This window comes from Podarcis vaucheri (assembly GCF_965113315.1).
Source record: "Podarcis vaucheri genome assembly, chromosome: 2".
Taxonomy (NCBI): Eukaryota; Metazoa; Chordata; class Lepidosauria; order Squamata; family Lacertidae; genus Podarcis; species Podarcis vaucheri.
This window is the reverse complement of record NC_138760.1, coordinates 85,490,759-85,634,937: the sequence shown is the minus strand read 5'-3', so window position 1 is coordinate 85,634,937 and position 144,179 is coordinate 85,490,759. Positions and strand designations below refer to the sequence as shown.

The window sequence follows — 144,179 nt, the reverse complement described above, 5'->3', positions numbered from 1 at the left end:
GGAGGCGGTAGTGCACAGGCCTGCAGTTCAACATAACAACAACAACAACAACAACAACAACAACACTTTTTTTATACCCCGCCCTCCCCAGCCAAGACCGGGCTCAGGGCGGCTAACAAGCAATAATAAAAACAAGTTGAATGAATACAACTTAAAAACAAGATTAAAATACAACCACAGTTTACAGAATTATCTGAGTGTCATAATGAAAATGCATATGATCCTGAAAAGCTTTGTCACTGATAAAAATAAAAGAATTGTGCTCTCAGCTATTTATTATTTTGCAACTGGCAACAGATTTCTTTTTTGCAGTTGAAAATCTGTACAGCTTCTCAGTGTTATCCTGACATTTTTCACATGTAAATCCCCACGATTAAAAATATGTTTAAAGTGTTTTTGGTTGCATGAAAGGCCTGTTTGGAAATGCAGCCATGAATGGTCCCTGCCTTGTTATCATAGTCTGCCAAAAAAGGAGGGGGGGGGGAAATAAAAGGGTCAGTTCTTTCTGCTATGCACTGATTTATGGCCCGGGTGGACTTAACTACTTTTCAGTGTATAATGAGGGATTTGATACATTTGCAATGTGCCTTTATTTAGGGCAGTCCTTTACAGAAAGTTCCAGCTGAAGAAAACAAAGGGAGGTATTCAGAAAGTACAAAATCAGTTCATTTGGAGTGCTTAAGAACCACACATGACTGCTAATAATTTTTCTTCCTCTGGTTAAACCGCAAGACTTGATGTATGTATGTATGTATGCATGCATGTGTGTAAATATGTAAATATGTAAATAATATGTAAATATGTAACTATATGCCCATCTGTTGTATGAGGAAAATGAACCTGGGGTCAGATTTAATGGGAAATCAAGTTTCCTTCTACTGCACCATGTCAATTTCAGTATAATACATTTGTTGCTGTTTCTGATTACAATATTGATAATGTAAGCATGTCTGGCTAGGATAAAGGCTTTAGCTATCAGTAATTCACATTTCAGATCCACTAGCTGAGGGTCTATTGGATTTGGTGGAAGCCCTACTATGCCAGTGAAATGCCAGCCATGCCACCAGCATTGTGTAACTCTACACCAGCTCTAGATATGGGAACAAAGAATTTCAGTCCTCCTTAACATCAATAGTGGGAGGGGAATTTTAAAATAGCTGCCGGCAAGTCAACAAGCTACTCTTCGATATCACCACAGCAGTAGGATACAGTTTAGCTCAGCAGCCAATCACAGCACACTATTGCCGGTGTATAAAACTCCACGCAGAGAGACCACCGCTTAACGATAGAGCATGCAGCATGCAGTGGTGTCACTCTGACTTCATTTCACACACGCTAGCGTTCCCAATAGAGAACTGTGGCGAGGGAAAGCTATGGGGACAGGCTGCTCAGTGCACAAAAAGGGAGCAACCTTTGAAAATAAGCCTGTCTTCAGAACAGGACCACCATTAGGCAGAGTGAGGAAGCTGCCTCAGGCAGCAGATTTTGGGTGCCATGAACTTGTTCGCTTTTCATTACTGTTGCGTTTTTACTCCCAGGCGTTGTGAAGTTTTGTGTCAGGTGTCAAAATAACTTGACCAGCGTTAGGTACCATGCGCCATGATGTGTATGTGTGCAGGGAGGCATTTGTTGCACCACCTCAGACTACAAAATGCCTTGGGCCAGCTCTCCTTCAGAACACATAGGAACATAGGCAGCTGCCTTCTGCTGAGACAGGCCATTGGTGCATTTGGCTCAGTATTGCCAAATTGCCTACATTGACTTGCAGTGGCTCTTCAGTGTTCCGGGCATATCTGGAGATGCTAGGGCAGGCTTCCTCAAGCTCGGCCCTCCTGATGTTTTTGATCTACAACTCCCATGATCCCTAGCTAGCAGGACCAATGGTCAGGGATGGTGGGAATTATAGTCTCAGAAAATCTGGAGGGCCGAGGTTGAGGAAGCCTGTGCTAGGGCTTGAATCTGGGACCTTCTGCATGCAAGACAGATGCTGTATCACAGAGCTCCAGTTCTTCCCCAACCATATGCAGAGGAAACTTGAGCACAGTGCCGACATTTCTGTTCCTAGAACCCTGACAACTTGAGACTCTGGATACAAACACCCAACTCAATCCCACTCCAGCAACACATGTTAAACCATTCACAAGACCTTGGTACTTACAACTATGCAGTCAAGGTAAACAGAAGAACTCACTTTGTGGTAGGAAGCAAATTCCAGTTTTCGTTCTGTGAATAATAATAATAATAATAATAATAATAATAATAATAATAATTTATTTGTACCCCGCCCATCTGGCTGGATTTCCCCAGCCACTCTAGGCTGCTTCCAACAAAGATGAAAGATACACTAAAATGTACATCCAGTCCTATTTTGTAGCTTGAAGTGCTTTTCTTTAACCAGCACTACCACCCTTCATTTAAAAGCAGAATGATCCCTTTAATCTCGAGTACAAGGCCACTTATCTCAATAATGACTAATTAAACCACTTTCTTTCCGGTGCTTAAAAAGGAGCTGAAGCATTGTGACACTTGTTAACTGTTGACTGCCCTGTTAATTTCACGATGCCAGCAAATTTTAGCAACTATGCAGTATGTCGATTCTTCCTGACAATTCATATGAAGGTTTGGGCTATGTCATTTAAAACACAAGTACATGTATACATTAAATCCCACCAGCTTCTCATAATTTTCAGTGAGAAATAGATGCTTTTTTTTTGCAAATGTTATCCTAATAAAAGCTAGGAAGTCACTTGTATATCATTGTGTAACAATTCGTGTATGGTCTATCCTTGGGATCCAGTTCATTAACAAATGCACTGAGATGTGCATAAGATTCATCTAGAAATAAGCCATCTACCCTAGCCCAGTCCAGTAATACATTTTGCCGTGATTGTTTAATAATACTGACACCTATATGATTTGTTCTCTTGGGCTCTGAATCTGCCAACACAGACACTTCAGGCTGCAGACAATCTCATTGACAGAGAGTTAAGCCTGTGTTGTGTTTGCAGAAGAGAAGCCTGGGCAGGTTTTCTCTCAAGCTATCTCCATGACAATTTGAAAGGTCGCTCACCCCTGCCCTTTGACTTGCAACGAGGGGTGGTGAAGCACTAGGATGTTTTCTCTGTCTCTCTTGGAAGCGGGTCACCTACATACTCAGTGAATAATAAATTCTGTGTACATCATTTGACATAATCAATGGCTGCAGCCCAGCTTGTCTGAGGAGGAGGATGCATTCACAAACGATGGATCTCTCATTCAATATGCAATAAAAAGTTTCCCTTTCCTTCTTCAGCCCTAGGGTCATATCCATGATTAATATTGATAGCTTGATTTCACATAAACTAGGAGACTTAATCCTGAGCTTTTTTTTTCCAAACTGGAAAGTAGGTACCGTAGATATAATTTGACAAATTTCCAGGGTCTTGGCTTTGCATCAGCCTGCGCATTAGGGGAGAAAAAATAGTACAGGAAGTCCAGTTCCTATCAGTGGAATTGCATAATCAGGAAAATGCAGCTCTCATCATCCCTGATCATTGACCACACTGACAGGGGCTGATGGGAGCTGGAGTGCAGCAACATCCTGGAGGGCATTGCATTGGCATCCCCCATCGTGAATTGACTCAGTAACTGCTTGATGCAGCTTATTTCTAAAAATACCACCACTAAGAAACAATTCCACATTATATAATAGACAAGCTAAATAACACAATTTAAACTCAATGGTTTAAATGCAAACATAATTCTCTGTCATTATTTTCAAATTCATGGCTTAAATATTAATTAACATTTTGTTTAAGGGATCATATATTAGAATCATAAGTGCATTCCAAATATCATTATATTTGTCCACACAATCTACATCTAAAAGCAATCTGTTGCAAGAGTGGTCATATCTTCTGTCCATTGTTCAACGGAGGCCTTGGTATTATCTTTCCAATATATCAATAGTCTTTTAGCAGAATTATGCGTGTGGAGAGTCCATTTACTTTGAGCTGCTGTCAAACCACATATAGTTGTTATGTAGTTTAGGAGAATATTATCATCTGACAATTTTAATCCCCCCCAAAGTAGTATTTATACATCTTAATACTTTTCTCCAAAAAGTTGTAAGCATCAGACATTGCATAAACATGTTTTTAAAAAGCATTTTCCTTTTTACATCACCAGCAGCATGTGGTTGTAGATAGACTCTTTTTGTACAAGCGTAGTAGAGTCCAATGTATTCTAAATACTATTTTTGTTGTATAATATGTAGTTTATAATCTAATGACACATTGCCTACCAAAGTTAAAACATTGTCCCACTGAATGGGTAAAATAGGAATCTCCAGTTCTCTATTCCATTCATTTCTTAGGTTTCGTACATCAAATCAATTAATTGAAACCAGATATCTATAATAAACAATTGCTGGCTTTTTAGTCTCAGTGGATTTAGCCAATTGTTCTAATATCTCAGCTAAAAGCTGCTGGCCCAAATAAAGATGTTAACATATGTTGCAGCCGTAAATATTGCCACTGGGTCAAATGTGATAACTGGTGTTTTTCTTTTAATATACCTGTAGTATAGAATTAGCCATTCTCATCTATCACTTGGTCTAAAGTTAGTTTACCTGCATCCATCCAGTTCTTCCATACTACACCCACCACCAACTTTTAAAGTAGGGTTCCCCCAGTTTAGCATGGGAAATTTGGTCAAATACAAGACATAATGTCTCATATCTTTCTAACTGATGAAATTGTTTCAGGTGAACCCTGGGTTTTAATGGATTTTGATCCCAATGATATCCATTTAAATAAACCCCAGGATACCCCAAAAGTGTTGAGCTTTTTTAAGCTCAGTTGACTTGCTCGATATGGCAACCCTAGGATATATGTATATATGTATAATGACAGTCTGGGAGGTGAAAAACCCCATAGGCATTTCCTTAATAAGGAGTTTTCTTTTTGGAAATATTTTCAGGGAATATGAACTGGAATTCCTCTCAGAATATAGATCAATCTGGGAATCATGTTCATTAATGTAAAAGAAAAAAAGAAAATAACTACAAAAAGTGAAATCGTAGATGTAAAAGCCACCTGTTGCTTACCAAATCCAGACTGAACTTTGCACACTACTTTTTTTTTGGGGGGGAGGGGGGTGGCCCTGTTTGTTTTAAAGATGGTGAATTAATTTAAGTCAACCATACTGATCCAGCATATTTTCCTTTGGGAACATTTCACATTTTCCTCTGAGAACATTCCCTCTAAATCTGTAGTTCTGATAATTACAATCTGGTCTCTCATTCTGTGATAAGCCTATAAAAAGCAACAGAGGAATTTCCAGGTGGTGCAGTCAAGGTGTGGCTTGGAAGACGAAGGTTGCTCTTGCTTGCAGAAATTCTATGATGGCATCATAGGAATGCCACTCCCCGCCTCCTTTAAAATCACCTATTCCAGGGTCAATAAAGCCCAACCAACTCTGAAATGACCACACACAGTTCTGCTTGTTGCAGTCTGTATGAATTCTAGCACTGATGGCCTATAACAGAATAAGGAACCTTTGCCACTCCAGAAGTTACTGGACTGCTGCTTTCATCAATAGTGGCCATTGGCTATCCTGGCTAGGGCTGATAGGATCTGGCATTTAATAACATCTGGAGGGTCACAGATACGCAAACCCTGGTTTAGAAGACAGTATACTCTGTCAGCATACTTTTACATGGCTACCTCAACAAATTAGTGGCCTCCTTTGGAGCTATTGCAGTAAAGGGACTATGAGTGTGAGCTGGGAAGTTCCTGACTCAAATGTCATTGTAATAAAATGGGATGGTGATGATTAATATAGTATGGCAATACCTTACAGGAGTGTTCAAAGGGATGTGGAAGCCTTTTTGCAGCGCAGGGGCTGGGTCTCCTCATGGGCAACCTTCCAAGCCTGTGGTGAGCAGGGCCAGAGGCAAAACCTTTGTACAGTAGGCTCCATGCCAGCCAGTCGGAGGTTTCTACACAAACACACACATATAATCTCCATCTTCCATTCAGGCAAGCAAGAAACAGTATCACAGTTCAACGACACATTCCAGCCAGGCAAAAGCATTCAAGAAGAGCATGGTGCAGGGTTGGTGGGATGTGTGGCCTAGGTTGTGACCTTTGAGTCTGGCCAGCAGGCATTTGGCCTCTGGGACTGAACCTTCCCACCGCTGGTATACACAAATTGCTTTCAACAGCCTAAAATGCTGTCTATAAAGGCTCAGTAAGGGAGAGACATAAAATCAACAGATGGCTTTTGTGTTTAGAGTGGTGGTGTATGCGGCCATTTTCTTCTTTCCTTTGTATAAATGTTAGCAAAAGTAAACCAATACACTGTAGGAGAGAATCAACAGCAGCATAAGAGGTTCTGCCTTAGCTGCAACAGATTTACAACACTGGGATGAACTAGGATTAAACTTCTTGCTTTTACAGAGTGACAAGGAATAAGGGGTGCTGGAGAGAACATTGCTTGTGATGCAGCTGTTGCGTTGCTCTTCTAATCAAGCAGACATCCTTCAGCCTATTACTGAAAGCCTGCCACCTAAAACTCATATCTTCTGTAGCTCCAGAAAGGATGCATTCATCCTTCTCTTCAAAAAAGGAATGAAGAGTACCCACCTTTTTTTACAGTCCTCCTTATCTGTGTATCAAATGCCATACTGAATAATGGAAAGTTTGTGCATGTTAGGTAGTGTATCATTCAGCCCTTCTCAAAATAAAGTGAAAGGATACTGTGCCATCTTTCTGGCCACTGACAGTGAGCAAAGACAAACAAAGCGAGACTTTGTGAAGTGAAATATTGCAGGACTGTTGTGGAAATACCCATGATAAGAATATGAAACTGAAGAAATGAATTCTGTTCTCTTTCTCAGTGTTACCAACTATAGGGCACTCGCCCAAATGTCATAATGCCCTGTCTAGGAAGCAAAATATGAGTCAAACTCTGAAGGTTCTTACTCAGATAACTATGCAGTGCTTGATTAGCTGAAAATATATATTTATTTGAATTAATACAAAAGATGAAACTATGATCCCATTATGAAACCATAATAGCTCCATATGGACCAAAATATCCATAACAGGACAAGGCCTATAGCAGTAGACTTCTGTCTTCTCAATACCTCTCTTGTTTCTTATCTTTAGAATCAACCAAACATGTATTGGAAACAACTTCTGTTGTTGTTTTTTTGTTATCATATATTTGTATAGTGTAGTGCTGCGACCCAATAATGCTTCTCAGCCCACCAGTTGAGGACCAATGATGTAAAAATATTGCTTGCTGAAGCTAAACAAATCTGCATCTGGTCAGTGCCTAGAGAAGAGGCTACCTGAGAATCTTCAGTACAGTCGTATCTTGGTAGTCAAACGCCTTAGTTGTCAAGCAAATTGGCTCCCGAATGTCACAAACCTGGAAGTGAGTGTTCTGGTTTGCAAATGTTTTTTGGAACCCAAATGTCCGACATGGCTTCCACTGCTTCTGATCCATTTTGGGAGTCGAATGGACTCCCAGAACGGATTAAATTTGAGAACCAAGGTAAAACTGTATGCTGTAATAGAAGAAAGTTCATAGGTGTCCATCTTAGCATCTTAGCAATAATGAATCAGTCCACACACATTGGTTAATAAACAAAGGCAACAGTATAAAGCACAATAGTTGTTTCAAGCTCTCCCTTTCCATGTTTAAGGTCCAGAATAATGAAGCCTCACAGTCACCAGGACATGTGCATCTTGTCTGTATCTTCCATGTTTGTGTATGAAAGAGCACACGTTTGTGCATGTGTGCAGCTCTGCGTTCCAAATGTGTGTGATTCGCTTCTGAATTTTTGACCAGATTTGTAGGGCATAGTTCTGTGTGGTTGGGGAGAGTCTTTGGATTATTTGGGAGGCGCTGTGGATGTGCTGTTTAGTGCTATGAACCATTATTATGCAAAATATACTGGCTTTTCCAACATGCTACTTCTGTGTGCTGGACTGGTTGCGTATGCCAGGTAGATCAGGCGTTGCTGCCAGACATTCAATATGTGCTGAAGCTGCAGAAAGCCTTTGAGGGCAAGAGATCCTCAGGGTTATCACCACAGCCAGAAGAAAATGTGGGTTGAAGGAAAGGCATGAACTCAACTTCGTGGTAAGAATCTTACAGCTAGGAAATGAGAGTGTATCAAAGATGTGGCTCAAGATAAAGTCAAAAGGACTCAGATCCTATTCTTTCCTATTCACCACTTCTAATCATTGAAAAGGTACCAGCAACCCCCCCCAGCGACCCCCCACTCACCCACACCTTTCAGACTTGGGGAGACATGTGTGGATTTTGTACTTAATTATCCGTGCCAGAGTATGAAGTGCAATGTAAAAATTGGCCAAGAGAGAAAACTGTGCTATGTTTGACCTAGCTTTCAGAAACTTATATAAACTGCCCTGCAGAAACGGCTTCATTTAGGAGAGAGAAATGAAAGCAGATGGTTTTGTATATAAGAAATTATACCCAGGCAGGATCAATAAAATACTTCAGGTATTTTAATTGGGATTTTTTGATTAGGATGTCCTATTACTTTCGACTCTAATTTAAAATCTAAATGCTTCATGCTGGGTGAAAATTGCAAATGGAAATAAGCTCCCTGCAATGTGACTATTATTTTAGTTTCTCAACGGAAAAGAGTGTTTGAGTCTAAAGTGACTGGGTGTCTTGCATGAATTGCTTATATGCATATAACTAGAATGGGAAATATCAAATACTGTGTGCAGGCGGGTGATAAGAAATGCAGCCTTAATATGCAGGGAACTTAAATATCTGTTCTTTTAAAGTCTGGGACCATCAGGGTGCATTCTTCCCAAATGATGTGAGAGGTTGTGGAATGCCTGGGGTGAGTTTCTCATAGGCTTTGAAAAGTGTTGCAAAGAACCAAGTGTTATTTGAGAAGTGTTTTGAAATACTATAACCAGGTGTTATCTGAAAAGTGTTTAGAAATAACCAAGTGTTGTTTGAAAAGGGATTTGGGAAGTGTTAGGAATAGCCTTATGGCTGCAGGTTTTCATTGTTTGAACAGCTATAGCACCAGCTGTATATACTGCACAAGCCCATGTACAGAGCACTGGTGCACTGACCTTCATGCCATACCATTGGAGTCAATAGGATTATAGTAGCATCAATTACCATTTCGTTTCCTCCCTACAGATATTGGCTGTTGTTTTAAATAGCAACAAAATCTTAAGGCAGCCCTGTTTAGGGAAGTTTTTAATGTGTGACATCTTAGTGTATTTTTGGTTTTTGTGGAAGCCACCCAGAGTGGCTGGGGAAACCCAGCCAGATGGGCGGGGTACAAATAAATTGTTGTTGTTGTTGTTGTTGTTGTTGTTGTTGTTGTTGTTGTTGTTGTTGTTATATGTGCCCACACCATTATGCTTATTAGGTATGGACCAATGGGATAATGCCATTTGGCAAACAGCACAGTTGGAAAAATGGACACAAAAATTAAAAGTAGCAAGAGACCAAAAGAAGCACGACAATTTTTATGTAGTCTAGGGTGAGTTTGTTGATTCTGCAAATAATGAGGCATAGGGGTAGAATAGTACCCATAGTTTGCAGCACAGTGTGCATGAATTACTTATATTTTTGTTCTCCTTCTACCCTCCCTCCCTGCTTCCTATAAATTCTAATTGTTATTGATACAAATTGCTTTTTACTTATGGTCAGTGCTCTTTTTCTTTTGAAAAATGTTTAGGGGTACTCTCATTTTGACTCAAGAAAATCAAAATTTTATAGTTCAAATTGGGAAAAATAAATACAGTACATGGATGAAAGTACAAAGATTCACAAAATGTTTAGAGGTGTGCTTACCGCTGTGTACCCCCAGAAAAAAGCACTGCTTATGATGACCAGTCTAAGCAATACACTTTACTATATGCCATTCATATCTGTGACAAATGCAATCATATTGGTATATACATTTTGGCACAACTTTGATAATATATTTGGAATGGCTTATCTGAGTATTTGTTTTTGTTTCGATTTTAATTTTATGAAATTGTTGCATGCCACATGCTCTAATGTAAACAAAAATACATTTCCATGCAACCATGTCAAACAGTTTAAAGATCACAGAATCATAGAATTGCAGCTGCAGGGATGAAAAAGAATAAAAACTATGCGACCAAAGAAAGAAAGAAAAGAAACAAAATGTGGCCAATTTAATTCTGAGAAAGAGGCCATGAACTCTATCTCAAATGCCCAAAACTCTGAGGTGAAATAATGCCTGGCTTGAGGCAGCAACTTTCAGGCTCGTTTTTTGACCGGGGTTACTGCTGTTTGTGCAGTGCCCATGCAATGTCATTGGCACTGAAATGCCAGAACGTATCACCTCCTTTAATCCAGATTTACTCTTTTCCGGGGGAAATCCAATAAGTAAGAAACAAACATCCTGTCTGCAATATTCTAATGATTCGTTCACAAACTAAGCAACTCACTGGCCTCTGTAAACACTCTTACTAATGCTTCCATGCCTTTCTTGCTTGCTGCACTCTTTCCCCCCCATTCCTCCACCTCCACCGTAACTGGGGATATTGCCACTAATGCTACAAATGTGTAGAAACTGAAGCACAGGATCATTGCAAGCCTTTTCTTAATTCTCCTGATTTGTTCAAGGCACCAAATGTGGATGCGAAGGATACACATCACATCATGACTAGCTAAAGTAGTCCACACAAACAAACAAAATAAGGAGACTAAAAGAGTCATCTATTGTTTGCCAGGTTTAAGGCTGGCATACTTGGAACAAAGTCAAGTCATTGCGCAAGCCTTTTTTTTTTTTTTGGCAGTCTTTCAAAAATAAGAAAAGTAGAAGGTATGAAGCATGCAAGGAAGTGGCCAGATTGTTTCTCACTCCAAATGAATGCTGAGTTTTTCACTACAAGAGGTTCCTTAGTGTCATTTGCAGCCATTTCCTTCCATACATAATGAGAAAATAATGAGCTGTTTTTCTAATGATGTACAAATGATGTTACCAGGCCAGTTACAGATTTCAAGTTACCAAAGGGAATGAGAAATTTCCACAGCACTTGTATCAGCCCCTTTCTCTTGGTGGAATTGAAAATAAAAAAATCCAGAAGCATGCCTTGCACTTAGAGGCGCATCCATTATCACTCATTTTCATGTAAAATAATGAGAAAGTATTTGGATGCTGGCAGTCATTTTGGATGCTGGCAGTGGGAGGATTCGTGTCAGTGATTCCCATTTCCTGAGTCTGTGGAGGACAGCCAGGTTTGGCCCCTTCTGCGCATGTGAAATGCATCTTTTAAAAGACTATGATTGGCCCTTTAGGTAGCCAATGCAGTCTCACCACAGAGGCCCAACTAGAGGAGCAAGGCTGTCCTGTGCATGACAGCCCAGTGGGTAGGAAGAAGTCCAGCTGGTGCCAATGAGGGAAGACAACTGCAAGAACTAGGAAGTGAGGCAAAATATTCCAGTGTTGGCTAAGGAATATTGGTTGGAGACTGCAGCCTGGGGGGACAGGGACCAGGGTTGGAAACAGGGGTTTCCTCCCAGAAAGACCACCCAGCTAGGGTCTTCCCTAGCAGAGCTGAGGAAAGGCTTTACCTTCTCCAAGGTGTCACAAGAAGCGTCTTAACACTTTCCAATGCGATCTCAAGCTGGACCTCCAGCTAGAAGGGTCAATTCTTACTCAGGACTGGGGGACAGGACTGGATGGACTCCAAACAGAAAGGCATTCAGACACCATGTTGTCCCACTAGGGGGAGCCAGGCTGCAACACCCAAGCCTTGAAACATACTTAGCTTGTTCCAATGAGGCCACCATTGTTCACCTCTTGCCTGGAAATGCTTCTGACTCTGAAGGCCTCTGTGGGAAGAAGATTGGTTTGAACTGAAGGAGAAGCAGATCTAACACCACTAAATGACCTAACTACAATGCATGCTTGATTTACCTCGATTTCCTTTGATTCCAATCCTGTTCTGCTCAAGACAGCAATCCCTTGGGATCTTTGAAGCTTCTGTTGCTGTAACAGTACCCTAACGACCGATGTCTTTGAGCAAATCTGGGTTTCCTGGCCTTTTGGGGGGGACATTTTTGGGGCTAACCGTAGGTGGGACTCATGAATTAGAGGCACTTGGCATGCATCTGCCCACAGCTACCCAACGTTTCCCAAACTTCAAGGGGGAAGAAGAATGGGAGGCACTAATGAAGACTAGTTAATTTTCTAGATAAATGTGCAGAGCTATTCAACAAATTTCTTCTTTTTTTTACTTTGCACTTGAAGGAGAGGGAATAGGTAGTATTCCTATCTTTGCTTCATAACACTAAGAAGAGAAAGGAAACCTATTGAAGAAGCCACTGTCTTCTGCCAAAAGGGAAGACAATGTAGCACAATTAAGGAGTGGAGTGAACAAATTGCCTCTTGTTAGGAATTACATGTTCTCAAAAACTGTTGAGTGGGTTTATACCTCCTGTTTGTTTTCCCTGCAGACAACCGCCTCCTCCACAGTGACATATTTCAAAGTACACCCTCTAACTGGGCTGCAGTTATTAATTGTGCTTGGGAATATGACAACATCTAAAACCCTGCAACAATGGCAACATAGTCTCTTCTTTTTATAGTTGCATGTCATCCACTGTTGTTTTTGCTTTTAACTACGTACTGGCATGTCTTACCGTTCCCTGACTTGAAGTATCTTCTGCAATGACATCAGGCTGTTTCGGTGGTGTATGTTAGGATCAGCCCTGCTCAGCCCTTAATGATTTAGAATAGAGGTGAGGAACTTTTGGCCTTTCAGATGTTGTTGGAAATCAACTCTCATCAGCCCCAGCCACCATAGCCAGTGGATTATGGGAGCTGGAGTTCAACAACATCTTGGCGGGGGAGGAGGCAGATTCCATATCCCTGATGCAGACGTTTGCACGTTCCACTGAGCTTAATGAAATTTGGAGCAGAATAGAACAACACTGGCTGGAGCTCTCTCACTGAATAATCCACATGAAAGCAGTCCTGTAGCTAAATATGTGATTGCCATTGAATGGCACCATCAAATGCACTTTCTTTTAATCCAATCTATTTATCAAGGACAGTCAAGGTGGGAAAATATAATGTTTCTGCATGGCAATTTAGCCATTATATTGAAGAGTCGGGAGACTTTAAAAGCTTTGCTTTCACAGCGGCATCCATTCAGCTACATTGTGTGCACTCTGACCTGCATTTTTTTTAAAGCACCTCTGTTAGAATTAATTGCAGCAACATGACCCTGAAGTGTTTTATCAGTGTATGCAACTTAAATGTAAAGAGCTACACTGCATAATCAATATGTTGATTTTCCCTAAATATTTGGCGTGTGGTAAGTATGTCCTATATTGGTTTGACACTTGGTGATCCACAGGAAACTTTCCCCTTAGACCTCACATGAACACCCTATATATAATATTTTCATTTTTTCAACAATATTCTTTTAAATTCAAATCATTTTCAGTTTTTACACATTTGGGATTACTTGGATGTCTGGGCTTTCCCCCACCCCAACCCCCTGGTTTCCATTTCCTTTATTCCTTCTATTACATCTAATTATATTTTTCTAACCAATTTTGTCTCCCTTTTTTACCTTAAATCATAATACATTATAAGTGTTATAACAATCCTGCTAATGTTTTTTTTAAAAAAATATCTACAGTGGTCTTTAAGGTATTCTATATTTTTTCCTCTCTCTTGACTAAATTTTAATCATCTTGGTGTCTGATCTTCATGGTCATCTTTGCCATTTTGGCAGAACCCATCATGAACACTCATTCAGCCAAATGCACCTAAATGAGTTGTGTTCTGACCTATCAGGTATTTGTATATCAACCCAGGAAAAATAAGTTTATTGGTGGCTTTTCTCCCATTGTGGAGATGCTGCAAAATTAGGTGGGATGTGGAATGATTTGTCCTGAGCTCTGCATGAAGCAGGTGGATCTTCAATCCCAAACCCTTGAATGTTCCTCCTCTCTGGCAGCCACAGTGACTGTCGACTGTGACCATTGGAAAAGGTGCCGCATGAGATATGCTGGAAGGCCGTTACATTTGCTTTGTTTTCAGCAATAAAAAAAAGAAACCAACTTTAACCTATGTTCCAAGCAGTTTTCCATGCAAATAGATGTTTTCTATGCAAACCATAGCTTTTTATGCAAAGAAATGCATCATGAGGATGATTTTATTACTGAAAATGGCTAAATCTGAGGCAAGAGCCCTATAGGAGGGAGATCGCAGAAGAGGCAGTTTATAAGAGACAGAGAATAATGGACATTGCCAGGAAACATAGGCAAACATGTGTTCTTTTTATAGGAATTGTCATTGCTTAAAAATAGTTTGAGAATCCCTCAAGTAACATTTACCAGGCCAATCCCCTTTCCATAGAGCTAAGAAAGAGACTTTGTGGATCTGTTGTTGTACATTCTCATAAAAGAGGCTACCAGAGGAAAAATTCATAATGTTCCTTTCATTCTGTCAGGGAACTGACCTCAGAGGGAAAGGAGGTGATAGGGCTCCCAGAGACTGGGAGAGACTCAACAGCCAAAGCAGGGACCAGCAGGGGGAGCGCGGGGTCTCTGGAGGAGGATCTCAGGGATACTGAGAGAGATGCAGCAGCGCAGGCAGGAAGCAGGGGGGAGAAAGGGGTGAGAGACACGTCCAGTGAAAATAGTGGGGAGGTGTCAGAAGCAATTGCAGGGAGACCCATGCTTCGTCGGAAGCTGTCACGTCGTGAGTCCAGGAGACGTGTTTCCGTTAAGGAACTTCTTTGTTGGAGGCGTTTCCGCAAACAGCCACTGTCGGACTCTAACAGTGACTAGAGCAGACATGTCTGAGGAGCTCTGTCACACACAGAGGTTTGTGGGGCCGGACAAACTCTGAAGGGGCACCATTTTAAGCACAAGCAGCTAATCATCCCCTAATAGCAGTCCGACAGTCTCTGTACGCTGCCTGTGCAGGAGAAAGCATCATGAGCGACCCAGCCGGAGCAGGGGGAGGAGCTGATCCAAGCTTGGAAGAAAGATGCCGAGCATTGGAGGTCCAACTGGCGCTGCAGACGGCGAGGCTCGAGGAGAGGAGGGCTCAAGATGCAGACAAGAAGGGGAGAACCACTCAGTTCCCCAGAAAGGTACCAGGATTGGTGCAGAAGTTTGGGGGGGACCCCAAGGATTACCATGCCTTTAGGACTGAAATGCAATATGCCCTGAATGTCCAGTTTGATGAGTTCCCTGATGAGGAATCTCGAGTTGCTTTTGTAATTGGGCATCTTGAGAAGGGCGCGCGAGACTGGGTTCGACCCCTGATGGCAACGCACAACGATATCCTAAAGGACACTATGAAATTTTTTCGTGCAATGGATATCATGTTTTCCAGCGACGTTGAGGAAGGGGCGGTGCGCAGACAGTTAATGGCTTGCAAGCAGGGAAGCAGATCTGTCCGTGAGTACTGGACTGAATTTACCATGCTGATTCACAGATTGGGGTGGGATTTATCGGCAGCACCCATTCAGATGCTATTTGAAGAAGGTCTTTCTTCAGCTGTGAAAGACGAGCTGGCCAGGAGCCCCAGGGCGGTGTCTATGGATCAGCTGACCAAATCTGCGCTGACCATTGGAGCGCGCCAGGAGGCAAGAGCCTTGGAGAGGCGGGAAGGGAGAGGGGAACGTTGGAAGGAGTTACGCATTCCAGACATTCCTGAGCCAGCTTTCCCGCCGGCAGAGCCGATGGAAATCGGAACAGCCCGCGCGCGCGCAGTTTCAAAGCCCAGTGAGGGGGCGAAGAAGGAGGGAAAGGGAGCCCGGAAATGCTATCTCTGCCAACAGCCAGGCCACTTTGCCAGAGTCTGCCCCCAGAGGAAGGAATGGCAAGGGATGGTGGGAACTGTTGAGGGGGAAGAGCAGGGAGAAACGGAGCAGGTAAAAGCCAACGCCTGGTTGCCATCAGGGCACTGCAGCCAGGCCAAAGAGCAGTGAAAGTGCCCCTTCCCCAAGTGCCAGTGCCAGAAGCTCCTCGACCGGCTCTAGTGATTGAAGTGTCGCTAGAGCTGCAAAATGGACACCCCCTAAAAATAAAGGCACTGTTGGACTCAGGCAGCTCCTGCAATTTTATGAGCAAGGAGTTTGCTGCTGAACACCAGATACAGACTATCCCTTTAAGCAACCCCCTGCAGGTGACCACGATCGATGGCAGGGAACTGTTGGGAGGAGGAGTCAGCTTGCAGACCATCCCAATGATAATGAGGGTGGCAAGGCACACAGAACTGATAGCGTTTAATGTGGCCACCTTGGGAGGTGCTCCCATTATTTTGGGAATGAGCTGGCTAGCCCTACATGATCCGCTGGTGGGCTGGCATCAAAGAGTGGTTTCCTTCGGTTCCGCACATTGCTTAGAACACTGCAGGGGGGAAAAGGGGTCAGCAGGCGCCCAAGCCACCCTGGCAGGGACTGAAGTAGTGGAGAAGGGGAAGGTGCCACCACAGTATGCTGATCTCAGCGACGTGTTCAGCGAGAAGGAAGCTGACCAACTACCTCCGCATAGACCCTTTGATTGCCAGATCAATTTACTCCCTGGAGCACAGCTTCCTGTAGGCAAGTTGTATGCCATGTCAGACAGGGAAATGCAGGAGTTGCGAGCGTTCATTGACAAGAACCTGAAGAGGGGCTTCATCAGAGAGTCCAAGGCAGCGGGGGGTAGCCCAGTGTTTTTTGTGGACAAAAAAAACACGGACAAGCCGAGGCTGGTATGTGACTTTCGGGCCCTAAATGCAGTGACAGAGCCGGCGGCTTTTCCTATGCCCAGGATTGATGATATTTTGACCAGGGTGCGGAAGGGAAAGATTTTTACAAAGCTGGACCTAAGGGGGGCGTACAACCTGATACGTATAAGGAAAGGGGATGAATGGAAGACCACCATGTTCACCCCTTTGGGGGCATTTGAATACTTAGTTATGCCTTTTGGATTACAAACAGGCTCCGCGTGTTTTCAAGCTTTCATGAACCACGTACTGGGGCCTTTGCTCTACAAGAATTGCGTGGCCTTCTTAGATGACGTGTTGGTGTATTCGGAGAATGAGGAGCAACATGTGAGAGACGTCAGAGAAGTGTTGAGCAGGCTGCAAGCCAACCGACTGTGGGTGAAACTGGAGAAGTGTCAGTTTCATACCAAGGAGGTGGAATTCCTGGGGTACCGCTTGTCAGACAAAGGGTTGGCCATGGACCCCGGCAAGGTTCAAGCGGTGCTGGAATGGAAAACACCCAAGACCAAGAAGGATGTGCAGAGGTTCCTAGGGTTTGGAAACTTTTATCGTAAGTTCATCCGCAACTTCGCCCACCTGACGGCGCCCATCACGGACTGTCTCAGCAGCAAAAAGAAGTTTGTTTGGACGGGGGAGGCGGAGCGAGCGTTTGAGGAACTGAAAAGGGCCTTCGCCTCTGGCGAACAACTTCTACATGTGGATTTACAAAAAAAGCTGAGGGTCGAAACAGACGCGTCGGACCGAGCCATAGGGGCGGTGCTTCTTCTGCAGCCGGGGAAGGAGGGGTCGGAGTGGCGACCGTGTGCCTTCTTTTCGCGGAAGCTGAACAAGTCTGAGAGGAACTACACGGTGTACGACCGGGAACTTCTTGCAATTTATGAGGCCTTCCGGAGATGGAGGCACCTACTAATTGGTGCACAACAGAAGGTGCAAGTGTGCACGGACCATAAGAATCTAGAGTATTGGAGAACTGCGCGAGTGCTCAACCAACGGCAGTTGAGATGGGCCCAGGAGTTCTCCAAATTTAACTTTGAGATTTGTTACGTACCAGGCCCGGAGAACGTTAGGGCGGACGCGCTCTCACGCAAACCTGAATATTTGGAGGGAGAGGGTGTACCCGAAGAGACCCATGTCATTCCCGAGGACCGCTGGGTGTGTGGGGCGGCATTGGTGGGGCAAAGGGAACTGGTAGAGGGAACGGGGCAGGATGTATACGCCCAGGACAAACTCAGGAGTCTTAGGAGGGAGGGAGACAAACCCGGGGGTTTTGAGGAGAGAAATGGGGCGTTGTACTACAAGGGAGCGTTATACATACCTGAAGGGGAATTGAGGGAAAAGGTACTCAAGCAACTGCACGATAACCCCACAGCAGGGCATTTTGGGCAACACAAAACCATGTGGCTGGTTACCAGGGAATTCTGGTGGCCCAAGGTCAGGGAAGATGTGCGTGAATATGTGAGAGGGTGTGACCGTTGCCAACGAGCCAAGGGGGAGAGGCGGGCACCGGCAGGTTTATTAGAACCACTACCCACGCCGGAAAGACCGTGGGAGGCAGTGGCAATAGATTTTATGACTGATCTGCCCAGGTCCAAAGGGAAAACAGCCATTATGGTGGTGGTAGATCTGTTAACCAAGATGGCACACTTTATAGCCTGCTCACATGCGGTCACAGCAGAAGAAACCGCCAAATTGTTTGTGGAAAATGTGTTTAGGTTGCATGGCGCCCCCTTGAGGGTGGTTTCGGACCGAGGGAAACAATTTACTTCCAGGTTCTGGAGGAAGCTCATGAGCTTACTGCATGTAGAGGTTAATTTCTCTACTGCCCGTCATCCAGAAACCAACGGGCAGGCGGAAAGAGCTAATGGTGTCCTCCAGCAATATTTGAGGTGTTATGTTAATGACAGAGAGAATGATTGGGTGGAGAAGCTGGCGTTGGCAGAATTTGCTTACAACAATGCAGAGAACGTGTCCACGGGAATGAGCCCTTTTTTGGCCAATCACGGGTGTCATCCCCGAGCCTTCCCAGGGGGGGAGGGGGAGAACTGGAGCGTTCCAGCAGCAGAACAGTTCGTTGAAGAAATGGAAGCGATCCATCGCCAACTCCAACTTAATTTAAACCGGGCGAAGGAGGAATATAAGAGGCAGGCAGACAAAACCAGAAGGGAAGGGGAAAGCCTTAGGGTGGGAGACCAGGTGTGGCTGTCCACCCAAGGCTTACCATTTAAAGGAGGTTGTAAGAAGTTAAGACCCAAAAGACTGGGCCCATTTGAAGTCACGCAACAGGTCAACCCAGTGGCTTTCAGACTCCGGTTACCGAACCACATGAAGTTGCACCCAGTGTTCCACAGATCGTTGCTGTCACCGTATATAGGGGACAGAGAGGGGAGGGTCAATAGGGGACCAGCGATGGAGGAAAAAGAACACAGCTACCATGCAGCGGAGATCCTAGATTCCAGGTGGAAAGGAGAGCAAGTAGAGTATTTGGTAATGTGGGAAGGGGAACCGGAGTCGGAAAACACCTGGGTCAGGGCAGAGGATGTAGATGACGAGGTTCTAATTGAAACTTTTCATCAGAGATTCCCTCGAAAACCCCAGCCAGTGGCGAGGTTCCGGAGGGAATACTTCGCCACCACAGACGAAGAAGAGGAGTTGGAGGGGTTCTCTGATTCCGAGGTGGAGGAGGATTCAGCGAGTCGGAACAAAGACCGATGGAGGGAGATGTTCGAGACGTCGGAAGATGAAGAGGATTCGTTTCGGGGTTTCAGCTCCTCACCGCCCAGAGGAGAGGGAGGGGGCGGGGGGGAAGGGGGCCCTGGAGGGGAGGTGGATGTCAGGGAACTGACCTCAGAGGGAAAGGAGGTGATAGGGCTCCCAGAGACTGGGAGAGACTCAACAGCCAAAGCAGGGACCAGCAGGGGGAGCGCGGGGTCTCTGGAGGAGGATCTCAGGGATACTGAGAGAGATGCAGCAGCGCAGGCAGGAAGCAGGGGGGAGAAAGGGGTGAGAGACACGTCCAGTGAAAATAGTGGGGAGGTGTCAGAAGCAATTGCAGGGAGACCCATGCTTCGTCGGAAGCTGTCACGTCGTGAGTCCAGGAGACGTGTTTCCGTTAAGGAACTTCTTTGTTGGAGGCGTTTCCGCAAACAGCCACTGTCGGACTCTAACAGTGACTAGAGCAGACATGTCTGAGGAGCTCTGTCACACACAGAGGTTTGTGGGGCCGGACAAACTCTGAAGGGGCACCATTTTAAGCACAAGCAGCTAATCATCCCCTAATACATTCCTATTTGTGTTTTCCCTCTGGGACTTCCTTGATAATGCAATCAGGGCCTTTCATACTTAATTAGCACGTGACACCGACAATTTCAAGAAATTCCATCGGTCCTTTCTGTATCTTCTTTAGTCCTATCCCTAAGCCAGGAGGAAACCAGCTTGAAAAGGTTTCTGTCGCTTTTGTTCCATGGAATGCCCAGGTTTATTCATTTTCTGTAACAAACCCCACAAATGCTCTCATTGTTCATTACAAGCCTATTGGACAGGATTGATTCTGTAATGATATTATTATAATTAATGCTCACATTGCTGCAGATATGTGAACATAAGAATGCAAGAACCTGAGAAGAATCCTGCTGGATCTGACCAGAGACCTTTCTAGTCCCAGAGTGGCCAACCAGATGTCTATGTTTATCCCCAGAAGTGGGACATGAGGACAATAGCACTCTCCTGCTCTAGTTGCCCAGCACGTGGTAGCAGAGGTAGGAGAACATAGTCATCATGACTAGCACATGCATGCATACAATTGGCCTTTCTTGCGGTCATCTTAGTACTGTTCTAAAGTCTTGAGTGCTTCTATTCAAAGCAAGCTAAAAGAAAACAGGGACTTGTACTGAGCCAGCTTAACATCTACAAGGTAAATATCATTCTAGTCTCCCAGCATACACATACATAGCTGATACTCAGTCCTGGTTACTCCATACTGCTCTATGCCTGAAATCTTCTAAAGCAAGCATCCCCAAACTCGATCCTCCAGATGTTTTGGAACTACAACTCCCACTATCCCTAGCTAACAGGACCAGTGGTCAGGGATGGTGGGAATTGTAGTCCTAAAACATCTGGAGGGCAGAGTTTGGGGGTGCCTGTTCTAAAGTGCAAAGATCAGAACTGCTCCTCACACCAGCTAAGTTAAGAGAATTGCAAACTTTCCCCTGCAGGAAACATATATTTTGCAAAGGGATCCCTCACTGTTTTCTGAGTACAAGATCACTTCTCTTCACAATTAATTTGATCCTAACTATCTCACACTTATATCCTATTCTGACACATTTCAAATTTAGGAAGAAGTATATAAAACATTTCAATATTCTGTCAGGTTTCCCCTTCCCCTAACAGTGAGCAGATCAGCTTACAATGAGTGAGGTTTCTTTGGGACACAGAGCATGGGAGACTCAGGATATTTTGGCAACTACTTATTTATTTGCAAATATTTGGGCTAAGCAAGCGTCATGGAACTAAACTACCAAGCACACTGGCTTTCTAGCACCCTGAGCTACAAAAATGCCTTCTTTTCAGAGAAATATTATGGCAGGAGTAGGGACTGTGGCTCTCCAGATGTTGACAGATTACAACTTCCATCACCCCTGACCATTGGTCATGCTGGTTTAGGGGGATGGGAGCTGAAGTCCAGCAACATCTGGTGGGCCACCCCCAACCCCCCCCAGGTATTATGGATTAAGCAAGCAAAAAGTATCTGCAAGAACTGCAGGTATAGATGGAGCAAGTATATAGATATTCTTTCTAAGAAAAGTGTGGCTAGTGTTTGATTTCCTAGATCCAGACTAGAATGACACAAGTTTTTAAAGTGTGTGAAGGACCACTGAATAAGGCTGTGGTCCTAACTAACCACCTGAAAGCCAACCCAAGGAATACAGTGGCACTTACTTCTTAGTAATCATGGATATTATTATTATTATTATTATTATTATTATTATTATTATTATTAATTGAATTTATATACCGCCCTATACCCAGGGCGGTTCACAGAATAAAATCAAGATATAAAACCACAAAATACATAATAAAAATAAAAACAACCCAATAGCCCCCTCCCTCCACAAAAAAAACACATTTTAAAAGGGCATAGAATGTAAATTGGACCAACCATAAGCCTGGTTAAAAAGGAATGTTTTTACCTGGTGCCTAAAGGTATATAATGAAGGCGCCAGGTGAACTTCCCTGGAGAGAGCATTCTACAGACAGGGAGCCACTGCAGAGAAGGCCTGTTCTCGTGTTGCCACCCTCCGGACCTCTGGAGGAGGAGGCATACGAAGAAGGGCTTCAGAAGATGATCTCAGGGACCGGGTAGGTTCATATGGAAAGAGGTGTCCACAAGAGAAGATCAGTCTGCAAGAAAAGTAAATCATACTGGCTGTCCCTTAAAATTGTTTGCAGGCAGCGGCCTTATGCAAGGTCCATACTCTTAGTCCAAGCCAGTACAGTGGTACCTCGGGTTACAGGCGCTTCAGGTTACAGAAGCTAACCTGGAAGTAGTACCCAGGGTTAATAACTTTGCTTCAGGATGAGACAGAAATTGTGCGGTAGTGGCATGGCAGCAGTGGGAGGCCCCATTAGCTAAAGTGGTACCTCAGGTTAAGAACAATTTCAGGTTAAGAACGGACCTCCAGAACGAATTAAGTTCTTAACCCGAGGTACCACTGCATTGTCCACTCTGCTAGCCTTGGGTCTTTCACTTTACCTGATATTTTTGACTGCAACTGCTAGAGATGGAGCCTGGGACTTCCTGTGTGGAAAGCATGCGCTCTGCCACTGAGGTATGTTGACGCAATACTAATATGACATCATTGCGGGGGGAAACTGGCATAAAATGGAAGTGGAGAGCATGCGTTGCTATGGGAACTTTATATTGAAAAGCATTTCCCCTCACAATTTTTATACTTCAGAACATGAAAACAGCTTTAGTTTCCTGAGGTGGTGACGTTCTTGTCATTATCCACAGTGACATATCCATATGGGGGGTGGGGGGAGAGGGTGGAAAAATAGCCCTGCATTGTCCTCTACAGCGATTAAAAGCTGAGCGTAACACGTTGCCTTTTGTTATGGGTTTAACTTTGCTTCATAGTAATTTTGTCTGGTCAGTCCACAGATGAATGAGAAAAAATAACACTTTGGTTGCTCAGAGACTCTGTGTCATGAGAAAAAAAATCTGTAACTTCCAGATGGTTTTCTTAGTGTAACCAAAAGATAATATTTGAGTCTCTGGGGAGGCCTGTAAATAGCCAGCCTGATATTTCACAGGATCATCCTATCTGTTCTGTTATGTTTACAGTAACATACCAAAATCCTAGTGTTCAATGACACTAGTTCTGTCATGATGGAACCTGCGTGCATGTGTGTGTCACTGGCTTCAGCTCAACCCTAAAATTTCAAATGAGGTTTTGTGAAAATAAGCCATTCCCTTAATATAGTCCCTTAGTGCTTCAGCAAGAAAGCTGCCTTTAAGAAATGCAGAATAACCTATCTACTTCCCAATAAATATTTTCCAAGAAATAACTATTTCCTACACTTATTTGGGGAGAATATTTATTTGAGAGCAAGTCCTGTTTACAAACATACTTAGGATCCTCTGGCCTGATTACTTTCAGACCATGGCAAGTTGATGCATTCTTGGTACTCCCACTTCCATTGTACAGTCTGAAGAGGAGCCCAAGCAGGTGTGCATGATGGGACAAGCCCACCGCTGTCTTCTGTACCTGGTTGTCATAGTGATGCACACCTGTGAGTCTCTCACAGACGCTCAAGGATGCACAGCCATTCATGAACTCAGCAGGGCACTGGGAAGAAACCAAAAGGAAGCCATCTGCAAACTCATTCATGGTTGCCATATCTTGCAATAAACTTGGTGCATCATCGATGGTAGAAATGTCAGTTGATGCAAGGTTTCTGGAATTTAATTTTGACAGATAAATATTACTAAAGAAACTAATGTTTGTGGTCCAAAATTAATGCTACTGGATATTTTTGATGATGTTGTCGTTGTTTAGTCGTTTAGTCGTGTCCGACTCTTCGTGACCCCATGGACCAGAGCACGCCAGGCCCTCCTGTCTTCTACTGCCTCCCGCAGTTTAGTCAAACTCATGCTGGTAGCTTTGAGACCACTATCCAACCATCTCGTCCTCTGTCGTCCCCTTCTCCTTGTGCCCTCCATCTTTCCCAACATCAGGGTCTTATTTTTGATGATATCAATGTAAATATATTGTCAAAACAATTGGTTTTAAGTATGATATTGGCAGCATTAATAGTAATCCAGAATGCGGCAGCGGTGACTGGGAGTGGTCACCGAGACCATATAACACCGGTCCTGAAAGACCTACATTGGCTCCCAGTACGTTTCCGAGCACAATTCAAAGTGTTGGTGTTGACCTTTAAACCCCTAAACGACCTCGGCCCAGTATACCTGAAGGAGCGTCTCCACCCCCATTGTTCTGTCCGGACACTGAGGTCCAGCGCCAAGGGCCTTCTGGCAATTCCCTCCTTGCAAGAAGTAAGGTTACAGGGAACTAGGCAGAGGGCCTTCTTGGTAGTGGCACCCACTCTGTGGAACGCCCTCCCATCAGATGTCAAGGAAATAAACGACTATCTGAATTTTAGAATACATCTGAAGGCAGCCCTGTTTAGGGAAGTTTTAAAGTTTGATGTTTTATCAAACATCATCATTATTAATAATATTCTGTTGGGAGCTGCCGAGAGTGGGAGGTGTGTGTGTGTGTGTTTGAAATTATGTAATTGCAATGCAATGGAAAACAGCCCAAAATTGATCTTAATAGTCCATTTCAGCTCCCAAAAGCTCTCAGCTAAAGGTCTTTCCAAGCCCAGCTTCCTGATTTCCTTCTAATATGAAATACCTGGGGCATTATCTATGCATATGATGCTGCCATGGAGAAGGAACCAGGTTCCTGATCCCTGGATCACCTCTTTTTCAAAGCTAGTTTTTACTTTCTAAAGGACCAAGGCAACTAAAATAGTGGTATAGAGCCTTGTCCTTGTTTGTAGCTTTATAAATAGCATGTGCTATACAATTTCTGTTTGTAAAATCTTTTAAAATATAGGAGACCAGTTCAAGGTTGCATTAAACCTTTTACAGAATACGTTCAGTTTTATTCAACCTAGCACATAGCTCAAGGATAATACTCTAGTGCTCTTCCTAAGCACACAAAACCCACCAGAGCTTTCTGGAGGGTGCATATCTCTCTGAGCATGCATAAGAACTACCCGTTTCATGTGAAGGCAATGCGGCTGTTCACCTGTGGATAATGCACAGCTACGTGAAATTACTTTATCCTCACCCTGCTTAAAAGAATTGTTTTTCCTGTAAAATCCATTGAAGCAGACAGACCTGGAAGGACCATATGCGCTAGATACTTTGTTTACACAAAGTCCCTAGATTAGTGATTAGTTTCAGTTACAATGGATGTCAGGCACAAGGACTCAAAATATCTCTTGTCTCTAACCACGGAGAACTGTTACCATTCAGAGCAAGCGGAACTGGGCTGGCTGGATGAACAATGTGGCTGCCTCTACGGCAGATGACATCCTTTGGTGTCCTGCTCAAGGCCCTGACCACTAGAGGTCACTGAGTAAGCCAGAATCACGAGGTGTTCTCATAGTTATTCACCATAAAGGCATTTAACAATTAAGGTATTTTCCTTAGGGGACCCACCTGTTTGGCTTTGGTTCTGTTCCATTTGAAACCTGCCCAGAGGACTTTATGGTGAAGGGCAGGTAAAAAAAAAAATCTTTTAAATGAATTAATGAATAAAATTTATCTCAAATGAACCGCTGCTGTCAATGCCACCTACCGAACAGCAGGAATCTCTGGAAATGCGTCTGAATATGCAGATAAAGTAAGAACATGGGATGAAATATTTTTACTTTGAAATCCACCTAGTCTAGAAGACATCAAATATTTAAACCTGCTATGCTATTTTATTTAGGAAATTTAACAGCCAGAACTCTGCAGCCAATCAATACATAATAAGAAATATTGTTTCTGCCTAATAAATTGGTTCCAAGTCACAACTCATTGTCTTATGGATACATCTCTCTGAGTCTATTCCTGGCTAAGTGGCAAATAAATTGCAGTTTTTGTCACTCATCTATTAAATTATCTATTATTTGTGTTTAATAAGCATATGGGATTTAAACTTCACTGGGATGCACACCAGGGATATACTTCTGTTAACTCTGATACACAAGAGGCATGTGCCCCACCCTCACAAAATTGCCTAAGGGCATGCTGAGCATCTGATAAGTGATGACTGATAAGACCACTTCAAAAGTTAGCAGTGATCCAGACCAAAACAAAATTGGCCTCCAGATTGAAAACACAAATAAAGCTTGTATTTAAGTGATCAATGAATGATCTTGTTTCATTAATTATATAAATTTATACCCTGCCCTTCAAATAAATTCCCAGTGAGGCTAACAATACATAATAAAGGATACATATCCTGGGGAGGGGGAAATATTTCAAACACATTTCCATCTCCAATTGAGGTGATCTTTTAGGGGCAAATGTTGTAGCCTCTCCTGTGATAGATACTGAAAATGATAGCATCTCAGGATGGTCAGTGTTTCTGATAGTAATAGATGCCTGCCACAGGACAGAACTACACTGTATTTTGGCAAATATCCCTTCGCAAATGCACATTTCCTGATATAATGCTGGAGAAGATTAGCAGGTGAGAGAGAGAGGGCTACTTAACCCTGTAAGTACTCAGCAATAGAGAGCCAGTATGCTGCTGTGCTTAGACTATTGGACTAGGACTGAGGGAGTAAAGGTAAAGGGATCCTTGACCATTAGGTCCAGTCGTGGCTGACTCTGGGGTTGTGGTGCTCATCTCACTTTATTGGCCGAGGGAGCCAGCGTACAACTTCCGGGTCATGTGGCCAACATGACTAAGCGGCTTCTGGCGAACCAGAGCAGTGCATGGAAATGCCATTTATCTTTCTGCCAGAGCGGTACCTATTTATGTACTTGCACTTTGACGTGCTTTCGAACTGCTAGGTTGGCAGAAGCAGGGACCGAGCAACGGGAGCTCACCCCATCACGGGGATTCGAACTGCCGACCTTCTGATCGGTGAGTCCTAGGCTCTGTGGTTTAACCCACAGCGCCACCCGCATCCCGGACTGAGGGAGACCCTGGTTCAAATCTACATTCAGCCATGAAGCTCAAGAGAACCAGGTCAGTCATTCAAGTTGTATTACCTTACAGTGCTGATGCAAGGATAAAATAGGAGTGCTGAGGTAGGGGACTATGTATGCCTCCCTGAACCGCTTGGAAGAAGGGCATTATACAATTGCAATAAATTGAATAAATTATCCTTAACAAATATCCTCAAGGCCATTTTCTACCCTAACCAAGTTTACTTCCAAGACTGATGACCATCACTACCTTTTGTGGGAGCACATGCCATAGTTTAACTATGCACTATGTAAACATGTACTTTCTTTTAATTGTCCTGAATCTTCCACATTCAGTCTCATTGAATGTCCCAGGTCCCAAGCCAGTCCTTGGGGGACTGCACTTCATACATCTCTCCATTCAGAGAATTGTCCATTTATTCCTAGTCTCTGCTTCCTGCTCCTTAGCCTATTCCTGATCCACAAGATGACTTCTCCTCTTGTTCCATGACCGCTAAGCTTACTCAGGGGTCTGTCGTGAGATATGTTGTCATTTTGGACTCACAGCTGTACATGGAGACACAGGTCAATTCTGTGTCCAGGGCAACTGTCTACCAGCTCCATCTGGTTTGCAGGCTGAGACCCTACCTGCCTGCAGACTGTCTTGCCAGAGTGGTGCATGCTCTAGTTATCTCTCGCTTGGACTACTGCAATGCACTCTATGTGGAACTACCTTTGAAGGTGACCCAGAAACTGCAACTAATCCAGAATGTGGCAGCTAGACTGGTGACTGGGAGCGGCCGCAGAGACAACATAACACTGGTCTTGAAATACCTACTTTGGTTCCCAGTACGTTTCCGAGCACAATTCAAAGTGTTGGTGTTGACCTTTAAACCCCTAAACGACCTCGGCCCAGTATACCTGAAGGAGCGTCTCCACCCCCATTGTTCTGTCCGGACACTGAGGTCCAGCACCAAGGGCCTTCTGGCGATCCCCTCCTTGCAAGAAGTAAGGTTACAGGGAACTAGGCAGAGGGCCTTCTTGGTAGTGGCACCCGCTCTGTGGAACGCCCTCCCATCAGATGTCAAGGAAATAAACGACTATCTGAATTTTAGAATACATCTGAAGGCAGCCCTGTTTAGGGAAGTTTTAAAGTTTGATGTTTTATCAAACATCATCATTATTAATAATATTCTGTTGGGAGCTGCCGAGAGTGGGTGGTGTGTGTGTGTGTGTGTGTGTGTGTGAAATTATGTAATTGCAATGCAATGGAAAACAGCCCAAAATTGATCTTAATAGTCCATTTCAGCTCCCAAAAGCTCTCAGCTAAAGGTCTTTCTGGCAGTTCCCTCACTGCAAGAAGCAAAGTTACAGGGAACCAGGCAAAGGGCCTTCTCGGTAGTGGCACCCGCTCTGTGGAAAGCCCTCCCATCAGATGTCAAACAAATAAACAACTATTTAACCTTCAGAAGACATCTGAAGGCAGCCCGGTTTAGGGAAGTTAATGACTGATGTTTTAATGTATTTTTAATCTCTTGTTGGAAGCCACCCAGAGTGGGTGGGGTATAAGTAATTATTATTATTATTATTATTATTATTATTATTATTATTATTATTATTATTATTTTCTTCATCTTTAACCATACTTTTCACAGGTTTTCCTGAAATAGATGTTAGGTTAACCAGCCTATAATTTCCCAGATCCTCACTGGATTCATTTTCTTAAAAAATGGTGTTTCATTGGAAAGCATGAACCGGAAAGTAGCCATTGCAAATGCCACCTACACCCACGCAAGCATTACAGAGGAAACATGGGGGTTAGAAACCCCCATGTTTCATTTGTAATGTACCATTTTGCTCCCCAGACACATGCAGTGGACCCCATGAAAGCACTTGCTGCCTGTGCACCACTGGCATGGAGATACCATATGCAATGGCAGTGACCACATATGTGGTGGTTTTCAGATGTTGACACCACCATATGGAAGTGCTATATGTTTGGTTGCTTCCACATGTAAGCCATAACATTTAAAATGTCTCAAAGGAGAGCAACATAAGAAAGCACATGAAGGCTGTTTTTTAGGCTGGATAATGAATATATATGACTTCAATATGTAATCCACTCGCTTGGCATCTCTTGAGGAGCCCTTTAGGTTCCTATTAGTTATAACAGCCCATCCAACATATTGGTTGAAGGAGTTATATATGTAAAGTCCTATGATTCATACATCAGACTGAAATTAATTTTAGCAAGGAATATTATAAGCTTTTAGTTATTTTTAGCGTCTTATACAGAAACTCGGAAAAACTTTTGCATAAAACAGAAATAGACACAGTGAACTTTGGAATTAGAGGCTCAGAACTAGAATCAGAAACAGTCATCACTTTCTGAGAGCAGCAGTGCTGAGAAGGAAGACAGAATTGCAGCCAACCACACATGAAACCCTAGGTAAGTATGAAAACATCCATGTGGGTTTTCAGGCAGACAAACAAAAGGCAATAATAATGCAGGTGAATAAACGTACATTTTATTTCCTTGTGAAAACCAAGGCCAGAAAATATTCCAGCCAATGCAAAAATAAAATGCTATATTGCCATTCAGCAAAATTACAGGAAGTTGGCTAAATTTTGCAGGATACGATACAGAAATGCCCACCAGAATGTTTGCCCACTTGGAACAGGCAAGTTATTCATAATTGACAAATTTATTTGTTTCTTGGAAAATAGTTGCTTGGAAAATAGATGCTTGGGCATGTGTGTGACCCTATGCCCAGTGAGGCCGGAGTAGGGAGCTGTCATTTTAGACAAGGATAGCATATATCATTGAAAAATAAAGATTGACAGGGCAATCCTATGCATATCTAATCTGATGGAAGTAGTCCCAAGAGAAAGGGAGTGTTTGCAGGTTATTTATGACTCTTTGCTAGACTAAAAGTCACAGGTCCTCCAAACAGAGCCTTATCTATCTTTTCAGTGTTCTGATGATGCTTTTCTTACCTAAACCAGTCAAGTGGTTCAGGAGAACACAGCTGTGCAGACAAACAGGCTTCCAGACAGTGCACACGATATAAGTTGGATGAAAGCACCCACATAGAAGTGGATTGAAAAAGGCAGCCTATGACTTCCAAGCACTTAATTTTCTCATTTAGCAAACTTTAACTATCAAAAATCTATAGGATTCTGGAGCAGCCTAAACAATTTTTAAAAGGTTCATATTAAATTATAAATAACAATGATAAATTATTTGGTCCTTAACAAGTTTCAGTGCACCAATTAACACCGCATTATCAAATACATCAATTATATTTCTTAACAAAGAAATCACCAGAATTTTCACACAGTTTAAAATAGCCATCTGTCGGATTAAACTTCAAGTTTTTCATTTAAAAAGAAGAATTAGTTGTATATTTTGAAAAATAAAGCTGTGGTTGCCTAGGTAATGGTTTTTTTTTAATTTTCAGAAAATATGTTCAGTGGATTGTTATATTTCTTTTTCTTTTTTCTTTTACACGGAGAATGAATATACTTGTTGTCACTTCCAGTCTCAGTCCTCATTTCAAACAGATTGGCTCAGATATTGTTTGCTACCATTATTCATTTACCTTTATTTATTTCAAACCTTTTACACCATACTCCTTGACAAATGGGTGGCACATGTAGCAGTGTACAATCAGCAGTAATAACAACAGTTCAGATATTAAAACTAATGATCATGTTCAGAGAATGCTTAGTTGGCCAATTATTTTATTTAGATAGATATGTTTAAAAATCTCTGGGCATAATGTTACATCTTTTCCTGATTCCTAACTTTCATTTGCAAGGAAGGCATTTTGCAGATGAGGAACTGAGAGTGGGAGATGTAATTTCATCGCAGCCAGTCTGAGAGGCTATGGACTAATGAGGCTTTCCAACTACCAGTTAGAAGGGAGTCCCACTCTGGAATGTGTGTATTGTGCACTCTGCCCTTCAGCTTCTCTCTCTAGAGAAAACACATAAGGAGCATACGGAGAATTTGGGTTGCAAATTTTGCCCTGAGGCTAAACTACAAGTTACTCTTATGTGTAGTGCGCAGCTACTACTACTATATTCTCTTTCCTGAATTAATTACAGGTACGTGGAATTGAATTGTTACTTGAGATCATAGCATATGGGAAGGGGACACTTCTCTTTTCCAACCCAAGTCACAATCAAGCTATAGTTAGGTACTATAGTTAAGGGTGAGTGGGGGAATCAATCCGTATCATTGCATAAATGTCCAGGTTCCTTAGAAGCACGTGCACCTGCCTATCTACACCTAAGTAGTGGATGGCAAGGTGGGGCGGTGGCACTCACCTACCCTCCTGAGTTGCTGCTCTTTAGCAGGTGGGGTGAAGCAATGGGGAATTTGTAGTGGTGCAAACACACCAGCAGGACAGCTGGATTGGTCCCATTGGTGTGTCTGCACTGTGCCAACTCCCATGCTGCTTTATTCCCTCTCTTCTGCTCAGTAAACAGAAGTGATTCAGCTGCCAGGTCACCCAAGATCGTGTCCACTACTAAAAGGTAGGTAATATGCACAAGAAGGGCCCTGGCTGGATCAGTTCAAAAGCCCATCTAGTCCAGAATCCTGTTTTCAGGATAAGTTGGAAGGGACCCTGAGGATCATCTAGTCCAGGGGTCTGCAACCCGCGGCTCCGGAGCCGCATGTGGCTCTTTTACACCTTTGCCGCGGCTCCGGGGTGGATACTAGCGAGGGGAGGAGGCACATTGTGCGCCCCGACACTCGCCACTGTGGCGGACGCTGTACTGGCTGTGACGTCGCATGGGGGCGGTGCGTGCGTTAGTCATGCACCGTCCCGACGTCACCTTCCCGCCCGCTGTCAGATCGCGGCTCCGGAGATATATTTGTTTTAAATGTCGCAATGGTTTTGCGGCTCCCAGTTTTTCCCCCCTTCAGAAACGGGTCCAGGTGGCTCTTTTTGTCTTAAAGGTTGCAGACCCCTGATCTAGTCCAACCCCCACAATGTAGGAATATGTACCTGTGACCTTGGCATTATCAGCACCATGCTCTAACCAACTGAGCTAGCCAGGTGCTGAGTGATGCCTGTGGCAAGCCCACAAGCCGGACCTGAGTGCAACAACCACTCTGCCCACCTCTGATTAGCAGCGCCTGATATTCTGAGGGATATTGCATTTGGCAGTGAAGGTAGAAGGGGGATGGAACAAATGGCAGGTGGGGGGAGGGACCAGCCCAAGACACTTTGCAGCCTGAGGCAAAAGAGCAAACGGTGCTCCCCTTCCCCCAGTCAAGGTGCATAGCAACCAAGGCTGGCCAAGATATTTCAGCACCTGATGCCCCAAATCCCATAAGGAAATCCCACAAGCAATAAGAATGCAATAATAAATCTCAATTTACTGCCCTTTCATGACACCCCAAATTAGCCGCCAGAGGCGGTGCCCTCCTTCTAGCTGAAGCGCAGCAAGCGGCGGCCCATGGGGGTGCGGACACCACTCCCTCTTGATTCGCAGCGTTTATGTTAAATAACCGGCTGAAGGGAAAGAGGAGGTCTCCCTCGGGGTGTGAAAACCACAGCCGTATCCGAGCAGCTTCTCCCTCCTTCCCTCCCGGCAGGCGCAGAGCAGCGCAATCCGGCAGAAGTCATGGGGTGTTCCCACAGCTTGGGATACACGACTCGTTTCTCTCTCTCGCTTATTCATTTTTTCTCGTCGTGTGCACCGAAGGAAGCGCGACGTGAAATAAATAAATAACAGGCCCGGAGAAGCTGCAGGTGGTTTTCTAACAATTTATGAGGAAGGAGAAAGCTCCCACCGAGGAAATCGCAAATAGGGCTGCGCCTAACCAAGTCCCCAGAGGGGAGAGCTTGCATCAGGCAGGGGAAACCACGCCGCGAGGAGCACAACAATTATATGGAAACATCCCGCGTCCTCCTCCTCCCGACCTCACCCCGCCATTTTTTTCAGTCTGTCCCCAATCCTAACCCCTCCCCATCCCCCGTTGCCTTTCCACTCGCAGGACTAAACCCGCGCCTTGGCATCGCCTGCTCGTCGCGACCCGCCCTCTCCAGGCCTCCCTCAGCTCCGCGCGGTGGCCGCTTCAGCCCAGACGCGTGCGCGCGCGCACACACGCACGCACCCCCCCCCATTGCTTTGCAGCCCCACGGGAGGGCAAGGGTCAGCACGGGCTGCGGCTCGGGCAGAGGGCATGCGCGAACTGGAAGCGAAGCGACAAGAAGGCTATTTTATAAGAAGGAGAAGCAGCGAAATAGGCAACCGCGCTGTGGGGAGAGGGAGGCGGGTGTGTGTGTGTGTGTGTGTGTGCGTGCCGTCGGGACGTGCTCTCCGCCGCTGAGGAGGGGGAGCCGAGCCGGCGCTCTCCTCATACCCCGATGACACGAGGCGGGTCTAGCAGGGGGCCACCTCCTCCCAGCCCTTCTCATTGGCTGCTCGGCGATGCCCGTGGCTCCCGGCCCGTCCGTTAAATGGGACGCTCATTAGAGAGCAGTTTCCATTGACAAAAGCGCCGAGGGGGGCGGGGGGAGAGGAAAAGAGGACGCGCTCGAGGGGCGCATGGGCAAGCGCGGGCCGAGGCTTCCTGCACGCTGGCTTCGGCGAGGAGGCGGCGGCAGCAAGGGAGAGAGCAGGCGCGCCCTTTCGCCTGAGGTGGATTATTCTTGTTTCTTTTCCTCAGCGCCTGGCCGGTGGCTCTCCGGAGCTCTCCCCTGAGACGACGTTTGGACGTCGCCGCGAAGCCAAGAGGATCCCCGGCGGAGGGGGCTGCGAGAGGACTAGGCTGCCCGGCGGAGGGGAGGCGGGGGCTGCAGAGCCCGGCCTGTGAGGGCGGCGGCGGCGGGCGCGCGTCTTGCGGGGGCTCCATGACTGGGAACGGAAGAATCGAGCCGTCCCTCTGCCACCCGCCCGCCCCCAACCTCCATGGGCGGCAGTGAAGATGGGGGCCCCCTCTCCTCCTGGTAAGTCACCCAGTCCGCGCGAGAAACCTGTCTTGTTGTTAGATCTCCCTCCCTGCCTGCCTGCCTTCTCTCCCTTCCCGGGCTGCGCAGGTGAGCAGCTCCATTGTGCAGCTGAGGCACCTGCTTCCTCCAGCCGCCCGCCGCCGCCGCCACCCTCTTCTTTGGCGTGGTTTGCGGGCGCCCCGGTGGTGGCACTTGACGTCGGCCGCCGCCGCCGCAGCCCCTCGCCTCCCCCTCAGCCCGGCTCGCTGCGGCTGCCTCGGTTGTGCGCCCTGCCCGCGCTGGCGCTGCTGCTGCTGCTGCGCGCTATTATCTAAGCGGCGGCTTCTCTCGCAGAGCTGGGCAGGGCGAAAGACCAGCCCCGTCCTCGTGCTCATTTGACGACGGCGACGCTGCCTGTCTTTTCACCGCTCGAAGCTTGCGGCGAGTGGGGTGTCGGGGAGCGGCAGGTCCGGCCGGGGCTTCCCGCCGGGCGAGCTTCGCCTCGGCTGCTCGCATCCCGCCCTCCTCTCCCATTTTCCAGCCTCACTATGGCTTTCCACCGAGGAGCTGCAGTATGACTGAAGTGGGCAAAAGGGGGCGGGGGAGGCGGAAGCCCGGGGCGAGGTGGGAGCGCGTGAGCGGCCCAGGGGGGTCTCGAAGGCTCTGCGTGGGCGCGTCGCGGCGGAGGGAGAGGAGAGGGGAAGCCCGGCTGGAGACTTTGGGCAGAGGGGGGCGGGGATGGCGGGGGAGGGGGAGCTGGGCGACGGAGACTGCGCTCTGCTCTTTAAAGGGACGGATAACGTGGAGTTGCAGAAGGGTCTGAGCGGCTCGTGGCTGGAAGGCACTGGTTAGGATTTGGGGGCGGGGGGAGCCAGGTTGGAACCGGGATCCTGGCTAAGGAAAGGGGCGAGCCATTGATTCGAGTTGCCTAGGAGGGACCTGCAGTTGGAGACAACCCCTAGCAAAATTCCCCGGAGAGTCCCTGTCTCTCCATCCTTCTGCCTCTCGGGAGCTTTTGCATTTGATGCTCCTCACGCCCTCGAGCGTGGAGAGAGGCTGTCAGGAGATCCTCTCCGGAGTTGCGCCCTGCGTGTCTGGCTGGGGGGCGGTGGCGGCGGCGGCGATTTCCCTCTTGCAGGTGTCCGCCTCCTCCTCCTCCTGGTCCCTCGCCAGGTGGGGCCCGCAGCCTCCTCACCGCGCTCTTTCTCTCTTTCGCCTGGCAGGTGGCTGGGCTGAGCTTCCCGGGAAGGATGCACCGTGATGACTCCCACCGAGCGGCGGCGGCGGCACGAGTACCGTCGACGGCCGCGGCGGCTCCGCCACCTCCTTCTCCTCTAGCGGCAGCTGCCGAGAGCTCAGCTGTAATGGAAACTGGGGGCGAGGCCAGGACAGCACCTCCGCGGCGGGGAGGCGAGGTTGGAGCTGCTGTCGCTGCAGAACGCGCCGGCTTCCCAGCGGCTGCTGCCTTAGCTCCTGCGGGTGGAAAGGGTATGAATATTGATGGAGCAGGCGGCGGCGGCGGCAGCGCGCCGGGCATGGACCCTGCTGCAGTGCCGCGAGGAGGCCGGCCCGCGGCCCCCGCCCCTTTCCTGCGAGTGCCTTACGCCAAGGATCCCAAAGCAGCCCACCAGCGCTTCCTGCGGAGGAGCGTGGTGGACTCCGACCAGGAGGAGCCCGCCTTCGAGCCGCCCGAGCCGCAGCAGCCGCAGCAGAAGAAGATCATCCTCTTCTCCAAAACCAGGAGGATAATCGCCGAGAGGGTGAAAGCAGGGCAGAGGCCGGTGGTGGAAGAGGCGCAGCCCGGGGAGCAGCCTGCCGAGCCGGCGAAAGCGGCCGTCGCCCCGGAGGGTCTTCCTAGTTCAGCAACAGCAGCAGCAGCAGCCGAGGAACCGAAGGAGAGGAGCGGCAAGGAGGATGCGGAGAAGAAAGAGGCGGCGGAATCTCTCAAGGAGCAGAGCAAGTCCAAGAAAGAGGAGGCGGAGGATGAGGAGGAAGAGGCCGACATGAAGGCGGTGGCCACCTCCCCCGATGGCAGGTTTCTAAAGTTTGACATCGAGCTCGGAAGAGGGTCTTTCAAAACAGTCTACAAGGGGCTGGACACGGAGACCTGGGTGGAAGTGGCTTGGTGCGAACTCCAGGTAAGTGGCAGGAACTATCTGAATGATTTTTTTTGGGGGGGAGGTGTGTGCTTAAATGCCCTGTAAGCTGAGGACAGGGTGCAAGAGAGTGTCATCTAAAAAAGCTTTGTTGGAATCGTCTCTACAGCTTATCTTGTTCCTGGGCTAACTATAGCTCCCGTGTTTTCATTGGTTCTGGCCCTTCCTCCACATCATATGCATGCAGGCTCCTCCCAGGTTTAACTCTCTCAGCCCTGTGATTTGCCAAGGGCAAGGTGCCTCCAGTGTAAACTAGAATTTTTAAAAATAAGCTGCTCAGCAAATGTCAAGAAGGGCCTCCAAAGGGTTAAAATGTTCCTGGACCAGCTGCATTGTAGGCTACTAGAGTCTGAACTAAATATTCCACAAAATGTAGCACTTAATCACAGCAAAATACTTTTAATTTATCTTGGAAGAATGTACAGTAATTGCTTGAAGCAGTCGTGTTACAATGCTTGTGTGAGTGTTAAAGGCACCACAGGACTATTTCTTGGTTTTACAGTGGCAGGCTTTGTCTTACTTTACTTGTAGACAATACCACAGGCAGGGTTATTCTATGGAGTTTGAATAAGAAGCAAATTCCATTGGGTCCAACAGGTTTTACTCTTAAGGAAGTTTGCATAGGAAATCTACTTACGGTGGGAGTAATCCCAGATGGCCATAGGATTGTACTGTTTATTATGAAGCTCTTTTAAATGTCCTGAATGAATTGGAAAATGGAAATATTAATGTTACTTTGGCTCAATATGAGCATTTATCTAACTGAAGGATCTGGTTTGTTATTAAACACAGTAGTGTCATCTGTTCCCTCCTTCTAAAAAAGACTTTCTGCTTAACTTAAAAAGGGAATCATAACTGTGGCTAACATTTAGTTGTCAAAAGTCACGTAAATTATATGGCAGGATACTGAAATGACTTTTTGAACCTCACTTCCCTTTCTAAAACAGAATAGACTTTCCCCTTTTTGCTCTATATCTTTATTCATAATAGACCTTTATCTTCTCTACCACACATGCTCAAGTGAGAAAAAGCATCTGTGATCTTTTTAGTCCACTTCTCTTTTCCCTTCTCTATTTTTGTTGCATATTATATTTATGATGTGGCTGTGGGAATTGGTCATAATTCACATTTTTGTTTTGTTTGTGAAGCTGTTTTGCAGAAATAGTCTTCATGGGGGTCTTGGAACAATGGTTGATTAATAGGACAAAAAGCTGCTTCAAATACTTTTTGCAAAGTTGCAGACAACAAGGAATGCATACTTTTCATTAAACTATGATAGGATGATGACTGGTTGTTACCTCTTTCTAATCACTTAGGATATTCCGTATTCTGTGATATTTCATGCAGCAGACCTGTAATGTTGAATTATAAAATTGATGCTGACCAGCTTGTGTATGAGTATCAGAATGAGACCTTATTTTTTTTTTAAAGACCCTTGGTCCTGAATTATCCTGCTGTTTGCAGGGGTCAGATTTTAAACTGAATCTAAAGTGTTATGTCCTGCAACATTAGACTTGATTGAGCTACTTATAATGGAACAAATTGCAGTAATGTTGAAGCTTTTGTGCAACTGGAGACTAGTAGGAGAGCAAGCACATGAATTAGTAACAGAAGTAGATGCCATTGTTGAAAGGAAGCTATGTATATTTATAGGGTTGTATCCAACTGAGTTCTAGACCCACTGGAATGACTGAACCGAAGTCATGCCTATTAACTGCAGCTGATCTACTCGGAGTAGGACTAGCACTGGTTACCACCCCATGTATTGTTGGCTCTGCTTTATCACCAAAGTCTTAAGGCAGCATCCTGTATCCATTTTAGGTTTATGAGAGAGGGAGGAAGTATTATCAAATCCAGTTTAGCATTTAATCGTTTCAGTTACAAATACGAGTGCTATAATGTAGCTTGTCTGGAGTCAGTCATGACTTTGGTAGTTTTATAAAATCATCTGTTTAAAAATATTCTTTAATAGCAGCCTATGCATTTGCAAATATTTAAACCTATGGCTACCCAGTTTAACAGAGTGCAACAAAGTTGCAGTGTTAAAAAAAGAGAGGAAAACCCATCTCTTTGTTTGTTCACTTTCTAATCACATTATTCATAACTTCTATGTTATCTCAAGTAATCCCCCCATACTGTATTAAAAAGTCCCATCTTTATATTTCCTATGTAAATAGCATGGATCAATACCCCTAACCATTTTGGTCACCCTTTCTGTACCTTCTTTCTGTTAGGCCAATGACATCTTTAGGGGTTAAATCCATCCCCCAGGCATACTACCTTCCCTGCCCCCCTTAGTATATCCCTGATCCCAATCACCAGGAGTTCCTTTTGCAGCAAATGAACCCTTTCTTGTACTGTACTACGCTAGTAAGGTGTGTTGTCCGCATTTTGAAAAGATGAGTTGGTGAAGCTCATCTGAAAACAAGAAATTGAGTCTTTAGTGTCATTGGTGCAGTCCTGTGGCATGCCACTAGAGATTCAGCTGGCACCTTCTGTTTTAAACTTTAAATGCCTGCTGAACGCTTCTCTATGCTGCCAAGCTTATGTAAGCAATTACGAAAACACATTTCTGTAATGGCTGGTTAATGATATTTTGTTTAAAATTTTTACATTGTAAAAAAAAACCCATAACTTTTTAAATTGTATATAGTTTCTGTTGTAAACTGCTTTGATTATGATCTAGCAGTATATATGTATTTTTATAAAGATACTGTATCGATAAACCCCAACAATTTGCAATTACCAACTGCACCCAGACTGCCAAGTACCCACTGGGATTGCCTTACAACTATTGTTCAAAGCATCCTCTTTTTTAAAAAAGAAGTATATATTTAAGGATGTATGTATGAAACGGGATGCGGGTGGCACTGTGGATTAAGCCACAGAGCCTAGGGCTTGCCGATCAGAAGGTCAGCGGTTCGAATCCCTGCGACGGAGTGAGCTCCTGTTGCTCGGTCCCTGCTCCTGCCCACCTAGCAGTTCGAAAGCACGTCAAAGTGCAAGTAGATAAATAGGTACCACTCTGGCGGGAAGGTAAATGGCGTTTCTGTGCACTGCTCTGGTTCGCCAGAAGCGGCTTAGTCATGCTGGCCACATGACCAGGAAGCTGTACGCCGGCTCCCTCGGCCAGTAAAGTGAGATGAGCGCCGCAACCCCAGAGTCATCCGCGACTGGACCTAACGGTCAGGGGTCCCTTTACCTTTACCTTTATGTATGAAACAGAGAGAAATCACTCAGTGTTGGGAAATGCTATCTGTCCTGTTGTGTATTGAATTGTGAATGTGCTAAGAGTTTCTTCACTTTGATTGGATGTCAAATATAAATATAAACCGACCAGGACTCTGCAGTCATCATCTGGGGCCCTTATTGGTGTGCCTCATTCACAAAAGGTCCAGACCATGGCAACATGAGAATGGGCCTTTTCTGCAGCAGCTCCCCATTTGTGGAATGCTCTCACCAGGGAGGTTCACCTGGCACATTTATTATGTATCTTTAGGCGCCAGGTGAAAACATTCCTCTTCAACCAGGCCTTTGGCTGATTAATATTCTGTGGCAGGACTTGGGTCTCCAGCTGTTGTTGCACCACGTTCCTATCATTTCCATCATTTATAGCTACAAGGACCAGTGGTCAGGGCTGATGGGAATTGCAGTCCAAAAACAGCAGGAGATCCAAGTTTGGGAAACCCTGTTCTTTTAAATGTGTTTGTGCAAGAGGTGTTGTTGTTTTGTTTTAGCTATTTATTTTGTGCTTCTGTCCTGTATCTTTAATCTTGTGGACGGGCCTGAGATCTTCGGATGAAGAGCGGTGTATAAATTTAAACAACAGTAATAATGGTAATAACAATAAATAATACCATGCTAAACCATAGTTTAGTGTGATGGGAATGAGCTTAGGTTACTCTTAGGTTCATTCACTCACTCTTTCTTAGAAGAATTTTTAGCTTAACTGTGGTTCCCATTTTTAGCTTAACTGTGGTTTGTCATTATATCCAAACCTGGAACTGTTGTTGGTTTTAAATATGGTTTAGCTGAACAAGCTAGGGCAATCTTCCCAGCCCAGTCCTACCTGGCAGTGCCAATAAATCATGGTTTGAAGTTGGCAGCTCTGGAAGTTGAGAATAGAGCACTTGAGCTCCTGTGCTCATTTGTGTAGTAGTTCCAAACAGTGGTTTAGTGTTATGTCCGAATGCAAGTCTTAGAGCCTGATAAGTGAAGTTCCAATAATGTAGAGGCGTGACAGTTACAGAATTGTATCCAATGTTAGCCCTACATTCAGAAGACCCTGTGAAATTAATGGTGATTGCTAACTTAATTCTGTTAATTTCAGGGGGTCTACTGAGAGTATATATTAGTTGGCTACAACCAAGACTCTTTAAAAGGATTTTATTTCTGTGTTTACCAATCAGAGTACTTTTACAATTTTTTTAAAAATAACTTAAGCTGTTATAATTCAGTAAGCTGAACAATCCCTCTACATACTAGAAAGTTGAATAATATTACTGAACTCATGTAGGAGGATGGAAAGACCCTTCACAAAGTCAATGATAGATCATCAGCATGTATCAAATGTCTATCCTCCTGTCTGGGGCCAGCACCAGGCTTTAACAGGCCCTCAGCATGGTGCCACGAGACCCCTGCTAGGCACTTCTGCTATCCCTGCCACAGTTTCTCTCACACACACTCTTACTGGCACTGGCTGCCATTCATTTTACTCAGTGTCTCCCCCCCGAGACATGCTGACCCACCAGGCAGTGGCATTTTGCGTGAGAACTGAGCTGTTTCTTGGTTCTGATCTTTGGTGGTGGCTGTCGTGTTAGGTCCAGCAAAAACAGTTTCCAAAGTACGTTTCCAAGCACAGTTCAAAGTGTTGGTGCTGACCTTTAAAGCCCTAAATGGCTTCGGTCCAGCTCCGAGATGTGAGGTTACAGGGAACCAGGCTGAGGGCCTTCTCAGTAGTGGCACCCGCCCTGTGGAACACCCTCCCAATAAACAACTATCTGACTTTTAGAAGGCATCTGAAGGCAGCCTGTCTAGGGGAGTTTTTAATATTTGATGTTTTATTCTGTTTTTAATCTGTTGGGAGCCGCCCAGAGTGGCTGGGAAAAGGCAGCTGGATGGGCGGAGTATAAATAATAAATTAATATTATTATTATTCCCCATGGTATTAAGATAAAACCTGAAGTTCACAGTCCTGTCTGTCTGTATCTCTCTGTGAAATGCACATGGCTGGAAATAATACATTTGCATGAACATATTGCAGTGTTACAGAATTGTGTGAAATATTATTTCATGTAGCTGAAGAAATGTAATGTGTGAAACAGTGTTCAGATTTCTGTTGACAAATGAAACGGTTGAAACTAAAGAAGGCATGTGATGACTGTGTATCTTGGCTTGAACTCACCATGTCAGAATATATCTCCAGTTATTTGTTTGAAAGAAGCAAATAGCCAAGAAGCTCCATTTAGATGGGGTTTTGTGTATAGTTTGGTTATGTAATCTTTTAAGGGCATGTTCAAAACCATGATTGTAAAAGGACAGATCTGTACTCTTTCTTTGGCTGGCATTTCTATCGTCTTTATTTAGAATAGTTGGAATGTTTCTATGTATATCTTGCAAACTGCTTTAGCTTTTTCTGGTGGAGGAACACTCTATGTTCTCAGTAATAAAAAAATGAAAGATAGTGTGTGTGGGGGATACTCTTGCTGTCTTGCATTCTGTTTTACAAATAAACCTATTTAATTTATTTAAGAATAAAAACATTATCACAGAAATCTGTTTATGTTGCTCCTCTTAATATGTCGGCACCTCCTCCTTGGAGGTAGGGTGGGATACAATGAAAGAAATAGAAAATATTTCTAATTCTATTGAACTGGGGGTGAGCACAGGAACCCAAACGATGAGAGTTGTTCAGCACATTGCAAGCTTTCAGGAACCAGGCTAGCCGGCAGGGATCTACTCTGTTGTGATTTAGGGCAACAGGGTTGGATCTGTGAGATCTATGCAGTATCTGATTCAGAGTGAGGCAAGGGAAGTTAAGAGTTGCGGTCCAAGGAATAATTTATGTGCCGAGGCAAAGAAGCCAGGAAAGCTATGGAAGAATGGGCTGGTAGGTGGTGGTTTCATGAAGGATTGGCATAACATGGTTCTCTTCTAAACATGAGCAAAACAATAATGGGAGGACGGTGACACTGAATATACGTATTTATGCCCGATATCCAGCAGAAAATACCCATGGACAAATATTGTTTGTGGGATTTGAAACTGAGCTATGGAAAGTGAGCCTCTGTTGTGCAACATGCAGAGTCATAAAAACGACATGCGCACACCGGCATGGTTTGATAGAGATGAAGTGCCGTTAGCCATCATGTATACTAATGAAGAGATTTCGGTTGCATGCCATATAATGCTGCAGAAGAAAACCTCCAAGCGGATGAAGAAAATAGGAACCAGCTATCATTATAGGGTCAGGGTCATCATTTTCTTTATCCACATGGATTAATCTGCATAGCATTGAATTTAAATATTTTAATCAACTTACATGATAGCTTCAACAAATGCAGGTGGTTGATCCCCATCAAACTATTTGGGCATGCACTTGTGGGTTTTAGTTCTGCGTCCATGGTCCTGTGAGTTACACAGTAGAGGCTCACTTTGTGCAGCTTAATTCAAAATTCATTGGATGGAACAGTGCTCCCATTTGCTTCTCCTTAATCATGTTCATGGAAGCTCCATCTTTGGCTTGAGCAAATCCATGATTGGTATTTACCCCCTCTTTCTCCCCCACTTCCTCTTTCTCAACATTTTCTGCTTCTCTCCTTCATTTGTTACACCTTCAGTGACCTCACAGAGGAATAGGAGTAGGTGTTCCACTATCCCTACCTAAAACCAGTTAGATGTAGAAGCAAAGAGCACTAATCCCCTTCAATCAAGAGCTTTAGCTCAGATATGAATGCCAACAGTGTACTATATTATTTCAAACTTTTAAACTGTCACAGCACTGAGTGATACTTTAGGTAGCTTGATTTGGGGTTAGTCCTTCGTATCATCATCAGATTGTTTGTTTGTTTGTAATAACACAGGAAGATGATCCCTACAAGTTTGTACAAATTTAATCAAAGTTTCTTTGTGAGTCAGGGGGGCAGGTCAAGGACTGCTACCCTACATTCTAGCATATGATCATTCAATGGTCCATTTTGGAGCTGCTACAATGTTTGCAAGATGTTTAAATAGCCAAACCTTCCATTACTAATGAGAGAGATATCTCAGCATGAGCCCTTTGCAAGCTTGCTTCTATTTGGTCTGCATATGAAATTCTGGTGTTTATGTGAGCATGGAGCTTTGAGAATGTGGGGGTGGAAATGAACTACAGGAATGAGGTCCTTTAAAAATTATGTAATGAAAGGAGAGTGCTTGGTTGCAGAAAAAACTATTTATCGAGGACCTGCACTAGAATTTCAGCTATTGATTTCATGATAGATGCCAGGGGTAGGTGCATCTACGGTACCTTTCTTGACCCATTCCTGAAGCTTTATGACTGCTTTATTTGCCAGATATTTGTTTTTTGTTGGGGGAGTGGAGGTAGAAGCACAGTAAATACCTAAAATAACATAGTACACAGTAAATGCCTAGTCAGTACTGTTTTTCCTATCAGAATTACAAGTACATACAGCCACAATCATGCTCTTTCCTAAGCACAGCATGCATCCCCATAACATAACCGTTAGGAGAAATCTAAAGCTTAAAATGTAAAGCTGTGCAATTGCTCAGGTGTATATAATTCCAATGCATCTTTTTAGGAAGTACGAGGATGCAGAAACTCTAATTCGTTTAAAGAAGTATGTTTAATGCTACAACCATGTTTTGGAAAGTGATGAGTATAAGCTTAAAAAGTAGGGTAGTTATGGTGTGAACCAGGGGGACCTACTGTGCAGTAAGCTGAAGCTCATTTCTTCAGGTGGTGGCAGAGCTGGCCCAAGAAAGTTTGCTGCCTGAGGCAAAGAACAAGATGGGGTTTATCCCCCAATTCTAATACAAAAGTTGACTGGACTGGCAACTGAATCTTACTTCTGTACCAATGAAGTGATGGAGACATACACAGCTCTGTCCTCTAATGGACAGGAATGTCTGGAAGCATTCCCTCCCAGCAGCTGCCACCTGTGGTAGTCACCTCACCTTGTTTAATGGTAGAGCTGGTTGCGGGTGGTAGCAGATGAAGGCAGCAACTGATGTCTGAATGGTGCAGCTATAAAATGTATAGCATAGAGGGTGTCAGTGTGCCATTTGGGTTCTGCTTCAGGCAGCAAAATATCTTGGTCCAGAACTGTTATGAACCGATATAGCAATGTGTCAGCTGCATGAGCTGTGCTTAAATAAAATGTCACAATCCTGGATGAGTAATGAAAAGCCATTGTTGGGAAGGTAAACAGCCAGAGAGTAATATGAGCTTTAGCCCCATTTGCTGGTCAGTGGTTTTTGCTATAATAGGACATAAAACACTTTTCAAGGATTCTGTACGGCTGTTAAGGACAGAATCTAATATAGAGCGCTCTAGTTTTGGTCTACCTAGAGTGATTATTTTCTGCATCTGTTTGTTTTTTGATGGAAACTCATACATGCTTTGATTAGTTTAATTAATAGGGTCTTGAAATAATCAAACAATTCTTTTATTGAAGTAAACTAATTCTATAAGAGGTTTAAGCTAATGGTGAGCAGGTATTGGAAACAAGATGGTGGAAGGTCAAAATGTCAACTTTTTCCTAATAGGATTTTCTGAGATGTGATGTTAAATAACTCTTGCACTGACTTAATAGATGCCTTAATTGCAGGGAGTCAAACCACACTTGATCTTAAAATTGAAGCACAGCAGACCCTGTAATGGATTTATAGCTTCAGGGAATCTTATTGGGATGGGCAGACTCTTAGTTGTTGTTTTTTAACATACTTTTAATTAAAGATTTATTGGTTTACAAAAGTATGTGCAATGTCTCTTTTTTCAAGTTACGTTTTCAATAGATCAGTTTCATTTGTTGAGACATTAGTGTTACATTAGGAAAGAAAGGGGGAAAGAGGTGGAGGGGGGCATGGTGAGTGGGTCTGGGTCTGGGTGGCGATGCTTCTATTCTACTTAATGTATGTGTGGGGTTTTGTGTCAGCGTCACTTGTTCAGGTCCTTTTTAATATTTGCTTGTGTTTCTTTGGTGGTGAGAGAGGTTGGGGTTGTCCCAGGGTGTGGTTGTTTGTTTGTGGTAGGCTGTGGTGAACTTTGTTTTTATGTGTGAGTGGGGTAGGTGGTTTTTTTTTGTATCAGGTTAGCCATATTGATTTGTATGCTGTTGGTGGATTCTTGTCGTTGTCTTGTTGGGCTGTGTATGTGATAAAGGGGAGCCATACCGGGGTGAAGGTGTCTTCTTCTATTTGTCCCCTTGTCAGTTTCAGTTTATTGGTTAGTTTTTCTAGTAAGGCTGTTCCCCATAGTATTTGATACCAATGGCCCATGCTTACTCCTGACAAGTCTCTCCAGTGTCTGGCTATAATGTTTCATGCTCTCTCATCCTGCCGGTCTGATTTGTTTCTGTCTGCATTTTTCAGGCTGATTTTATTTGTTTTTTTGAACTTGTTTGTTATGGTACATTTTATCAAAAGTTATATAAACGTCTTTATATATAGAATTCTATATAGAATATATAGAATTAAACATTAGTTGAACTAGATATTAACATTTTAAGAAAGAGAGGCATCCTGGGGAAAAATTTACTTCATCTTACGTTAGGAGGAAGGTGGACACTTTTAAAGTTTGGGGCAAAATTGAAATATGCAACATTTGTTAGTTTAAGTATAAAATCTAAACTTTTTTTACTACAAGAACATGACTGGAATATAGTTAACAGCCTATAAAATAGTACAGTTTGTTGTCATTATGAATAAAGTATTAATTTAACTTTTAGAAAAATTAGAGTTGGAAATATGCTAGTTTTTGAAACTCTTAAACTGCAGTAAATAGCTCTTATTGTCTTCGTGTCTGTCAGTATTGAGACAAACAGTAATAAAATTTATGCTTTGCTATATCATTTAAACCCAACATCACTTTACATAGGTTAGGGCAGACTTTGATATGGTGTTGTATTTTAGAAACTTAATGGTCAAAGGGGATTATAAAACAGGATGTAACTTCGGGGATATTACCTAACTGTATACTGAATATTGTAATTAGAGGAAAGGCATTGACATGTCACTCATGGCTTGGTGCCTCTAAGTATTGATCGGTTGTAATGCAATTAATATATTTTCTTGTGTAGAGCTCTGATCATGCTTGTATATTATTTCTGCAAATTACGAGAGAGCATTGGGACGAAGAAAAAGTATATATGAAAGAAACCAGTGATGTAGTTCAAGCTGAATGTTGCTGGTGCTGTGTGGACTTGTTATAAATATAATCACTAGTGGTATTTAGAAGTCTGCTTAATAGCTATCATGATTCAACTGCTTGATACACATTTAACTAAGGTTAGGTAATGACAGAATCAAAGCACATATTTATACAACAAGCATTAATTTATGTTATTTGGACAAACATAGCGTACAAATTGGCAATTGTACAAGAGCTTATGAGTAGCAAGCTGAGTGAGTATTTCCTTTCATTTTGGTGTTCACTGCAAGTCAGTAAATACTTAATAAAGGGCTTTCAGTCTGTTTAGAACCTTTATTTTCTTTCTCACCATTGACACATTAATAGAGAAACACATTCTCATGAAATGCTTAGGCAGTTTATATGCACAAAATGGAATAATTATTGCTCCCTCCTGCAAATTTTCAGTGGATAAGCCAGTTTATCCCTGTTATTCTTTCTGACCAATGCCTTGAATAGTACTGCCAACATTAAGAGCACACAACCTGGCTTTAACTGGCAAAGTAGTTGCTGCAGCTGACCCTAAACATTAATTTTCCATTTCGATGGAACCCCAGATTGGGTCTTATAGCAATAATAAGGCTTGAATGCTAACTGTAGTATATGGAGCTATTTGTGTACAATGATTGAAGAAACTGACTTGATTTTCAGTATCACATGCTCAGTCTCCAGGCCCTTTATATTCCTGGACAAAAGAAAAAGCTTCCCTTACAAGAAATGGCAAAGTTAAATCACTCTGGTAAGATTTACCTTCTGGTTGACTTGTAGGTTTAATAGCCAAAGTCTGTGTAATGTGCAGATTCAAATTGGCTCCAAAAATTGGCTTCAGCAAGTAGAAAACTGGGATATTTGAGTGTATGTATATACAAGTGTGAGATTCTGAAATAGTGGAATAATTTAGGAATGGATATAGTTGCAAGTATAGAAAAGTAACTTCACATATTCACATTCCAGAATGCACTGCTACTCTTTTTGTTAAGCAGGTGAAAACTGGTATTTTTACAAGATTAGTTTTCTGTTAAAATTGTCTTCTATGACTATTTTAAGCCTGCTTTTTCAATCTAAGGCCTATTGGAGATAAACAGAGTTAATTCAAGCTGAGAATATTACTCAGAAGATGTGTACACATTAAGGAGTATATGTCTTGTTTATTTTTATAAACACTCCTCTTAGTTCAGATGATGAAAATCAATACTCCCATCCTGGTGCTAGCCATCAATTTTAGATCTAGTGGCTACAGTACTAAAATAAAATATACATTTACTCCTATCTGTAATGAAGTATTGACTGGACTAAGGCTATCTGTGTTTATCAGAACTCTTATAAGAATTCTTTCAGAAAGGAATTACATAATATTGTGAAACTATTTAGGATTAAACATGTCCCTTGTTAGTTTTGTTATTGCCATGAAGTTAGAGCTGGATAATAATTCAACAGCTGTTACTAAAATGCCTTGTGAATGGCGCTTTAGGCAATTGTGGGATAAAGATTTAAGTTTCTAAATAAAATGGTAGTATATGTGGGAGGGTGAAATGTCAAAAATAGAATGCAGTTCTTTGTGCTTCTTTTTCACATTTACAATGTGAACATGCCATAGTTGGCTGCTATTTACATGCAAAAAGAAGTCTAAAGTTTAATATTTACACTAGTTTCATTGTGTCCTATCCCAACACAGAGCTTATGCAGACTAGGGTTTAGTAGAAGGCAGAGTCCATCTATATTGCTACAAGGTTGTGAAGGGAGTGAGTGCATTTGTACTTTCACTTTTCTCTTTTGCAACTGCCAGGATAGTGGTAGACTAGGATATATGACCCAAGAGCAGCAGTGAAGGTGGCAGAAGGACACTGAGCATAGAAGCGCCTCAGAAGAAGAGGAGGAGGAGGAGGAGTTTGGACTTGATATCCAGCCTTTCACTCCCTTTATGGAGTCTCAAAGTGGCTAACAATCTCCTTTCTTTTCTTCCCCCACAACAAACACTCTGTGAGGTGAGTGAGGCTGAGAGACTTCACAGAAGTGTGACTAGCCCAAGGTCACCCAGCAGCTGCATGTGGAGGAGTGGGGAAGCGAACCCGGTTCACCAGATTACGAGTTCACCTCTCTTAACCACTACACCATTCTGGCTCCCTTGCAACAAAAACTTTTATTTAGCATTTACACCAACAGTCTAGCAGTTACTTAAACTTTTATTTACCTTACATTAAAGACATTAAACAGCTACAGTGCAAACAAATTCTATTGGCAACTTGCAAACAAAGAGTTCTGATAGTTTTCTATAGTTTCCTATACTTCCATTCTACCCTGAAACTAACAAGGGGTGTTTGTAGGAGTGAAAGAGAAAGAGAAAGATTCTGAAGTCAATAAATGACACGCAGCTTCAGTGAGGTTTCCTTGGTTTCTGAGTTGGAAGGGATGGTCCGAGATAGTGAATGAGGAACCTGTGTCAGGTTCAGGAAGACAGCAGAGAAAACTATATGGTGAAGACGCTAATCTGTATCTCCCCAGCCACATTGGATCCTTAGACCAGAAGATCTCCCCGTCGTCTTGCACAGTCCATACTTATGCACCTACTTTGTGCAGGCAGGGGTGTTAATGGTAATGTGAGGGGCCAGGAATCTCAGACACCTACCAGTTGCGTCCTCACTCTGCCATTCTGTTATACTGCTTCAGGAGTTAATTTTGCCAGTTAGAAGATATTTCGGTAAGTAAACAGTGTATAAATCAATTAATAATAAGATTAATAAAAAGTTTTACACAGGTGCAGTCCATATATGTAGGAGGAGCCCAAGTAACAAAGGAACTCCTTTTCAGTTAATCCATGGTGCCTTTACTATAATTATTTCACAGTTAGCTGGTTACATACCAGCGTAGGGCCTCCAAACCCTGGAGAAGCCTTTTCATGCATGCCACATCTTTGATTACAATTACACAAAGGCAGTGTGTTTCAGTGTCATTGGGGCCAGCAACTAAAACACTGATTGAAACCGTTTTTGGTCTCAGGACACACTTGAAGCCTTTATGGCCTGCCATGGAGTAGCAAATAGCTCTAATTACAACCTGGCATTGCAATCCTCCAGTGACCCATGTTTGAATCTGTGCCTATACTTTGCAAAATACAGAGAATACACAGAAACAGCTTTTTCTTTTTTTGCCTGGGCAAAAGAAAAGTGTGTTTTGGAGTGAATGATAGCTGCTCAGAATGATTCTTCAAGCTACAATTGTTGCATTTTTCCTGAGCTAATATGAGAAACCTAAATCCTTTGTGACTATCTCTTTCTCAAATTCTTTACTGGACACTGAAATGAATGGGTTTTGAGCTTGTCGCCTTTGTACCAAAACACATTCTTTACCTGATTCTCTTATTGACACACTCATGTATACAAAGGTCCAGCATCCTACTCATATACAGTAATCTGACCCCTAAGCCTTATCTACCCTCATTTTCTTCGTTTCCTCATTGCAGAATCATAGTTGCCTCAAACAGGTGGAAACACGTCACCACAGTTTGCCTTAGCCTGCGCATGGTGACACACGCATGTGTGCAGCAAGCTAAAAGGAGAGGAATAAAAGTTTGTCATTACTGCTGTAATGTTTCTGTATACCCAAGGTTGTTGGGAGAAAGGATGCGGTCTGAATAGAACTGCTGTTGAACTTTGCTTTTAAGTTCTGGCTCAGAACAGTTCATTCTACTTCATGTTCTTTGCTGAAGGACAGTTCTCCCTTTGGGATTATAAAACAATGGTATGACCCAGTCAAACCACCAGACCATCTAGCTTATTATTGTCTACTCCAGTTAACAGCTGCTTTGTAAGATCTGAAGCCGAAGCTATGCTAGACTTGCAAGAGAATAAAGCCAAAATGCTGTGTCCTTCTGTTTGTGTCCTCATACTTCTACAAGGTGCTCTGGCAAATTCTGTGTGTGTTAAAAATTCTATTTTTTTGTGCATAGATAAGTTTCAACCAATAGTGTTTTGTTACTTTACTTCTTGTTTTGTGAAATATAAATACGTATTTTGCAATTCACAAAAACCAACATTAGTGTAATTTAGGTTTACTGTGACATTAGCTTGTCATGCAAGGTACGCCTGCTGACCATCCCTTTTCTTCGCGAGTATTAGAGGTGTAGGCTTCTTTTAAAAATCTAGAAAAATGCAATCTGTGCTGCTGTTAGAAGTAATACAACTCATGCAACACATTGGTGACTAAGATACATACAATAATTACCAAAATAATTATACATTTTTATACACAAAGTGTGGGTATCTTCATGAACTTACCTAAAAAGATAAAGAAAACAAAAGACTGAGTTAAGCATTTGAAAAATCCCTTGAAACCAGACATAAGTTCATCTTAAGTTGGGTAGTTCATAAGTCTCTGTGGCTTTACACTAGATTTTGTATTTTTTTCAGAAGATTGATAAAGAATGTGTAATTATTTTGGTAATTATTGTATGTATAATAATAATAATAATAATAATAATAATAATAATAATAATAATAATATCTTTATTGTCATTGCCTCCTCTCGGGGACAACGAAATTACTTGACTGCTCCATAAAAACACTAATTAAACAATACAGTATAGTATAGCAAGGAAGATTAGATGACTTTCAAAGTCCAGGCTTCCCATTCAGGGCCGAGATCGCTCTGGAGAAGAAGCTGTTCTTAAGATGGCTCGTTCTTGTCTTCATCGTCCTGTATCTCCATCCCGATGGCAGGAGCTCGAAGAGACAGTGACCAGGATGCGATGGATCTTTTACTATGTCCAGTGCCTTCCTATGGCACCTTGTGGCATAAATCTGCTCTAAGTCGCCAACGTGTTGCATGAGTTGTACTACTTCTTTTAAAAACCTGGCTACCCTAGTTTAAAGTTTTATGTCTTTTGTAGGATTGAGGTCACCAGCCTTCTTCCTTGGTTGAGGTGGTTCCCCTTTAGTTTAATTGTTTCCCCATTAAAAGCCCCAAAGAGTCCTAAAACCCACCCTCTCCATTTGGGCAAGACTAGATGTCTGTCATGCACCCAATTATTTGGCTAGCACCAGATGATCAGCCAAACTACAATGTTGCCCTTCAGCTTTGGCAGTGGCCAAACACCAATCCATCTGAGTCCAAATGCCAGCACAATTCTTTGGGAGAGGCCAGACACCCACTTCCACTCCATACTATTACAATAGAAACTACCAATGTCAACACAACCTCTATTAAGTGCTCTTAAATTCCATCACCAAATATTTTGAAGTTTACAGTAAGATAAAGCAAACATATAATCTGAACTGGGTTAGCTAATAAGTGGAATGTGTAGTAAATAAACACCCCATTGAAAGTTTGATTTGTGGTGTAGTACAGAAAACATATGCTATGAAATGAACATACACAATTTACCTTTTATTTTGAGCACATTTTAAACTGCCAATTTCCCGATGTGGGACGATATAAATTATTGGTATCATGCAGTAAGTTTTATGAGACTTTACATACATGTGTTTATGTCACAACTTGCAATACTTTCATGTCCGGTAGGCTTTTGTTCAATGAATATCTCTTAAAAACTCATCACCACTTAGCTATATGAGGCTCCTAAGTACTTAGCTTCTATTGCCAAAGCTGATTTTGCTAATGTTAAATACTGACGTCCGCACTATTTTTATTATTTTTATTTTTATCTAAATTTTAAAATATATAATATTGCCTATTAAATTATTTTCCCCTCCTGATACAGTGCAGGCAACCAAACCATCATCTTCATATAGTTAATAGGCCTTTAAAAACTCTATAGGGAACATAAGGTTATTGTGAAGCTTTTAATTTTGGATCCTGACCAAATGGAGATAATGGTTAATCCTTTTATCTTTTTTTTTTTTTTGCTGCTGTGGCCAATGCATAAAAGTAATGATCAACGCCAAACATTAGTATCCTGTAAAATCTAATATGAAATCTTCTAAATTAAAACACGGACTCCATAAGTCAAGGTTAATGACTTGTATTAAAAGAAAATACAGCTTTTGTAGGAGGATAGCAAGATATGAAATCACAGTATGCAAGCAGCAATCACAATACTGAACCTGTCAAATAAAGGATTAAAACCTGTCACTTCTTAATGCAGTGTTTTCCTAATCCCTACTGGTAACCTTGCAGAGCAACAGCAAAATATTGTCTTTAGCCGCCAAGTGACTGAAAAACAAAACCTGTTTCCATATGTTGCCTTCCAATTGTCTTTCATTACTGCCAAATGCTTTGGCTGAGTCAAAGTTTCACCTTCATGCAGGGACAAATTCTTGTAGACTGTTCAAACCTTAAGACTTCTGAAACTCCTAAATAGATTGCCTTGATGACTTTAGTCCTGAACCATAATTCAAGGTGCACCCTAAGCTAAGGTTACCAGACGTCCCCGTTTCCCGGGGACAGTCCCCAGATTTACAAACCAGTCCCTTGACAAAATCCTATCATTCCTACTGAAGTTGAAAAGTTTTCCCGGATTCATTGGGAAAAAATCTGGTAACCTTACACTAAGCCATTTTCAAAATGAGATCTCCAACTCTTGCAAGGCTTTCCATAACTGAGCCCTGGACTTTGTTTAAATCATGTAATAATAAATAAAGAACTCTGTGCTTCACATAAGCTGTTGGCCCTCCACCAACAGTCAACCGCAAACACCTAGAACTGGTTACGTATTTTTTCAACATGGCTTCTAGGCAGTTTTGAGCCTCAGAACCTTTTTTTTCTTTTTTAGAAATTAAACATAGGAGCATGCATAATATGAAATTAACTGTGTTTCTGTGACTTAAATCTACTACCGTACATCTATTATTTAAAAGGTATAATCTGTGAAAAAGGGAAATAGTTTTTAAAAATCTAGCCATCCACTAACATTTAGCCTTGATTCACGGGCACTTCTCTGGATTTCCATAGTTGTCCAGAATATACAAGTCTTCCCAGTACGCATCCATAAGTTCCAGTTACCCTACCAATAATTTAGATTTGATAGTTATTTAATTATGACCTTCATACCCAAGTCTCAGACCTTATTTCCTGATTTTAAAATCCTCTGGCAAACATTTGCCTAAGCCTCTTGCTTTTTGGTCTTACTAACACTTTTTTGCCTTGTGTTTTATATGATTTGTGAGCCTGACTACCCATTTCCTCATGAATTTGATCCTGAACTGTTGTGTTTAACCACAACGTGTGTCTATATAACTTGCATCCTGGGTCTGGTTTTGCATAGCTCTGATTCTTCGTTGGATTTCTTCCTTGCTCGTCTACTGTTCTTCTTAGAATAGTAGCATCTGATCCTTCTTGCTTTTCTTTCTGAAATGTGATAAGATGTGATATCTGTAGGAACGGAAGCCCTCTCTTGCAGAGAGCAGTGATTAAGTGGGTATATAAGATGTGAGACAATCTTAGGTATCCTGGTCCAAAGCCATTTGTACACCAGTATCAGCACCTTGAACTTTGCCTGGTAGCCAGCTGGCAGCCAGTCAAGCCTTTCAGTTTAATAGCAATATTCTGTCTCGGTGAGCATTGCTTTTTGTAGTAGCTGCAACTTCTGGGCTAACCTCAGAGGTGGCCTCACAAGGAGCACATTTCAGCATTGCAGTCTAGAAGTCAGCAGTGCATGGATGACAGTGGCCAGGCTATCCCAGCTGCATCTGTCCTAAACCAGGGAGGTTATCCAAACCTCTAATTACAGAGATTGGTCCATTAGAATCCTCACAATAAGCTGCAGTTTCTTTTAGGATCTATTATGGATCAAATAGTTGAGCTACCCAGGTGAGCAATATTCCTCTTCTTTATTTTAATAAAGCAGGAATGCTGGTTAAACAGCATACTGATTATTTGTTTCAATCAAAGATTAGCATAACAGATTGTGATATTTTTTGGATTTTGGATTTAGAGACTTCATGGGAACTTCACTACAAAACTTAGGGGAAACTTGGGTTTCTTTGCATGCTGGTGCCCTACCTTGTCCCTGTCTGGAGGACCTAGTGGCAAAAAAAAAAAAAGCTAAATCCCTAGAGCTAAAAGGTATGGGAGGGAGGGCATCAACATGTTTGCTGCTGTACCTCTAGCAGCTTGGGGTTCACACAACCTCGGTTTCTGTGCCCTTTGACACACAGGATGTCATTCATGCTATAAAGCAAGAATCAACTGTAACATATATCAAAGGAATTGTAGGCTGGGTCCTTCGCTTGCCCTGTTAATGAGTATGGCTAACAGTGCCTGTACTTTACACCCTATCTTCCTCTGGCTCAGCTCCATCAAAACCAGCAGTGTTACCATCTCTTCTCGGTGTGTATGCTTTTCTGAGCTGATCTAAATGCTCAGGAAACAATGTATGGCAGCTTCCCCTGGAGATGGTACCAGTTCAGAATGGAACTGTAGGAATTGCTCCCAGGTAAAGCAGCAACAACAGCAACAAAAACCCATTGCCTGTGGGAAATTGATATATTGTTTTGTGAAGTTGATAGCTTTGTTGATGATGCATGTAACAATACACGTGCACATTCACACATGAAATCACAGTCTAAAATGACCACATGGTTTCAGAAATGTGTAAGGTATTCAAAATATGAAAAACAGTGAATCAAGTATCAGGGTGGGGGTGGGAGAAGAGCACGTTGGACACTTTGTGTACAGATTTCAGCCTTATAAGTCCTTCCTGATTTTTCTTCTAAATGCTTTTGATTTGAAAAACATATGTTTGGTAAGATGCCAGTTCAAAATGAAACACTGCAGTATGCTTGCCTGTCAAGATAGGACAAACTTAGACCACCAAACCTTGACGGCGTTTCTTTAACCAAAAATGGGCTTCTGTGCCTCTTGTGTAATCGGAGAATGAGTATGGTTGTCTTTAGCAAATGCATAAATCATTCCCACACTATATTTCTCTGGAGGATAATTTGCTGTCAGCGTCAGCTTTAATTGTCTCTTTATCCATGAAGGCAGATGGGAGAGTTAAGCCAAATAAGGGTGTACTACTATTTGGCTTACTAACTACCAACAATCACATCAGATAGGTGGAGAACATTATGTGGCACTAAAATGTTAAAGTTTAGGTTTCATGTCTCTGTTTCAAGTGCTGGTAGGTACTCATTCTGGCTTTTAGAGAATCATCAGTCACTTGTGCAGGATTCATTTCCACATCTTGTAAAACCCATGCAAGACCGGTGGAAAGTGCATTATATAAACCTCCATAGCATGGTTCATCAACAGTATGCCTGCTTCAGCTGCTTGTTTTGGGATGTGTCCTGGAACATGCTTTCAAACAGCTGATGCACTATGCACCTCATCTTGGATTCTAATTAGGGATCCAGTACTTGGTTTTGCCAACGCGGACCACTAACTCAGGGCTCAAATAGCAGTGCAATCCTTTACATGCCTTCTTTAAAATAAGCCGCATTGATTTCAGTGAGACTAATTCCCCAACAAATTGTGTATAAGACTGCACCCTAACTGTGATGTGAGAAATCCATGATCAGGATTTCATGTGGGACTTTGTCAAACAGAAATGCTAAATTGGGAAAGCAAGACTAGCCTAAAGCTTTCAGCTCCTTAAGTTTGCCCAGAGCCCATTAGCAATGCAGGGAGGAAAAAGCACACAAGTACAATAGCAGCTTCTAGGAGGGAACGATTTCAATCAGGGAAATAGCACAAGAGGAAAAGGTTAAAAAACTCTGCCCCAGCACTGCTTCCCTGGTCAAAATAACAGCCTGATGTAGAATTATGAATGAATACAATTGATGATCAAAGAAACTACCTTAGTAGAAGTATATTTGTTCTGAATAAGGTATCCCCCCACTCTGAAGCAATTTCCAAATGTAATTCCTAGTGTATGTAACACTATAAATTTGTTTGGTAGTTTGGATTATATAATATTGATGAAATGACCTCTGGTCAAGGCCAGCTCTAACACAAGGAAGCTAAGGGAGTTTGTTAATTTATTGTTGTCAGTTTATCTAATATGTTTCCTGGTATACCATCAATCAGTGAATTTCTTCTAGGTAGTACACAAACCACAGTCAACACTTGGAACAGGTAGTGGGGCTATATTACGCATGACTGTGTATGACACAGGTGAAGGGCAGGTTCTGTGGCATCTGAAATAGACATATTCCTGCTTGAGTAAAATGAGTAAAACATCCCTCCCAGTTGTCCTGCCCTCGCTCATCAAGGGTATATGTCCATTTGTTTATCCTCCTTGCATTAGTAGACTTTGACATGAAAACAAGAAACCAATGAATTTCTTCTAGGCAGTATACAAAACACAGTTATGGTTGGAACAGGCAGTGGGAATATAATATGCGAGGCAGGGAATAGAACAAGCTGAAGAGCATGTTCTGTGGGATCTGAAATACACATATTCCCACTTGAGTAAAAAAATTTCCCAGATGACCTGCCTTTCCTCTTCCATCAAGGGCATATCCGTTTGTTTTTACTGTGAGTGCAGTATTAATGCACCACCTTAGACTCAAGTTTCTGAAGGGAAAAAGCAAAACAGGACCCCCCCCAACTTCTTACCAGAATGGTGGGAGCACATTGGGTGGTGATGGCTCCAGAGCGTATCTTCCTCCCTGAAATCTGGCAGCACCCACGGCTGCAGCTGCCTGAAGGATTTATAAATGGATTTATCTTTATCTTTGTCCATCTGTTCTATCTTAATCAGCTGGTTAGAGTAATTAATGGGCAAATTATTTATCTAATAATATTCTAGATGAAATACTGTGTATTCAAATGGATGACAGAACTGCAAGAAAGTTCAGTTAAATTGACTTGAGCAGGCTATTTTTAACCACAACTTATTTCTGTCACAAATGGATTGGAAACGTGAATCTGTTTAGTCTGAACTAAAGGGGAATAAATCAATATATTGGGTGGGTGTGTAGCCATTTCTATGTTCAGGTCACCTTCAGTAAGGACCCAGTTCTGTATAGTCTATTTTGTTACAGTTACAGACATACCCTCCCCCTCTTAAACTACAGCTGCCTCTCAATCCCACATTTTTCATTTCTCTCTGCATCTCAGTGTCCCCAGGCCATTCCCTTGTTCCCAAACCATATTTTTGCTTAGCATCCTATTGAGCATTTCCCTGGAAATATTCCCAACGTTTCATAAAAGCTTATGTTTTACCACACACAGCTTTTGTGCAGAGCTTTCCGTTCCCTTCTCCTTCCCTCAGTAGGTGAGTCACTGAATAAATCGCCCAATATCCTTAAGGAGGTTAGCTGTAGCTTGGGGTCCTTTCTCCACCCCCCCAGCACAAAATTTACTGGGCTATGTATTTAAAATTAAAGCCTCTTAATATCATCTCACTATCTGCAAGTGTTTGCTTTATGTGGTGTGCATGGTTTGTGAAAACATAAAGGTTATCATTTGTGGTGATGTTGGCTTATTCTTTGTGGTTGTTTTGGCTTGCTCTGGGTGAAGCACTCAGCTGAAAACCACAACTAGGTGGAGTTCCTTTGTGTCACATAGAAGCTGAACTTTTAAGCCTCTTACAGAGGACTTTGGCTTGCTTTCAGTGTCATGTTCACCCTTGGGGTGTTTATACAATCTGAATATGAACTTCGGCAAGGGCATTAGGCCAGAAGTGATCTATAAATACTCTTTGTATGACTGGGACATCATAGTCTGAAACAGCATTTTATTTATACACACCCCCCCGCACTTCTCAAATGGGCTTTTGTGGTTCTCAGAATGTTCCTATCCTTTATGAGCTGACATTGTGTTTATCATTTGTAAATTCACAGTTAAATACCCTAGCTGTATTATACAATCACACACACAAGATCAAGGTGCATTCTGCTCTACTGGCCTTGATGTATTATTCATTATTTTATGATTATAACTTTGAAATAGCATTATAACTTACTGGGCATTTCAGTATATCCTGCCACAATTGTTTTGCCAGTCATACACTGACTTTTCAGATAAATCGGTGGTAAAAGGTATGGTTTTAAGTATATTGAATGCCTTTCTTATTGTTCATCATCAGAGTGTTGCTTACTTCCACCATATCTTTCCTTTTCATGCATGGAATTGCTCCAGCTTCTTCTTTTTTAAAGTGGGGAAGTGACTTAATCAACTTGGCTTAGATTGGGAAGAGAGCAGGGCAGGAGGGTTTTGCCATCCTTTCTGGCTTGCATGGGATTTCATTCCATTGTCAGACTCTTTTGTTATGTAGAAAAGAAGCTGCGAGGGTGCCTTGTTACTGATGGTGGATCACTGTGGTTGATGACATGCTGTCAGGAGTAATGGTGCTGTGAGCGCCAACTGCATCAATCTAGCCTTGACTCATTACAACAGATATGCCCCCCAAGATGCAAACAGCTGCCCTGATTGAATAGATTGCTACTGTTGCTCCAGGCAACCCTGGATCAAATCACTCTTCTAATTCTGCTTGATGAAAGCTACAGAAAACCAAGCACTGCACAGCAACAGCAACAGCAGCACCACATTTTGGACCATCACTTAGGGAGAGTGGAAGCACTGTGTTACTGTGTTGCCTTTGAGAAATGTTTCAAAGAAACCTTTGGATTATGTACTGATAGCACACTTTGATCAATGTGAAGAATCTTTAGGTCAAGGATAGAGGAATGTTGCCCTCCAGATGCTATTGGACTACAACTCACATTATCCCTGAACACGCTGGCTAGGGCTGATAGGAGTTGGAGTTCAGTAACACCTGGAGGGTCACAGATTTTCTACCCCTGTGTTGGTTAATAAATACTTTGCACTTACAGGTGATAGAAGGTGCTCTGAAATTGGCACCCCAGTCTTAAATGTAAGGCAATGAAAATTCACCATATAGATATTTTTGTATCTTGGCATTCTAAAGAAAGTAAAATATATTGGTGCTAAGATAATAAGGGCTATCTTTTTAGTGTTTCTTATTCATCTGTCAAATTACTTTAAATATCTTTTGAACAACCATATCTCTTAACAGGATTTTTTTAAAATTGAAGGTGGCATATTGAAGTATTGCTGCACTGAATGAATAAATTATGTGGGTAGGTGGTAATTGTGCTTGTAATATAGTGAGCTATACTTCTTTGAGTTAAATGGCCCACCCATGTAGGTTCTGCTAAATACTTTTCAAACAAAAGTCCATCTTTATTCTGCCCAGTACTTATTAATTGGGTAAAGGGCTATTTTGAGATCTCTTTCTATTTTTATTTATTTATTTTTTTAGATAAAGCTCCTCTTTAATCCAGGATTTTGGTGTAAGATCATTTCTGTAATGAGAATTGAGCTTCTGGGTCAAACAGCCTTCACACTTGATTCAAACTTGACTGAAACCTATTTAACAGCGCCCATATTTAATGGATAAAAGAACCATTAGTAAACACTAGAAGACTGTAGCCAAATAATTGATAGGTTAGTACAAATTACCTTAAATTCCGCCTTCACCAAGTCACTACTGTACTACTTTTTGGGCTGCTGTTTCCCCCTTAGAGTTGATCAGGGGTCAGCAAACTTTTTCAGCAGGGGGCTGGTGCACTGTCCCTTTTTTGGGGGGGGAATGAATTCCTATGTCCCACAAATAACCCAGAGATGCATTTTAAATAAAAGGACACATTCTACTCATGTAAAAACATGCTGATTTCTGGACCGTCCATGGGCCAAATTTAGAAGGCAGTTGGGCCGGATCCAGCCCCCGGGCCTTAGTTTGCCTACCCATGGGGTTGATGGTCATATGCTGCAATATTGGGGAAAACCACAGTTGTGAGTGCCTGAACACGGTCATAGAGAAAAATGGCCTGGAATGAGAGTTCTTTGAAGCTAGAATCATAAAGCGAGTATCACTTCTGCTAATCATACATTATTATGTTAGTTAGAAACTGTAATATGTTAAGATAATCAGATGCTTGCTTCATTATACCCCTTTGCCTTTGAATTTAATTAAATGAAGGCATGCTATTCCAGTTACAGCAAAATTAGGATAAAAATCCTTTTGATAAACCTTTTGATTCATATTATTCAGGTCTCTGCTCTTATGTTAAACCAGAAAGATTTGTAATCAAGGTTGAACTTTATAGATATATTTGCAGTAGCTCCTATTTAACTGATAGTGAAGATAATGGCTTAGGTTCAAAGATCTTACTGTGTAGGTACCTCATCTTCACATGTGCTGCTGTTGATTTTTCTTCCCACCTGTGTCTTTTTTAAAAATCCAACTCCAGAGGGTCAAGCAGGTGCTCCAGAGCAGCTTTTCTAGAGGCATGGATAAAATCCTGTGAGCAGAAATGTGTGTTGTTGGTTTTTTTGCTAGCACAGTGGGATCCTTAGAGCCAAGTCAGTTTTCTTAAGCCAGCTACTAATAAGCAATTTCTTCTGAAACACAGGACCGAAAGCTGACGAAAGTGGAACGGCAGAGATTTAAAGAGGAAGCAGAGATGTTGAAAGGTCTTCAGCATCCGAACATTGTTAGGTTTTATGACTTTTGGGAATCATGTTTAAAAGGAAAGAGATGTATTGTGCTGGTTACAGAACTGATGACATCTGGAACCCTGAAAACGTAAGCATTGGACAAATCGAGCAGTGCATAGTTTACCAAATGAGGTATTTGGGCAAACCACTCGCTTCATTTGAAAATATTCCATTATCATGAATTGAAGGTATCTTTCCTTCTAATAGCTTATCTGTCTTTGATCTTAACTGAGCTGAAGGCAGAGTTTCACTGCCATTCTGTCCTAGTCTGTTTTGTTATGTAACCAGTAGCTGTTCTGCCCTTATTTCCTCTTCCCCTCTGTTTTACACATGAAAGATGAATGTAGAGATTCAGAGCGTCAACACAATTTATTATTAAGCCACAATAAACCAATCCTCTGCTGATGAGAGAGGAGGAAAAGAAGCATTTGGCTCATTGAAACCAAACTGTTAATTTTGTTTTGTTAATCTGAATCATGCTAATTAATGGTTTATGGTGCTGATGATCATGTTCAGCTTGATGATGGCATCAGAAGAATAAATGTTCCGCTGCTCATGAGAATACGCTGTATATTCCTCCCCCACCCCCTGGTATATGAACATATGAACACATCACTCAACATTTCAAGGCCACAGCACAACTTCTTAATTACTTAGATTTGAGTTGATAGATGTCAGTAAATTTATAGCAGGGACTTCTGCCACAAATCTGTAGTTTTGCAAGCACTTTCCAGCAAAGCTACTCCCCCTCCCCTGAGCCAGCAGAATGCAGGTATTCATACATCAGTTTCAAATTATGCATAATCCCTCATATCATTTCAATGCATGGTCTTTAATGTTTTAGGCTCTGAGTGGACTGAGTTAATATTGATCATCCATGGTAAGACCTCCATCTACTTTCTAAAATAGACACAGATATTACCTTTTACCAAATCTAAAATACATATTAATGTAACATCACTGTTGTGCGGTCTTAAATTCTCAATGTAGCATTGATTTTTCTTCTGTCTGATATGTTTTTATTCCAGTTATTTGAAGAGATTTAAAGTGATGAAACCCAAAGTCCTTCGTAGCTGGTGCCGGCAAATCCTGAAGGGTCTCCATTTTCTGCACACTAGAACTCCACCAATCATTCACAGAGACTTAAAATGTGACAATATTTTTATAACTGGACCAACTGGATCTGTGAAGATAGGAGATTTAGGTCTGGCAACTCTCAAAAGGGCTTCATTTGCCAAAAGTGTAATAGGTAAGACATTTTTCCTTAGCAATTGTCTCCTCCAGTCTTATAAGCAAGGTATTTCCATCTACAAATCTGTAAATTATTATAACATGGATAACAGACCCCCCAAAAAACAAACAAACCACTTTTTATAATTTTTGTGGAAACTACGTTGAAGTGCCTTACAACTGCTATAAAATTATCTTCCTATGGCAGCTTCTGGAATGGTACGTTATCCTAACTCATAATTTTTCAACCTGTTGGATTTCCTAAAAAAACAAATAATTTTCTTTGTTATAGAAGAAGCTCAGACTTTGTGTGGGCTTCACTTAGCCATCATCTTGTTAAAATTATGGTTTTGTTTTTTTTACCATAATTGCTTTATGCTGCAAACCTAGACATGCCTACTCAGCTGTCAGCTGCACAGAGTGAGACTTACTAACAGCCAAGTGAGTAAAGGATTTTAGTCTTAATGTAATCATAACCAAATCAAAGTGCATCTTCTGTTCAATTTAGCTGCAATGATGGGACAATCATGCCTTTTCTCAGCCTAGCATTCGTGGTAAGATTTTGGTTCTTTGAGCTCTTCAAAGAGCTAATTAATGTCCCCATAATAGTTTGATTCAGTATATGGTATCATCACATTACTTCGTCTTTTTTACTGGAGCCAGCATACCAGTAATAATTATACTCGGGGGGGGGGGGGGGGCTCTGATTCAACTGACTCAGGAACTCAGTGCCAAGGGAAGCTTGGCTAGCTTCATCTCTAATGACTGTATATTGGCAGGATTAAAAATAATTTTTTATTTTTCAAAAAAGGGACTTCAGCGCTCAAGATAATCTGTAATTTATTGTAATCTATTTTAGCTGGCTATTTTATTTTAACTGTTATAGTGATGTTTTATCTGCTTTGTTTGCTTGTTTATTTATTTCATTTATGAATCCCTTTCCATGAGGTATCCCAAAGCAACTTACTATATACAGTGGTACCTCTTGTTATGAACTTAATTCATTCCAGAGGTCCGTTCTTAACCTGAAACTGTTCTTAGAGGCGTGTTTTCGCTAATGGGGCCTCTTGCTGCCTCTGTGCCGCCGGCACACGATTTCCGTTCTCATCCTGGGGCAAAGTTCTAAACTCGAGGTACCTCTTCCAGGTTAGCAGAGTTTGTAACCTGAAGCATTTTGTAACCAGAGGCATTTGTAACTCGAGGTACCACTGTAATGACATAGATAAAACAGTTGGTATATTAGAAAAGGATAGAAGAATTTCATATATACTGTATTTTTCACTCTGTAGGACGCACCTTGTTTTAGATGGGGAGAACAAGAAAAAGAAAATCCCCCTCTCTGCGCAGCGCCCCTTCAGCGAAGTGGCAGGAGAAACAGAGCCCCTTCCATTTCTCCTCCCGCTTAGCTGAAGGGGTGCTGCGCCTTAGCTGAAGGGGCACCTACCCTTCAGTGAAAGGAACCCGAAGCCTCCGGAGTGCAGCAGGAGTTCCTGCTGTGCTCTGGAGGCTTCAGGCGGCTATCCCTGAAGCCAGGAGAGTCTTGCTCTCCTGGCTTCAGGCGGCTATCTTTGAAGCCTGGAGAGCGAGAGGGGTCGGTGCGCACCGACCCCTCTCACTCTCCAGGCTTCTGTGAAGGCAACCCGAAGCCTCCGGAGCACAGCGGGAGCTCCTGCCGAGCTCTGGAGGCTTCAGGCAGCTATCTGGTGAGCAGGGATCTGTTGGCTATGCAGCAGGGTGAGGGAATCTTTTAGATTTCCTGGTCCCAAGCTGTATAAGGTTGGGTATACCAAACCAGCACCTTGATCCTAGCTGTGGCATACTGGCAGCTAAGTTTTTATGGTTTTTTTACTTTGCATTTCATTTTGTGAGGTTGCTGGAACGGGTCAGGATGACTCCATTAGATTAAACAATGCCCAGATTTGTGATGAGCCTGGTTTTTTTAAGCAATGTAGTTTGTGCCCATTGGGCCTGGTGCAGTGGAGGGCATGGTCAATAATGGTAGGCAGAGCCAAGGTTAGCAACAGGTGAAACTCATGGTATTTGCTCCTGTTTCCAAAACCCATTTAATAGAAGGCAAACTGGTGAGATTTGAAAACGAGCAACTTGCCCAAGAAACTGAGTACAGTCCACAACAACATATATAGCAAAGTCATAAACTTCACTGATCAGCATCTGGGATAGAGGTGATCCTGAAAGAGGAAGACACATACATGCAGTTGTCAGTCAGGGCTGTTCTACATCAGGATAGGCAGCAGGGTAGCAGGCATAGTGTCCCTTATGGCTCCAGCTTCATGCTAAGAATGCCTTCACCAGGTGCATAGCAGCCAGCCATAGGGCATGCAACATGGAGATCTGTGGGATTGTTCTGCTCCACGACTACTCCTCTGAGGAATCCCCAGGTTCCAGGTCTGGGCAGGGCTGAAATCTGATAGGACATTGCAGTGGAGCTCTGTTTGTGTGTGGTAGCAGATTGTTCTCCTGAGGGCACTATTTATCCTTGGAATGGTCATCTCCCCAGAACATGCAAGCAGGGTCTGTAGGGATTCACATAGAGTTTCCCCTCCCCTTGTCTCTTTCTCTGCCTGGACAGCCTCTCTTCAAAGCCACCCCTTCTCTATCTCTGTGGGCTGGGTTGGGTTGATGTCAGAGCACAGAAGGAAATCTGCAGTTTTACAGTACTTCCTGACTCTGTGATTCTAAGTGCCAGTGCCGGTTGTGAGCATCTTGGCAACAAGAACAACGAGGCAGCTGATGAGGCTGGCTCTTGTCGCAGCTTTCTCCCCTTGTCATAGGGCAAGTAAGGTATTGAGAGCACTCTGCCGGCATGAGGCAAATTGGCAGAGAAGTGCTCCGGCCTCACCACCGAAACTCTGAACAAGCAGTCCAGTATGTAAAGAGAAGGTGCTGAGGAGCTTTAATCTGGGGAGCCCAGTTTTGGCAGCAAGCAATGAACGGTGCCAGGACCTGGAGAGGTTTACTAAGGATATGCTGCTATACACACTTATCTGGAAGTTAGTCCCATTGAGATCAATATTTGAGTAGACAAACACAGTGTCCCACTGTTGATTTATGGAATAATGCTGCGTGTTTTATTCTCCGTAGCATTCCTTGGGTAAAGTCTTCTTTATTTAAACCAATTTCACATTACTGAATTCATAACATTTCTCTCCTCTTTCCTAGGGATGTACAGAAAAAGAATTGATGCATAAACATATTTGAAAACACATTTTATGGGCATGCACACATGTTCTTCTGTTGTTCTGCACAGCCGCTTTCGTTTACTGCATCATTAACCAAACGTTCTACTCACCCAGATCTTTTTATGTTCTAGTTATACTATACATCATGTTTTACAATATGCCTAATTGCTTTGTGTTACAATGTTCTGGACATTTCCTTATGGGTATCCCACTATTGTTGGTGAGCTGCATGCCTCCAGGGAAGAAGAGATTGTTCTGTTTGTTACCTGTTTGACAAGACTGTTCTGATATAACATATCTTAATTACCAAGCCCCTGTTAACCCTCTGAGTGGATTTTGTTCTATACTGATGTGATTTCTGTTCTATTATTATTATTACCTAAATGAAAATTATGCAAGGCTTGTAAATCACCTATTTATAAAAGTTGTCATCTCCAAGTTTTGAAACGGTAATTAAGCTATTTATTCAGGCTTTCACATGGGCTCAGAATTCTGTCAGTAGAATATAGCTTCTGTAGTAATCCTTTGTTTCACATTAGATGGATGTAGGAAGTGCACCTTCGTAGTGTCAGAACACAGTGGCATAACTATTATATAAAGTATAGTGTTAAATAATGTATCATGGTTGCTATCACACAGCCAATGTGATGCATCAGCTAGTGCATTCATTGATAAATTGGTTGGATCTATTGGCTGCCCTTTATCAGCAGTGATACCAGACTGGCATACAATAACTACACAACGAATACCAAAGCCATATACACAACACTATCACGATAAAACTGAACATTAAAGTCATTCAAACACATTGACTTCCCAAACAGCAAACTCTCAATAGCTCTGGGTTTGATGAATTCACTTATTTCTAAATGCACAAAGAGAAAAGTGTTCTAAGTCAAAGTCAAATGCTTTTTCTTTATGTTCAGGTACTCCAGAATTTATGGCTCCAGAGATGTATGAAGAACACTATGATGAATCCGTGGATGTATATGCTTTTGGAATGTGTATGTTGGAAATGGCTACCTCAGAATATCCATATTCAGAATGCCAGAATGCTGCTCAAATTTACAGGAAAGTAACCTGTGTAAGTGGCTTCATAAATGGGCATTTCCTCTCTTAACTTGTGGTGTATTTTTTATTGTTAAGTCACATTTTTGTATAATTAAGAAGACAATATGGCTCAAATAAAAGTGATCATAATGTCCTGTTGCTGCTGAAATTTTCAGTGTCTTCTTCATGTTTCCATATTTATTGACATGTAAAGTAAAATATATAATTTCCCCTTAGTGGAACAGCATCTTGTTCAGAAAAGGCCCTTGGGAAACAGATTAAGTAGTCCTTAATTCTCCATAACTTCCCTGATCAAATTTACAGCCCTTGGCAGCTGCTTTTCTTTCTTTCTTTCTTTCTTTCTTTCTTTCTTTCTTTCTTTCTTTCTTTCCTTCCTTCCTTCCTTCCTTCCTTCCTTCCTTCCTTCCTTCCTTCCTTCCTTCCTTCCTTCTTTCTTTGGTATTTAGTCTGAGCTTCTGTCTGTAACATGATGCTAATAATAGTTGCCTACCTTACAGAGCTGTTGTGATGATTATTGAGTCAAAGTAATGTGAAATGCTAATTATTTTAGGTCTTAGGAAAACAGAACAATGTACATTCCAGTCATAATTATTAGTGCTTCTCTTTCATGTGACAAAATCTTTGCCTAGTTGGGTACATTTTGTCAACATAATTTAGTTACTATTATGCCAGATTCTTGTTAATGCCCTTTGTGAATAGCCTAGAATGGATCTCTTTCATAAAGTGATTAAATCTCCGTGATACAAAGTATGCTTTCAAAGCTTGAAATAACTGTCCTAAGTCTGTCCACAGTGGAAAATGCAATGCTCCAAACTCTGAATGTAGAATTAAATGTTCTTTGGATGAAGAAATGTAGATGTTTGATAAAGATAGCCTGCCTAGAAAAAAGACATGTGACATGATATGTATCGCTCTTTGTGTGAATACATGCCTTGCTTGCATATAGGATGCACAAGGCAACAGCTTATTCTTCCCACTAATCATGTTGTAGAGGCACAGTTGCCATTTTCACAAGGAACCACTGTTTTATAGGCATGTATTAGGTCCCTAAAATGCACACTTAAAATGTCTAGACAACATTTATCTGAACCCAAATGCTATCAACAAAGATAGAGAATGGTTATGAAATTTAACGGGCAAGTCAATATATGTATGTGAATTAGGCTCATGGCCAGTTAAAAATCTTAGCTGCTTAATTTCCTGCCTTTTAACTGATGGATTGATTAAATTTAAATAAATTAGGAAGTCACATAAAGCTCAAGATAGGTGCTTTATAGTGGAGAAATTATTAAATTTACTCATTAAACTTACACTTGCTCATTGTTAGCAGGAAACTAAGGGTTGGCATCAATGTTAGCCATACTTGGAGTAGCCTACTGAAATTAATTGGCATGCCTAACTTAATTTATTAATTTTAATGGGTCTACTGACTAGCAATGGATACAACCCCATTTTTATTCTTCAAAATCTCTTTAAGTAAAACATAGGGATCAAAACCACTTCCAAAAAGCGTGACCTTAACTTTCATCCTTGCTGATTAGAATTGCTTCCCCTCACCTCCACTAAAGGTCTAGTTGACCATACTACCAGTTAAATTGATTGGTGAGTTCATCCCTGTTTGAAATTCCAATACCCCAAAAGATAACGAGCTGCTGAAATTCATTAAGCACCGGATGAAGCACTTAAAACATTTTAAAATAATATAAAATTGGCACTTCCTAGACAGGAATCAGAACTGGCTTAATGAACCAGCTTGTATATCCATCTGATATATATAGGTTTGGGTGGGCATTGTGTCAAGGGTTTAGCTTTTGATTTGTTTTGTTTTGCTCAGGATGCTTACTGGGCAGCTTTTATTTTCAAGTTCTCTTGTCCTGACAGAATCCTCTTCCCTCCAGTCGCAAGTCATCTTGTGATATTTGATGACTAAACTGATCAACAGACAAATGGTTTAAAATGCTAAGACGGTAGAAACAAGTTGCTGTTTCCTAAAACCAACAATGCCCACTCTTCAGGAGTTTTTCTGTAGGCCATAAAACATCTCTGTGGCCTGCCATACTGCTATTTTTGAAACAATTGAATGCTCTCCAGAGTTGTGTTTTATGGCAGGTTGAGCAGAACGTTCCATTAGTCTGCCGGTTTTGTCTAGAATTTTAACCCCACTCGCCAATACTCTCCCTTCATGTCACCATATTGAAATTGAGTCTTATATGATACATGAAACATTTAGTCTTCTGTTCTAGGATTAAGGAGGATTCCATATCCCTTATATATTTTTGATCCAGTTCTTTAAAAGATGAATAAGGCTTCAGTGGGGTGGGGGATGAATAAAGCATTAGCAGGGGGGAAGTGTTCAAAAGTATAATGAAGAACTGCTTTTCTTTTGATAGCATAAGGAAAGTTTAACATAAGATGGTCGTCGCACAAAGTGCTGACTGTTTCAGCTGAGGAGCCTCTTTCTCGTGTGCAACAGCCACGCTGTTGGTTTCTGTGCCTCAGCCAAGCATTTCTGTTGAAACAGTTTGTAGTGGAGCAGTTCTCACACAGAGGTGGCAACAAACCCGTATGAGGATTTGCTAAAATGAATATCTCGCTGTGTGGAGCAGCCCCCTCTGTTTATGTCAAGTGGCCTCTCCATAATGACTATTTCATTAGGATAGGCACTTAATCTATCCCTACTAGCTGTTTTGTGTTCAAAATAAATATGGGTGTTTATTAGGATCAACACACATCTGGAACCCTACAGGGAGGACAAGGAAAGTATGTGGACAATTTTTGTGGGGTGGGGATGATAACTGTTAAGAAAATGGTTTAATAAGTTCTATTTTCACACCCACCCATTCCCCTTTCCACCTACCCTGTAATCAGAACCATAGAGCCCAAAGCTAATTTTCATGAAAAGAAAAGAAAAGGCAACCGTGCCTTTGTTACATGCATAAATAATTGGTTCTTGTTAATCTCCTCAGCTTGATGTGGTAAGAAATGCACTAGAACTTTCTGTTTGGCTACCTCAATAGAAATTAATCTCAAATAATACTGTGTAATCTACAATTGATTCACAACAATCTTAGAAATCACAACATAGTAATGTTTTGGGACTATAGATTCACCATGTTCAACCTGGGTTGTGTGAGTGGAGGTTGTGTATGATCCTACAAATGTTATTCTGATCCTTGAAATCTGGTTATGTTGTACATCTGTGTTGAACCTCATAACTAGAGGACTGGTAACATTCTAAAATGGAAAATAGAACCGTTGTCCTTCTCAGTATCTTCATTAATTTCCTCTGATGTATTTTCTTAATATTAGCTTGGATCGCAGGCTGCCCTTCTGCTTGTGGAAGATACCTTCTGTGAGCGAAAGGACACTTTGGATGCAAATCCTCTGCTATGGATCCAAGCTGTTCTGTATGCACATATGTTGATTTCAGAAGATGCCATAGAAAAGAATTCTACCATTTAAGTTTCAAATTAGTTTGATCTTTGCTTTACCATGATTACAGAAGATACTATACTATTGTTTTGCATTAGACCAAATAGCTACCCAAAGTAAGTTTGCTAGTAATTCAATACTGTTGAACCGAAATCTATTCTGAGTAGACCTAAGGCTGATTTGTTTTTCCTTGCAGGGTGTCAAACCAGCAAGTTTTGATAAAGTTACCGACCCTGAAATTAAGGAGATAATTGGAGAATGCATTTGCAAAAATAAAGAAGAGAGGTGTGTTTCAAATAGTAAATTTTTTCATCACTGAGTAGATATTAAACTGACTTTTGTGTTTGTGGTAGAGAGAGGATAACAGGAGAACATCCAGTTCCAGCTGATGCAACTCTAAGGCTTAGGGTTTTCCTACAAGTTTTCTTGGATAAAACATGTGATCTGGATTCTTTTCTGTTTGGTTCTGGCCCAGTTCTGTTCCCTTGGTAGCTAGACAGGGCAAGTGTTTTCCTGGTGGTTTTGCTAGACCAATCCTACTTGTTTGCCTATACAAGATTAATTTGAGGGGCACCAGATTGCAGTAGTTTGGGTTCTTCCTGGGGAATAGTTTTGGGGGATACATTGGCATACAGTATTTCACAAGGTTTTATCCTACCCCCTATACTGTTCAACATCTACATGAAACCTCTGGTGAGATCACCTGGGGATTTGGAGTTTTGTGCCATCAGTATGCTGATGATGCACAGCTCCACCTTTCTTTCCCATCAGGCTCAAGAGGGAAGGTGGAGGTTCTAAACCATTGCTTGTGATCATGGAAGGACTGGATGTGGGCAAAGAAACAAGAGAGTAATCCAGGCAAAGCCATGCCTGTTGCAATTAGTGCCTCTTTGATATGGTGCCTCTATAAAATAGAGTGGAATAAATCCACTTAAAGAAATGAATAAAATAATTAATCAGATTGTGTTAAAAGTAGGCAAATTAATGGAGCACAATTCTGTTCTATCAGCCATGGTAGCAAAATGGAGTCTCCACGTTCAGATAAAGTATATCTTTGAATACTGAGGTACAAATTAGGAAAAGGCCAGAGGATTTCACATTATGCTTGTGAGCTTGTTGGATGGTCACTGCTGAAAAGAAGTTGCATTCCTTGTACTGATCTAGCATCACTGTTCTTACATTCTAAAAATGTTGTCCCAAATGTTTAATGTACATCTACAAACTTTGTTAGAGCCTGAAAACATTAGAGAGACTTTTGCTCCAGGCTTCTTTCCTAAAATATATCCATTATCTCCTTTGTTATTGGTTAGGCTCCTTCAGTTTTTGTTTTAATTACTGAAGGCCCCTCTGCTGGTTTTTGTGTGATACAGAGTTTTGTTTGGTTTTAAAATGTATTAAAATCTGTAGTGCCTTAATACGGTTTTTGTAATTTGTCCTTGTTCCAGATATGAAATTAAAGATTTACTAAGCCATGCCTTTTTTGCTGAAGATACTGGGGTAAGAGTGGAACTTGCAGAAGAAGATGATGGTAGGAAATCCTCTATTGCCTTAAGACTCTGGGTAGAAGATCCTAAGAAACTGAAAGGAAAACCCAAAGATAATGGAGCCATTGAGTTTACTTTTGATCTGGAGAAGGAAACTCCTGATGATGTTGCACAAGAAATGGTAAAATAAACTTCTCCTGACAAAAATATATATATAAGTAGTACATTAATCTCAAAGGACACCAGGAGCAAATCTGGTAAAGTAAATTCCATCCCAAAGATTCAGCTCAGAGAGATTTAGAAGGCTTGGGTAAGAAATTAGAGAATAAAAGATCCTGAATTAGAGTACTGAATAGAGTCTGCACCATTTCTAACTTTTTCTCCAGTAAGATGAGATGTGTCCAAATTAATTTCTTGGTAAAAACTACAGTAACAAAGAACAAGGGCTATTCAAGGTTTAATACTGATACCTTTAGGATAAACTTTGTCAAGTTTGCTGCTGAGTTGTTTTATATACTGAATAGATAGATACCTATTGTCATTGGGTGAATATATATTGCTCCCCCCACTTCCCTCTCCCTCCATCTATGATTCAACAACAGCACAAAATAGATGTGGCACTTCAATGGCTGGTTAAGAAGGGACATAAAACAAAGAAAAGTCTAATGGGAACACAAATGCTCCTTTCTTAATTTATAGATTAATCAGAGTGTCAGGAGAACAGATTTCTTTGTAATATCAGGAAGGCACTGTGGATCTGATTTCTTCTTTAGGTGTAAGGACTGAGTAGCCAGTGCATAAAAATGGCTACCCAAGTAGAAGGTGGGGAGTCAGATATGAAGAAACCGTGATTAAATAACCATTAGTTCTGCATTTCTTGGGTTGCAATCCTATACAGTGGTACCTCAGGTTACAAACACCTTGAGATACAAACAGTGGCGTAGCGTGGGTTGTCAGCACCCGGGGCAAGGCAAGTAATTTGCGCCCCCTAACCCGTGGATTTGCGCCCCCTAACCCTAACCCCCAGATGTTGCGCCCGGTGCGGCCGGCCCCCCCTGCACCCCCCACGCAACGCCACTGGATACAAACACTTCGGGTTTACGGAGTCTGCTAACCTGGAAGTAGTACCTCAGGTTAAGAATTTTACCTCAGGATGAGAATGGAAATCACGCTGCGGCAGCACAGCAGCAGCAGCGGGAAGCCCCATTAGCTAAAGTGGTACCTCAGGTTAAGAACAGTTTCAGGTTAAGAACGGACCTTCGGAACAAATTAAGTTCGTAACCAGAGGTACCACTGTATACACATTGTTCAGTACAATTATGTTTAGCTTCTGATGGTTACAGCAAAAGCACTGCTGCATCAGTTCTACAAGTCGGTTCTTTACATTTTTATTCTTCCCACATACATATGGAAGAGCATGATGTACTTTTGTGGACATTCAGATGATATGTAATATGAGGCGCTGATCAAAGTGTGCTTGAGCCTTTGGCAAAACACTGCTAGAATGCCTCTGGGGTCTTCTCAGAGCAAGACTGTTAGCCCTCAGTTTCCCAACAGAATAGTTCTAGTTACTTCGACTTCATTCAGATGCATCTGTGAATAATGATTATAGTTTGTTCACAAGGAAGTTTCCCCCCAAAAAACTTTTCTCACTGGTTCCAGTACAGTATAGTAATTTTCAGATTGTTTGCCATAGGGTCCGTCATACTGTGATTTACCAACATAGAATAAATTTGCTTGGTATATGAAGAGCTCTTGTGTGAAGCACAAAGTTGCTGTGTTAGCAAATACATTGGTGAAGTTGCCAGTGGAAGTTATGCAAGAATTCAGTTCTTCATGGGAAGTACTCCTGAAGGAACAAGGAAGCTCTGTAGCCTTGCTTAGCCAAAAGTGTTCTGTACTCTTCTGTCTCTTCAATCAGGATGTATTTAATGAAAAGCAGGTTGGCTCCAATAAGCTAGGCAGTATCAGTTGGGCCCAAATCTATTTGTTTGCTTGAGTAATAAATGAGATTTTTGCAGTAAACTCTGTTTCTTTTCCATGCAGCAAGCTAATGCTGATATGCCAGTTTTTTAATCAGCACGCATATATTTTAAAAGGCTTAATTATACTACACAAATCACTTACACCTGAGTCCTTTTGGTTTAAATGTTTTAATGTTTCATTTTTCATTTTAAAAATCATGGGGTGAATTTGTTTCAGTTCCATACCATGTCTTAGACCCTAACATAAATATGGAAATACATACATTTCTGATTGGGTGAAAGACAGGACTTCACCCAAGAGGTAAAAGTAAAAGTATCAGTGCCAAGTGAGCTTTTGAAATGATATCAGCTGAATATGCTTATATTGTAGTCAATGTGACATGAGGTGACTTTTTTTACATAGTACCTAAAGATTGGTACATGGCGTGGTGAGCCTACGTTTGCAGGAGCAGCTGCACAAATGATATATTCACAATAGGAAAGGCATTTATTTACTGAATTTATATCCCACATTTTTCTCCAATGAGCTCATGGTTCTCCCCCTCCTCAGTTAATCCCCACAGCAGCCCTCTGAGATAGGTTAGGCCGAGAGGCAGTGACTGGCCCCAAGGTCACCCAGTGAGCTTGATGTCCAAGTGAAGATTTGAACCCTGGTCTCCCAGGTCCTAGTCCAACACGCTAACCACTACGCCACACTGGCTCTTGTTATATGTTCTGTGTTTTCTCCATTATGATATGTATTCTGTTTCAAGTACAGAGATTAATACATGTAAATGAAATTGTAAAGTAGATTTCAGATGCAAGGCAGCATAAAATGAGTGATTGTCTTAAACATTGCAACTTGAATATCTGGCCTAGGTGCCTAGTTCCATTTTGAAAATATCATTGCTGCAAACCTGTCTTACTGAAAAACTTGAAACAGAGGTAATCTCTGTAAGGTTTTGTTCCTGAAAAGCTGTAGTCTTAAGCTGCAATGCAGTTTGGAAAAATTGTAGGTTATTCATGAAACAGACATCTGAGATTATGCCAAATATGATGGCAGTGTGCACTGGGTTTAATTATTCTTATAAATGCCCCCTTCCTGTCAGCCATCTGTTATGCTTTGACTGAAAAAGTAACACTTGCTAACAACTGATTTTATATGGTGCTCCAGTGATCTTCAAATTAGAATGATTGACAGACATATGTTTAAATAGAATAATAGTTGCTTGATCTGGTGCTGGTTTTGCAGCTACGTCACTATTTTATGAAAAACTGTGGCATGCGTTATATCACACTTCTTCGAAAACTCTTTAGAAAATACTCTGCTGAATGAACACCTACATGTATGTGGATTCACAGCTGAACAATCATGGCTTTATTTCAGGTTGATGCTGGATTTTTTCACGAGAGCGATGTCAAAATTGTTGCAAAGTCAATACGTGACAGAGTAGCATTAATACAGTGGAGAAGGGAGAGGATTTGGCCTCTCCTGCAATCAGAAGAGCAACGGGATCCCGAGAGTTTAGAAAAAATGAAGATTCCACAAGCACAACCAGTTCAGGTTATGTACCTTTCTCACACTGGTCATCACATCCTGTCAGAACCAGAAGAGCCTGAAGCTGACCAGCATCTTTCTCAGCAGAATCTTCCCACAAGCGTCACTTCACTTGCATGTAAGTGGCTTGGTTTCAGTATTCATAGAAGCCCAACTGAGAGTATATAACAAGGCACTGGTGGTGAATAATACATGTAAACAGTGCTTTTTTTCTGGGGGGATGCAGGGGGACGTATACCCCTAAACATTTTGTGAATCTTTGTACTTTTGTCCATTTACTGTACAGTGTGGTACCTTGGGTTACAAACACCTCAGGTTACAAACACTTTGGGTTACAGACTCTGCTAACCCAGAAGTAGTACCTCAGGTTAAGAACTTTACCTCAGGATGAGAACAGAAATCGCGCGCCGGCAGCGCAGCGGCAGCAGGAGGCCCCATTAGCTAAAGTGGTACCTCAGGTTAAGAACAGTTTCAGGTTAAGAACGGACCTCCAGAACAAATTAAGTACATAACCAGAGGTACCACTATATTTATTTTCCCCGATATAAAATGCTGATTTTCTTGAGTCAAATTGAGAGTACCACTAAACATTTTTTTTTAAAGAAAAAAGCACTGCATGTAAACTAATTAAAGTCTAATACAGAATCATATAGGCACAGTTACCGTGCCAGCAAATTTGGCAGGGAAAGAAAAACGACTGGGATGCATGGTTCCAAACACTCCACGTATTTGTGATTAAAATAAATAAGCGATCCGCAAAGAAACATTTTCTCAAGGGTCAGCAGTTAGCTATCATGACCTGTATTTCTTGTTCAAATCTTCCTATGTTCATGGAGCTGTAGCCAAAACAGCACTACGCATATACAAGTGGGAGGTGCTGGCAGGCTTAAAGTAGCTCTGAGGCTTGCAGATGCTCAGAATATCTTCAGGAAAAAATATCCTCAAGTAGGGTGGGGGGGAAACAACTAGCCCCATAAGCTCACAATAGCATGGAATATTTGATTTGAAAGATGGAAAAAAGTGACAACCAGTTGAGAAGAGAAATGGAAGGAAGTGGTGTTCTGCCAGGGGCCAGAGGTTCTCTTTGAATCTGGAACACAGTAAACATGAAAATGGGATGAGGGCTAAAGATTTCATTAAACAGTTCAAAGAAAGCTGCAAAGCATTGCCAGTATCTGACATCCTTCTTGTTCCAGGGGATGTTAGTCAGACTGGAGCATGTTAGCACTCTCTGCATATCCTTGCATAGAGCTTCAACTAACAGAGGTGTTCTTGCGACTTACTTCCTGATGAGATTACATATTCCACACCTATTATTTTCATCCCAGGTGGTGTTTCCTGCTAGAGTGAAGCACTAACTAATATATGGCCAGCAGCCACCATGGATCGTTGTTATTATTATTATTATTATTATTATTATTATTATTATTATTATTCTCCAACCTTTTCCCTGACAGGGTTTCAAGGTGGCTTACAGATAAAATAAGAACAGCTAAAACACAGGGGAGAAACCATTAAAAAGCAATTAAACATTAATAGAATTAAAATTCTATATAGTAGCAGATAGTCCCTACAGCAGGAGTCATGTAGGACCCCTGCAAAAACTTATCAAGAAAATTATAATTCTGAAACTGTTCTGTCCAAGCACAATGGATTGGGTCAGGATTGAATATATTTACCAGCACAATAGAATTCTGTTTCATTGCTGAAGCTTGTAGGCCACTATATTCGAAGATGAGACATAATATTTTTGACTACAGAAATAACTGAAATAATATCATAATGGACAACTATAATTTTCTGTTTCAGTAAAACAGATTGAATTTCCTAATATAAGAACTAGACCTCAAATAACAATATACATTTTAACTAAATTAGTTAAAACATCTAGCTATAAAATAATTATTCAATGAGAGCTGCTTACAAAACATAAATATGTTTAAAAATAAGATGCCGTTTAATCCCACCACTTCCATTTTTATTTTTATTTTTTGCTGTACTTTAAAGCACCAGTATCATATGCTATTTGGATGGTAGCATAGTGCTTTTGTGTCTAAAAGCCCTATAAATAATTTCCTTTACGCTGCCTGTGATACTCAAAGAAGGCAGAAATGAAGATAAATAATTTAGCATCTCTGTACGACATGATGAGCCATAAAAATCTAGACTTGGCTTCCTACTGCTACTTCAACTCTGTATAGTTACACTCCCAGCCCCCCCCAGCCCCACATTTGTGGTTACAAATAATTTCTGTAATAGATTAAAATATCTATGCTGTAAACATCTCTACATTATAAAATACATGGAGTCTTGCTTATAAACAAATACATGAGCAAAGTTTGAAGTGGCTTCTCCCACCCCACTAAAAGGAAGATTGATTGGACCATGGTGAATTTTCATCAGCTAATGGTTCGATTTGGCCCAAACCTATGAGAGCTAGAGCTGAATCCCCCAAAATCAGAAGAAATGTAACTTCCCAAATACTTTTATTAAGCCTGAGCTTTATCTTGATTTTGGCTCCAGTTAGGAATTGCGTGGCATATGTTCCTTTTTCTGCTTTGTAAAGAGAAACTATTTTAATATGTTTATTATATTGTGTTTATTATATTTAATATAATACTCTATCAAACTTGGAGATGCTGGACTGTTGATAACAGCTATACAATAACATAGCATAGTGTTTAAACATTTCACACGCCAAAGACATATTTAAAGCCCATCAGCTGAGAAGGCAGGCTGATGCCCATTCTCTGCTCATCAGCTGATCAATCTGATAGTCAGGTTCCTGGGCTCTGCCCTCCCTAGTGCTGTGTCTGCTTCGATTCCCTCCCCCCTCTTTTTGCTGCCACTGCCAAGATCAGTAGGGCCATTGGGGCAGAGAAAAAAATTGCTTGGTTAGCTGGGATCAAATTGCTTTAGGGTTTGGTTAAATAAGCTAGTGTCCTTGTAAATGCAGAAACTAGGGCAGGAAGCATTCGTATAAAGCAGAGTTTGGGAATTTCTTTGCCCACTATCTCCCCCAACTCTGCAGGCCAGCTTGGGCAAGTGACCTGTCAGTCACCTGATGTTCTTATGACATTAACAGGCAGATTCTCTTGCCCACTTGTCAAAGTCTCTTCCATGGTGCTTCCCAAGTACTTGACAGCCAGCTGGCCGTTGGGTGCTTGGGGACCGCAGTACTTGGGGCTTTGCCAGCCCTATACTTGGAAAAAGCATCAAGCACAGGGCTAGCAAAACTACTTTCTGCAAGGATTGGCTATGTGGTTGAGCTCCTTGCAGCGAACTTGGTAGGGCAGCTAATCCAGCTGTGTCTGTACAGCCCCACACATATGACCACATATGGTGTCAGGTGTGCATCGTTTGGGGTTGAAAGGTGGTGTGGGCCAAATTGGAACCTTACCAGATCTGACCCCTGGGTTGGAGGTTCTTCACCCCGATATAAAGTAAACTGAACTCACTCTTTCACTAGAAAATTCTCTGTTCTTTGCCATGTATCATTGCAGAGCAAGTGGCACTTGAACTTTAATTCTTAAGTTGTTTTCTCCCAGCAATAAATAACAATAGAACAAAGAACTCTTTGTATTTCTATCACTCAGAAAGTAATATCCCCAAATTACTTTTGTTTTTTTCTACTACATGTCCATCAGCATTACTAAAAGTATATATATAAAAAAATATTTTGCTAATGGACATTAGTAAGCCGGAGTCTGCTCACACTTCTTTTGCATGCAGCCCATATTCTATGCTTATTTGCTCCCTCTATGAGCAGAGGAAATATAACACAGAATCACCAACATTCAAATCGCTGAGCTGTATAGAAAAGAGATTGTAGTGTCAGCATGACCAGGACTTTGGACTGCACCAATAAATATCTATTGAATACTCCACATTAAGATTGACTTGAATGACATGCTATGGCCATGATGATTTCCTATAAAGTCAAAGCATAAAGGCTGATTTAAGCAGGGGAGTATGCAAGCAGGCTGCTGAACAGTTCCTTCCTTTCATCCATCCGTCCATCCCACTCCTACATTTAATATTTTCCCCTAATTCCACACCTACCTTAGAGGAAATTTGCAGTAACAAAATTCTAGCACACTTGACTGCTTCAGTCCTGTATATATGGCCCCTTGGAATTTGTAATATCATCACTGAATAAAAGAGAATTAAAAATACAGGAGAGAAAAAATATTCCAGCATGGTGTTCAGCTAACTCATGTCAAGTTGAAATCATAATCAAATCCACTGTGCTATGGGCCTGTAATAGTGTTTGGTAGACATAAACGAGCAAAACATGCTAGCCTTGACATGAATTTTTCAGTATGGCTCTATCCAGATAAAGATGGCAATGAGAAAATTGGTAGAGAAAGTAACCCAACATCCATTTAGTGTATAACAACTAAAGTGAATTTGAGCAGTGGGCCAATTCTGAGACATGCTGTGCAAGCTGATAAATGCATTATAATTTTAGGAGAAGGTATATGGGCTACTGCACTAGCACACCATTGCACAGGCTGTGATATTACATAGGCATTGCATTGTTGCAGGCTAGCTGGGACATCAGTGAGTTGGGGATCAGAACTAATTTCCTTTGATTTTTAACACACCCTTTATTTCCCCCCCCAATCATCCTTCAGCGGATAGCACATTCGACAGTGGGCAGGGATCAACCGTGTATTCAGACTCCCAGAGCAGCCAGCAAAGTGTCATCTACTCATCTATGCCTGATGCAATACCTCCTGCAATTCAGCGGGTTTATAGCCCACCTCTCAGCGAAAACCAGACTTTGCCCCATGGTCTTCAGCAGCTGGGACCCTACCAGCAGCCTTCAGTTGTAAGCATAACAGTTTCCTTAAAATACTTTGTATTTATGGATCCCCACATATAACCTTTAAGAACAAATTCTTTTTCAGATTCTAGACTCTGAGTCCAGTTTCCCCACATGAATATATGAAGCTCCCCCATATATATGAATTGGTGCCATAAAAACACATACAGTGGTGCCCCGCAAGACGAAATTAATTCGCTCCGCAATTTTTGTCGTCTAGCGAATTTTTCGTCTTGCGAAGCACGAAATCCCATAGGAATGCATTGAAAATCAATTAATGCGTTCCTATGGTCAAAAGAAGTCCAAACAAAGCCAAATTTGGTACAACAACAGTTTATTAACTGCTCTTTAAAGTCACACATACTGTAAAGAGCAGTTCAAAAATTTAAGGGAAAATAAATTAACTTTATAAACAAAACATGTCTTTGTTTTTAGTCAAAGAAAAAAAGTCGCGAGACGTTTTCGTCTTGCGAAGCAAGCCCATAGGGGAAATTCGTCTTGCGAGGCAAATCGCGAACGGAAAAAACTTTCGTCTAGCGAGTTTTTTGTATTGCGAGGCATTCGTCTTGCGGGGCACCACTGTATTGCTTATCTACTCAGTATGTATGTTTGCTTTAGCTGTGTACTCTAACAAACTAAGCAGGTACAATACATTTAATTCAACCCAAATGTGTTTTACTTTAACTGTAACCAAATTAGAACCCTAAACGTTATTGTTTTAAGCATTCTCTCATTTGTTGTGTTTTCTCGCTGTCTCTATAGCCACATATTATTGTTCCTTCATTTTCTCGAGAATCTTTCGGGTCAGATATTTCTTCCAGCTGTTCTGAAGGGCAGGCATCTGTTCAGTACCTGTGTAGCTCTTTCGTTGGGCTGAATATTTCAGAGAGGCGAAGAAGCACTTCTGTTGTAGAAGCTCCTAAATCTAACAACCAGTACCTAGGAAGTCATTCACACTTGCTCTCATGCTCCTGTTTCAACAACCAGCAAAAATTAATGGAACTGCTACTGCAAGAAGAACAGCGAGAAGCCGAACACGAACCTTCAGTCTTATTCAATGACAAAGCTGGCACGTGTCTTGTGTGCTCCTCCTCAGAGACCCCTGGGACACAGTGCTTCTGTACTCAACAGTATTTGCTACCTGCGTTGCACAGCAGTTCCTTCAGCTGCCGTCGCCATAGTGATTCAGTGGTGGCTTTGACACCAAATGCGATGCCTCTCACAGCAGAACTGCTGGGATCAAGCCTAAAGCCATTGCAGGAGAAGGAAAATGAAACCAGTGAATCACAGCTACCGGGATTGTGGAAGTCTTCAAATTCTGCCGAGTTTATGCTCATTAAACCAACCTGCCACGAGTGCTTGGCTCATCTGCTGCATTCTGGAGCAGATCTGAACAAAACTGAATTATTAATGCCTCTTAAATGTGCTATACACATTCCTTCCGTCCTCTGCAATAGTCTAAAAACCAGCTCTGCATCTCAACCACATCACGAAACTAGTAAGCTTTATGGCAAAAGTTTAGACCTGCCTTTATTAAATGAATCTGTGCAGCATCTAATTAACCCACAAAATAGCTCTGCCTCAGTAAAAACAGCAGGCACGCCTATGAAAACCCCATGTTCAGAATTTATTTCTGAACAAGCCAGCAAGGCAGAATGTACCCAGTGTTGCCACAAGCTTGGTCCAGATCAGACTTCAGTGATGCAGAATGACTACCTGACTCAAGGCCTACCAAACATTGGGAGAAGCCTAGCTTGTAAAAAAGATGCCAGAGCTGTGGTAGGTGGAATGCCTCATTGCTTCCTCACTTGACTTAGAAGATCGAACAATTCCAAGAATGATACTGAATGCATCCTCTTTGACCCGGAATGACTTTGAATCAGTTAGAAAAATCATGCTTGCCCTACTTTTCCCTTTTCTCTCTCCAAAATGCCTGTAATAAAACCTAAGGTGTACTTAGTTTGTATGGTCCCATGAATTCCATGACAGCATCACTTTCTTAACCCGGGGGAGGGGAATAGCTTTGGTGATTGTACCAGCCTTCCTTTGTTGTTGCAACGGTTCCTCAGATAAATGTACTACCCTCCTTTTAAGTTTTAATCTTATGTTGCTGCTTTATTATATAAAGCAAAAGGCCTGCAACTTTGTGCAATTGCAAAATTCAGCAATGTAGCTGGCTGCCTCAGTGCCCACCCAACATTTGATTTTCAGTTGTGAAGTATGGATGTGACACTCCTGATAGCTTTAAAAAGCAAAATACTTTTAACTTGACATTTGTGAGAAACATTGGTTATTGCTTTTTTTATCTAAATGGAAACTCTTAAAAAGCAAAATACTTTTTCATAAAGATGCACTTTGCTTAATTTTAGTCATCACAACAATTATTTATATTTGATCAGTTGTGTTTCATTTTTTTCTTCAACACCGTTTACATCAGAGTAAGACTTCAAATAGATGACATTATGCTTTAATGAGGTCTTTTTGACATATAACATATTCCTATTAATCACTTACAAAGAAAAGTGCTATAAGTCATCCTTTGTAATATGACTTTTAACTCATCAAGTTTTCATTCAGCATCCAGCCACATACATTCTGATGTTTTGTAGAGAGTTCCTGCCTTTCTGTAAAAAAATAACAATACTATTTTTTTTTTAACAAGCCATTATTTGTTTTCGGCTAGCCATTTTTATTTCTGAAAAAAAGCTGCTCTTTATCGACTCGTAGACTACCTAGTGCTAACATGGCTGTTTTTTATTCATTCATAAAAATATAAAGCAACTCACATATGTAGTAACTTCTCCCTTTCCTAATGTGTTACAGCATGCTTTTAGTTGCAAATCCCCTCCTCCCCCAAAGTTTATCAGCTGTTTTTAATCACTTGCCTGCCTTTCATGAAAATGTAAAGTGTGCTTTATGTGTTTCAATTCTGTTTTCTTTAAAGTCATTTTTGTTTATGCATTTTTCATGGTTGCGTAAGCTGTTCAGGTAGTGGAGTCTAGTGAATAAACAAGACTTCTCTAAGGCATTAGTGCCCAACCGCCAAAGTTACAGTCGGGGTAGGAAATATGCTGTGGGCAGGCATCAGCTCATGGGGCTCTTCTTTTATTACTTTTCAGTGCCCTGGAGAGAATGAATGGAATGATTTCCCCTCACCACAACCAGTCCACACTCTGCCATACATTTTGGGAATAGTGAAAATGTTCTCAGAAAGGGTTGAGTCTTTGACACCTCTCCTTTTAAAAACTAAACATTATTCTGTAATCTGACTGGTGCGTGGATGCCCTAGTGTGCCTGCTCTCTGCTTTATCACCTTCTCCCCCGCCCTCCCATAACATCTTAGAGTCCAACTAGATGGGATGCTCCAGCATTTCCTTTAAAAAACAAAAACCACCATCCACAAAAGGAAGATAGTTGAAAAGTAGGCTGTATGTTTAGACATCATGTAGGGGGGAAATATTAGCTTTTGCAGGGAGGGGAATTTTGGCATATGTGAAGTTAATCCCCCTTACCCTTGTAACTGGTCCTGCTCAAATTGCACACACACACACACACACACACACACACACTCCTTGCTTGCTTTTGTTGGTTTAAGGAAGGCTGTGTACACACTCCCATTTATATTGCATCCACTTCTGGTTTGAGAAGCAGTTAGCCACAATCCATATCTATCCTGTCATTTATTCTGAAACACTGTGTTCTGATGCATTTCCACCCCAAAACCAGCTTCAGTCTGAATTGAAAATAAGTATGAGCCTTTCTGTGTTTTAAGCCAGTAATATGTACACAGTCAAAAGGTCAGGAGATCTAATGGCAAATCTCCTGTCCCACATCTGGTTTGACTCATTCTGACAATCCCAAGAAATAAATGGTCACTACTGCACTGTAAATACATTATTTACCTTCATGTGGAACTGCTAGGAACTGTTGGTGGTGACTTGGAGATTCAGTGTAGGTCAGCATGCCTCAGTTTCCTCTCCACTCTCTTTCCCCCTACCCTTCAGTCCCCCTACCATTTCTCAGTAACATAATCATGCTTCCAGGGTTTTCCCACACCTGTCATCTGAGTCATAGGGAAAAGGGAAGTATAGGCATCACGCAATATGCTTGGGTTTTACAACCTTGCTTTTATTGCTAGTTGCTTTAGTGTGAATATTTGTTTGTTTGAATGTTCATATTTTAATATACTTCTCTTGTGAGCCATAATGGGCTAAAAGGCAGATTGCATCAGTTGTAAAATAAATAAATAACGTCTCATCCCATTCTTGCCTTGTCTCACAGGCATAAGATAATTGCCTCCGTTTAGTGCTAATTGCTCGAGTAGCAAGTTTGCATGCCTTGGTGGAAACAGTGGACACCATGACACCAGCCAGCTTGGGCATTGTAAAGGCAGAGAACAGTGTAAATGAAGGCTGTAAAAAACAGAAAGCCATCTGTGACTTTCTGCTCCAATGCTCATACTTATTAAAGATTTTTTTTAGAAAAAGAGAAAGAAAGAAATCTCCTTGCCCACTTACAAGGGAAGGAGGGAAATCTCCAGTAAACATTTACTGCACCAGCAGGTTATGTTCTTGGCATGTATGCATACATTGTTATTGTTTCTTGTGGACACATTTTGAGTATACTGTATTCAAGGTATTCATAGGATCACAGCACTGGAATTGAGGTTCCAGCAGCTTCGTTCCATCCTTTCAGTTGTAACTCCTGTGTCTTCTTTTCTGTATTTTATACCAAGTATGGATTACAAAACTTGGGTGTTGAGTTTTGTCATCACTGCTTACCATAGGAAAAGGTCCACTCAGTTTATGGGCCTCACTTCTTGAACAGCTACGAGATTGCCATTAAGGAGTGATTCACAACACAACCTGGCTGTCCTGACAGCCAATAATTTTTGTAGCTTGTAGTTTTCTAAAGTAGTCCCCCCCCCTCTTTCTTCCCTTCAGCCTGGACTTCCAGTGGTTCAGGCTCCACCTGCTGTTGTCTCTCAGCGACCACAACATTATCAAGAACCAGCAATCCCATTCCCTCTCGTCCATCCCACCTCCGTTGCCCCTGTCCAGATGAGACAATCACAGCCTGTGTTAGCCAGCCAGCAGGTAAGTAGTTAGTGGTTGTTTTGCTTTTAAGTGAAGATGCTGAATAAACATAGGGGTGTTTTATTACCCTTTATATCAAGCCTGCTTGTGCATTATTACAAGTGTGGTGTAATCTTCAAATGCAGTGCTCAAATTCTAAAATGAGTTATTATAATTGTGCTGCATCCATTTAATATGCAAGAAAGACAGGGAGCACTGAATTTTTAAGCCTCCATCCCTACCTGCGGTCCTTTCCGCAGCTCATCTCCTCAATTTTCTTCCATGACCAGGAGGAGAGGATACATTTCATTCTTTGGAGATGGAAAATAAGGTTTTCATCCATCATAACTTTGAGTGACCTACCTAGTACTGACCCAGATAGCGCCTCTGCAGTTTCCCAGGTTGCTTCATTTCTCACAAAAACGGGGAGGTAGTTGGTGACTTTCTGTGGGGGATGTGGAATCGGAACATGCTGCTCCTCTGGTGCAGTCCTGGGACACAATGCACAATGGAATGGCGCTACATCACTATGGCATGATTCAGCCAGTCTGCAGGTGGTAGACGACGGCTTTTCCTAGACTACATGGATTTCCCCCCTCAACTTTTCTCTTAACAGTGTTAATTTATTGTTTTCTTAGCACTTAAGCTGGTAAAGAGAGTTCTTGTTGTTGACACCTATGTTGAGGTATCAGGTAGTGCCTATGACAAATAAATTATCCCCCATGGCCAGAGCACTTTGGGAACTTACGGTGTACTCTCTTTTTCTCTCTACCAGCAGTCCATCCCACCTCCAGCTCCTCTACAGCATGTTCTAGCCAACCAGCCCATTTGCCCAGTGCAACAACCTGCACCTCACCTATTGCCCCAGTATCAAACTCCCAGTTCTCAGGTGGCAGCTAGCAATGCATCTCTCACACCTCTGCAGATTCCCCCTGTGCAGCAACTTCCAACAGTCCCACCTGGCCAGGTAAGCTGACCTTCAAATTCAATAAGCATTATTTATTTTGTTTTAAGTAATTAATTTTGGTAGAACTTCACAGCTAATAGTTGGTATGGCAGGCTTCGCAATTAGTGTGTGGCTTCTGTGCATTTGCATCTTGTTTAGGAAATTTATTTTTATTACTTAATTGTGTAGTGCATAAAATAAATTGAGCACATCCAAAAAAGTTAAAGGAGATACATCATTGCCTGAAGACTTACAATCTAAATACTGACACAAAAGAGAAGGGGTGGTTATAGTTTGCAAATGGTATCATTTATAAAGCAGAGCAAATTGTTTCTCGCTTAAGAAAAATATAAAAGTAGGAAAAGCAAACAAAAATGCTAGGTTTTAACTATAAGAGAAGAAAGAGAATGTATTTGAACCAAAACTGTGGCTTGTCAGGATTGAACTTCAACTAGCCTCTAAGTACCAGTATCTGGAACTGGTGTCCCGTTGTTGAAACCAGCCCAGACATGGCCACTGTTACTGAAAAATTCCAGAGGCTGGAACACCGTCTGTTCTGTTGAAGTAAGCCATGGTTTACTGGCTTTGTGTTATGTGCAAAGAATGTCGCTTTGTGCATCAACCTGGATAGCTCAGTTAGTTAGAGTGTGGGATGCCTGATTATCGTTTTCCAAAGCAACTACTCTATTCTGAACTTAAAAATGGAAAGTGTAATTCTGGTGGTCAACAAAAGAGGTTTAAAGACTGTCTCAAGGCAAATCTTAAAAAAAGTAGTATAAACACCAACAACTGGGAAACACTGGCTGCGAGCGCTCCAGTTGGAGAACAGCCTTTACCAAAGGTGCCATGGGCTTTGAAGACACTCAAACGCAGAACGCAAGGGAGAAACATGCTAGGAGGAAGGCACGCTTGGGAAATCCACATCGTGATCAACCCCCACCCAGGAACCAATGTCCCCACTGTGAAAGGACGTGTGGGTCCAGAATTGGCCTCCCCAGTCACTTACGGACTCATTGTTAAAACTGTGTTTATGGAAGACAATCTTACTCGGCTACAAGTGATCGCCAAAGAAGAAGAAGGTGCTCATAATGCCAAGGTTGCAGTTTTGATCCCCATATGGGACAGCTGCATATTCCTGCCTTGCAGGGGGTTGGACTAGATGATCCTCAAGCTCCTTTCCAACTCTACAAGTCTATGATCTGATGGCATGGGCTCTAGCCCACAATAAGTTCTGTGCCATAATAAGCCAGTTAGTATTTTAACGTTCCTCGGTCTCCATTTGTTGTTATTGCTTTGCATTTTCTGAATGTATGCAAAAACAACTGAGGAAGGGAACAGTGGAAAGAGACTTCCAGCCATAGGAAAAGCAAAGCAGGACAGTGAAAACAACAGAACAGCTGACACACAGGGATTACCAAAGAAAAGCAAAAACAAAGACCAATCAACCAGTGAACCAAAATAGATAGCAATAAAGATAACGTTTGGGCTTCTTTGAATAAATTGTGTTATTTACATTCCTTGTCCTCCATTTGGTCTTAATTTTTCTGAATTGTTTTGTTGAAAATTTAATTAGTAGTAGGGTAGACAGGCTATAGATACTGAAAATTCTGCATGATGGACAGAATATGACTCTATTTCCCCCCATGAGCTCTCACTTACCTTCATCACCTCCCCCACCTTCATTTCTTATTGTAGTGCTCAGGTTGTTACTTCCTTTAGCGGTAGCAGAAATATAGATGCTTTTCAGTGGCTTATAATAGATTTTCTGAACAATAAGTTGAAGGTGAACAAGTACCTTTGCTCTTTTTCTGACTGTATCAAAATGGGGGAGGGGGAACCGACAATGCTTTGTTCCAGAACAGAAGATGCCCATTGAAGACAAGGTCCCTGGCCTGATTAGATTTTTCTGCACTTTGTTTCCTATGTTAAATCCACATGTTAAGTAATAGCTGACACTGCCTTATGTTGGGTTCAAATGCATTTGCTTCTTACCGAGAGAGAGAGAGAGAGAGAGAGAGAGAGAGAGAGAAGGTGCTCACATATTTTGAAAGCATTTACATTTTCATATATTTTTTCTTGAGTCTAAAAAATTGTGTGGGTATATCTTTCTATAACACACGGTTTTTATTTTTTTCAGTATCTCTGCAAAATATTTCTGAACAGTTACACCAGTTGTTATGTCCATTTATTTTGCTGGTGCAACAAACTTTTTAAATTTTGAGCATTTAGTGTAATTGCTCCACCAGTATTTGTGAAGGAAACTTTCTGCTTCAGGACAGTGGTTGTGTACAATATATTGCACACAAATACTAGCTTTTCAGCTTCCTGTCATCATCCCCTTCCTTTCCTCAAAAGCCAGTGTAAGGTTGGGTGACTCGAGAGCAGCATTCCATGACACACAAAGGGTGCACAAGAAGGAAAAGATTGACAAATCCATGTCCACAAAGAAGCACTTGGAGCACTGTGCATACTGCATATGCATTCTCGTGTGCGCAAACACACAGACAAGTCCTTGTGATCTCAGTCCACCAGAAAGAATGTGATTGTCTGTACTGGTGAGTGTGGATAAAGAGGTGGTAAATAAAATGTTTAGTTCAGTAGTAGTAGGACTGGCAATATCAAGCCACTCACCATATTTTTAAAACTAAAAGAATGAGAAAAGTAAAAATGCAGAACACAGTGAGGCAGACACATTGCTCAGACAATATTTTCAGAAGTCCCTTCACACTCTGATTCCCTCGGTTTTTTCCACAAAGTGGGAAATTTCAGCTGCTCTTAAAGCCCACATCAAATTAAAATTAGGATTCCAGGAAATTGGTTCTTTCCCCCTAAATGCTTAGCTTAATATATAAGAATGGACATATAATTGAGGGGTAGAGAGAGAAGAAGAGAATGGTTTTGTTCCTTACTCAAAGGAAAATGGCTCACTTATCTTCTGGATTTCTGCTCAGATTCCCTCCTGCCTTTTTTCCACTTGAGGAGATGCGGTACTTGTCCTGCTCTTTTTCAGAAACTGAGTTGCTTGTAGCTTGGCCTGTATCCCATAGCCAAATTAAATTCTCCTGCTACCAATCGAGGCCTCCTCAGATAGTACATATACAATTAGAAGGTTTGTGCTCACCAACGCTAATTGCTTTCAGAGTTCTGGTGTTTACCCGCATGGATTGGCTGTTCAGAGATAGAGGAGAGAAAGATTATCAAAGGAAGATAAGAGTGGGCAGTAAATAGCTTCATCTCTGTCAAGTGCTGAATCCTAGAGCATTCAACATGGAAGCAAACATAGGAGTAGAAATGCATTTTATACCTAGATACAACTGTTAGTCACCATAACTGATGAAAAAAGTGCAATTTGTATCCTTGTATAATCAATTTTAACATTTCCAAAATTTTACACAACCAAGCGATCGTGCCTTTATCCAATAATGCAAACTACTTTAAAACATACATGTTTTATTTTTTTAAAAAAATGTACCCCAGTATCTTTAGAACACAAGCTAGTGTGCAATAATATTTAAATGTGCATTAAATGAGGGAAGCAGGAGCTTCCAAAAATGGTTTAGTGCAGAAAATTCAAATGCATGTCAGTTTGCATCCCTGTAACTCCAAGGATTAATATCTTCAGTAGATGCTATCCTGTGATATATATATATATATATATATATATATATGCTTTCGTAGATTTTCACGGGTACAGGAATGCAGGTTTTGGTGTCTTCGGGTGTCTTCCCGTGTAAGAGTCGGGGTGTCTGGGCGACGTTTCGACGAGGTCTCACTCGTCATCTTCAGGCTGGTGCTTTCGGCTTCTTGTTCCAGTAACTCCACAGACATATTACAGACTCCATCCAGTAGCCAAACTATAGTGGCACCTCCGGATGCTGCACCCCCCTGCAATCCCTACACAGATCTGGCTGGCACAAGGCACAAAACCACAGCTCGCCCCTATACACGAAGCCAAGCCAGAGCACAACTAAATGCAGCACAGCCATCTTCTCAGAAAAACTCTTCACAAGCTCAAGAGGTCAAGACACGAAAGCTTTAGCAACTAATCTACACTTAATGACCCACCCAGTGGTATTCAGAATATCACTCATGAAATCACCCAAGATATCCCTCAAGTAATTAAGGAACAAAAGAAGAAAAGGCACACTAATCTAGGAACTTCCTCTCTGCCCAGAACGTTGGAGGCTATACACCACACCTCTCAACAGTATTTATAGGAACTCAAACACCAGACTCTGCTCTGTTCCAGTAACAAGAAGCCGAAAGCACCAGCCTGAAGATGACGAGTGAGACCTCGTCGAAACGTCGCACAGACACCCCGACTCTTACACGGGAAGACACCCGAAGACACCAAAACCTGCATATATATATATATATATATATATATATATATATATATTATGCATTAAATGAGGTTTTTTATTGTTTAATGCTGAACACTTTTGTGCATATCTGCTTGTAATGATTAGGATTAATCATATGTATATAGTTATTACCCAGTTTTTAAAAATTTATAATAAATGTATAAAATATAGTAACTTGAATGGCATGCATTGGAGGCTTATTATGCAAGTTAAGTGTTTCTCAAACTATATGTAATTGCGTCCCAGCTTCTAATTGTGTTCAGTCTAACATGCTTTGCCCATCCTGAACTTCCTTAAGGGTGCTTTCCCAGCTCTTATATCCCCTGCATTGCTTCCACCCACACAAACTGCAGTATTCTATCTCCCCATCCTTTGCATACCTGCTTTCCCCCCACCACCACATCGTCTCCAGTTGGAATAAAAGAACCTACAGCAGTTGGGACCTTTCAACACCCCCATCTTCCTTATCAAGGATTCTAGTGGATTTCCAATCCTCACTTTGGAAAATGCTGAATTTTAACACTTGCAGGTCTTCTACCAATACAACATGCAAACCCTTGCACAGACTTCTAGTTTGAGAAACACTGCAAAAATTAAGCTGCATGCAGAAGAAAATAAGTTTGCCCTGACTTGGCTGTAACTTTGCAGTGACTTGCAGCAACTTCAATATGGGCAGAATCAGGGGTGGTGTTTCCTTCTTCACTGCTTGAGGCAAAACTGGAAGTGCCGTCCTGCTGGCAGAAAAGCACCACCGCCATCAACCCTGATTTCAGGCAAGATCACCAATTTTTAGTGAGGTATTGCCCAAAATGGATGTGATCTTGCCTGAAATTGGCTCTGATGGTGATGGTGCTTCTCCATTGCTGGTGGAGGTGGTGGGGCCTCACCCTGCCTAATACCTGGGCTGGCTCGGGTCAGGAAATTCTCCCTTCACTTCAGGTTACAAGAGTCTCTCTGCATAGCATGGCACTCGGCTGAACTGAACAAGAAAGCCTGTTCAAAATAGGAGCTCCATGTATACTGTATGTATAGTATACATATTAACATATACAGTATAGTATAGTATAGTATAGTATAGTATAGTATAGTATAGTATAGTATAGTATAGTATAGTATAGTACAATACAGTGTAGTATAACACACACACACACACACACACACACACACACACACTTTATACATGCATATAGAAAAACTCTGAATCAGGGCTGTGGTATTTAGAACCTGTGTGTGGGAGATGTGCAAAACACCTGCCCAAAGGTGTTTCTAGTGCAGGTACATAGAACGAGCGATTATTAATAGATTGCTGCATGATTAATAAGTTTCCTTTGCAATAATTTTGAACTGCTCAGATTAACACGCAGTTGCTTTCAAGTCTTCTTCTCTGTTTGTTCTAAAATCAATCTTGCTTGCTCTCTGCGTAGACCCAAGAAAATGGGCGGAAATCACTATTCATCGTACTTATCATATTAGTAAGGCAAATGTGCCAGCCTGGAACGCTCTTTGCAATTCACGTAATATTATATTTTTTTTCAGATTCCTCAGTTTCCCGTCATTCCTGCAGTTACTCCTCTGGCAGGACTTGATAGCCACCCTCCAAACTTGTCTGATATACCTGCTGCAAATGCGGCCCCTATACCTGCTCCTTCTCAGTATTTTCCTCCAGCTGTGATTTTACCAAGCTTCCCCATGAACCCTGCTCTGCCACTGACATCAAATTCCCCTGCCCTGCCCATGCAAGCGGTCAACCTTCCTCATACTTCTGTGGCTTCCTTGGTCTTGCCCTGCCAAACAATTGTGCCAAATATGTCGGCTGCTCCAGTACCATTACTCGCTGTAGCTCCGCCAGGAGTGTCAGCTTTGCCAGCACATCATGCAGTAGCCCAGCTCTCCCAGCAGCAGATGTACCAGGCTACCCTCCAGCAGATAATTCAGAATGAAGTTCTTCCCTCTCCCCATCACACCCAGAACATGCAAGCAGTTTCACAACAGCAGCAGCAGCAGCTGCCTCCACTTCCTCAGTCACTTCAACCAAGCATAATTCATCCTTCAGAACAGACTATGTCTGCATCTGGGGCTGGTAATCAGGTAATCTGTTTGACATTGGACTTTCTCGGTACTAGAACATAGGAGTATCACTCTTAAGTAACAGTTCTGTAGCCTGTTTCACTATAAAAGCAAATAGGGGAATTTGCCCTGCGGAGGTAGAACCAGAAAACCAGTCACTTTGTAAAAGAAATTTGTTTAATAAAAGTTTTAGGGTGATGAAAAGTTGAATATAGCAAGTGGCTGGCAAACGATAGTTGATGGGCATGCATCAAGTGCCCCATCTTCTATCTCCTGTTGCAGGAGATGGTACAATATCTTATCAACAGTGAAGAAAATTTTACTTTTGCAATTAAGAAATAAATAAGTAGGTGATCTACACAGATCTACTTATATTTAATTCATTTATAATTTTGCTTATATACCACCAAAATTGCTTTAAAAGCAGACTGTTCTTCAACAAAGGGATTTTTACTGGGGACTAATTTCAGAAATATTATTTTGAGGATATTTATATATAATAGTAACAAATATTATTCTGCATTGTTGCAACTGCAGATTTTTAGGGTCACTGAAGCAATCTATACTAGCATTTACAGAGACAAAAATAGGAGTCTCTTAATAAAACAAGTTTATAACAGAATATAGAATTAAAGAATATTAACCACAATTTGAGCAGAAAGGAGATTATAATGAGAATGAAGACTGCTTAAGAATGATAAAAATGGGAATTTTATAAGAAGCCATTGCATTTTATCATTATCGTCCACCTTCTTAAAATTCATAACATTTCATCTCAACCTATTGTTCTGTATCTTCAGCTTTACTGTATCTAAGTTTCTGTCTTCAGCCATATATTTGGTACACATAGATTGTTTGTGAAGAACTTAAGTTCATGTGATTCCCACCTACCCTCCACTGAACCAATGGTATTACTCCCATTGGATTCCATAATAGTTGCACCAGGTCTTGTAGCTCTCTAAGCATTGCCTGTCACATACTGATAAAAGTCTATCAGTTTTGACTTAAATTCATGATTCCTTATTTGTTCTCAAAGGAGACTTGTGGTACATGATGAGGAGCCTTGACCAGAAGATGTTTATGTTTTATGTCTTGCCATGGGAATGTGAAAAAATTGGCACCCCAGATTGCCTCTATTTCACTTGCACTGATCACTAAGTTAGTTTCTGTCTTCAGATTTAGAAATCGTGGAACTCCCTTGGCTGTAATTTAACTGTAATGAGTTGTAGCCAATAACTCGTCCTACTCAGAGTAGAGCCACAGACAGGAGAAGTCCATTGATTTCAGCAGGCCTACTCAAAGCAGGGCTAGCATTGCCTAGAACCCAGTCTTTTAAAATGGATCAAAAATATAGGCTTTCCTCATCTTTCCCCAGTGCATGGAGATTGTGAAGGAACTGCTCTACTGGACTGTTGTGTCCACATGTTCCTTTCAAGGAAGCATTGTTCATTTTCACCCAAAATGAAACAATTATGTAAACTTGACAACATCCCTTTATATTAAATTTAAACTACTTTAAAACTATGTGCAGTGAATGCTAACAATGCAGGCTATTTTTCTTCTTTCTGTCTTGGCGTCACAACACACACTACATATAAAATGCACACAAACATCAATTATAAGGCACATTAATAGTACTAAAAGTGACTTTCTCTGTCTTCTGTGCTTTCCTTTGCTGCTGCTGCCTCTTCTATTGTGTCTCTCTTCTGTATCCCATCCCTGCTTCAGCTTCCTGCTCAGGTAAAGCTTGATTCAGTCATTTGAAACTTGCACAGTTCTAGCTTCTTGTACCAAGGAGAAATATATGCATAATGATGTGCCCATACTCAGTGCTGTTATGGAGAACTTCCCTTTTGTTACTGCATTGCAAGGGGTTGGACTAGATGGCCCTGGGGTCCCTTCCAACTCTACAGTTCTATAATTTTGTAAATCATAGGTCATTTGTACACAAAGAAAAGGCTCTTAAACACTCATTTCAGTGAGTCTCTTTAGCGCAAACACTTTGAGGTGTTTGCTTCTTTAACTATGTGGGATTCAGTAATATAAGGCCTGAACACGTGATTTTCATGACAAAATGACTGGAATTGGCGCAGAATACCTGTTGCATAACACAAGCATTTGTAGAACTCATCCTTTAGATTTAGAACTTGGAAGAATCCATTTCATCTGAAGCTGCTCTAGAGACCATCACATATTCCACACAGGGGATTTGTGGAATAAGTGGCATTTTCTGCCCCAAACATTTGAAATGGTTTTCAAAGGCAATAACCAAATTAATATGCGCAAGGAAACAGAAGTCTGGTTTTCCCACCACCATGTGCTAAACCATGGTTTAGTGCAAACAAGGAAACGTGTGGGCTTGTGGAGCAGAGATTGTGTCGAATTCTCTGCTCTCCAGCAATTTTGTTGTTGCGCTTTGCTAAATAACTTCTCCCTGGAAGCCTGCAGTTTTCTCGCTCATTCTGAGGCGTAATTTGGCTTAGTGTTACGTGCAAAGAAAGGTATAGTGTCAGCAATGTGCAAAGATGTGACATTATGCTTATTTTGTTGATTGTGGGGAGGACCCTAGTTTTATATTTTAAAAATCTACATCCAGCATTTAGACATTATGACTTGATCCAGTTCCTAATTCTTGAACTGAGCCCCATTTCACAGAAATAACGATGTTGTGATTGTCTGAAATGCAACCACTCTCACCTTGTACATACAACTAAACTTCCCTGATGTGAGCTCTCTCACCGTGGGATAAGTTGGTAATCTTTATCATCCTGACAAGTTGTAAGGAAGGTGTGAATAGATCTGAGGTTTAGCTATGTGGTGAAATAGATGTGTATGGGCTCTTAGAAGCTGCTTCATAAAATAAAGCATTCATGTGCAGCAACTTGCCACGCAGATCTGGTGATTTAACTCACAACTCGCTTTAGTTATCTGCAGTGGTATGCTGAAAATTTTCAGGTCTATTTGGTGAGTTGTTGCATATGATAAGTCACTGTGTCTGAATGGGCCTTCCTTCCTTCCTTCCTTCCTTCCTTCCTTCCTTCCTTCCTTCCTTCCTTCCTTTGTTTTTCAAAACAAAAAGCACTTAAGTATGGTTTCATCACACTACAGTGCAATGATTTGTATTAAAAAGGTTTTTTTTAAAAAAAAACAATTATGAGTTTAGCTACGTGAATTATTAATATCATAAATGGAATTGATGTTACTAACAGGTGTGTGCTATGTTGCAACAGATTATTGGACACCCTCAGTATACTGTGGATATTGGGACCCAGATGCCTGCATTGCCAGTGCAGCCTTCTGCAGTTATGTCACCACCATTGCAGTTGCAGCCTGAAGCATTGCAACCCTGTATTGGTCCAGAAGGTCTTCCACAAAGCACCATTGCTCCATCAAATGCAGCAATGCCTATAGATCATGGGCTGCCTCTCCAGTCTACTGGTTATCTGCCGCCTCAGCCAGATAATCACCAGCCTCTGGGTCAGCAGGTCCAAACTTCATGCCCAGTTATGCCACAGGCTACAGAATCTTCTCAAGAGGTAGTACTTGTTTTTTTGCTAATGAATCCTTAGTGCTGTTAACTATCAGAAAATTCATTGGTCTAGTTGAATGAGCTGTTTTCTCAATTGCCAGGGTAGAGTCTCCTAAAATCAATTCACCTCCTGTGAATTTTTTATGATCCTCCTCTCAATGATATTTATAAGTTCTTTATAAGAAATAATTCAAAATCTTTGTTCTTCATATTTATATTCATTCCACAGCTTTCTGAGTACCTTCCTTTCCATAAACTAATGCTTCTTTATTCAGTTCCCCACCACAATGGCATAGTGATAATAATATAAAGTGACCTGCATTGTAAAGATTGGTCTTTTGTTAGTCTTTGGCTGAAACTTGCCACTGCGGATATTACCAGCTGATTCATCTGATATCAGTGCTAGCACATGAGGCTGCTCCATAGGGGGAACAGCTTCAAAGGCATTATGACTAGTAATTTCCTCAAAGAGATGGTGTCCTCAAAGATTGTTTGCTGTGCTGGCACAAAGTTGGCCATTGAAATCAATGGGAATTACAAGTGCTAGGCCGTGGCTGGATTTGCACACAAATATTAATTTTGCAGCATGCCTCTGGTGCAAAATCTGTTTCTTCTTTCCATTTTAGGAGCATGGAATAATGGAAAAGCAGCAGTCACTATCACAGAGCTGTGAAAGGTATCCTCACCATTTGTCTAGTACAGTGGCATGCCAATTGTTAACTGTTATCATGTCTACGCAAATTCCTGCAGAGGTGAAGATGATTTGAAACGTTTTCTAGGGCAGGGGTGGAGAACCTCCAGCTTGCAGGCTAATCTTTGTCCACTCAAGAGTCCAGTTTGGCCCACAAGGCCATTTCCCCAAGCCTGTCAATCATCCTACATCCCTTGTGATGTCAACTGATAGGTGGGAGGATGAGGGTTCAGTACTGCATTGGGTGTGGGTGCCTGTTCCCAGAAGGTGCATGCAGCCAAACTAAGTGGGAATTACCGTATTTTTTGCACCATAACACTCACTATTTTCTTCCTAAAAAGTAAGGGGAAATGTCTGTGCGTGTTATGGAGGGAATGCCTATGGGTGGCATGCCTGCAGATTTTCCTCCTCTAAAAACTACGTGCGTGTTATGGTCGGGTGCGTATTATAGAGCGAAAAATACGGTAATCTCTACTCAACAGCTGGGGTTGAGTAACTGGTGATTAGTTAAAAAAAAGAGAAAGAAGCATTTTGCTGGCCCTATGCTTAGCCGTTCCCAAACGACAGGGGCTAGCAAGGAGCCTAGGGCTGGAAAAGCACTTATTTCTCCCCTCTGTCTAGGGCTGGGGGAGAAAGAAACCTGCAGTTTACATCCTTGGTTTGTGTATTCTTGTTACAGCAGAGAAACAGGCACATGAAGCCAAAGAACCCCTGTGAAACACCAAGCATGTGGCTAGCAACACCCCTGCTGCTGCAGTTCCCAAGACTGTGCTGATGTGTACCGCAGAAACATTTAATAATAATGGAGAAATTGTATTTTCAACAACTTGTCTTCCGCTGTTGATCATCTAATCAGAACACTATTTTTAAAAAACTGTTCCAGACCCCCCCCCCCAAATCTTCAGTTTTGTTGTTGTTCTTAGTCATTATGTTTCCGAAGGTACACTGAGAGAAGAGCATGAGGATATTTTTAATTAAAAACATAAATGCATTTAAACAGCTGAAAGAAATAGTTGTCCATCTGATGTCTGTTTCCTAATTTGATATGAGGGACTGTTTGATTTGAGCAAATTCTGTGCAGTCAAAGCCTGGATGAAAAAGGAAGCACAGAATCTTAAAATTTATTTATAAATATCCTCTTCTACCAATGCATAGCTTGGGACCCTCCAAGCCAAATGTAGTTTGCCAGTAGGTCACCAAGTGAGTACTGCTTCTCAGTAGGTTCTGGACAAATAAAAAGAAATACTAAATTTAGACACATTGATGGATAGATCTGTCAGTCAACATGGCAGTTAAAATTCATAGTAAAAATCTTGCTGGCAGCATTAGAGACGGACTACCTAATGAGGTGGACCTTTGATCTCTTGCAAAAAGGCATGTTCTAAAGAGTTTGTGCTGATTTTGAGGGGGGAGCTTTTAAAAGAATGCTGCATGTTCATACTATTTGTCTTCTGTCTTCATTTTACTCCTTATTGCAAAGTTACATGAGTCCTGATGTGGCTTCTGGTAAAGAGATGAGTGACAGTTTTGAAGGGACAAGTGGAAGTAGTAAACAGGAAGGAAAATCTTCCAAGAAGCATAAGAAATCAACACGTACTCGTTCACGCCAGGAAAAATCCAACAGGCCCAAACTGACAATTTTAAATGTAAGTCAGCTACATTTGCTTAAGACTTACTTATATATTTATATTCCTGTTCTACCCACGCATGAGTAAAAGATACTATTTCTGGCAACCCTGAAATTTCTGGTTGGGAGAATTACTTTAATGACAGAATATTTATGAATGATATATTTTTGCCACCCTGGGCTCCTTTGGGAGTGTTAGAAATAATTATTGATTCTTTTTATAGGTATGCAACACAGGGGATAAGATGGTGGAATGCCAGCTAGAAACACACAATCACAAAATGGTTACATTTAAGTTTGATTTAGATGGCGATGCACCAGAAGAAATTGCTACTTACATGGTAAGATCTTTCTTTAGATTCATTAGCTGAATTGATGCCACCGCCTTCTTAGTACAGCCACAGAAAAGTATTTCTGATCGTTCAGAAGGGAGCTATTGAGGTGCAGCCTGATTTCTGTTTAGCATCCCATTTCTGAATGTGTGTTGGTGCCCAGTATGGTGCTGATAGACACCCTGGCACCCATGGAAACCACATGCCAAGGCTTCCTACCCCTCCTATTTTTAATTATTTTTAACTTCTTCTTCTTTAAACCTTCTGAGTTGGCTGGGATCACGTCAAAGCGAAGGGCTGGCCTCTTCAAATTGACCCTGGGACCCATATGGACCCAGAGGAGTTCTTGGGAAGTGACTATGGCTGATGGTTGCAAGCTGATGCTTTGCTCTGCAGTGTGCTCATCCTCCCAGAAGAAGAATAAAAGAAAAAGGGGTCTCTTTGTTGATGCCTGGTAAGCAGGAAGGGGAAGCTAGACTTAGACTATACACACAGGCTAATAGTAAGAGGGGATGTTATCTTACCTCCCAATGAGTGACCCACTTTTGCACTCTTCTCCTTACTGTTTGGGAAGTCAGTGTGCCGTGTGGGATGAGAGGTGCTACTCTGGCCTTCATACATGCTAGTCACAATTTATTATTGTTGCATATGTGCAACAGATGCTTCAGGTGTTCATGAATACTGTTGCTAATTTGGCTCAGAGATATTCAATATGCTATCCTTAATTGCTCTGGCATAAGCAGGGCAAGTTGAAAGTTCCCAGTGACCCATCAACTAGTCCTTGAAGCTTGTGCATATTTTGAAATGCCTCTCATGCGCTAATGCATTCATTTACTGCTCAATCAAGATAGGTCAGTTACATAAGAGCAATGAATAATTTCTGTAGCTTTGCTCAGCTCTGTTGGCCAGGGAAAAGATTCGTTCATTTCAAATGTAAAGCGTCATACACACCCAGTTCCATATATGTGGAACTTCTTTCCACTGCATGCTATTTTTAAAAGATTTAAATTGGCCATACAGTTACTTCTTGTTATGAAGTTACTACAGAGCGAACACTAAAGAGAATGCAGTTTTAAAATATATATATCTGTGTATCCCTATAGGTAGAAAACGAATTTATATTGCCTACTGAGAAAGAGATATTTATAGAGCAACTGAAAGAAATAATTGACAAAGCAGAAGATATGCTTAGTGAAGATACAGAAGGGGAACGAAGTTCTGATCAGGGTGCAAGCCCTCAGCAAGACACCTGCAGGCTGGAAAACAATGAGGTATTGCTAAAAAAAACCCATCCCACCAAAGGTAGATGAAAGTCTACTCTAATTGTCTTCAACAGCTTCCACTAAAAGAACTATGTAATAGTATAATATTTTTTGCTTATTTCATTAAGCAGAACTTTCAACCACAGATAAATGCCTGCAGACTACTAATGGTCTTTTTCATTTTAAATAGGTGAATCGGCAATCCCAGGCAAGAATGCCAGTGTACCAACAGAATGGTAAAAGTGTTTCCATGATTATATAAGTGACAACCCGCCCCCCCCCAAAAAAACCCCTGTAAAGCAATTAATCTATATTGGATATCACTGACAATTATCTATTTTTAGAGTTCATCAGCCCAGCCACTAAACATTCTACAGAGCAAGCCCCAAGCTTAAGTCTGATTAGTGTCACGGGGGAACAGTCTTCCAACTGCTATTAGTCTTGCTAGATGGCACCATTACATTAAAGGGAAATGAGCACTGACTGATTGTTCTCCCTATTGCAAGTAATGTTTCTTCCTGACTCTTACTTACGTTGGCAAATCAGTTATGAATATCATAGTAGCGCTGTGCTGGTGACACTTCCATCCTTCAGGATACCTTTCCACCTCAAAAGAGGTTTGTCTCTACATGTGCATATATGCACTACTTCAGACATAAAAGATAAGTGTAAGCATATTAATTGTGGCTTTCTGGTAGTCTACAGGTTTTGGCAGAAGATGAAATCTAAAACACATAGCCTAAGCCTCAAAATCCTGCAAAGATTGCTTCTAGCTTTCAATTCACTTATTATGGGTGCTATTCTAAATTTTGTTCATAGTAAGCCTGTTGAAATTAATGAACCCAATTTTGTCATGGTCTGAATGCAACACTGTGCATCTGTGCACAATTGCCTGCACACGGTGAGATTTATTTCTGAGTAGGGATGGCAGGGAAATTCAATTCTGTTTGCATTAAAAGTGAACCTACCTTGCTCAGACTTTCTGAAAAAAATATAAGAACTGAAACACTGCCATCAGTCAGAATTCAGACTTTTCCAAATTTTGCATTGCAGTTCTCCAGTCCAATAATGTTTACAAAAATGCATATACTACAATGAAATGTGCATAAAAATGCAATATATCAGGGGAAATTGCTCTGCGTATATTCCACAGAACTCTGTACAAAAATGTGTATATTAGGAGAAACTTACTAATGAATTTTCATGATGACTTTTTTAAAGAAAAAAAATAAAACTCCTATGGAAATGTAGAGAACTGAATTTAAGATGGATAAAAAATTGGGAGAAACTGATATTGGCATGTTTGCTCACCCCTGTTCTTGAAGAAACATGTCTAGGATTAGGCTGCAAGCATGACGGTAGCCGTTGCTCTAGACTTCATTATTTCTATCAGCCTTGGGGAAGCATCATCTTTAAATGTGGTAATCCTGCATTACTGTGTTTTGAATTTCTTCTTGAAATTAAAGACAGTGTATCTTTTGCATTATGTGCTGATTTCATTGGAGCAATATCAGCCTCTTGCCTGTGTTTGATATAGAAATAGTGACCATTCCAACCCTCCTTTTGTGATTAGTTCTGCATACAGGAAAGCGGTGGTTTATCATTTGTCCTGTTGTGGAAAATCCAGCTGCTGAAGCACCAGAATTCACTTCACCAGCTCCTCAAAGTGCAAAACAGGCCGACGCTCCAGGTACTTGAGAACTTTAAAGATTTAAGAACAAATCATAGAATTCCTATATGTTCCTGTCCTTCCAGGCACTTACACAAAAATCATAGCATAAGAGAAAACTCGCTACCTTTTAAAACCTCATTTACTATTTTTCAAAAAGGAAACACATGGGAAAGTGAAAAGATATAGCAGGAAAGCATTTAAAACTAACTACGTGGCCAATAAAAATATATTTGGAGTTATTTAAGATACCATCTTCAGGATTTTCATTTCTTTTGTCACCAGGGTTTGATGGGCCACAATCAATAATGCAGAGGCAGTTGCACGCAGAAGCCATCCACAAATGTGTGGGTCCCATAGCTTTAAAGTAGCAATTAGCTTTCCCCGGAAAAGGCATTTATTTCAATCATTCATTACTCAAGAGAATTGGAATAGCCAAGGGCAAGCAGAACAAGTTAGAGGCAAATTAGTGTCAAAACCTTGCTACAAAAGAGTACGCATTTATGAACATTGAACTTGATCCTTTTTGTTTTACATGCGTAGATGTAATTGAAGTTCCTGTCACATAAATGAATTTTAAAGACTCTGTAATGCATGCACCACCTTGTTATTAATCTCAATTTTCCAGTTGGTTGAAATGGGGCAGTGCATCATTACTACTAATAGCCAATAAGGGGCAATACATCTTGCATTAGAAAAATTGCTATATATAGCTGTTATAGTAAGCGAGAGTAGCCTGTCGTTATGATCACGTTTTAGCTGTAGATGTAAAACAAAATGTACACAATATTCTTGTTTACATACAGAAAATCATCTGTTTTAAAACTGCTTTAAGACAAGGAGAGCACGTCAGCTGTTTAAAGCATTTTATCATTCTGCTCTTACATTTCTGGTCATATGTTTGAGGCTCCATTTGAGGCTACAAACGGAAGTGCCATTCTCTGAACTCAGGGTTTCCTTTTCTGTTATTTACAGATGTAGAACAGTCAGATGATCAGCAGCAGAGCTCTACAGCAACAGACAAACCCACAAACACAGCCCATCAGCAGCTTTCAAGTCAAAGGAGTGCCACGGACAGCCCCAAAGCAACTCCTGCTCCTGCTCCTCTGACACAAGTCTCCACTGCAGCACCAACCACCCTTCCACAGGTCCAGCCAGAAACATCCACTGCAACACCCCCAGTGACGGCTCCATGTGCTCCAGAACAGGTTGCTGACAACACAGGCCAACCAGAGTACCCTCCGCAACAACAGCCTGTTGCATCCAGTCAGCCTGGTACACCTGCTGCCCCCAGTGCAACTTCACTCGAAGAACGTCCTGAGGCTCAGCTTCCTCTAAATCCCCCATTGCAGGCACTCCAACGAATAGATGAAAACCCTTGTGTCCCTGAGACAGAGGCTGAACAGGGCACTGCTGGGCTGCCAGAGCCGATCCAGACTGTTCCTGCACAGGCAGCAGAAGCCCACCCACTCCCTGCTGTCTCTGATGCGACTATTTTGGAACACCAGCCTCCAACACAAATCCTCAGCTTGCCAGACAGCAGTCAGCCTAGTCAGATGCCTCCTTCTTTTGCAAGCCAGGCAGCTCCTGTGTCTGCTGTCCCTGATCCTCTGATTCCAGTAGCACCTCAGCTTTCAAGTCCCCCTCACTCATCAGCAGCTACATCCCAGTTACAAGCCCAGTCCCAGCCCGCGTCATCCACTGGCCTTGCAGTTAGCGCTCCTCAGCCGCCTTGTGCTGTAGAATCAGACGGTGAAGGGCCACCAAGAGTTGATTTTGCTGACAACACAATAAAGAGTCTGGATGAGAAGCTGCGCAACTTGCTCTACCAGGAGTATGTCCCGACATCTTCTGCATCTGCAGCAACACCGGACAGCTTTGTACCTATAGACCAAGGAGATGGTGAATTTAACTTGGCACCTTTGCCTGCGCTTGTGTTGGACCTGAAAGTTCCTGCAGCTGGCATGGATGTTAAGTCAGCTGAGGATCAACCTGAACTCACCACGTCTCCTGTTCCGGCAAGTCAACCTGTGGCTGTGGTGCCTGTGGTACCACTGACACAGAAATCATGCAAACCTCTGCTAAGAGTGCTGCAGTTTATGGGCCTTGTAAACCAGAATTCAGAAACGAAGAGCCGATGGTAGCCTTTTTCAAACTATTGCCCTTGTTATGCTGTGTGGTCTGCTTCACAAAGCAAATACATGGTTCTCAGTTATTGGTGCAAATTTTAAAAATATTCTTTCTTTGTGGTGTACAATACATGCCTTCATCAAACATTGCAAACTCACTGTCATTATCCTTAAGAGACAAAAAACAAATTTGTCATTTGAGAGGGGTGCATTATGTTTCAGGGTATTTGAGGTCTAACTACCAAGATAGTACAAAGTCCTCTTAATTATTATTTTTTTTAAAGTAAACTTTACTTCCTCCTCCACTCAAAAGTTCTATGCACAGAGAGAAAAATCTGGTGCCCATGATCAAAATAAATTCTAATGTGTTGTTACCATTGGCCCTTACTTTCTGAACATTGGTGAAACCAAGCCTTATTTTAAACTTAACATTTTTTTTCAACTAAGAAATTGCTTATTGGAATATGAGAATGAAAATAAGGTATATTGCATTCATAGCCTTATTTCTCTCATTTGGCTGGCTGCTCATTATTTGATGTATAGGATTTTGCCAAAGGTGAGATCAAGGTAGGAATTCTGTGCTCTTCCTTCCCCCCAAGTCTAATGAAGAAGTCTGCATGTAGATATTGACTCTGCAATATCTTTTGCCCCTTTCTAGTGGGTTCTGTTTCCCAAGGAAGATTTCCTGTTCTGATAAACACATTTATCAGTACATTGATTAACTTCTTCCTGTAGTGATAGAAGTGAGGAGAGGCGTGCACAAATCAGACATCTGCTCCTAATCTCGCCCTGGGAAGAATTTGGGGCAAAGTAACAAGTGAAAGGGACGCGGGTGGCACTGTGGGTTAAACCACAGAGCCTAGGGCTTGCCGATCAGAAGGTTGGCAGTTCGAATCCCCGCGACAGGGTGTGCTTCCGTTGCTCCGTCCCTGCTCCTGCCAACCTAGCAGTTCGAAAGCACATCAAAGTGCAAGTAGATAAATAGGTACTGCTCCGGCGGGAAGGTAAACGGCGTTTCCGTGCGCTGTTCTGGTTCTCCAGAAGCGGCTCAGTCATGCTGGCCACATGACCCAGAAGCTGTACGCCGGCTCTCTCAGCCAATAAAGTGAGATGAGCACCGCAACCCTAGAGTCGACCACGACTGGACCTAATGGTCAGGGGTCCCTTTACCTTTTTAACAAGTGAACAGATTTATTTATTTTTTAATGAAAGCTACATGAAGCTGAGTTGTCAGAAGAATCCAGTACATGTTGGGATCCTGAACTGCCAAAAGCCTAATAGGGCCCACCCTAATATCAGTTGTTGTGATGTTATTTTGGCCAGCAGCATGAACACATGTTGAATATTAGCTCTGTGAATTCATTATTACATCCACACTATTGCATACTTAGTTGAATCCCACCCTATGAAACTTTTCTCCAGTGCATGGGTTCATTCAGGATAAAGGCCCTAGTTCCAGGGACTGGAGAGCACGAGAGAGATGTGCTTGAGCCATTTGCTAGTCCCTGCACTCTTTAACCAGGATTTGGCACACTACCAACTTTGGCTGATAGTGTCCTATTAGTGCAGTCTGGCACCTCCTGGGTGCCATAACCACATGAAATGCCTACCTTCTTTATAAGGCATTAATCAGGGGTGGGCCAAAGGTGAATAACAAATTCAATTGATTATCCTTGGCGTATGGATGATTTCATAATAGTAACTAGATTCCCCTAGAATTTACTAAAAATTGCAATATACACCTAAACACTCCACACATATTATGTCATACTTATGACTCCAACACTGGAATTTAATGAATTGGTGTTTGTGAGTCGAGAACCCACCATCCACTTAGGGATAAATAAGACACAAAGGACACATGCATTTTAGGTTAATGGGCTAAATAAGGCCACAGCTTTATTGGTTACAGCATGTAAGTGGTATTGGCTTAGGAATTGGATCAATCAATCAATCAATATATGACTCCACCCTACTCAGCGGGGAGTCATTTGAAGGTTAACAACCAGTGGGAGGAGCTTGTTGATGCAAATACAACTGGAAGCTTCCCCTGATGTCACCGGGGGTCGTGCCATGGCCCTAGCCACCAGCAGGGCATCGGACAGGATCCACGACCCCCAGATTCAGCTATCTAAGAAAGACTAACATGGAACCTGGAAAATGGAAGAAAGCAGGTTACTGGTGTGTGATATACCTGTTTTAGGATAAATATGAAATAAGCTTGAGAGACGATGCATACATATTTCTATGTAAATCAAACATTCTGCTTTCTTTTGAAAGGTTAATTTGTATTATGGTCCTTTTATTAAAGGTGAGAAAAGCAGAAGTTACTTCTACCAGCATCCAGCCCTCAGAAACAACTCATGGATCAACAAGCAGAGCAGGTAGCATCAATGAATTTAATGTCTATTCTTCCTAATAGATACTCTTCAGACCAACTAACGTCAATGACTGGCAATAATTCTAGGAATCAAATTATGTGCAGTTGGGAATGTTCCTTCAGATATAGCTTCAGCAACTACATCAGAAACTTAAATATTTGCCTTTATTCATATGTAACTACTTACTAGTTATGCATAAGGATATGTTATAATATATCTAAATTTTTAACATATGATACAAAATATGGTACATTTAAACCCAGTTTGGATAATACTTGCCCCAACATGTAATGTGTGAATGAGATCACATTAATTTGACCACATGGCCTGGGCCGATAAACATTATATTTTATATGTATATATACCCTATCCAAATTTGGCATAGATCTAGCTGCTATACAAGTCTTGTTCTACACATAGACAGAAGGTAGGGGAAAGTATTTCCAAATATACTGAGGAGTGCACTCATCCCACCTCCCATTTATTTATTTATTTATTTATGAGAAGGAAGTCATGGCTTTTAATAAAAAATCACATTGGGTGTTTTTGCAGATAACTGAGTGCCTTTTAAAGGGTTTTGTTTTAGTACCACTTAGAATCTGAAAGATATTGACTGATATTTCCATGCAGAATCTCAATCAAATGGAGAAATGTTTTTCTTGCTATTAACTGAACTGCATTCTTGAGCATCCTAACTCCTTTCTGGGAGCAACAGGGTGAATAGAACAGCAGAACTACAGGCACATCAGAAACCTTGCCACTTGCACAGGTCAAGGCAGAAGGTAGAGGGGAACTTAATCCCCCCCCCTTTTTTGCTGTACCAGATCTCTGGCAGCTGGACCCCTTAGGATCCAGCAGATTCTTGGCCAGACCAACTCTGCTCCCAACACGGTGCTGTTTGATCCCCTGTTTCAGCTATTGCTGGTAGGAACACCATCAGTTGTAGTATTGACTCTGCCATGCTTTCTGCAGCTGTAGCTCAGGCCTCTGCAGAGGCAGAGATCCTACCCCCTGCCTGCTGATGAAACACCCACTAGCTCCTAATCCCTTCAAGTATCATGGATTGAGGATTAAGATTGCACCTTTATTCTTTCAAATATAATTATGTTTTAAAAGGAGGCAAGCATTATACAGGCCAAAAAAAATCATCACCACCATCATCATCAACAACAACAGCCAGTATCAACCTGTCACAATAGCAAAGAAAAGATTTAAGGAAAAAATCATAGACATCTTTATACAGAATCTGATTGAGATTTCCGGTTGCCAAATTACCTGACCTGTGTACATATATACCTCTGACCTTTCTAAGGAGTCTTAATGTGGCCGGAGGTGGCATGTGCAGACTGCATGACCATCTATGATCTGCAAAACTTTCCCAGTATGAACTAGATGCTATAGCGTAGATGCAAAAGGTGGAGGTTTGAACATATATACCTATTGTGTTCAAAGTCAGTCCACCCTCATATTTTGAAATCTAGAATACTGAAAGTAATTTGTCATGGACTGGGAGGAGGTAAAATGTGTAGATGCAGCCTGATCTGCTGAGCAGCTACACGTATTAAACTCACTCACCATGGGCACATCTCCTTCCTTTAGACCTTGCTTCCATAGGGCGAATGCATGAAAAAGCAAGGACAATTATTGCACATATAATATTGGAATCAAGCCTACAATTCAAGCTTACACATGTTGGATGTTGTTGCATGTAAGCTCTAGTGCAAATCAAACACCCACAGATCAGACACTGGGGCTGACCATGTGCTCACTGTGGGTGGGGCAAGCAGCTGTGATCTCATTCCTTTATCACATATATTCAATTGCACTGCCCAGGGAGCCCTTTTATGGACCAAAATATAGGGTGTAAAAGATTTTATAAGGAAAAGGCTTATCAGAGCTGTTAAGCTCATCCATTGCGTGCAGATAAACATCCAATTCTTTCCATTAAAGCCTTCTTAATCTTTTTCATTCAATTCTGCAGAGAAATGTGGGAAAGGCCAGTTCATTACACTGAACTTGTGTCTGAATATGCAAAGGTGGGGGAGAGAGCTCCTGCGCTTAGCTCTTGCTTGCAGATTTCCCACGGGCATCTGGTTGGTCACTTGTGAGAACAGAATGCTGGATCAGATCGCCAGCAGGCTCTTCTTTATAGTCTTACATCATGAACGTTGGGGTGGTTTCAAAACTTGTATCTGCCACCATAATTTACATTGTGTTCTATAGACATGAGCTGTAATCTTGCACATTGCTATGACCCATTGACACCGGGATTTCAGCCTTGTGCAGCATCTGTGCATTAAGCTACGTGTGCGTTGTGTGTGCTTTTTAACAAAATATGTCTGCTCATATGTGTGTCCATTTTTGTTTCCAATGCATTAAACAGGACAAGCTGCAAACATTACTTCCGCTTCTGTTGGCACACCATCAGGACTCCCTCAGGTATTCTGAACTTACAATTTACCTGTGTATTGTTTTCCTTTCTACGTTGTCGTATCATTCTTAAAGCACTTGGTGTTAAAGCACCTGCTTTACATACAGCAGGTTCCAAATTCAATCTCTCCCATATCAAGATAGGGTTGGAAAAGACTCCTGCTAGATACCCTGAGTTGCTGCCAGTCAGTATACAGAAATTGACAAATGATCTGGCACACCACAAGGCAGCTTTCCGTGTTCTGGTGTAGTAATCAAAACTAGTGCTGCACAAGCCACTCACCCTTTCTCTGCACCCACAGATCTGACTCAGAGGGTCCCCAATCATTGAGCAGATTTTGAGGGTGTGTGGTAGGCTGGCGGGGGAAGAGGAAAGTGAAGTTCTGTTGCATAAGTGGAAGTCCATTACACAAGTAACAGCAGCATTAGATACAACCCATGTTCTCCAACTAGACCATGTTCTTGTATGTTACTTCAGGTTGCTCAGAAAGATGCTTCTATGAGGAGTGAAAAGGAAAATACTGCGCCGTTACTTGAAGAGAAAAGTAAATCTGAAAAGGATGACTCTGTGGACTCAAGCTGTAGTGAGAAACAAGCTGACACACACGACAGCACACCAGCAAAAACTATTGGCAGATTTTCAGTGGTCAGTACACAGGATGAGTTAACTTTACCACCTGTGCATTCCTTGAGATACTCTGCACCACCAGATGTTTATCTAGATGATCAACCTTCTAGCCCTGATATGAAGACTTCTTTGCGGCGTGTGCAGACAGCATCCTCTATTGATGTACTTTGTGGTCAGGATTCTAGTGATTCTGGTGATGAATCTCTTCAAAGGAAACCATCTGCAGCTCCACCATCACCACAGAGCAGTAGTGCAGGAAATGACTACGTGAAAAAGACCTCATCTTTTCTGCAAAAGTCTGGAAAGTCCAGTTCACAAGGCCTTGATTCTCCTAATGGTCATGGATCAAAAATCCCAACCATCAACATAACTTCTTTCCATTCACAATCATCATATGTGAGCAGTGACAATGACTCAGAGTTTGAAGATGCAGACATGAAGAAAGAATTGCAGCACCTGAGGGAAAAGTATGTTTCATTTCCATCAGAATGTCTGGTGTCATTTTGTGCGTTTGTGATATTTTTACAGCATTTAATCCGTTTCTGTTTCTTTCCTGCGCGTTTATTACAAGTTGGAGTCGCTTGATAGTCTAAGTAAATCAACTTCCTTCCTTTGGCCTAGTTCTCCCGAGCTGGCAGTCAAGTATCTGGACGGCATCACGTAAGGTTAAAGGTGAAGGGCTGAGGTTGAAGGATGGCTTCAAAGGAGGATTAGACAAATACATGGAGGCTGTCAGTAGCTGCTAACACTGATGCCTATGTTCTACCTCTATTGTTAAGAGGCAGCATGCCTCTGAATAGCAGTTGCTGGAATTCAGGAGAGGAGAGGGCTGTTGTGCTCAGGTCCTGCTTGCAGACTTCCCATGGGCATCTGGTTGGCGACTGTGAGAAATGGAGGGTGGACCCAGTGGCTGGTTTAGCAGGCTCTGGTTTATGTTCTTCAGTTGGAGCAGCTTATCCCCCTTCTCTTTATTTTATAGGTGTTTTCCATTGTTGAAGATAGAATTGTTATATGAACCTCACACTTAGTCTGAAGTGGTAGAGTCCCAACACAGTAAGAACTAGGCCTATATCAGAACATCTGAGAAGCAATAAGGTCATCATGATCCATGACACTTGTGGATGTTAGCTTAATATAAAGTAAACACAGTTTTTCTTTCCATTAACAGGATACGTCTTCCAGCCCCCCCCCCACATGCCCCTAAAACTGTTCCTCCTTCTCTCACTATTCTGTTGCCCTCATCTAATTTCATGTGAAGCTTTGATCCTGTCCTCTTCTAAAACCACATAGCCATCTTCTTTGTCATTTCTCCTCCTTTCCATCACAGTATCAACCTACGCCTTTCATCTAACTCCTCCCCTTCTGTATTCATATATGCCACTCTTCACCCAATTTCTTATCCCAGTCTCCCTCTCCAATTTCTCTTCTGACCTTTAACTCCTCCTTTTTGCGTATTTCAGCTTGCTTCTTACTTTGTTTCCTCCAACTCTGCTGTTGTGATCACATTACATTACATTTATTTAATTACTTAATTTCTACACCACCCTTTCTCCCAACGGTGGCCACCTTCAGCATTTCACTAATGCTCCTTTCACCCAAATCACCAGTAATTTACTTGTGGAGAAAGGGAGGATGCTCAGGAAAGCCTTGCACACCTATTTCTTGTCCAACAGCTGCCCAACAGCCCTGCAGTGCTGCCAGCTGGGTTTTACTATTCTGTAGTTGCTACCAGTACCACCCTGTTTTGGTCGCCTACAGCCACAGAAAAGGAGGAGCAACCAGGACTATTCAATTAGTTGTTCAATCCTGGCATCCTGGACCAGTGCACCTCCAGCTAATCCACCACTATTTCTTACCATGACTACTGCAACCTTCTCCTGTTTGGTTTTCCATTTTCTTAACTTGGTCCCCTCACCTCTATTCCATACTCTTTCAAAATAATTCACCCTTTTCATTGCTCTTCTCGTGTGTCATTCCTTTTTAAAGCTCTGCACTGGCTTCCTGTCTACTCCTGCATCATGCACAAACTTTTCAGTATTAACTTTTAATAGCCTTCGTGGTCATGCCTCCTTTTCTTTTCCTACACAGGAGTTTGTGTGTGTGTCCAAGGTGGTATCATATGACTGGTTTTCTATTGAAATATTTGCTTAACTCAGAGGTTGGGACATATCTCATGCAGTGTGCATGAAAAAGACTGCCTGTGATCCTAATGTGGATACTATGTACAAATTATATATTAGGCATATGCTCTCTCGGTGGGTGGGTGGGTGGGTGGATGGGTGTTTTACGCACACGCACGCACACACATGCACACGGCCTTCTGGATCAGGCAAATGACCCATCTAGTGCAGAATCCTGTTCTTACAGCTGCCAAACAGAAGCCTGTGGGAAACCTGCAGGCAGGATCCAAGCACTCGCCCCTCCTGTGGTTTCCAGCAACAAGTATTCAACTGCAACTGTGGAGGCAGAGCATAGCCATCATGGCTAGTAACATCCCATAGCCTTTTCCTACTTAAATCTGTCTAATCCTCTTTCAAAACCATCCAGCTTGGTGACCATCGCTGTTGGAGTGAGTCCCATTGTTCAGCTGTGCGCCGTGTGAAGAAGGCATTTATTTTCTCTGTCCTGAATCTTCCAACATTCAGCTTCATCAGTAGTCCATGAGTTCTTGTGTTATGAGAGAGGGAGGAAAACTTTTCTCTATGTGCTTTCTGCATCATTTTATAAATGTCTATCAGGTCACCTCTTATTCACCTTTTCTCTAAACTAAAAAGTTGCAACCTTTCTTCATAGGGGAGTTGCTCCATCCCCTTGATTATTTTCGTTGCCCTTTTCTGAGCCTTTTCCAACACACACACACACACACACACACACACACACACACACAAAGCAGCACTTTGAATTTGATGTAACAACCTGTTTCTGTTCTACAGACACATGAAAGAAATTACTGAGCTGCAGACTCAGCAGAAGAAAGAAATAGAAGCCCTGTACATCCGACTGGGGAAGCCTTTACCACCAAATATCGGGTTCCTTCATTCTGCCCCGCCAACTGGCCGTCGACGAAGAACCAGCAAGAGCAAATTAAAAACTGGGAAATTAATAAATCCTGTTGTTCAACAGCTCAAAACAACAACATCCAGTACAAGTACGTACATCAGATAACTTTCTCCTATGAGTAACTTTACCAGTGCTATCCTTTTGCTGCCACATGTTTATGAAGTGCACATGATGTGTAGTGAAAAGCATCTGTGTCAGTTTTACATTTGCATTGTTCTCGCAGAGAGACTCAAGATTTCAAATTGAGGACTGTTTTGTAAGGCAGTGGGTTTTTTGTTTTTGTTTTTACATTTGCCCTATTTGACCCCAGAACAAACGAAGGCCTGTTAAAATGGATTTACTTAAATTGACCTTTAGCACATTTTCCTGTTGCGTAAATTAACACGTAAATCCAGCACTGAAGCAACATTAAACACCACTGCAGCAACAGCATACGGAAACATTTGTAAAACCTTATTTATAGGTATAAGACTGTGTCTTGATTAGAAAATGGTATTCTTCTGCCTGGTTGCAGCTTAGTCTCTATGGTCTGAGCATGATCCAGCTCAGTACTGGGGAAGCACCAGGCCCGATAGAGTTCTGCTTATGTCTTTCTTCCCCTTGGCACACCAAGCCATTAGTAGGCATGGGGAGGGTGGCATGGGCACAGAAGAAGCATGGCATTCAAGTTCCTCCACATGTGGCAGTACCTATATAGGATATATTTATATTAACATCAGTAATAGCAAAACACCATTTTTTTGTTAAAAGAAATAATGGGGGGGGACCACCCTAATTCTCATAATGCACTTTAAAACCCTACAGACTGTTTTATGATTTAGTTGCTTTTTGTTTCTGTTGGGTGGTATCCAACTATTTTTTACACAAAATAGACCCACTGATATGAATGAACATGACCACATTATGTGCATTGATTTCAGTAGTTGCGGGTCCAGGCATTGTGCTCCCCGTTCCCCAACCTCAGATAAATAAAAGACCACTGAGACTGGGTTTGGATCGAAACAGGCCACAACTTTATTGAATACAGATGAAAGAGGTTTGGCTTGGGCATGGGACAATCAAAATACTTCCGGCCTGCCCACTGGAAGTTACACATAGGTCAATCCAGGCAGGGGTTCCTAAGACTTACATCAAATAGGGTGACCCCCAAATCCCTTTAACGGGATACCCCAGCGTTTGGAGCAGCAGGCAGAAACTACAACCCCCTCTCCATCCAAGACAAAGGATTGTCCCAATGCCCAACTCAGTTGCGACGATTGCTATGAGGTAGGCAAAACCACCAGGTTGGAGCCAATTTGCCCGGTGGACAAAGTCCTACCCAGCCCCATAAAATGGCGACCACAGCAAAGTCCTTGACTATCAACTTGAACCAAGGGTGAGGAACCCGACGAGGGAAAAGCAGGTAGGGCCCCAGGTGTGGGCCGTTTAAATGGCCAGGGAGCGGACCCAAGGGAAGCCTTCCTGCTCCACCCGCTCCACTCCCTCGCCAAGCCCATGTCCTAGCCTGCATCCCCATTCACCAAACCGGGATGCAGGCCAGGATCCGGCTCCTGATAGGTGGCTCAGGCTTATGCCCATGCCACCTATCAGGAAGGGGCACTGATGTTAGGATTCTCTCATCAGGGGGTGTGGTGGAACCTCTGCTGTCCTTCAACACTGCCTCACCGAAAGGATGAGTGGACTTGGAACTCAATGTAGTGCTGAGGAGATTGCTGATAGAATGCCGTCCTCCACACCTCACACTGTTCTGTGGAATCTTCCAAGAGTAGATTTGAGGGAGGGGTGTGGGGTATGGGAGCCAAGCCCCCTTGCACTGGCTTCTCCTAGTGGAATGGGGTAGATGACTTACCTTTTTAACATTTGTTTTATTATTTCTGTATACCAGGCTGAAGATATGATGGGTGATATTAAAAAGCACCTTTTAAATTGCATGTTCCCACCTCTCATTTTTGTCTGCCCAAAAGGAAGAATGGGCTACCCTTGGGAATCGCCCACTTCCCGCAGTCTTTGCTGTAGCTGATGTGGGGCATCTTCCCTACAACCTTTGCATAGAAAATGCTGTAGCATTTTTCTATACTAAGTTATGAACTTTTTGTGTTTGAAACTTGTTTACATGGGGATTTTTTGCTTCCATCCCATAGGTTTCCAACCACTGTCAGCAGTTTTAAAGTAAATTGGGGGCAGAGGGAAAGAATCCTTGTAAAACTCTTTAATATATTCATTACCACACCTACTCATTGCATAAAAGTTGATAGGTGAAGACCATCTTTTCTCCCTAATCTCTGTTCTCCAGAAAATGGGACAATGAAATTCAGTATTTTAATTTTTATTTCTGACTAATTTCTACTTAAATGTGAAGGCCATTGTAGTTCCTGGAGAAAGGGAGGACGGGTTTTGCTCAGCCATTCCATCTGATAGAGTGGCTCAATCTTGCACTGTTTTTCTGAAATGATTCCTTTCAGTCTTCCCCCCAACTGCCCTCAACCCAGGTGAGCAGTATTGCTTTTTTTCTCACAATGCAGAAGTGCAGTTTCATCTCTGCCCTTTATCCAGTTTTTTCTTCTTCTAGGGTTATTCATTCATAGGATGTTGGGAAATGAAGCAAGCTTCTTCAGGGAAGTGATGGTCTCTCCTTTCCCTGGAGATCATTTTAAGGGAAGGCCAGATGAGTTCCTGTGAAAATGGGTTTAAGTTTGGGTGGCTGGGGGGGGGTGCATTCCGCCCAGACTCTGGATGGACTAAGACTTTAATCCTTTATGTACCTACTTGGGAGTGAATCCCATTGCATAAACTTTTAGTTATTTCTGAGTGGTCATGTGTAGGACGAGGCCACGAGTAACTCTTTCAAGTCTCTTAAAAAATCCAGACAATAACAACACTGTTTTGTGTCCCCATTTTATGTGCCCATTGGGGTTTTCATCTTGTGTTTCCCAAACAGCAGTCTTTCACAAACACATACATACACCAGATTTCTAAAATACACCTTTTTAAAAATAGTTTGGATATGGCAATGGAAAAGTCCTGAAAAACCTTTGCCATCACCTAATGTAGCTCTCAGCCATGGCATCCATCAATAATCCTATGTAGGTCTACTCAGATGTAAAATCTCACTGCATTCAGTGGGGTTAGTCAGCATACAAACATAGCTTATGTCCAAAAAATGTAAAATGGGGTGGCTCTGCAAATTTTGTTGGACCAACTTCTATTGTTTACAGCCAGCATGACCACATGACCACTCGCCTGACCCATTGACAACTTAATCACTGCTGTTTACTAGAAGGTGGTGCCAGGGTGAGGTGGTAGGAAGGTCAGCATGGTGCAAACACTAGATTGGTTTTGCTGGTGTGTTTGCATTGTGCCAAACTTCCCACCTCCTCACCTTCTCCTTCTTGGTAAGGAGAAGTGATTCAGCTGTTGGGAGATCAGGTGAGTACCACTATGCCACCCACTACTGGTCAGGGATCATAGGAATTGTAGTCCAAGGATATCTGTAGGCCCATAGCTTAGCTAAAGGCCCATAGCTTAGCTTAGCTATGGGCCTATTGTACAGCTACTGTTTTAAAGCTACTTTATTGTAAAGCTGCTGTCAGTTTTATTTCATATTATATTGGCATCAACACTTGCAAGCTGAACAGCAGGTTGGTTACCTGCAGTTGGAAGTGCTTCAACTGTGCAGCTTCATGCAGCTGTAGACTTCTTGCACTGCTTCAAAATATTTGAAGCGTTCTTCAGTAATGACCTGCTAGTTGGCAGCCAATCTTATTTCTTGGCGTTTGGTGATTTTTGCATGTCTCCTTTTTTAGGTAGTGTATCAGACTGCAAAGACACTCTGGCTAAAGAAAATGCTAAAGCTCAAACTGGTTCTACTGAAGCGGCGGCACTAACTTCGTCCACATCCGCCATACTTGGAAAGTCCGTTCAGACCCAGCAGCCCTGCTCTGTCAAGGCTTCCTTGTCCACTGACATCTGCTCTGGATTAGCTACTGAGGGAGGCGATGCCCATGAAAATTCTGCCCAAGGTGATTCTATATACTTGGGGTCATCATTCCTTCTATACTGAAATTAGCAATTATTTCAACATTAAAAGTGAATTTGTATGACGTTGGGAGTTGCAGGTTCAAATAGCTGCTCAGCGCACTGACTTGGGCAAGTTACCGTCTCGCAGTCTTTATAGAGCGGTTAATAGGATAAATGTGATAAGAACAGAAAGGGTCCTATAGTGATGATAACATTATTATAATGGGTCTTCAATTATCGTGAAATTGTAGATGTCCAAGTCATTAATGCATCTTTTGATAATGAGCAATATTTGAAAGGTTAGTAGTGTGTGAAAAATGAAGGTATCACATTTCTTAGTTTTCAAGGAATTGTACATCTTTTTTTAAAAAAATAAGGAAATGGTCCTTTGTACATTTAAACAATTTGGTAGGAGGGAAAGGCTGGCTTACTTTTCTTTTGGTCCATATTCTTAGATCCAAATCTGGTGCAGAATTTTGTTCCTAAGACATTCTTTCATATTGGGCCTATGCAAATATAGCATGGGAGCAATTAAGCTTTTACCACCTTGCAAGTTAGTTCCATTATTCTCATGGGTTTCTGGCTTCACTAGAAGATCTCTATCTCATTTGAGACACAGTTTCATATAATTGTAGTATTCGTATCTTGCAGTGCACAGTTCCATAGATTAGTCACGATATGTGTAGCAATATTTGTTGCAAAGTGTAATGATGATTAAAGAAACAATACTTTACTCAGTTCTGCATGTCCTGCCAAACTAATCCTACAAAGTATCTATTTTCTTCTGCTGTTATTTTTTGCATCCTTTTGCATATAGCCAATGAACTTACTCCTCTTTGGCAAGGCTAAAATGGAGATGTGGATGATAAACTAACAAAGCTGATATGACTGATGGTGACAACTGATCTCAGCTATTTGTACTTTATAAGTGTCTTTGTTTTCTTCCCTTTATATTCATTTGCAGGCTGGACGGTTTTCCACCAAACGTCTGAGAGAGTGACCTATAAATCTAGTAGCAAACCTCGTACCAGATTCCTCAGTGGACCTGTGTCTTTGTCCATCTGTTTGTATTTGTTCTTTTGTATTTTATCATAGCCCATCTTTCTTTTGTCCCCCTTTTTCCAAAACTCATTTTCATATATATATATCTAAAACGTTTGACCGGGTGTCCTTTCCCCCCCACCTAGACACTCTCTTTGATTTCCTTCTTTAAAAGTTAATCATCATTGACACTATTTTTATTTATTTATTTTTTATTTATTTATTTCACGTGGAAAGCTTTTGTGCACTGCTTTTGGCTCATGCCTGGGTACCAAAAGCATGTGTGGAAGATCTCATAATTTATTCTATAGCCTTATGGCAAATCTTACCCTGGACATATCTTTTATGTGATTTTACGTTTAAGTAACTTTTAATTTCCAATGTGGCAGTTATAAATGTCTGCTGTCCCAGTTCCAGCGATACCAAAAAGAAATCCAACGTTCTGTAGACGAATGGTCTCTTTCACACATGTTTGGACTATGAAGACATGCATGTAGCAAGCTGACACAATACTAGAAGGTCACTGAAGGGTATAACCTCTGCACAAGGGCTGTATTCAAACAATATACAGTACTGTTTATATCCACCCTTTTTATTACTGTTACTATTATTATCATTTTATTTGTTCTATCCCTTGCATGTGGAAATGCTGAGAAATGCTCCTGCTAGTTTTTTTTTTAACATCTTTTATGAGCAGTATTCTCTCCCCACACACACAATGTATACTTTGGGTTTCTTTAAGTGAATTTTGTTAAATGCAACTGTCGAGTTATTCTGCTACAAAGTGCAGTGTGGCTTTTATTGTTAACTCACCTAGCTGGAGCACTTTACTCGGTTGATTTTTACTATGACCTTACGTGACCTCAGAGATGAAGTCAATAAGCAGTTCATCAAAGCACAGAATATTTTTTAAAGAAAAATTAAAGTTCTAATGGCACTCTAGAATGTTTCACTGATACAATGTTTGGATTGATTTCAAATAGCCATACAACTAAAAGCAAGTAGATGTTTCCTTAATTGTACAAGTATACCAATTGGCAGTTCAATCAACTCTCACATATATTTAACTTTTTAAAAGCAGGTATTAATTATAAGGCAAATAGATTTTTTTACTGTGCAGTCAAGATACATTGTACTGATAAGGTGATCTAGACCTTTGTTACATGTAGTGCCAAAAAACAGGGACAGCGTTTTGGCAACTAAACATCCAGTTAATTCAGTGTTCATTTCCATTTGTATCAAACTTTTACCATTGGAACTATGCATTTTTTATCATTATTGAGGTGATGCAGATCAAAGGCACAAGACTACTCAAAATGCATCCTCCTTGATTCCCAAATAATTATATTTTTTATTTTAAAGCTTCATTAATATTTGATTATAAAGGGCTGGTGAGAACTGATACATATAGAGATCAGTGTATGAAGCAAGTCACCTTAAACTTTAACAGTACTTTCAAGATCTAGAACTAATGGATAATATCCAACTAAGTTATACACATAATAGTTGATTTCAATGGGTCAGTTACAAGTATGATCAACATTGGATATTGCTAAGTACTACTGAAATTTTCTGTATATAATTATTCTTGTTAACAATCTGGATGTGGTTGTAACTTTTTCTGTAGTCACAAGTAGTCAGAATAGTTCCATTTGTCTTCTACACTTTTGCTGTACACAACCCATTCTAATTTTAAACATTAAATGTTCTTAGCATTTGGTTCCATGACAGTAATGACAAAGATAACACACAACTTACATTCTTAAACTAGTCATTTTAACTACTCACATGAGCCCTCAATTTTTTAGCATGGTGATGCAATTCTTTAGCAAAGCATTCTAAAGGGAAAACAAATCAATTAATTGAATATGCTATCAGATGTTGTCATCTGGTTTGAAAGCAGAGAGTGGATGTGATCTGTTGGGTGAACTTTGCCATTTTTAATAAATCTTTTGCCCAAAGTTCTAACTTTGTTAGACTGAATCTCACATATAATTTGACATCATCCGCTTCAAGTTATCTGGCTAGTATAGCAAAAAACAACTTCAATTTTGATGCCCAGGACACACAAGAGGATAATGGGGCCACCACAATATCTGATACCTTTCAGTTGTCCAACACAATGAATTGGTTACCTGATTCCTATTTCTATTTTATTTATTTATTTTAGAGCTTTCTACCTCATCAGTTCCCAGAGCAGTTAACAAAAGTTAAAACCAAAACAAAACAAAACAAAAGCATTAAAACGTACTGCATAAAAGCAGTTGACTTCATAGTCTAGAACGAAATGTTTCTCATTTTAGCTGGTCCTCACCTCCGTCTGCACGTGCATAAACATCGCTGAGCAAGCATCATATCGGATAATGAACTTCAACTTCCATTAAAATAAAAAGTAACTGTCTTGTCCCTCCCATTGTGGAGAAACACTTGGGCATGGTGGGCTAAGTCTTCTGAAATTTCAAAGCATTTTAGCCCCTTGTCCAGTGACAACTTTTCCATTCTCCTCATGCTTCTTTCCCTTGAGCAAGACTGGTATGGCCACATTTCAGTTAAAAAAAAAAGCCTTATGTGCATCTGGAGCAATATATATATATATATATATATATATATATATATATATATATATATATATATATATATTTCCTATCTGAATTTTAATCTCCATAAAGAGAAAGTTATCGGAAGTACAAAGTACTTTCCGGATTCCCCTCCCTACTGTGGGCTGAAGTGTTGCTTTTCTGTAGTGCAAACTCTTTCCTTGCATTTTGCTGGGATGATATATTGGTTGATACTTCAACCAAAAAAAGGTTGACTTGTACTCTCCTTCTTCATTATATACATATCTGAAGGGCATGACAGAAACTCCATATACTGCCTTTTAGTGGGACTAAAGTGGTGCCTTGAAATCGTGTCTAGAAAAATACCTAATTTTGGTGGCAGTTTGCATAGCAATAGAATTTTATTTCTTTCTTTTAAAAGATGACAGATATTTTTTAAAATGTGTATCTAATGTACCTTTCTATTTACATTGTAATTCAGTTAAGCTGATGCATGGCAAGAAGAATTCTTATCATGCAGTTGATGTGAATTTTGATTCCTCTTGTCCTGGAAATAACATAACTTTGCATACAGTCACTGAGGGAAAATGGGAACATTCCCAAAGAAAGGGATGTCTTAACAGTTAATATGAATGAAAAAAAATACTTTCAGTTTGTTTGATTAAAGATATCATCCTGTTGGTGCTGTTTGAAAGAGTTCTAGCCGAATCAAGCAGCTAATGTTACTTCCTAAAGAGAAAAGTGTTCCCCAACTCGAGAAAGTAATAGCTGGTCCAGCTCTGCCATGCCATGTTTATTTGGACAAAATATCTCTCTCACATCATAACTGAAAGTCCCTCTTCTTTACAGGGATGGGTTGTGGAGGTGTGAGGGATACATCTGTTGTGGAACTTCTATTCTTTACTTATTACACTTAAATTCAATACTGGTCATCATTCCTGAAGTAAAAAATACTATTGTTGGCTTTCATACCCAGGGCCTTTCTTGTCCCATTTCACATGCAGCATCGACAGATGTGGAGTAATCTAGCCTGGTTTTATTTTTCAGGCACAAAACACAATTTCTGACTTGTGTACAGTAGCATGTGGAGTCTGCTTGGAATACTTAATGACATTCAGCAAAATGCTAATTAAATGTTTCATATGGCTAAGAGAAATGTGCAGTAAGGGCCTCTCCCTAGTTTACAGTAGCATGAGGCTGCAGGTAAAGCAGGTGGGACTGTTTGGCAAGGCATGCTTTTGTTTAGCATGTCATCCAAACCTGGGCTGGTGGTTTAGTTCTCTCCAGGCAAACCATGAACTGTAAGCAAGGTTTGTCCTAGAGTTGTAGCTCATGATTTGTCTGGGAAAGCGAAACCTGGAGCCCTGGTTGGAACAACCCACCAAGCCAGACCATGGCTTAGTTCAATGCAGTACAGCAGCAGAATGACTCAAACAACAACATGGCTTTGGTCTATCTGCTTAATATTGAGGGTTTAAAAAAAATAGTTTAAGGAATCTAGTAATTAAATAGATAGCAAATGATGCTCTTGTCAGACTTCTCCCTTAGAAGTAACTATACTTAACATTTGGAAAATGAGCAGTACATCACTGAATGTATCATAGCATCTCACCAAGCTTTTGAAACTGATGAATTGGAATACCCCCAATAGATCTATTAGAATCCAGATGCATTTTGAACATATTATAGAGATTAGAGGGCTCAGTATTTTGTATTTGGACACATAATTTGAATTGGATAGTCCTCAGCTCTGCAGAACTTTGTGGTCTTGTAAAAACAATGTATAGCCAGCTTAGTTTTGCCTTTTTCTTAATATTTATTATTCATTGATTAATCAGATGAATATAGTTTTGAAGCACAATTAAAACAGGCACCAACATATTTTTTAAAATGTGCTTTTTAAAATTCACCTTCAGATTTATGCAGGTCCAAATAAAAACTGCATAGCATTTGTTTGGATAGCATCAAATTTCTGTAGGTTTTGAGCTGCCCAGTTATTTCTTCTTTTCACACCTGAACTGCTGACTTTCTGTCTGTTCCTTCTTGCATAATGGTTACTTTTTTGTTGTTTAAAAATGCAGAAGATTTTCCATCAGACTTTTTTCTTTCCCCCCTTTTTAGTCTTGCCTAACTCTGTATGTCTTGTATCATTTTACCTTGTAGGGTCCACCCTGAAACGACTATGTCTAGGCAAAGATCACAGTAGTAGTAACTATCCCTCTCTCTTTTGTTTTTTGGGTTTTTGTTATTTCTTTCTGAGCATGAGCTGCTTTATTTAAATGTAATCTAGTGGTTTATTTAAACAACAGGCGTTGCATTCATGATCGTATTAAGTTAGGCTGCATCTGAATTAAGTGCAGGTATCCTTTTGGTAGCTTTGCATGCCGGTGATGCTTTGGGATGCCTGCATGCTGCAAGATGATCTTAATCTCAGTATGTACATGTGTGTATATGAGACAAAGCTGGGTAGTGTGCTCATCTAATGTCAATTAACACTGCTTCTTTACAATGCTGTTTTGCTGCTGGTTGGCTAACGCAACCTAACACTTCCTCACACCTATTGAGATGCTTGAAGTACTGAATAGTTGCTGAGATTCAATCCTTGAAAAAAGAACTTACCTTTTCATGGGTTCGTTTTTTCAAAAGAACCTAAGAATTCACAAAAGTTTGGAGCACAATTATTTTTAAAGGAAGGTGCGAGTGTTCATTCGAACAAATCACTAATAGATTTACTTATAGCACACCTCACAGTCTCCATGGCAGCAGAAATAAGATTATAGCACATTGGCTCATCATAAATAATGTCATTTCAATACAGCTTTGAACTTTTTTGCTTCAAATTGGTATTTTTAGGAATTAGAATTCAAATATTTTTCAAAAAACTAAAAAAAAGATTTCATTTTAGATTCACCTACCAAACAATATTAGAGACTGTTTCACTTTATGTTAGATATTGGTTTTATCATCTTGCTGTGAATAAATTGTAGTTCAACATTAGGTATCCGAGTTTCAGGATGTAAGTGAGATAATTGTTTCCACAGCCAAGCTACATTACATTACATTACTATATATTGGGTATATGTAGACACCATGTTTCTAATCCTCCAAATCATGGTTTCATGAATCAGTAACATGACATCTGACTGTTACTATGTGTAATTTATTACCACTGCTGGTGCCTATAGCTTTAGCACATTTATCTTTAAAAGTTTGTCATGTAAAATATTTTAACTGCTTTGTAAACTTGGAAAGATAAATGGAAAGAGAAACATGGGAGTTTTGTGGAAGCAAGAAGGTTTGGATGGCAGCAGATATACTCTTTTCTTGAGTCATGTAGGATTTCTGCAGAATCAGAATTATGTACATGAAGGATGGGATTTCACCAGCCTAGAAAGAAAACTTGAGTCCTTCTTATCAGCTTTTTTAGGAGGGTAATTGGGGTCCTGGATAGGAAATCTGTAAATCCCAAACCAATCATGGTGTTGGTTATTAAAGTGGAGCCAATTGTGATTGTGCAGAGCACGAGTAACATATCCCTGATATCTGTGTCATCTTTAGGCTATCCATATTTCCTTTTCTATTCTTCTCTCCTCTGTCAATTCCAGTGGATTTGCATAAAGACATAATCACCAATATTTATTTATTTTTTGGATGAAAAATTTATTTACAGTGCCATTTCGAAAGCTGCACCTAACTGGTGAAATGCATATCATTTCTTAAACCATTTTTGAAGCAAAAAAAGTTCTTCAGGAGAAGCAGCTGGGTGAAAACCAGATAGTTGTGTGGTTGTAGAACTGTTGTGCGATGAAGTAAACAAAAGCAAAAGTGGAATGTCGTACGGCTTTGTTGATGCGTGCAGCTGATTCTTATCTTTCTGTGGCATCTTAGGATCCTCGACAAACAGCCTTGTAGCATATCCGGACCCTCTACCACAAACAACGCTGCAAGTACAAGTACAAGCCAACAACAGCAACAACAAGAAAGGAACTTTCACAGATGATCTCCACAAACTGGTGGATCAATGGACAAGCAAAACCGTGGGCGCTGTGCAGGCGAAACCATCCTTAAATCAACTTAAGCAGAACCAAAAGCGGCAAGACATGGAGCCAAAGGCTAACCCCATGCAGACACAGAATGAGACGTGTGGAGTAAGTGGCGCTCCTTGAAGAGCGTTACCTTTTACTTTGTGTCTGAAAGAGATTGCAGAGCTGGTGTTTGGAGGACATAAGCTTAAGGAGCATATTCCATATAAATATCCATTTCACTTCATTAACTATTAAAAATAGCTTAAGAATTTTTATCTACTTGGACTTCATCTTGACACTGTTTGGTTCAGTATATAACTTTTTACAAATGGAGAATTGTGACAAAATGAAGAATACGAATGGAGAATAGTTGATACACAGCAATACATTTACTGGTAATCAAATGTTGCTTTGTCTTAAAACAAATTTAAACAATGGTTGCTGAAGTTTTTTTTTTATTTAATTCCTTTTCCAACTGTGTCATTAATCTTCCAGTTGTTGGTTTGCTGTAATAGCTTGCTGGTAGCAGTTTGTAGGCTGTTCTTCTGCGAGAGACTGTGCCAGTACTTTTGCCTTTTAAAGGGGAGGACGGCAACTGGTACTGTGGTCCTATGGAGGTCTATTCAGAAGTTAAGTCCCATTGAGAGCAGTCTCACAGCAAAATCCTAGACATGTCTGCTCAGACATGAAACCCGTTGAGTTCAATGGGACTTACTCCCAGGTAATTGGGTACAGGATTGCCGTTTTAGTGTTCTTTTTTACATTTCATTGATAATACTTCATAGAACCCTAATTTAATGATGTGAATGTGGTTTAAAGTGAAAGATGAAAGATGGACACACTGTCATCTCCTCACCACGCCACTTTCATCACTGCCACCCATTCCAATGCTACAACTGATTATTCCCAACCGCCACATGTTTCTAACTGCATGTTGTTGTTGTTAAAAAGGCTAGTACTAAATCATAACACCAGTGCTCCACTCCCCTATAGTGTACACACACAAAGATACTGCAATCAAGGAATGTCCCCATCCCCTTTTTTAGGTAAATTTGGTGAATCCACTCTATTTGAAGAGACTGGGGCAAGCCCTCTTCAAAGACATATCTCTCTCTCTCTCTCTCTCTCTCTCTCTCTCTGTGTGTGTGTGTGTGTATGTCTGTGTGACTGTTTGTGCACACTCCAAGTCCCAAATAACACATTGGAACCGCTGAACTAGGGCACATGTTATTAGAGGAGATGCATGCAGACCAGGAACTTAATATACTGTGTGTGGAATCCAGTGCACCCTTCTGTTTGTGAAAGGGCTTTAGATCAAGCAGATGCTTCCACTGATAGAAGAGAAAGGGAGATTATTTTTTGCAAATACATTTCTCCCCTCTGTGGCTCCCTACACCAACCAAAAAGTATTCCAGAGGGTTGCAGGGACTGATAGAATGACATGGAAGATACCAGGGGGGGGGGTGCAGACTGGGAAAAGAGGGGTGACACAGAGAATGAATCAATGAAAGGAGTTCTTCTATTCACAAAGGAATACAACCCTTATCGGACAGAGGCAGTATCTGGCAAATGGAATTTATAAAACTGTAGGTGGCATGCTTAGGTTACATCCATTTCTTGGACTTCCCTGACAAATTGCTGATGTTTAGAGCTGGAAATCTGTAACCATAAAACATAGTGATGGGAAACACAAATACATACCTAAATCCAGCAGATGGAAATCAAAGAACGTGTGTGTGTGTGTGTGTGTGTGTGTCAGTGTCAGATTTATGCCGGAGTCAAAACTCAGAAGCCTGGCTCACACATCATGTTCCCAGAGAGGAGGCCACAGCCGATTTTCTCCTCCTTGATCCCTTTTGCTGCTACACTAAGCTGAGCCAAGTTCAGCTTAGTGTGTCATACAGGCCAAGGCACAAGGTGAAGCTGTACAAGCAGAGGGTTGGTGGAACCCTTAGAGCAGATTTGGGGTTGGAGGATTGCCAGTGGCACACAGGGAAAGGAGACGGAGGGGATGTTTTGCTGCGTGAGCAGTTGTTGTTCTGTGCACCCAACGGCTTAAGTGGATACAGCGCCTAGCTTTTTCAGGAAGGGAGCTCGAACATGAATTTGGTTTTGAATGACATGCGAAGCCAAGCTTTGACTTCAAGCAGTGCAGCACAGCAGCAGGAGCAAAGCAGCTGTGAGCTACTCTGTGGTAACACAGTGCACCCATGCATAGTTTGGCTTAGCGTGATATGTGAACCCGGCCAGAAAGGTAACACGAGAAAACCAAGAAGCAAGAAGGGAATGAGTAAGAGGAAGAGCTATGTGCTCTTATCAGTTATTCAATATTGATGGGAAATACCATCTTTTTAAAAACAATAGCATTAATGTTTGAACTGGCTTTCTCTAGTAGAGTGTTTTTTTTAATTAAATGCTTCATTTTAGCAGTAGCAGCTTTCCTATGAAAATGACACTTTAAATTTGTTTTAAAAATTAACAGATCATATTGTTAAGGTAGAATAGCAAAAATAAAGGAACTTGGTATAAGGAGGCTGTCTTAGCAAGGTGGAAAGTTCTCACAATCTCAGGTCTTGTTTCTTCAGAGGGCTTTTGGCCTCGTTAGCTGCAAATGGTTACAAGCTGCGGTGTCTGTCTACAAGAACACGCTTCCTACATACCTTCGGTAACTGAGATCCGTTTGATTTGCATGTCGGCACTCACCGAAATATTTTCTCAAACACTTGCACAGCTTCCATTACTTGAGGAAATAGCATGTGATGTAACTATACTTGTGTTGCAGCACTAGAGCACCAAGACAATGCTACAGGGTTAATCAAGGCAAGAAGCACGATGGAAATATAAAGCGGTCTTGGAGCAGTGAAGCCTCCTTGCCCAGCAACCTCTCTCTATATTTTTTCTCTCTCTCCCCTTTCCAGTGATACAGATAAATGCAGAAAGTAGGCTTGCACTTCCCTAATTGTCTGTCCAGTTGGGAACAGCAGTTGCAGTGGAGCAAACATACCAGGTTTGCTCAGCTGCGGCAGTCAGGGCTTTGATAAAGCTGGTGCTAAGCTTCTGCAAATAATGTGTTCATACTTTTGTATCCAGTCCTAAGAGAAGAAAAGGGCTGAGAAGCACTGCATTGGAAGAAGAATACGTAACTTCTTCTGCCATATTTTGTACATTCTTACTATATACATTCGTACGTGATGGGTCTATGGGCAAGTCTCTACAGATAATGAGAGTTGCATGCACACTGTTTAAGTACAGATTTCCTATTTGTCTCTCTCTTTGCCCAGCTATACAGAGTACTCGCCCTGTGATATTTTTTATTCAACCAATGGTACTGTTGCTTTTCAGCATCATCCTTTCTCTAAGACAAATCTTTGTATATTTTTTTTTGGGGGGGGAATGGTGATTCTTCTTGGATCAATTGCATAAAAGCTTATAAGAATTTGCTTGTCCTGTTTTATTTGCTTATCAAAAGCACGATAGACAGTGCAACCCACATCTCTGCTTTTTCTTTCTTGGATTAAAAGGAACTCACTTCTCTTTACTTCTGTTGCAGTAAGAACTCCTACAATAAAGTACATCAAATAAATATGGCAATGAAGCACGAATGGCCAGCACAGATTTGTTCATTTGTATTCAAAGCCACTGATAGGCAAGGGTGGCCATGCTAGCTGTTAGTTTTTTAAAAAAACATCATGAAATGTGCATGGAATGTAATTTTCAAACAGTAAGGGAGATAAGTAGTATGTACTGGTGGCAGCCCATCATCTACGAGCTTTTCATTAATGCTACTGTAACCCATGTTCAACAACTTCAGTGGATGCGAGAGCTACAAGCTAAAAATAGCACCTTGAGCTGTACTGCATATAGAATTCCTTGAACTGGAAGAAATTATCTTAACAGGAGGTTGTACAAAACAATATGTGTTTTCTTTTGCGTGATAATAAATGTGTCAGACCAGGACTCCAAAGGGATGAAGATGGGGTAGGGGGGGGGGAAAGCTGTGAGACGGGAAGAAAATGCTAAAGGAACCTTAAGAGTGCAGTTCTTGTTTCAGTGGCTGGTAGGTGATATGTTAAACAAACTGGAAACAGCAGAATTTTACATCTGTTTGAGCTTGATGCTAGCTGGCAAGGAAGCAATAATTCTTGTGTGGGTGAAGAATGGAGAATTAAAAATAGGAGGGGGTAAAGTCCTCCGTGTTTCATATCTATTGCCTTGCCTTGGATAAGTTTGAGTAGCATTTGCAATTCACCATTATCTTCCCTAATATAGGAAAGATAACATAGTAACCTGTCAAAAATACTAGAAGGAATCCAGATAAAGAGGTCGTGTAGAGCTGCTGAGGTTTAGTTCTGTTAAAACAAGGCTTGATCCCTGTTCACATATCACAACTGGTGGTCCCTGGTGTGGCTGTACATTTTCATTTGTAACAAAAGACACATCCAGTCAATTCTATTGGGCCCATGGGTATTGTGTGCGTGCAGGTACACATCTAAATCCACATTGCAAACATGCTAGGAAGTTGCCTTTAGTGGTAGAGCCATGATTGAAATAGAGAAAAACTGGGAATTCAAGCTAAAAGGAATGGTTAGCATAGGCAGAGTTTTCTTGCTGGATTTGGACAATGGTAATTTAATCTAAGGCGATATTGGACATAATCCACAGGAAGATCAGTGTCCTTATGCTCCACTGATTTCAACAAGATTTGAGCAGACATGCAGCACAATTCCAAAAGTAAGTCGCTGTGATTTTAATGGAAATTTACAAGTGAGTGTTCATAGGATTGCAGCCTTGACTTATACAGAACTCTACTAACTTGTAAGAAGGGGAAAGTGGTTTTTGAAAGAAACATGAAGAAAGAAAAGATGAATGTTCAAACAAGGAAAGACTTGAGTGTGATTCATATTAGCGTTAAAAAAAATATGGAGACCTTAATAGGGAGAAACAATTTTCTTATTCTCTCTGGAAAGCAAAATCATGGCTGTGGTTGCCATGGAGTATGTATGACAAAGGCCCAAAATGAACTTACACGCTGTTTCAATATGAGAATATGGCAAGATGTTGATAGAAAGCTAAAATGTTCAGTTACAAGCATCATTTTCCTTTGGGAATTTTGGAGCTTATTAAAAGAAATTAAAAGAGCTCAAATAAAATGCATACCTTTAATTACAAAAGGCAGGGAGGGGAAGCACAAAAGGTGGTCAACATTATTGGATGTTGGAGGGGAAGCGAATGAAGAAAGCAAAACAGTAAAACTGACAAAGCAAATGTAAAACTGAAATTTGAAGAGCAAATTGTTAAAAATTATAACAACTAACACTAAAAATCCTATTCAGCCTATGGACCAATTAGCACATCACATTAGTCACATGTTTTGTCATTTGTGTGCAAGATTTTTCATTCAATAGCCAGCCTGGTGGACTTGATCAAGATTGTGAGCTGGCCTTGCAGGTTAGGAGTACTTTAACCCTTTCTCCCTTGCTGTGGCCCTGACCTGTTTCAGGCCACCCGCCACGACTATTGTTTGTTTTGAGGGGAGAAAGCGGTCACAATATTAAAAAGCTCTCACAGTGTTGAAAGAGTTGCTATCTAAACAGAAAGGTGTTGATTATTGTAACTGCCAGATTAATATATGCCAAATATCAGAAGAATCCACAAATGCCCAAAGGGTATGCAAAACTATGGGGGTATGGCTCTCTTATATAAATTAGCATGGATGCTGTGGGTTCAATTTGGGAGCACATAATGAAAATCAGTTTGAAAAGGCTTTGCATTCTATGGTAGTAAAATAGTTTCCACTGCTTCTATTGGTGAGGGAGCTGTGTGTATATGTGCCAGGAGGGTTGAAGTGCATACTGGGCGGGGCTGGCTATTTGCAAATAAAATATCAATGCAAAAGGCAAACATGCAACCAACGTAATGTGTAGTTTGGCTCATCCAAAGATCTCCCAAAGGATGTCTTCAAGCTGGTTGACTGAACAGCAAAGTGACAGATGAGCAAAACATACTGAGAGAAGAGAATCCTAAATAAGCTGTATCCACCCAGGGACTGGCCTTAGCAGAAAGCTCATGCGTATACACAGTGCCATTTGGATTCTCTGGCTTTCAAAAAAGTTGAAGGTCTGAGCACATTATTGTTGTTTATAAAACTGCCAGTAAGTTTCCCATCCAAATGCAGCAAGCCTTTATGGAAACATAGTGATAAAGATGAGCCGTAGCTGAGCAGCTGGCAAGTGCCAGCCCCAGCTTCCCTTTCATATTCCTAGCTGGCTTTCCTCCATCTTTCTAATTTTGCCTTTCCTCCTGTTAGGTACCCTGCCTCTTCTTCCTTGTGCCATCCTCTCACTTCCTTGTCTTTTTCTGCTGCATCACCTGCTCCCCTTTAGTCAAGCCTCAGGCCTCTGCTGTCTTCCTCTTTCCTCTTTTTTAGGCCCTCAAACAAGGTTTAACCTCAGACCACCTAACTAGGCCAATATATTCCCCCCATATTAGACTATAACTCTCTCTCTCTCTATATATATATATATAGTTGTTCACGAATGCATGTGAACTTCCATTATAAGGTAGCCTATTACCTGTTAAGAACACTTTCAGGTTAAGAACGGACCTCCGGAACGAATTAAGTACTTAACCCGAGGTACCACTGTATAGGTATGCATTTAGGTTGTATTTAGGACTCAGGGCCAGCACACTATCTGGAAACCTCTAGGATAGATAGGCTAGGATAGGCAATTTCGAGAAATGATGGAATCTGGAGCTATTAGGAGAGAAAAAGCACAATATTATTTCCTTCTCAGTAGTATTTAATTAGTCTTCCAGTCTTCAAGACAATGAGCTAATATTAGCCACTGTAGGGCATGAAAGCTAGAACTACTTCAAAAATGCCTAAATAGAGAAGTTTGAACCAAATTCATCCCGCAAAACAATGTTATCCAACCACAGATGGCCTGAGCAAAGTAAAAAATAGTACATGATTTTTTTTCCCTTTTCTTTTTTAAGGTTCTATGATAGAGTGCTCACTTTCATGGCACATACGTCTTGTACTTTGTAATACTCTTGCCAATTGCTGCTAAGAGAAGCTATCAACATTCTGCAAATCTGTTGCCCGCATACAACTGCTCATTCCATGAAGAACTAATTCTTGGCTAAATGGGCTACCGGTGAATAGAGTCTCTTTAAGATTGTTAGGAAAGCCTCTCATCTCCCTTGTATCTTTTAAAGGAAATAAATATTTTGAGGTTGTCATTCTTGGAGCCAAAATCGGTAGCTGACGTGCAATCCTACACATTTCTACTCAGAAGTTAGTCCCACTGAGTTCAATGGAGCTTAGTTTTGGGTAAGGAGTAGGAACCCTGTTCAGTAGTTATGCCTAGGATAGTACTATTGACTTTTCAGTCTAGATATTGCAAGCAAAACTCCCTCAAAATGCTTTCATTTCAGTTCATGCACATTTTCTGCCTTAAAAATTCTCACTCCATCTCCTGGGTATAATTACCAATTTGACCCTGATATTATAGACAAAGGGATTGCCTGAAAGAACCATCATTCAGGAGTAGGTGCTGACTTAATGAAATCACTGCCAGAAGTTGTAAATTATATGTGAAATTAAAACCTGCTAACCAAATCCATGGGGGAACCAGACAGATCTCTTGTACAATAATTGCTTTTGTGGCATTTGGACTATATTTAAGCTCATAATTCTCAGGAAGTCAGCTGTTCTCAGTGTTTAGAAAAGAAAGCCCTTTCTCTCATCCAGTTCTGCATTGTCTAGATATTTTCAGAGCTGTGGAGCTGAGCTATATAGTCCCAAGAGCTCTGTGTGTGTGTGTTTAAAGAATTCTCTGGAGAGCCAGTGAAAAGATGTTATGGGGTGGCTGAAAGCACGGAAGGGAGTTCACTGGTACATATATTTTTTCTACCTACACATGAATATCTTGTGGACAACAGTTTTGGGTGGTTTTCCCCCCAGATTTGGCTATATGCTGCTTACAGCCAATACAGCAACACTGTTCTCCAGATTGTGTTGAAGGGAGATAGGTGTGGGACTTGGATGGGTGGGTTGTTATTGTTTTAAGGAAAGCAATGATTGATTATCAGCTCTTATATACTGACGGAGAAATAATGCAGGTATTTTGCAGACCGCCACATTGCCTAAATTTCATGTGGAATGTAGACAGTTCAGAGGATTCCCCCTGAAGTCATTATGTCTATGAAAACCTAGAGGGTGTGTGTGTATGTTAAAGCAACTGGCCAAGTTTCTGCATTTATTGCCCCATTCACAATCTACAATCTCCTCTACTGGAGGGCGCAGAACCAGGACGTCCCCTCAGAACAGAGTAGCCGAGTGTGATGCAACTGTTGAGTTTGAAATGATAAACTGCCATAAAGCGATGATGTCTCACTGCTCAGCTAGGAGGGTACAAGCGTAATAGCTGTTGCTTTTTATGTTTGTTTTTGTAGGTTAATTCAGTCAGAACAGGAGTGGGGGAAAAGACAATTGTTCCAGTCTCTTGCCCAGTGCCAGCTGCATTAACTCCTGGAGTTTCACCATCCCTGCCAGTGCCTATGCCAGGTACTACCCTTTCTGGCACAGTAAAACCTTATGTGATGCCTCTTTGTCAATATGGAGGAGTTTTTCCTACATCTGTTTTTGGAGTGCAGTGGTTGGGCCCAGCCACACAGCCTGGGATTGTAGGAGGCCAGAGCGTTGCGCCATTCCCACCTCTGGGCAAAAACGGCTTGCAGCTGTTTCCAGTGCCGCTGCAGCAACCTGTGGTCAACCCGCCAGGCTCGAACATGAGAATAACTTAGCTCGGCCGCCTTTCGATAGCTGACGGTGCTTTCCCACATCGCCAGGGCGGCGCGTTTGAGCCTATGCACGGGGTGTGTTGACCTGCCAGCATTCGGTTCAGGCCTGCTAGCGTGCACACCATCCATACACTGAATCAAGCAATCACTGTGAAATGTTTTCACACCGATTCGTTTGTGGTTATGGCAATATTTGCTTCTCCTTCCTTGCCGAAGATCACTTTATTTTGTGCTCTGGTGTTTGAAACCGCAAACTTCAGCGTTAATGTACTTGAATTGATGGTTAAGACAACTGTATTAATCCTGCAGGAGTATTAGTGCCTTGAATTCAAGCTTTTCAGTTCTCGCTGGAAAGATGTAAATAATAAGAATAATTGAAAAGTGTATTTTATTTACAATCTGCTTGTGTGAGGTTAATTTTTTTTTAATTTGCAAATATATATATAAATATAAATATATTGGAAAAAATGTTGAAGGTTTACATTTGAATCTCTTGCCCAGTTTTGTTCCATTTTTCTCCTGTAAATGCTTTTATTTTAACTGGTGGTTAAAGGGTGAGTTTAAAAAAGAAAAAGGGTGGCTTAAATGTTTACAGAGTGAGTTACTGATGGAAGACGTTTCATTTTAATGAAGAGTAATAACATGAGTAGCTTTCTTTTTCAATAGGAGCATTTACAAGAGCTTGAACTTAAGTTGTATATATGTGTGCAGGTAATAGCTTTGGGCAGTGCAATTCACTTTGTTATGCAATCTTTCTGGAAAAGCTGTTGCAAGTGAAAACTTCTGTTTTAATATGAAATAGCAAATTTGGCAAGCAGTTTAAGATGCTTTTCTCTTCCTCCCCCTTTTCTCTCCTTCCCTCCCTCTTTTTCTCATTTAGCCGCAAAAGCAAAAAACAAAAAATATTCTGAACAAATTATGTAATTTAAATTCAATCCATGCATGTTTCATTTGTGAAATGAACTAATCAAAATATTGGTTATAGGAGAGCCCATCCCAAAGTTACTATTTAAAAAAAGTATGTAAGTACAGAACTTTACTTGCATGCCATTGCCTTTATTCCAACAACAGTCGTAGTTCAGAACCATATTTGAAGTGCTTACAGTATTTTCACTGAAGTGGAATTAAATGTGAAGCTTTCTTTATTATTATCCACCCTACTTATTGAGTAGTGTTGGTGTTTGACCACATTTGAATTTATTTTGTCATTTTTCACTCCGTTTGCACTGTAGATAGAATGGGCACCTCTTTCTTTTTTTGACTTGAGCTTTCTTTCATTGGGTTCACTTAACTGTACATAGACTTTGCACCTTCACCTCTCAGTATAAAGGCACAAGGTAACTACTAAGATTGATTTGCAGATTGGTAAGTCTCTATTTACTTGAAATTAAAAAAAAAACTAGGACAAGCATAATGTCACACATTTTAAAATAAAAAGCTTTGCAGCAGAAAAGTTGAAGGCACACTGCACTCACATTCTCTCTTTATGGCAATGACATTTTTGAACTACCTGCTGAAGAGTCGGGGCTGTTTTGCGCTGCCGATCTGTGAATTGTATAGTTCTATTGTACTTTGAGCATTAAGAACTGTCTGAAACGTTTTGTTGGTTCCATTTAGTTTATATTATTCCATCAATTCGGTTAGAATTGAATTTTGTAGAACATGGTGCAGAGTCATCTGCCTGGGCAAAATACATGCTGTAGTAAGAGATTTCTGCTCTCTGTAACATGTATATTTCATTTGTTTGAGACTTTATTTTAGATTCATGTCTGTATGCTTTATGAGCAAAATATGGAAAATCTTGTTCTCACTATTCCTACCCCCCTTGGCTTGCACTGAAACCTTCGGTTTGTTGGTATTGCCTGTTGTATAGCCGTGCCCCTTGTAAGCCGACAAGTCAGGGGCACTAACTCCTCACTCCCAAGAGATTGTATATATTCAAGAGAAGACAAAATAAAACATTTTTGTGCTTGAGAAATTTGTGGAAAACCCAGTGTGTTGCTAAAATTCTAAAAATATCACAAGATAGCACCGCTCTTTAATTCCATTCCCTGCAGCTTCAGACACTGACTTAAGGAATCATCTGTGACCAGGGATCCTTAACTGGGAGCACTAAAAATAACTCTGTGTCCCCTTGCTGTCTCCACCAAGTCCAATGAGTAAATCCTTCAATGGGTGCCCTTGGCAGATCTCATGTTTTTTGCCACATTGAACTCAATGAATTGAACTTTTTTGTTGTTATTTTTAGTCAAAAAATTTAGTGCACCATTCTGTTGATTCATTTCACACCCATGAATCTTATGGTAAAGGATGAGGAGGAAATCTAAATAAATAAACAGCAATCGGCTTGCTTGATAATTCTAGGTACAGAACTTTGAGTATATGCTATTGTATATGTTTGGGGTGGAAAAAACTGTCAACTTGGGAAAGGAATGGTTAAATGGTAACAGTGGTGGCAAGATTCATGACACAAAAATTCCAACAAAATCAAAGTATATTGGACTGGAGAAATCACTGTAGGTTCAGACACTGACTACAATTCAGCCTCTTATCTAAATTTATCAGTAGTGTTGCTTCTTGTATCTATTTAATAGCAAAGGAGCAGCCTTGACTGGGCTCATGATCACTGAGTAAAATAGTCTCAGTTACTATGAATGAGGATGCCATTCATGCTCCAAGTCCTTAACCTGCCTTCTGCAGCTGGTACTTTTGAGCCCAGTGAGTCTTGCTTGATGTTAAGAAATTGAGCTCATTCTCATTTAAAGTGAGAAGGACTTCTGCCCATTTTAATGTAACCTGAATCCTGTTACATTTTGCTGATGGGAAAGGTGGCTTACTGTATAGCCTGAACCACCAGAGATCTGGAAGACAGCCCTTGAATTGTATCTTAGAATTCTAAATGTATTTGTTTCCCCAGCCCACAATTGGTTTTTTAAAAAAAAGTATGTTATGATTTGCCCTTTCACATAGATGGATGAATGAATATGGCATGGAGCTCAGCAAGAGATCATGGACAGGGTATATGGGCCACAGCATTCTTATACAGTACATTTCACTTGTGTACTTAAGTCAAAATCAAGAGTTTGAATTCAATCCTAAAGGGAGTCAGTAGAAGTGCATTGATGTGTTCCAAGCAAAAGAACCTGTGTCTGAACACTCAAAAATGATAGCTTCAGATAGCATATATTAGTAATTCCAGTCTTGAACTGATGGTGGTAATGAACTTCATGTCTGAATCTAAAATAAGGGATCACTGCTTTATTACTTGAAGAAGATCACTACAGCACTGACACAATTCCAGAGCATCAGTGACGAATGTCCCTCTGCCCTTCCAGAGCAGAAGATTTGTCAGCTATTACTTCTTTAGTTTTTTGTCTCATGCTGAATTCTACTGCAATCAAGTTACTGGTATCCATTCTCCCTCCATCACCAAATACCAAATAAGCAGTCAGTTGGACAGATTAGGCCCTGCAGCCAGCATAATATTTCATTCTCATCTTTCTCATGATGTTGTCCCACTGCCTCTATGCAAATTGAAATGGAGATGTAACTGGCTGGGATCTCATGGGGAATGCTCTGGGGGATTTCAGAAAGTTGCTTTCTGAACTGTTGTTGCACTGAACCAAAACACCCAAAGATGCTGCTACAAGTGCTTGTCTCAACTATCTCCAAAAACAATGGCAACAGAAGGTACAAAAAAATCTGTAACGTGTCATTTAATAATAATAATAATAATAATAATAATAATAATAATAATAATAATGGCATCAATCTATTAGCTAACAATGGTAGATCCAAGTGGCAAGCAAGAGTGCAGAACTGTAGGTCCAGAAAAAGCCAGACTGGCAGAGGTATTAAAAAAACCCCTACCCTACACAAAACACAACCAGCCATATCTAGAGGAAGCTGAAAAGTAACAAGTTCCTCTGTCCACAGGTGATGAGGGCCATCTTCAACAGCCTTTTGGGTAAAGAGTAATTAAGACGGGAATGGAAGGATATCTGCCCTGTATGTGTTTTGTTGATGGTGTTTTAGCTTCAGGGCCTAAAAGATTACCAATTTCAGCCCATCCAGTTTCATGTTCTAAAAATGGTGCTGAGTACTGTATGTATATTTTACCAACCAAATGATTACAAGTGATAGGTTCATGGAGGCCCCATACTCTTAAGTTAGTCCAAAAACAGTTCACAAGAATTTGGGTAACTGTGCTGTTAGATCACACTAGCAGAATAAGCAGATCCAAATTATGTCTTTCTCGTTTATGAGACAAATATAAATATATAGCATCTTATCAGCTATCCAACTTATACTTCTTCTCAAGGAATCATCAGGAATTAGGTCTTTAATGGCAAAAACTAATAGATAAAGGAATGTTTTCCATTAGGTAAACTTGAGTCACTTGTGACTCAAGATACAACGCAGTGTGAAAGTTTTGTGACACATCTCAGTTTAGCTACTGGGTGCAGCTGGTATTTTGTTCCTGGATCGTTAGAGATCATGAAGTTGCAGAAGAACTGACTGTATAGAAAGAGCACAGACTTCTTGGTGCAGCCCTAGATTGTGAAATTTGAAATGGCCACTGTTAAATCTTACTTTCAAAACAAACCTAGAACAGTAACACTTGAGCATTCAGGTTTCTACTGAAAGTACACAAATGTCACAGCACATTTCGTGGACCTTTAAGAATGTGGCTGCATATAGGGAAAGTCATACATTATGCCGAGGCCACGTGAATACTAAGGATTTGCAGGATATGGACCATGCATGTGTTTATAAGAAAACAGGAAGAGCCTTACTGGATGAGTCCAAAGGTTCATCTAGTTTAACATCTTATTTTCAGTGACAACTTCAGAAAGTTCACAAGCAGGGAATGAAGACAACAGTGTTTCCAGTTATGTATTCAGCATCTGCTATTCACAGGCATTCTATTCAACCCTCATTTATTTAATTTATTTTAAGTACTGATTGTCTGCCCTTCATCTTGTAGTTACAACAATGGAAGCACCGGATCTCTCTCTCTCTCTCTCCTCTGTGTTTGTGGGTGCAGAGGTGCAAGCTTTTGAATTATATGCAATAAAGTTAGCATTGCTGCATAGAATTGAGCATTTTGCCCCCTGCTATTACACCAGCCTGATGGATACAAAAATGACATAGTGGATATGCTGAACTTGAAAATGGTAAACACATGAGCTGACGGCTGGAAAATTCATAACGCATTGGCTTAGAATGCACAACTGAACAAAGAAAAATTTGATTTCTTGGAACATTTTGTGCCACTACATTTGACATTGCATCAATTAGGGGTAAAAAAGAAATGTTTTCAGAAGAAAAGTTGTGATTCTGTCTATTATGAAAATTACCTACATGACACAAAAATACTTTGGAAATTTTAACTGGCCTGTATGCCATGTGTTGTCTACGCCAAAAAAATGTAATGTTTTTAAATGTTGCTTTTTAAAAATGCTGGGCATGTTCATTTTTTAACTTACAACTATTTGTTATATCTGTACTGCAAGTAACTATGCAGGGGTATTTTCTGCCCTGCATGTGCCTAGAATGTCTTAACAATGCTCCACTTTATAGTTAAGAGAGAAATAATAATGTTTCCAAGTAGAATTGAGGGTGTGGGAAACCGCGAAAGTAAAAGGGACTTGAATATTAGCTGTTAATGTCTGAATAAGGAACCTTGTATCATCCTCTCTCTTCACCTGATGAGATGTGTGAGCTATACCTGTAGTTGGTGACAATCCATCTCACAACAGGGAACAGGTGTGAGTGCTGCCTGTGAATGTTATGTAAGAAAGAGGAGATTGGCTAGAATTCAGAAGAGTTTATGGTGAGGCTTGCTGCTTGAAAAGCCATGTAATACTCAGGACCATCTAGAGATGTTGAGAAAGCAGGTTTGAGGACTGGAGTGGTCAGTTTAGAAGGTTGCAACCCAGTCCTTGTGCACCAGGCCTGGGCGATGTCTGGCTTTCAACAATGCAAAATATCACCAGGTAAACATTGTGATATACCGATATATCACAATGTCTGAACTATGTAGAGGCAAACAGTAGGGCTGGGTGATATATGGGTTTCAACTTCATGATATATCACCAGCTAAACATCGCAGCAAGGTTTCAGTTCCCCTTTGGAAGATAAGCCTTGAAATTCCTCCAGTGTAGAAGGCAATTCCCTGTCTGCTACAATACATAGTGACTAGTGTGTACATGCTTGCCAGTTTGAGTATAGAGAATGCATGCCTTAACAATGTAAACTGAGAAAATGTATTTCTCTTTGCTTTAGTTAACTAACAGTGCAATCCTATACATGTCTACTCAAACATCAGTTGCACTGCAGTCAACAGGACTTCCCAATTAAGTGTGCATACCATTGCACCCTAATAATTTCTAATCTGTGCCTGTAACTTATTCAAGCATGATCTGACAGTGGGAAACTGTGTAGTTTTCTTATGTACTAATCCATGCTTTGACTGGGACTGCATGATGTCAGTGGATTTTGACAACAGCAATTAATGCCCAATGGGCTCTGGGCCCTATATTCCCTGCTGTGTTCAGTCATGAGAGAGGTTAGTTGATACAATCGCATGAAAAAGCTTTAGATCACCTAAATTATTATTCATGTTGATTAAACATCATGCTTGAGCCTTCACACATTGGGTGTTTCCAGACAATATTGTTAGTTCTCTCTCTCTCTCTCTCTCTCACACACACACACAGCACAATCAATTTGCAATTGTTACTCCTTTTGGAGTGTTGGAGATATTGCATTTCTCCAACACTCCAAAATGCAGTATTTCTTCACTGGGAAAATGTAATTTCTACATCTCCACCTCTCAACAGAAAAGCCATTACTCCTGTGAGTGGTTGGGTGAAGAGTTACAGGATTCTCCTGAGACATCATTTGTATCAAGGCACACACCCTCTCTTCCCATGCCGACACTTTGTGATTGTGGTTATTTGTGTGATTTCTGTCACCAGTATTTCTAGGCTATTGTATGTTTGAAGTGGGTTACAATTAAAAAAACACACCCCACAATATACACAGTAATATAGCAAAATAATCAAATAAGAAGAAGCTAAACAAACAGAAACAGAATTTAAGAGATCCTATTAGTCTCATTATTGTATTTAAAGTTGTTTGGTGGCTGCGCAGCAGCTGAGTGTGTTTGACAAGCTCACATATGACTATCTCAAACAGGAGCCCTGGGTACCTCTGCTATGTCTTCTCCCCCTACACACAAACACACTTAAATAAGAATATAATATTGTGTTACTGGTATTGGGCTGGGGTTAAGTCAAGTATAGCGCTAAGGATATTCCTTATAGAAAGGTAGGCATAGAAGGAGCAATAGCCCTCCCGATTTGTTGTACAATAATCCCCATCATCCCTGACCATTGACTATACTGACTGGGGTGCAGATGGGGGCTGGAATCCAGCAGCATGTGAAGGAGCAGAGTTCTCCATCTCCTCCACCACCTATTAATAATGGCTTTCCTGATACTTGATTTCCTAATTATTTCCTTGTACAACAGGAGCCAATGAAATGAGATCCTTCCCACCCCACCCCCCAATCTCACCATTTCTGTTGGTGGTCTTGCTTCACACTTCCCATAAAAGGATGAGCTTTGTCCAGGGAGGAACTGGCCTGGTCGAAACATCAGCACTGCTAAGCCCTTTGCTTCTATGTGCCTTATTAAGGAAGATGGAGCTATTCGGACATTGTGGTGCTTCTTAAGAATTCTATGGCTTTCTATGTAGGATTTCCTGGCCCATGGAGCAGCTCGTGCATGGCTTCTCTTTATTTTATTGTTTTCATTTTTAAAAATAATAATCTGTTTTTCTCTTTGTACATCGCGTCATATACATTAATTGTGGCTGCTTTCCGTCTTTTTCATCTATCCATTTTTGGGGTTCCATATGGATAGAAAATGCGGCTCAGATTGTATGATGACTGTTGTGCCCAAACTGAATGGTTTGGCAAGGGTGCCTCTGTTTTGTTGGATTAGATGAAAAATATAATAAAAGGTAAACCATTGAGCTTTAAGCATGGCACTGGTGTCTGCGATTGTCATGAGTTTGGCTTGCTGTTTCTGTAAGGCACCTGAAATATCCATAGTGCAAGGTTATGCATATAATACGATGTTTAACGTGTTTGGGCCTCTAATTCTAATCATACATGATTTTGATATTTTTATTTTTACTTTAGATTCTGAGGAAGAGGACACCCACAAGTGACGCCTGTCCAAGCTTGGATATAGGGTCAACATCAAGATCTTACTTCAACTAAGGAAAGGGAAGAAAAGCTGGGAATTGATGTCACATGTGAGAAACTCTGTACTATTCTTATCCATTAAATTCAATTTTGTAACTTCTTTCTAAACCTTTTTTTATTTATAGTTGGAAATTCAAACATTATGCAAAAATAAATAAACTATAATTATTTTGAGGAAAAGGCTTGATCCATTTTTGAGTGGGAAATTATCTGTTTTTCTTATGGTATAAGATTAAATTCATATGAAAACCCATGCAATTATTTTATTTTGCCAAATCAGCCACATTCAAATTCTACTTTGGCTGGCAAAATCTCTTGTTCCTTTTAGGATATAAATGACATTCCACTTGGGTGGTATTCAACAAAATTTCACTCAAAAGTAGACCCACTGAAATTAATGAACATGGCTAAGAGAGGTCCATTAATTACAATGGGTCTATTCTGAGTAAACTGAGTTGCATACCATTCCTTGATCCAGATGTCACCTTTTAAAAATATATATTTACAAGTCAGGTTCATATAGCCATTTTGAGATTGTGGTGATGTGGCAAAGATGCCAAAATTCTGTGTTGTGATGGGCCTTCTATTTAAACAAGAAAAACAGGAAATAAGGATATAACCTGAAGAAGGTTATATTTGCATATGTTGATGTGGTCATGCCTAATCTTCATGCTGTGAATTTGCCTCTCAGCAAGTGAACTGGTGCTGACAGTTACATGAAAGATGCAGCAACGAGAATTATTCTTCAAAACTGCCTCTGACTAAAATGGAGGTCTAAATGAGTGCCTGAATATTTAGGGAAGGGTCCCTTTGGACACTAAGCTCACACCTGCATCTGGCAGGCTAGATCAAAAAGTGGGCAACCATCCGCAGACCGCATTTGGGTTGCGGGTGGAACTTTCCATCTGTCAATCATAGTTACGCTTTTAGGGCATCTGTTTTAGAGTGGCGCAACTGGTGCAGCTGCAGGGGTCACCATGCTGCCACAAAAATGTTGTAGAATGGAACACAGGAGGCGAGGGGCGCATGAATTTTTAGGCAAAGCAAATTGCTCCAAATCACCCCATATTGAATTGAGCTCACTAGCTATTCAGTGTGATCTGGAAATTTTAAAAAACTGCAGTGCATCTGCAAAAATTGAAACATTTAAAGAAAATGCCAAGGTGATGAGAGGGAAGAGAGTAAGCTCTTTTTTTGAGTGACAGGTCTAGGTTCTAAGCTAAGAGAAGGATTTTACCTGAGATTCCTCGGCTCTGTAGTCAAAATACTTTAGGGGAGGGATGCTGCAGTATATATCACCTTGTTCTTGTCTGTTCCATGCTCTTTGCTAGTTCTAGTGCTTGCTTGGAAAATGCTGGACATTCATATTTGTCAGGGGTTCAGAAGCAGAGACGCAGAGAAGGGTGGAAACAGAGAGCGAGGGGGAGGAAGCCGAAGGGAGAATGAGTGATGATGACGACCCGAGATCTCCAAGCCTAAGCAGTGAGTCAGAGGACTCCCAAAAGGGAGCCCCAGTGAGCAGAGCAAGGGGGGGATCCGGGGGGACACCCCAGGAGGAAGGGAACAGAGGAGATTCAGAGAGCAGCAGCTGGAAGTCGGGACCCACGCTCATAACTGAGGGCGGCAGCAGCTGGAAGTCGGGACCCACGCTCAAGACTGAGAGCAGCAGGGAGGAAGGTAGCCAGGCATCGGGTTCCGGAGGCTGTCAGCAGGAGGGAGGGCACGAGTCAGGGGTGGTCACGCCCTCCTCAGAGAGCGAGGCAACGGTTAAGAGGAAAGTAGAGAGTTGGGCGCGCGCGCCAAGTTCAAATGCAGCGGAAGCTGGAGCAGTAAGCAGCCCGGAGAGTGAGCCAGGTCCTAAAGCCCGCCGCAAGGAGGCAGAAGGATCAGGGGGGTCAGCGTCAGAGGAGAGTAGAAGGGAGGAGGCCCAGGGGGGCAGAAGGACCCAGAGACGTAGGGAGAGGCGAAGGAGGTGGAGCAAGGCTAGGGTATTAAGCTGGTGTGCAAGAGGCGGGGACTCAGACGGGTCTTCGCCGACCTAGAGCAGAAGGTGTAGAGCTGCACGCTGCAGTTCGGAAATGAAACCTGTAACTCAATAAAGACTCTTTTAAAGTGGACGCTGTGTGGCGTGGTCCTATGTGAGCTGGGACCTGGTAGCAGCTCTGACAGTAAGACCCGTCTCATCAAAGCTTCAGAAACCTGAAACCTCGCAGCGGGAGCAGAAGCCGCTAGGGGAGGAAGAGGGGTGTCTGTAAGCGAGCTCACAAAGGTTAGCAAGATGACGGAAGAACAGAGGATCTCCGCGCTGCAAGAGGCAGTGACCCAGTTGTCCTCAGAGGTATTGGCTTCCAAGAAACGGGAGGAGGAGACTACAGCCGCCTACAGAGACCTACACGCCAGGTTTGAAATGCTTGTTAAGCAAGGGCAACCGGGACCCAGACCGGAGGGCGTGGGATTGGCACGGAGAGCAGGAGGGCTTGTGGCTCACTTCGATGGGACTTTGCAACAGTACCCTAATTTTAGAGCAGACGTAATGTGCGCACTGCAACTGCTGGCAAAAGACTTTAGAGATGAGGAAGAGAAGGTGGGGTTCATATTGTCCCATTTGCATGGGGATGCCAAAGCCTGGCTGCGCAATTTGTGGAGGGATAAAGATCCGGCGCTTCAGAATGCAGATGCCTTTATCAAAGCGATGGATGCGTGTTTTTTGTCTACTATTGATGTGGATCTTGCCAGACGGGAGATTCATGGACTAAAACAAGGGAGGGCGAGCGTCCGGCAGTATCACGCCCGATTTTTTGCGCTGGTCAGTGCTTTAGAATGGGATCGGGATTCGCCCCCTGTCAGAGACCTCTTCTGGGAGGGTCTAAGTTCTGCGGTTAAGGATGAAATTGCAAGGGGGGAGAGGCCCCGAAGCACGCAGGAGGTGGTCCAAAGGGCGCTGACTGTGGGGGTGAGGCTGGAAGAACGTCCATGGTGCAGAGATGAAGGACGTGGAGGGCGCGAAGCAGCGAGAAGTTTCTCTTTCGTTCCGAGGGAAGCAGCGCGTGCGCAATCCACACCTCCGCCAGGAGGGGGAGGGGAACCGATGGAGGTTGGAGGTGCAAGGGCTCAGTCAGCAGCCAGAGCCCTAGCACCGGCAGCAGTGAAAGCGAAGCCTCCTAGAGGGAACAGGAAGTGTTACATCTGCGAGGATCCAGGCCATTTGGCGAAGGAGTGTCCCCGGAGGCTCCACAAGCACACTGCAGCCTCAGCAATGGTGACTGCAGCAACGCAGCAAGGAGAACCACAGCAGGGAAACGACGATGTCTGGCTGGAGACGGAGGCACTGGGGCCCAGCCAGACGCATCTGTGAAGCAGTCCCCAGCAATCTTGCAACCCACGGATCCCCTCCCACCCAAACCAGTAGTGCAGCTCACAGCATCTCTCCAGCTACCCGACGGCGTCACTATCGAAGTGCCGCTTTCTGTGGATTCTGGAAGCAACGCAGACTTTATAGCGCAGAGCTTTGTGGAGCAGCACGCTATACAGCTATTGCCTGCCACTCTGCCCCTGCAAGTCGTCACAGTGGATGGCAGAGAGTTGCTAGGGGGGCAGGTG

The 144,179-nt window shown here is 41.6% G+C and overlaps 1 protein-coding gene and 1 long non-coding RNA gene across 15 annotated transcripts; one reads left to right on the top strand and one right to left on the bottom strand.

The window, feature by feature from the left end:
- Positions 1-33,278: 33,278 nt before the first annotated feature.
- Positions 33,279-140,759, top strand: WNK2 (WNK lysine deficient protein kinase 2). 14 transcript variants are annotated; one of them, XM_082209134.1, is made up of 32 exons: positions 33,283-33,931; positions 35,137-36,051; positions 60,814-60,986; positions 61,927-62,147; positions 66,255-66,412; positions 70,028-70,116; positions 71,277-71,496; positions 74,667-74,955; positions 79,475-79,671; positions 84,609-84,761; positions 85,516-85,707; positions 91,587-92,138; positions 93,846-93,857; positions 95,348-95,653; positions 96,273-96,322; positions 97,818-97,983; positions 98,189-98,305; positions 99,400-99,567; positions 99,749-99,794; positions 101,132-101,248; positions 102,203-103,245; positions 105,668-105,740; positions 108,121-108,176; positions 108,646-109,262; positions 111,729-111,943; positions 115,659-115,874; positions 116,837-116,935; positions 121,635-121,679; positions 123,360-123,619; positions 131,954-132,065; positions 133,287-133,319; positions 140,514-140,759. In XM_082209134.1, the coding sequence occupies exons 2-32, from the start codon at positions 35,164-35,166 to the stop codon at positions 140,540-140,542; spliced, it is 6,912 nt and encodes a 2,303-aa protein (XP_082065260.1). In that variant the 5' UTR covers positions 33,283-33,931; positions 35,137-35,163; the 3' UTR covers positions 140,543-140,759. The 14 variants fall into 14 exon arrangements, 13 of the variants coding, with proteins under 13 accessions (XP_082065252.1, XP_082065257.1, XP_082065258.1 ...); XM_082209135.1 differs by lacking the exon at positions 133,287-133,319 and having other exon boundaries at positions 33,284-33,931; XM_082209133.1 differs by lacking the exon at positions 140,514-140,759 and having other exon boundaries at positions 33,282-33,931; positions 85,666-85,707; positions 131,954-134,279.
- Positions 126,017-128,919, bottom strand: LOC309525388. Its single transcript, XR_014216212.1, has 2 exons — positions 126,421-128,919; positions 126,017-126,380 (listed from the first exon to the last, which is right to left on the bottom strand). It is a non-coding gene; the product is annotated as an uncharacterized lncRNA (long non-coding RNA).
- Positions 140,760-144,179: the final 3,420 nt, after the last annotated feature.

What these genes read in the sequence shown, in the direction of transcription:
- WNK2 (XM_082209123.1), top strand. Translation starts at nt 35,164, where the DNA reads ATGCACCGTGATGACTCCCACCGAGCGGCGGCGGCGGCACGAGTACCG. An exon ending in GCCAGTGTACCAACAGAATG is followed by an intron (nt 99,795 to 101,131) that starts GTAAAAGTGTTT and finishes TTTTGTGATTAG; the next exon opens with TTCTGCATACAGGAAAGCGG. An exon ending in CACCATCAGGACTCCCTCAG is followed by an intron (nt 108,177 to 108,645) that starts GTATTCTGAACT and finishes ATGTTACTTCAG; the next exon opens with GTTGCTCAGAAAGATGCTTC.